The sequence below is a fragment of the Urocitellus parryii genome, chromosome 9, assembly GCF_045843805.1.
Source record: "Urocitellus parryii isolate mUroPar1 chromosome 9, mUroPar1.hap1, whole genome shotgun sequence".
In the NCBI taxonomy this organism is placed as follows: domain Eukaryota; kingdom Metazoa; phylum Chordata; class Mammalia; order Rodentia; family Sciuridae; genus Urocitellus; species Urocitellus parryii.
The window spans coordinates 57,867,165-58,011,343 of NC_135539.1; the positions used below are offsets into that span (position 1 = coordinate 57,867,165).

A 144,179-nucleotide genomic window follows, 5' to 3' on the forward strand; every position below is an offset into this window, starting at 1 on the left:
GGAAAAAAAAAACATTTGTCAGGTATTTTGGTGTATATATACATTCATAGCTTTAAATGTAAAAGGCGAGAGAAAGGCTTGCAATTTCTACTTCACCTAAAAAGTCTGGCTGGATCTTTCTCCCTCCATTATGGCAACTGCCCTTCTCCATTGCTCACTGCCAAAGGTCACAACATCCATCGTGCCCACTCAAATAGGTTGTCCATAATATCAAGGGTTGTTATAAGTGTCTCAAAACATTATTGCATGTTGTTTTAACTGTGGTAAACAACAGCAAATGAGGATCATGGAATTCCTAAATGGTTGAAAAATCATGTTTCTATCTATAATTTCATTCTAATATCCCTTTGTCCTCCAATACTAGAGGTCTGCAAAAGCAATGTCTCCAAGAAGAGGGACACAGGAAATCGTACAGTATCATACTGTAGCCCAATTATCATTAGGCTTTATGGTCTTCTGCCTTTTTGGTTCTGGTCTCACATTCTTGGATGCTTTGTCTCACTCCTTTTGCATTTATCTGTGCTAATTTATACTAAAGAAAGTTCCAGATGCACAGGGTCTCTGTCACTTAAGCGGATGGTGCTATCTGCTGGTATAGCCTAGGCACACTCTTCCATGCATCCCTCCCACCTCCTGCAGTCAGGCTTGCACCTAGGGAGGGTACCTTGATCCTTCTTTAATGAATATTGCCCATATTACACCCAGTTACCACTAACACCTGAAGAGCACCTAGATCTTCCTGTCCTAATCAGAAATTTCCACCTGAAGTTTCAAAAAGTTAAAATAAAAGATCGTCATAAAATAAAAAATATGATCTGGAGCTACAAGTGCCAGCAGGGAAGGCTGTTAACAATATACTGTTTAGTGGGAGAAGAAGATTGCAGGGTAGGGTGAGGGCGAGCATCTTTTTGTAGGAAATGTGCATTTATGTGGGTAAAGAGTTGCAGGAAAGGGTTGGGGTTATGGTTCAGTGGTAGAGTACTTGCCTGGCATGTGTGAGGCACTAGGTTTGATCCAGTACCACATATAAATAAGTAAATTAAATAAAGGTCCATCAACAATTAAATGAAATAGAAAAAAAAAAGAATTGCAGATAAACAACAAAATGCTAGCTGCAGTTGTGTCTACATGGCAGTTGTTGGTAACTGATTTTCCTTTATCTGTTTTTACTTTTTAATTTTTTTTTTTTTTTTGGTGTGTGTGTGGTACTGGGGATTAAACCCAAGGCCCTGTGCATGCAAGGCAAGCACTCTACCAACTGAGCTATATCCCCAGCCCAATGTACTAATTTTTAAAAGAATGATAAATGTCATTCTTGTTGAGCCACTAAAATATGTACCTTTTGGATATTAATGAAAAAACCCCCTGCAGAAATGGAATACAGTTTGTATGGTAACAGCACTGATTTCTTAGTGCTGACAAATGTCCCACATTTCTGTAGGACATATTATGGAAGCTGGACAAAGGGCACAGGGACTCTTTGTACTATTTTTGCAACTTCTTTGTAACTGTAAAGTGATTTCAAAATAAAAAGGCTTAAGAAAACAAAAAATAAAAGTTAGAAGGCAAGAGACAAGGAGTTAGGTAGACCTTTGTTCACATGGCATTCCAGAGTGAGTTTATGAGGGAGGGATTTATAACTTCAGGAACATTGCAAGTCAGTGGTTATACATGGCCATTATTAAAAAACAAGTCTTACAAATCTAACTAAATATATTAACAAAAATTAAAAATTTTTCCTTAAAAAAATCATCATTCCTAAGTGTTCACGATCAGCAGTTCTCATTATCTGTAGCAGTTGTGTTCTGTGCATTCTCTATAACACTGAATTAGCAAGGACAATGTCACAGCCACTGCTCCTAGGGGCCAACATAGGGGTGGGCTTCTGCAAGCCTATGGTCACATTTCTTTCAATGGATCAATTACATAACCTTGTTATTTTGGGTGTTTCTGTTTAAAAACGTCTTACTTATGGGGCTGGGGATGAGGCTCAAGCGCTCGCCTGGTATGCGTGCGGCCCGGGTTCGATCCTCAGCACCACATACAAACAAAGATGTTGTGTCCGCCGAGAACTAAAAAATAAATATTAAAAAATTCTCTCTCTCTCTCTTAAAAAAAAAAAAATCTTACTTAATAGATTGTTAATTCATTAACATTGCCATCCCTGGAACATTGCTGAATGAAACTTCTCTAACACACATGTTCTCTCCTTGATGTGCATCTCAGCCTTCGCACTACACATCGCTTCAGCACTAGGCTCTTAGGTGCAGTGACATCCCTCTAGTTGCTTGAAATTAGCCACACTGGGAGTATCTATACCACAGAAATTGGCAAATACTATAGATCAGGTCTTGATTGGTTGACTTAGAGGTTTGAGAAAATGATACAGAAAATGTTAACAATGTGGTTTGACACTTAAAATAGGACAACGTCTGAAGTTGGTACACTGCAAACAGCACCAAAAATGTCTGAGCGAACAGTCTGCTACTATTTAAAAACTGACTCAGCAAAGAAGCCACTCCATGAGTGACATTCTGAAATATATCTTTCTGTTTCAATTTCACCTTAATCATTAAATAATAGCATTCATGTCTGAACTATACTCGTTGTCAGTCACAACAATGGGTTGGCTATGATGATAATCAACAAAAGCATTGGGTGAGAATCAATTGTCAAAGGAAATTGACAAAAGGGAATGTGATGTACTTTATTATTATTTGCAAGTTGTGTCTGACGCATGCTTCATTAGGAACATTTGTAGCTCAAATGAATTTATTTCCAAAGAGCTGGTTTGGGCACATCACTGCTTTGAGCTGAGTGACTTCAATTATTTAACCACATCTCCTTTATTTGGTTGATTAGGTAGAAAACAAAGAATAAACACATTTTCTGGACAAGCTTCTGAAACTGGAATAAATTGTTGTTCTCAAGCTTTTGTTTCCAGATAGGGACCCCATGGATCTCAGTCTCCTCATCCACCTAGCCCGTAGGCAGACCAGGGGCTGACTCACCCCTGGGCATTCCCTCCCCCACCTCCCAGAGCTGGCCATAGAGAGCTGTGTTTAGATCATACCTGCTGCCAGGCAGGCAACTGAAAACTCACCATTAGGTGGCAGGAGCAAGATGCCCTTGATGCCTCTGGTCCTTCAGGTAATACACTTAATTTGGAATACCATGACATAAAGATGAAGTGTTCAAAATCTGCAGTCAGACTTTGTCTAGAGAATTCTAGGCTGTCTAGAGCATTCTAGGCTGACGATCAGTGTTGGCACCATGAGAAAAAAATCTTTTTTTTTTTAAATTTTTTAATATTTATTTTTTAGTTTTTTGGCGGACACTACATCTTTGTTTGTATGTGGTGCTGAGGATCGAACCCGGGCGGCATGCATGCCAGGCGAGCACGCTACCGCTTGAGCCACATCCCCAGCCCCTAGAAAAAAAATCATAACTTCTAAGGCCAAGTATGGATAACAGTAAGACTGAATCGACTTCACCTTTGGAAGAACCAGTTCCCCTTTGGCAAACCCACTTTCCTTGCCTTCCCAAGTTGTGGCCACTACTGGCTGCTCAATACATTCCACAATCACAGCCAACCTAGATTATGTCTCACCTAAGGAGTCAGAAAAGCAGCTCTCCCCAATATTCCTGCCAGATCTCCCATAATCGGTGCTAAGGGTTCATGTGTCACACACAGGTGACATGCATTGAACAGGGCTTCCTGGAAACTGATACTTGAAGGAGATAATTCTACTGGCAGCAACCCTAGGCTGAGAGGGAACCAGTTACAGCAAGGAGCTCTGACATCCTCCTTTCTGCCCCCATCACCAATATCTGCCCTGGGCATTCACCAGGAGGCATCTTATGCTTTGTTTTGAGGGAGTGGACCAATAACTTCTCCCTGGATTCTTAGCCCAGTCTGCACAGCTTCACCGCCACCTACTGGTGAGAATGTTCACTCCAGAATGAACTCTACCTCAGTTCTTACACCACAGGTGCCGGACCACAGTTGTCTGACTCTTGGGGAACTTTCTCAACTATCGCCCCCACCCCCTGCCAAGCCAAATATTAAATGTCAGCATTGAAGAATTAAAATAATAGCAACCAGTTTGATTTTCTGTCTGTATAGAATTCATGAATGAAGATTTTGTAAGGAAGCTGCTGACTGTAAACGGCTGGCTCAACTTATTTCTTCCAATCCAGGTTTTGACATCATCTCCATTAACACTTTTGATGAACAGCATTATATATCCAAGATGATTCAGGTCATTTTAACAAAATCTTCTTGAAGCTGTTCCAAGACGGATCGATACTAGATCTAAAACACCAGTTTCCTGTAAAGCACAGACATCTCTCTTTACCTGAAAAACAACAAAATGTTACCTTCTGTTCTTGAATGACACTAAAGACAAAGGTGGGTTTTAAGGATTTTCACCCCAGTGAAAATCCCGGGGTGGCTGTGTTTACAAGTCCAACCACCACATTTTAGGCTGTCAAGGAATGATTTAAAAAGTCTTAGTAATGATTTTGCAACAGATGATGGTTCGGAATGAATTAAAATGACCACAAAACAGTTTTATTTTCTTCTGAGTTTATTTTGAATTTTCATTTTTGGATAACTAAGCAGCTCTTTAGAGAGAATGCACAGAAGAGTCATTCTGGCACTTTTGGATAGTACATAAGTTTTTTTTTTTAATAGTCACATTCAGTCCCCTTGCTCAGTCCATACTCTCACGTTTGCCGAGCAAGATCAGCCCATAGGATTCCAGAGTTAATATGCAACCAACCGTATATACAAACAGCCAATAAAACCATAACGGTGGCTTATGGCCAAAGGGATGGGGTAGGGAAGGGCATCTCTAAAGTGTCCTCTAGTCTATCTTAGCTAAACAGAACCCACATTACACAGGGTAACTAGAGAGTACACTGAGCTGAAATGAGAATGCTGAGCACAAATGGCACTTGGCAGCATGCAGTTTAAAGAAAAGGGATATCATTTAATAACTTTATATAAAATCCAGGCAGTTCAATTAAAGGGATTAAGAAAAACCAAAAAACTGAGGGACTGTCTGTTGTCACTGTAAAAAAGGCACTTGGAGTTAATGGGACCAGAATTGAAAGACTCTTAGCTGATAAAAGTTTCAGTACGATTTCATTAAAAGGCTTGGATGTTAAAAGATGACACTCAGGAGTTCCTGAAGGGAGACACCAAAAACAAACCACTGAGAAGTAGAACAGATTAAAATGAGGGAATGCAATTTTTACAACCAAATTGTATTGAAAAGAAAAATAGAGAGAGAAGAAGCAAATCCCCAAACAAGCCCTAACCAAAGCAAAATCTAAGCAAAATAAGAAACAAAGCAGCAATGCATAGCTTTCCTTGGAGATAATGCCTACCTTGGGACACAGAGTGCCACCCTCATTTCTCAAGAATAGCTTCACAGTAGCATTATCGTGAGAAAATGGATTCAAGCAATGCAAAAAGAGTTTCATCTGTTCCCAGAATCCGAGGGAAAACTGAGGTGATCCTTGGAGTGTAGCAACATCACGGGCGGTTTTGCAGCATCCCTGGTGGGTGGACAGGTCAAGTCTGTGGAACGACGTTCAGACACTTCTCCCAGCCACCTCCCTGGAGGTGCAGCATCTACCAGAGTCATCCTTTATTCCGAGAAATAACTTTAACTCCCTTCTACCATTGACAGGGCAATGCCCACGCAGCGGACGTCCACTCCTGCGGTAGCCCTTCTTCGGCTCCTCCACAAACAGGTATGCGCTTCAGTAAGAAAGGATATTTGGCAAGGTTATATCCCACGGTTGGGTGGCTCTGTGACAGTTCACTTAATGTTAAATGCCATCAGGGGTCTCTCCTCCCGTTTCTGCCAGGGGCTCTTCTTGTCTTCTCCTTGGTCGTCGTCATCATCGTCATCGTCTTCGTCGTCATGAGCAGATCTTCTCTGGTGGGGACTGGCTAATGGCTCCGGGGGGACATCTGCAGTTCGTTTGGTCGTCTCTTCCTGCAGGCTGGGCAGCTGTCCACCACTTCTCCGACCCGAGCCTTCCAACAAACATCGCAGCGCACTGTCCTCGGGGGTGCAGACTGTGGTCCCACACTCGCTGCCGCTTGGGTCCATGTCATCCAAGTACACCAGCTGCGTGTAGGCAGCGCTGTCTGGGGCCCTGGGTTCTTTCTGCTGGTGCTCCTGGACAGGTGGGTGGCTCTGCTGGAGAGACAAAGGGTCTCCCCTTCCCTTGCGGGCAGATTTTGGTTCATTCATATCCACACCAGAGTCCAAACTGGCGTCATTACTTCCGTTCCTTCCAGCTCTTTGGAGATCAATGTATGAATGTCTAACATGAGCATTGGACCTTCCGTCCAGGGACACAAACCACGCCCGGGGGTGTGGAAGTGGCTTCCCACCTCCAAGTTCCATCAGAGCCTTTTCTGTCAGGAGCTGCACCTCGCTGTTCATTTGAGCCAGAGCCGCATCATTCAAGGATGCTGGGATGGACAGAGACTCTGACATGGATGTGTTCTGAGGGCTCCATTCCCGCGTGCCTGCCTCCTGCAGGTGCTGCTGAGAGATGGCCTGGGAAGACAAGGGCTGGCCCTGCATCTGAGAGGACGGGTGTGGGAAGATCCCTGCGTGGGGGTTGGAGAGCTCAGCCTGAAGTCTTCCAATTTCCAGCTGCTGGTCCGCTGGGACAACCAGAGGCTGACTGACATAGGAATGGTCCCCTGGGAGTTTCATATAATGGGCAGGGATGACCAAGGCAGGTAACACTTTTCTGTAAACGCTGTCATTGACCTGGTCCACAGAACTACAGCAGATCAACTGGCCCGGCCTCGGGAAAGACGTGGGTCTCTCCAGGTGATCCACGGATCGCGACATCATACATTCAGTAGGTCTGCGGTCCAGCAGTTGCTCTTTTTCAGGAGATGAAGGCGCAGGGTACATATGTTCCTGAATGGTGAGTTTGCTTCCTGCGGATGCTGGGCCTTCTCGGTCCTGCTTTTCAAATAAAGGCTGGGATAGTGTAGTATTATAACTGCCCCTGTAGTCATTGTGGCCGGGGGACTCGTAGCCTTCTCTTTCCATAGATTTTCTTGCCTTTAAGGGAAAAATTTCCACTGACTTATGGTAGTCTTTGCCCAGTGTCCCACTTGGAGTCAAGTTATCAAAGGAGGTTTGGCTTTTATCTTCTTCCTTGTGGGAGAGCAGTTCTTCCCGGGAGCTAAATTCTTGTGAGGTACTGTAAGAGAGCTTCAGCATGGGTGTGTGCAGGTCCCCCTCTCCGCTGGGGGACATCATTTCTAAGTGGACCCCACTCATCAGCTCCTTGGTCCCTGGGGCCTCTGGGCGGCTATGACTGGCAACGGACAGAGGGCCAGGGAATTCTGACGCCCGACGAGAGAACAGCAAGTTGATGTGCGACATGGAAGTGGACTGATCTCTTTTGGAACTCTCGAGGGCTGCCGGAAGCTGCAGTTTTCTGTGGTGCTGACGGGGTTTCAAGCACTTCCTCCTGTGACCAAAGACACGACCCACAACTAGAGATTAGAGATTCTCATGATGGAACAGTTTCAAGTTTCAGGCAAAATACTAACTCTCAATTTCCACAAGGAGAAACAAAACAACTCATCAGGGGCCAGAAACCTCTCACCACGAACCCTCACTCACCCAATGCTGACCCAGAGCAGCAGCATCTGGAGAGTGATCCTCAAGTTTTTGTAAGAACAGCCAACTAATTCATTCGTAAGGGGTCACCCAAGAGCCAATGATAAACATTCTTGCTCAGTGAACAGACGTGGCATCAAAATAATAATAATTCTGCTTTGATCTTGAGAATATCATCTCTCCATCAGTATTTGGGAGTACTCCCAGGGAATCAGATGACAATTGTCAAACGTTTTTTATACAACTCCCCTTGGCCTTACACATCGTGTAGTTTCATTTGTAATTTAGATCATGCATTTGAGTTTGTAGATATTGCTTCACAACAAGAAAAAGGATCTCAATTTAGAAAAAAAAAACACAAAAAAGCAACTTCATACCAATGCTTCCAAATATCAATTGCACAAGAACTTTGACATTAAAAAAGATATTGCCAAAATGGTAACACTTTACCTGCAATAATATAAAAGGAGACACAGCAAAACCAAAAGTATGAAAGCCATTCCTCCTAAAATGGCCAAAAGAAACACGGTGTGATACGTGGTAATGTCCTGTGTTACAACGGGACCTAGAAGGTCAGAAAATGGCATTTTAGATATTTTGATACCTTTAAATAAAAAGAGGGATAATTAGTTGAGAACATAATGTCTTTTTTCTTACTCTTCCTGGCAGGGGCACAGAGCAAAGGCCAGACAAAAATACCTTTGATTGATGGGTTTGTGGCACCATCACCATTTCATTCCATAATTAACATTATTATGGAAGCTTCCGGGGCCAGCTGCACTTTCAAAACTCAAATAGGAATGTGGCTGTGTCTAGAGACTCTTCTTATCTGAGAAGTGAGCCTCACCTGGCAGCATGTTCAGCATTCTAAATACATGCTCTTTTTTTAAAATATTTTTTAGTTGTCCATGGACCTTTATTTTATTTATTTATATGCAGGACCAAGAATTGAAGCGAGTGCCTCACACATGGTAGGCCAGCACTCTACCACTGAGCCATGACCCCAGACCCATGATCTTTTAATAAAAGCAAATGGATGCAAGAGAACATAATAAGGGGTTTTTCACCTTTAAGAGATGATCTGAGTATCTGGAGATTTTATATGACAGGAAAAATAAAACAAAAGATCTTATTCTCGATATGTTTGGGCAGCCAATTATTACTATATAGAGTGCCCTTTCTCTAAATGCATGACATAAATTTACACTGTCTAAATATATGACATAAATTTACTATGACTTTAAAAAGTCAATAACTTGTTACAGGCTGTTAAGTGTAATGAAAATTCTTTCCATGTAAAACAATAAAACATTCTTCTACATTTTTTTAAAAGACTAATTGCACACGGCCACAGACCTCTTTTCTTTTTTTTTAGTGGTACTGGGGACTGAACCCCAGGCCTTGCTCCTGCCAGGCAAGCATTTTACCACTGAGCTACATTCCCAGCTCTCTTAATTGTATTTTGCAACAGGGTCTCATTAAGTTGCCTGGAATGGTGTTGAACTTGTGATCAGCCTACTTCAGCCTCACAACTAGCTAGAATTACAGGTGTATTGCATCAAGCCCGGATAGCCACAGACCTCTTTAGAATTTACAGATAAGGTTACTAGAGATAAAAATATTTCATTTAAAAATATATATTGTAAAGAATCCCAAGAAAAAGGAGTTTAATTCATATCTTTTAAGTCTAAAAATAGTGCAAATTTGTCTTAATATTACGGACACAATGGATCAACAACAAAAACCTCTGCAAATTACAATATCTGGGCTTTGAGCATTTATTGGTGGCCAATATCCTGGCAGTGGGCCAATGCAGAGAAAGGAAAAAAACTGTGGTTTCACATTATTCCAGGGTAGCCTGATTATGATTACTAAATCCCACAAACACTCATTTGCTTAAAATTTTTTTTTTGATAAGAGACAGATTTCTTCAAAAATCATTTTAAGGAGCCAAATCTTTTAAGAGTTAGATCAACAGAAAGAGGTTTATCAATTTTTGAAAATATTGGCATTTCTGAGTCCAAAAGAGAACACCATTCTCTTCCAAATATAATTCACTTTGATGGTGTGGGATGTTAGGGATGAATGTTTAGCAAGCTGGAAAAAGAACTCCACACTGCTTCACTTCACTTGTTCCATATACAACTTCTTATACAAAGGCAACCTCCCCAGACGGGGAGCCTTGTGAGAAGCCACCAAGAAAACTTGGCTACCTGGGTTTGATCCCCAGAACCACAAAAATGAGACAAACAAAACATGCATTAGGTACACATAAAAATCATTTCCAGAAAACTGAAACTTGGTCTGTTCAGTACTCAGAAGGTAATTATTTCAAACTCTGCCACTGGAAATCTGCAGAAAATTCATAGCTGTGCTTTGCTTCCTTCTTAAGCAGAGAATTAAAGAATGAAACCCCCATTATTTTCTTCTTGGTTTTGGACTTGTGAAAACACAGCATTACTGTCATTTGCTTTAATAAATTGATGGCTGTGAGTTTACCCACGCCTGTATCCACACATTAAATACCATCAGGCTGGGCTATGGATGCTCTCAGAGCTCTTGAGTCTCTTACTTCATGGCTGTGTTCGTCAGTCTCCTTTCCTTTTTACAAAAGCATATATTCATCTGTGGCATAATAGAAAACTGATAGCCACAGTTGTTTTGAAATCTGTCTAAAACAAAAGTTCACTTTAATGCATGGGCTTTGTGGCTTCTGCTTTGGTACCTAAGGAATTTCTTTTCTTTCTTTCTTCCTAGTCACATTCTCTTAATATTTCAAATTAGGAAAACGGGGCATTTCTGTACCTGGTTCATGCTTACAATACTATAAGAACCACACCATCAAGAAAAACACATATCTGAAGTGTAAATTTTATTGCTATGGGAACATAAAATCAATGTAACAAACTTTTCAACACCCATCTACAAATGGTCTCCAACATGTTAGTTACTTTGGGAGTTTACGTGTTAATTCCAGTGATAATTCCCTTACTAAAATACTTTGAACTTCCATTTGGAAATGCCTTCATGGTTAATTTGCAAGAGAGACTTTTTAATCACAGCACATTTTGACCTAGCTCAATCTCCTATTTTGTTCACCAGACTTGAGCGTGCATGACTTTTAGATGTGTTTAAAAAAATAGCAATCAAAGGTGCCTATAAATATAAGATTGGCCACTACAGACCAGTTTCATGAAGGTAGGCAGTTCAAGTGTTATGGATTCTAAAGAAAAATGTAGCAATGGAAGACATCACTAGAAATGATTCTTGTGAGATGCCCATTTTGCAAAACAATTTGGAATATATATTTGGGAATGTAGGTTAAAAATCACATTTTTGAATCACACTTTAAAAAATAGGAGTGAATTCACATACTCAAAGTGGAGATTATTCTTTTGGGCACAGAGCAATTGATTTGCATGTAAGCAGTTTGGAAATGTCAAATCAAATATTTTGCCCTACGAAGCCCACTATGGTGACTTTCTGCTAGTCCTTCTGTTGAGTGTTCTTCCTATGAGCTTGCTCACACCAGGCCCCAGCTGTTTTGGGAATTAGGGAGGAGGTCTGAGCCTCCTCTGTGGGCTTCTGATTAAGAATGCCCCATGGCAGCTGTCCGAACAAAACAGAGACAGGAGGCAAGACTATTTTCCATGCATTATTCTTATCTTAAATGGGAAAGTTCCAACCAGAACTCTTCCACCCCCACAAAATGCCTTTTTTCCATCATTTGATTTCAGACTTTGAAGCAGTTTTGAGTTGGATGTAATCTCTCTGCTGAGGTTATTTTCAAATGCATACTTAGCTGAGGTTATTTTCAAATGCATACTTAGCCTGGGCCCTCAAAGAAATCAATCCCCATCATCGCCAGTGTTGGCTTCATGTTACCTGGGATGGGAGGAGACATGGCTGCCACCCAGTACCCCAGCTGGGGGGCAATGTACGTCCACGTTAGCTGGCTGCCTTCCTGGTGCACGAGGCCTAGACCGCTCTTCAGCCACGTTCCTGTGGGATTCAGAAAAGAACTTCAGCTATGAGCATGCTAAACTCCTATTTAAGGCTTATGTACTTGTAAAAGTCACCTTAAATGTCATGTTTAGAGCTCATATGGTAGTCTGGAGAGTTAAATCATCACCTGGAGATTGCATACAGCTCTCTGTAAAAATTCTTTTCAACTTCCCTTTAGGGAAAAGGTGAACAATTTTAGTCTTTCTTTGCCTTCTTCCAATCAAAGTAGTTTCAGCCACTTTATTAAATATCCCTCTTTCCAAACACAGATAATTTCAGCAGAAGCCTTTGCAGTGCAGAAATAGAATAATGGCAGCATGCCAGGGGCTGTTGGAAGTGAAAAGAGGGGGGAGAATCTTGTGTTGTTTATAATCATTATCTTTGAACAAATAAATTTCTTATACCTAATCACAGATTGGCTATGTTACAATTACTTAGAAAGTTTTTTTTAAGAGAGAGAGAGAGAGAGAGAGAGAGAGAGAGAATTTTTTTAATATTTACTTTTTAGTTCTCGGTGGACATAACATCTTTGTATGTGGTGCTGAGGATGGAACCCAGGCTGCATGCATGCCAGGCGAGCGCGCTACCGCTTGAGCCACATCCCCAGCCCAAAAGTTGTTTTTTTTTTTTTTTTAAATTTTAAATGTATAATTCCTCAATCTTTGCAAATTCTGTTACAGTAAGCCTGGCTTAGGTGAATATTTAAGAAAAAAAATTCAGTTGGTTGTGATGCTAAGAAACACTGAATAAGTCAAAGTAAGTTCAGGTTTTATCATCAGTCACTACTTTAATTGTCATTAAGGAACCACTACGTACTACCTAGTCACAGTATACATGTCTTACATATATTTTATCTAAAATTCTCAAACAATCAAACAGAGTAGGCCTCAGGGTCCCTTTTCAGATGAGGAAACTGAGGACTGGGGAGTTGTAAAACCCTTCCAAGGCCTTTTGCTGCTGGAAAGCACAGTGGAGGTACCTAGGCCCACCTGACCTCCATCCAGGGTGGGGTTATTGCTTGCCCTCTGTCATGCTGTATTCCTACCAACCTTCTCAGGGTCTGATTATTTGGTTACTTTGTAAAGTTTGTCAGAGCAGACCCACTGAGGAAGATTAACTTGCCTGAGGTTGTAGGTGGTTTCCCAGCCCAAAGTGGAAACACTGCAGAGCACACTGCTCTCTGAGGCCGGGGAGGGCTGCTGTGGGTAGAAGACAAGGGAGAGGCAGGTGAAGCTCTCCCATGGCTCATGCCCACGACTCTGACCCACCAGTTTGGAGGGTGGGCTGAACACTCGGGGCTCCTGCATAGCTGGATGTGCTGAAAGGATCAAGTGTACCGAATATTCTACCCATCTCCACATCTCTGCCTTTCTTAGGTGCGCGTATGGCTGAGGCAATAGTGGATTATTTCCCCTCTGAAGAAAGAAACAATACTTGGGCAGCTTCTAGACACTATCAGTTGCCATGGTAACATTCAAATGCAGTGGAAAGGTGCCCTGTGATGTGATGCCTCCTGTCTCACAGCCCCCCTCCTCTGCTTAAAGGACAGCGACACACAAAGACGGACGGTGGGAGAAGCCAGGCATTCAGGGGAGCTTTGCATTCTCTGGCTGTCCCATGCAACAGGCTTGCTGGTGGCTCCAGATGATTCCTGTTCAAATTAGAGCAGAATTTAAACTGAAAGGACTCTAAAATGAATCTGAGGACATAGAAGCCCAATTCAGATTCATTTCCAGAGGTGGGTCTGCCCACAGGTCATCTGGCAACTGAGAGGAATCACTATGTCCATGGAGGCTCCCAAGGAAACAGAAGACATTGGACACTGAAGAAGAAAGGTTTCTATGTTGGGTAAGAACATCTCCCCAGAGGCAGAGGATGAATTTTTACGACTGCTTCCACCCCCACGCCCCAGCCCCTGGGCCCCCTCCAGTTCCTACCTGACTTACATACCATGCCCACTCCCACACATGTGCTCCCCCAATAGCAAGATTTCTGGATCAGCCAGGAGGCGGCTGTGCATTCTTTGTTTTGCAGTTTTCCCCAAATTGGATTCTTGAGTGACTGCTCTTCAAATGGGGCAGATACTTAGGTTAGGATAAATGGGCCTCAGAGAATAAGAGCTGGAAACAGCCCTAATTCCTGCTCATTCATGAGCAAACCACCTACCTTTATCCCTAGGTTTGCCTTTGCCTTCTACAAGAAAATCAAGTGAAACAGACTTTAAAATATCTCCAAGTTACATCTGGGGCAAGCCAAGTGGGTAGAAGAACACACATGAACACAGACACACACACCATCCAGCTGACAGGTCCCAGGTCCATCTAGGGAGACCGGGGATCTGGCAGTGGTGCCAGTGGAAGCCAGAAAGACCAGTGACTGAAGAAGTCATAGCTGTTTTGGGAGTTCAGCTAGGGAAACAGTGCCCTTTGGGCAGGGGAGAAGGATGAAGTTAGCTTTGATGGTCAGGGTTTGTCAGTAGTGGGAGTCACCCCAGCCAGGAGAAAGAAGGAGAGGCTATTCCAGGTAAGGGAACAGCAAGGACCTTGTCATAGAGCAATGGGTATGAATGATGGACAGGAATGGGGCAGAGGGAAACCCAGGTTGCATTCAAGAGAGTGGTGGGAAGGAGTTTGCCTTCACCTGGGCAGGACTTCAAACGCCATTAGCAGTGGGAAGTTGCTGGGGACCTGTAAATGAAGGCACAGAATGGCCAGTCTTCCCAACACCTCTTCCTGTACTACACACTCCTCATTGGTTCTTGCCAAGTTGGTCCTTACAATTCACAATACAAAAAGTGTGGTTTTGTCTATTATCATGGGTCCAACCTCACGTAGTTTTACTCTTTTCCAAAAGTCTACCCATCTTCCAAGATACAAATCAAGCCTTCTAGTATATCAGGTATACCTTAGGTTGCTGGCTGTTTTTCTAGGTCTTATCTCCTCTAGAAGACAGTAAGCTTTAAGAGTTTGAGCCTTTGTCTTATATTCCTTTTGTCTTCTCCACTCCTAGAAATATCCACAGTGTAGGAACTCAACAGTACTTCTAATGGAGTGAAAGCTACAGATGCAATCCAAAAATAACATCAGGTAACCTGCGGTCGGCTGGAAAGATATCCCCGCAAAGTGTGATTAAAATGGGATGCTACTCTTCCCAACTAAAGGGAGCAGAGTCATGTGGAGAAGAGTTATTTATTTTGGCATACATTTTCTGTAAAATGCACACATAGCCAGTGACTATGGTGTGACACTGTTTTGGGATTCAACAATCATGCTGTTACTGGAAAAGCATTTTCCAAGGTTTCTGTGTTTTGTGGGAGGAAGTAAGCTACAGGGAATACAAGAATTAATGAATTGTGTACTAGAAACATATGCTTCTCATTACTGGAATCCTGATGCTGCTGCGGGTGCAGGCTGGTTTCCCCACCTGGGCAGCAGGCACACAGAAGAAGAGATGATTGTGCTCAAGCCTGGGGACAGAGGCCTGAGATTCCTTCTTCACAGGTGATACTGCTGGCAGAGCAAACAAACTCCCTAATGTCTCTTCTGCTGAATAAGATTATGTGATGGCCGGTACTTCGACCAGATGCTAACAGTGTTCATGTGGTGGTGGTGGTGGTGGTGGTGGTGGGGTGTCGGGCTCTGCTCAGGCAGAGCAAGGCAGGGACCAAGTTGCTCCTACTCTATGGACAAAAGAAAGCTCCTGTTGTTCTTGCCTGTTGTCCTCCAGGCAGTTCATCTGCCAGCCAGGTGGTGCCTACTTACTCTGGGCTTTTCTGTCCTTCCCTAGGCTACTCCTTCTTATCCTCTTTCTGTGGCTTCCTACTGCCCCCTCAGCATCCTCCTTCCAAGCAGGCAGTTGCTGGGACATGCAGGCCCAAGGCAGGGTCACCTGGTACAGGCAGGCAGGACCCCAAGTGTCTCATCCCTTCACACCTTATCAGGGTGCCAGGCTTCAACCTGTAGAAGGTGCATAGTCCCAGCACATCAATATGGCTGCTGAGCAGGTGTCTCAGGAGTTAGCTGGGTGACATGTGCCTTTTTGCTCTGATTGAGGCCTCTGGTCGTGTCTATTATTGGGACTGCGTGTGTGTGTGTGTGTGTGTGTGTGTGTGTGTGTGTGTGTGTGAAGGTCATGTGGTGATCTCTCTGGCAACACCAAGAAATGAAATTCTGCATGACTGAAATTTCTAAACTGTCAGTTTTCAAGTAGTTGTAAGGCATTTGAATCCTCTAATGTATTCTTAAGCAGAAACAAATATATAAGCTAGATTAAAAAGGTAAGCCTCTCTACACAGAGGTCAGGAGAAGTACCACTCAGTGGCAACCTTCAGCACACCCTCCTAACCATGGTCTGGAAGCTATCGTCTACATTTGCCAAAATTGGAAAAGGCAGTTTTATACAAATTCTAAAATGCATCTTTTCGGGCTGGGGATGTGGCTCAAGCGGTAGTGTGCTCGCCTGGCATGCGTGCGGCCCGGGTTCGATCCTCAGCACCACATACAAACAAAGATGTTGTGTTTGCTGATATCTAAAAAATAAATAATAAAAAAAATAAAATGCATCTTTTCTCCTGTCTTACAAAAGTGAACACGTTTTTGATTTGTCTTTAAAATTCAGGGTTCTGATTATGATCAACTATTACCATAGGTTCTGACATACTGATGCCCTTAGGAATCCAGAGTTGAGGGTTATGGATGTATTTGCTCTGATGATAAACAGTCCTACCTGCACTTACATTTGCTCCCCTTTGCTTTCTTTCTTATAGTTTGCCGTGTTGCTGTTCTTGCCCCCCCACCCCCTGTAGTTTGTTTTTGGGAAACATCATCTGGCCCAACCTATGTCTGAATAACATATACAGGTCATGTGAGGGGTGGGAGAACAAACCAGTTATGGAACAGTGACACTCTGAATCCAGGGTCAGAATTATTATTCTCTAAAGTTAAGCCCAGCACCATAGAAAGACATACTTTCAAGAAAAAAAGTATGCATTGAAATATTGCCCTCATATTTGGGAAAATACTTAGTTATGTATTCGGCTGGCAAGGTTCAATGTGTTTAAAGAACCCTGAGTTCTTCATGTAGAAGCTGCATTTAACTATAATGATTATCACACATAATAAGGGACAGGCAGGAGAAGACAGGCCTCATGCTCCCATGCAGGATGGGATGGGGTCTCCTAGCAATCACTAGGGGGGCCACTTTCCTGCCTGGTTACCAAGCACTAATGAGGTCAACTTCTATTTGCAACATATAAAGAAAAGTGAGTTCAAAAATCGAGCAAATGACTCTCCAAAGGCAAAAGAATGGTAAAATACAAGGAAAAACTCATCTAAAACACAACATCTAATTTTAATACAACCTAAGGAGGTCAGATTTACCTTGCTTTTCCCACCTGGCATGTTAGTTGGCTTGGAAGCCCCTCTCTAATAGGTACACGATCTCATTCCAACAAACACTTGGTAACAAGCAGAACGACCTGATCTTATGAGCACTGTGGAGTTTAGAAAGGAAACTCTAAGTAAAAAACCTATACTTTCAGAGATTGCATGTTGACATTGACACCTGGAACATTAGCCAATATACAGAAACACATGCTCCTGTTCTCACTTGAGATCTGTGTCATGTCAGACCTCAGTTCCCTGGACAGATAAATGCCCAGCACTAGAAGTACTCAACTGACTACATAGATGACTTCCAAGGCATAAGAAAATCCTCCAAGTGAACTCTGACGTGCTAGGGATGGCACAGAGACATGGAGAGTCCTGTATGATATCATGGAGCTGCTGGAGCAAGTCTGGAGCCCCTGCTTCACATTTCTTTTGTCATGTATGCAAGCAATACATAGCCTCATCATTTATACACGGGAGCTGGGCATTCTACTTCTTGCAGCTAACATGTTCTACATGACATATTTTTCCTGAACAAAATTGGAGTTGGTTCTATGAGGTTTCTGAGCTGGGACTCAGTTGGAAGAAATTCCACAGCCACTCCAAAAATCCATCTCAAAAAAGTTCTACCAATTGAAAGGTGATTGTTCACCACAGTGAAATAACAGCCACTTTTACTCCTAAACCCACATTTTCACTGTGCAATATTTGGAAACATCTGTGATGAGAGATGAGGCCACTTGTGCTGATACAGGCATGAACTCAAGACAGTGGGGACCACATTTCCCCTGTTTTTCAGCTGTTTTCTCTGGTCAATAACCACCTCTTCACTTGGGCGGTGGTAGCCCAAGAACCAGGCATGGGATAAGCATTAGCTCTCTGAGGGAACGATCTTAAGAAGTATACTTCTCAGATTCAAAGTGAGCAGCTCTTCTTCCTCTTCCTCTTATCATCACCATCACTATCATCATCACTATCACCATCACTATTATGTCCTTCCTGACCTTCGAATAAACTGGTTTTCTTTAGGAGCCAGACAGATGTTGCTTTTGGAGGCTTTCATCTCTTTTAACCTCTACTATAATTTTCTACCAATTGTACACATAGTAGTTCCAAGATCTAAGTCTACTTTGTTGCATGCTTTAGCACACTGGCGCAGGATCATTCGCTAACATCAAAATATAAAAGTCCCACCAGCCTTTAAGTCACATTCATCAGTACTGTGGGAACAGTGACAATTTCCACATTTACACTATTGTGGAGTAGACTTCTCATTTCCAAATTAAAGTCTGTGGCTTTGAATAGCCAGTTTGCCTTTTCTGGAATTATTTTTCCATGAAATCTTTGAGGAGTAAACATTCTTCATTAATTATATAGCAAAACACTTGTCTGATGGGCAATTACCTAATCATTCTTGTTGAAAGCAATCAAACTGAGGAGCGAGAAACTGACATGTGGAAGGATGGATTCTTATAGCCCCGGGCAAGTACATTTCAGGACTGGTTTGGACAAGAATAAATTTAAGGGCAACTCACTATAACCAACAACCTTCTGTTGGTTGCACAAAATCACAGATATGTTGAATATTAGAAATTAAGACACGAAATGAGCCTATATTTGGCTGTAAGATGTTCCCTTCTGAAAAAGATTTTTTTTTCCTTTTTGCAGTACTGGGGATCAAACACAAGGTTTTACACATGCCAAGAGGAAAAGAGATTCTTAAAAAATAAATTTAATTGAAGAAACTTGATATTCTTTCCTTTAAGCTTTTGCTGAGCTATCACAGGACTTACTGAAATACATTTTAGGAAAGGAGCAATAATGGGAAATCATAAAGTTATAGAAAGTTTCTGCCTTGAAGAGATGGCCAAAAGTATTAGGCCACACATTAACATCAATAAAATTTAATGGGTATATGTGTATATTTATGAATTTCCAGAAAACGGTATCAGAGTATGAGTTAATTAGCCCCATCTGGAGAAAAATTTCATTCATTACTAAGTTCAATACCATCTTGCAATTACAGGTTGGAAGAGGCTGGGCGGGGGAAGCAAAGGGCTGTGGGTGGCACAGCCAGTAGGCTCTGGCATTAGAAAAACAGACCAGGATGAAGGATGGTACAACAGAGTCAGCAAGCATCTGGAGATATGATAGGATGCTCTCCATCAGGTCTTGCTAAAGACTTATTAAAACGGGAGATGTCCTAAGCGTAGGGGCTGATTGGGTGGATCTGGAGGAAAGCCTGAGGTGCTCTGTGACAAGCTCCTGGGTGATGCTGGTGCCACTCATCTGTGGACCACCAATTCAGCAGCAAAGCTCTAAGTTATGTGCCCTTGAGTAGGGGTAGCAGTCTTCTCAAAAAAAGCCTGATGCCATTTCCCACAATGTGGGTTTTGTGCAGCAACTCGGTGGCCAGTGCTTGAAGCAACTTCAGAAGTATCTCTGATCAGCTCAGCAAGGAAATCTAGTCACTTGGCTAAGCAGGTCAGGGGTCGGCAGACTCAAATGCCTACAGATGTCGCTGTGTCATTACTTAAGGAAAAGTGCTATGCAGTGACTTGGTTGCTGTGTGTGTGGACCACTCAAGACCTTTTAATCTCCTCCTGGGGTGCTCTGTACCCAAGATAGTCCCAAGTCAGTCTCTTAAGGTGCGGATCTCAGTTCAAATGTCACTTCTCTGCAGACTCTGACCAACTAATCACTTTCTCCATCATCATTTGGCCGAACTGGTACCTATGCCATCTGAGTATACTAGTGCACCGTCTCCTTCTAGAATAAAAATTTCAGAATTATAGGGCCCTTCCCTAATTTGTTTTGTCACTGTTTTATCCCAAGAGTGTACAACAGTAGGATTCCTGGCATGAGGAAGCTATTTGTTAGATAAATGAACTGCTCATTTTTTTTTTTTTAAGAAAATTCCATGGGAAACCTCCCTCCCTACTTTTAAATGTTGGCAGTAAATTCAAACACAACAAACAAACAAATATCCCCTAACTAATTATAAGACACATCTGGGAATGGGCTGTGGCTCTGCATTCCCACATCCAGTTCATTATTCTTTTAAGCCACATTAAGTCCTGGCTTAGAAACAGGAATGCACAAAAATCTGGTATTCTGGAAAAGGAGGGGATCTGCAGTATGAAGGAAACCCTGTCCTATGTCTCCTCTTCTTCACTTCCAGGGTTGCCCGGCATGTGCCTCGAGTACTCACCATGCCCTTTGGCTTCTTCCTGATGAGGAAAGATGACAGCTCACCAACCCCAGTGCAGTTTTGAAAACAATGATGGAAAATGTTGGTTTAGAGTAATACCCTGTTTTCCTAATGGATAAGCTCAGTTAAGAAAGAGTTGATTAAAAACATTTCTTCTAAAAGGTCTGGAGTTGTGATCCTACTTTTTTCCCTTTGATTTTGGCTACTTTCAACTACATATTTGAAATGGCTGGGCTGTCACATACAACCACATTTATGAGGAGCAAGCAAGGGTGCTTCTGTGGAGACTTCGATACACCACATTCTGTATGTGCTGAGTTGGTCTGGGTGTGTGTCTGCCCACATGTGTGAGTACAAATGACTGTAAAGGAGTGATTCAAGAGAATAAGCAAAAAAGGGGGCTGGGGATGTGGCTCAAGCGGTAGCGCGCTCGCCTGGCATGCGTGAGGCCTGGGTTCGATCCTCAGCACCACATACAAACAAAGATGTTGTGTCCGCTGAAAACTAAAAAATAAATATTAAAAAATCCTCTCTCTCTTCTTATAAAAAAAAGAAGCAAAAAAGAATTATGATATGATATTAGGAACATAACATGTGGCCAGGAATGTACATCACACTTAAGCTTTACATAATATTGGATGGTAGGCTTTATATATCTTTGTTTTGAGCTAGAAACATTAGGTCCAGAGAAGTTGGTAATTTACCCCCAGGAAAATCCCATCCCTAACATTTGTAGACCTTGAGAATTTTCAGACCTGATTATGTACCAAAATCACTTTAAAAAGAAAAGAAAAACTCATATGAAGTCATGACCTTATTAAAAAAAAAATCATGTGTTAAGTGTGTCCTAATCTCAAAGAGCTTAGAGCTCATATAAAAATACAAAATCAAATTTGTAAAAGAAACAGAAACAAGGCTATATAATACTATTGCAAAATGAAATTAAAATTAATAACATCAATTGAATGTAGTACCTGATGACTTATTAGTGAGCTAAATGTCTGGATCCCAACATACCCAGGACATAGATGGCCAGGGTGGGGCTTCTTTTGAGTCTGGCAGGTCTAAGATTCAATTCTTCTATCACGTTCCTCAAGCTGAACTTACCATAAAACTTCCTTTCTTCTAACATAGTTTTTCATTTTTTCTTCATATGCTGGGGTTGTATTATTCATCTATCATGTCTACTCCTATTCTGTTCTCATTAGTCCTATTGTATAAAATTGTCCATTTATAAACGTAAAATTCAGGCAACAACAATCATCTGATAATTTTAAGTTCTGTATCGAATCCAAATGATGCAGAATATTTTCAAGTTAAATTCTAAAAGATCACTATTAACCTCCCCCCTCCCAATTTGAAATTCCTTGCAGAAATTACCAGATGCCAAAGAAGTCCCTTGGGTCTTCAGGCCCCAGGTTGGAAGTGCTAAATCTTGTTCAGGAAACCAAGTACATCTGGGATCTTCATCTACCCCAAGTACTCATCCTTGGTGCCTCACTGAAGATGAGGATGACAACACAGGTTGTTGTAATGGCCAGTGGTGTCCAATGGAGAGAAAGAAGCAGACACAGGAAGCTGGCTGGGCTTTTGAACTAGCGAGAGATCTGCTCTGCACACCAGAAGGCATATTCTTACATTGCTCAAATTAAAAGGCAGAACCCATTCTGAACTGAAGGGTTATTTAGAAATTCAATTCCAAACAGTCAATGATATTCAAAATATGGAACAGCTGATAGAGCATGGGGCACTGACCAGTCAGATGGATGGCTGGGGCATCCTAGCTAAATACCAGCCTGGTGGTGGTGGTGGTGGTAGAGGGTGAGATTGGGATGCTACATTTAGGGACATTATAGCTTGATCATACCAGTCCTCCTTTCTTATCATACTTTACCCAAAATTCACTAGGCAAGAACAACAATGATGATGATAATAATGGCCTACATCCATAAAGCCTTTCGCCAAATGACCAGTACTCTTGTAATTGTTCTTCATTCGCAACAATTCTCTGAGGTAGGGATTGTGGAGAGAAAATGGAGGTCTGAGAGGTTCAAGGACTTACTTTAGCTCACACAACTAGTGACCTAATGAGGAGCTGTCACTCAAGCCCATGCTGTCCCAATTGCTGGGCTGCGTGCTGCTTCTTCAGTAATCTGTCCACTAATGCCAGAGGCTATGTATCATCCAGTGCAATACTCACATCTACCCAAAACATTTTTACTTATGAATTATTCATTCAAATGGAGGAAATTGGCAATATAATACCCCTAAGATATTTGTTTCTGAAAAAAATTTGTGGCATCATCACCTTCCTAATTACTTTTTACCCAGTCTGATACTGGAATGAATATGTTACATCTGTACTTAAAACCCAGGCCAAATAGCAGCATCCCAAGGAGCATGGAGGCTTCTAGGTGATGGGGAAAGCCAGCAGGACGCCAACTTGCCACAGACAGTCCTCAACGTGAATCTCCATAATTGGTCATTAAAAGTTGACTCTAAAAGAAGACAGGTTTTCTTTGAGGAGGACTGATATTGATCTTGATGTAGATATTGATCTCTAAACTCTGAGGCCACAAAAGCAGACACCGGTTATTTGTTAAGTTTGTAAAAAAAAAAAAAAAAAAAAAAAAGTTTTCATTAAAACCCAAGCATGTCAACTTCTAGTTCTTCATCCAATGAAGAACCCAAATTCCTAAGAACAGGGTTTTAAAACAAAAGCACTTTGAATCCCGGCTACACTAGAGCTAGTGGGATGGTATTATTTTCTGAAAATTGTCATTTGGGGGAGGCTACCAACACAAAAGGCTTAACAATTCTCAGAAATGGATTGGTATTATGAGATTGTTTTTTGAGTTGCTAGGTAATAACTGAAAAACAACCAACCGTCCCTGTTCTGAGATCACTCCCAGGGGCAGCACAAGTGTTATTACCCTGGCTTCATCCCTTTTTATCAGCCCAGAGGGGTAGGACACTACAACCAGGATGCTAAGTGTCTATAGTGGCCCAAAGATCCCCATCTGCATCTCAAAGAGCGAATCACCAGGCTGGGGTTGTCACTCAGTGGTGGAGCACTTGCTTAGCATGTGTGAGGCACTGGGTTGGATCCTCAGCACTACATAAAAATCTGTATATGGGGTAACCGATGTGATTCTGCAATCTGTATGCGGGGTAAAAATGGGAGTTCATAACCCACTTGAATCAAATGTATGAAATATGATATGTCAAGAGCTATGTAATGTTGTGAACAACTAATAATAAAAATTAAAATAAAATAAAGGTCCATTAACAATTACAACTAAAAAACAAAAATATTAAAAAAAAAAAAGAGACAGAGAGCAAGCAAATCACCATTGACTGGATGTCGAGATCTCTGGCAAGACAAAGTTTCACTTTGTCATCATTTACTCAAAATAAGTCCTATGTCCTCAGTTTTCTTTGCTATCTGCTACATCATATTGATCCACCTTCCTGGCAGGTAAATCATTCCCTTTTCTCCTACACATCTCACAGAAGTCCAGTTTGCTTCTAAGGGTAATTTTTACATCTGGGAAAGTAGAGACTCTTTTTCCTTCTTTTTCTAAGCCTCAATCTTTGCTGTGAAATGACTTATTTCAGGTGACAGTGTTCTTAGGGATATATTAATATTACACTAAGGTAAGTTGACTTTCTTCTTTGTTCAACACCCTTCACTACTGCATCTGTTCTCATGGGAAAAAATGGTGTGTGTGTGACTAAAATTAATGTCATGCATATAAATATATATTTAATGTAGGTAAATAAACTCCTTTTTCTGTTCTAACTTTTGCCCACAAAATGTAAAACAGTTCATCCTTACAATCCAATCACAACACCTAGTATTACAATCAGAGTTCTTTCATCCAGATATGTAGCTTATGATGGAGAAAAATATAAGATAGTAATGCTATTATTAATTACTTGTTTTTTTCCAAAGCACTGTTTTAGGTTCACAGCAAAACAGAGAGAAAGGTACAGAGATTTCTCACTTCTCTCTGCAACTGCCTTCCAGCCCACCAACAAGCACAACCTCCTTCATCATCAATATCTCCTACCTGGAGCAGTAACATTTGCTACAACTGAACCTACACATTATTATCATCCAGAGTGTGTGATTTACATGTTCAGTAATGTGATTTTCATTTTCTTAAAGTTACAAGCATAATTAGTGCTTTAAGGACTTCCACTCCCTCCCATTATTCTCCACCCCCAAAACTAACGAAATGAAACAAAATATGAGATCTGTATTTTAAATAAGCTCCACATTCAAGGACAAGCTGGCCATGACTTACCTAAAGGACTAATTAAATGTGCACAGCATCAGCAGTAACGTCCACCATCTAAAGCAGACACAAAGCTTCTCCAGGCCAATTATGACTAGGTTCTCCCGAGTGCCGGCTATGTATGCGCCATACATGATAAGAAGCTGGTTCAGTAACCACCATTTCTATAGCAACCCCCACATACTCTGCGGGCTATGTTTTGAGAAAGCAGTTAAAACTGGATTTTACACTGTAGTTTTGCTCTTAGAACATGCTTTTATTTTTGTCATCTCATTAGAATGAAAGTATCCAAATCAAATGAGATGCCATTAAGTAGCAGAAACTTAACAAATCCAGAATCTTAAATCTCAATTTCTTTGCCACTTGCTGTCAGTCAGTCACTTTAAATTCTAACCACTGACCTGGTTTGCTTGTTCATAAGTGACCATTCCCCAGGGCTACAAGTCAGATTTCACTCTGACAACCTCCTACATCAGACAGCCATCTGCTGCCCCAGTTATACACTAAAGAAAGAGTAAAGGCCCAGGAAAGCAAGTTGACATGGTCACTCTCTTATTGTCCAGAAAGTTCCAGCTGAAATGCACTTCCTTTGCCAGACCTGGGAAGGGAAACTGCTTCTTTCAAAGGTCAAACTGACCACTGCTAATGACTGACAAGATGTGCATGTTTATTCACATCCCATCCCATTCCTTCAAATGCACCTTTTCATGTAGGACACAGAGAAGGCACAATCAGAGAATCATAAGTTAAAGAATTATGCTAATTCCTCAAAAGACAACACACAAATCCACTAAGTAGGGTCATCTTTATGCCATAAATCGAGTGGAAATTTAACACAAATGTTTCAGCAAAGCATACTGTCAATGCAGCAAAAGTTTTTGTGTGTTTTAGACAAATTACTTGAGAGTATATATAGCCACATAGCCAATACTGATATAAACATACTGAATATAATCCAGTGTTATTTGTACTCTAAAAAAAATGCTAATGTATTAGGCAACCCTTGGGTGAATATGTAGGGTGGTCCATGGAGATGCTAATTTTTATTATGAGAAATTCTTCACAAGTCCCCACGCCCCAAAAAATTTTTTTAAAAGATAATTGTGGCTATTAAAAAAAATGACTAGTGGGATAAATGGCAGCATTAACTACTGACCCCTGTAAAGTGTCAGAAAGAGTCCATCTAAGCCTAAGAGTAAATTTTTAAAAAAAATATTTTTTTAATTGTAGATGGACACAATACCTTTATTTATTTATTTTTATGTGATGCTGAGGATCCAACCCAGAGCCTCAGACATGTGAGACGAGCACTCTACCACTGAGCCACAACCCCAGCCAGAGAGAAAATTTTATCTGCAGTCATGGATTTAAGTATTTGAGTTAGAGATAAAATGTGGGTTTAGAGAGTTGATATTAAAAATGTGGTTTTATCATTCAAACAGAAGTCCCACTGAACTATAAAAGAAGTTTCATAAAAACTATAAAAGAAACTTTTTTTTTTCACAATGAAAATCTGCTTCTCTGAACATCAGCTGTCACACTTGGCAAAGTGCAGAAGGCTGTCTGGCTCACAGGAAATATGCAGGTTGTAACTGAACCCACACCCCAGTTTGGTCTTGCAAAGTGTAGAATATTTTTGAATGTGATATTAGAATGGGAAGAGTTTCCCCTGGGAGGCTAGATCAGGGGTCACAAACTTTTTCTATAAAAGGCCAGACTGATAGCAAATATTTTTGGTTTGGGGGACAGAGTGTTATAGTGTCAAAGCATACCAACAGGCGACCATGGCTGTGTGCTAATAAAACTTTATTAGGAATGCTTATGCATGAGTTAAATAAAATTTTATTTGTCCCTCTGTCTCTCCCTCACTTCCTTTTTTTCCCCTGTAGTTCTGGGGATCAAACCCAGAGCCCCACACATGCAAGGCAAGTGCTCTATCAGTTACATCCCCAGTGAGTTTCATATAATAAAAAAAAATGTGTCATGAGATATTCTTTATTTCCCTCTGTTTTTACTGAGTTATAATTGATGAATAAAAATTGTATATACTGGGGCTGGGGTTGTTGCTCAGTGGTAGGGTGCTTGTGTAACACGTGTGAGGCACTGGGTTCGATCCTCAGCACCACATAAAAATAAATAAATAACTAAAACAAAGGTATTATGTCCATCTACAACTAAAAAAAAATTGTGCATACTTAAGGTTCATGACTTGATGATTCAAAATGCATACGAAGATAAACAACATACCGTTACCTCACCACTACCATTTTCTTCTTCTCCTCCTTGTGGTAAGAATATTGAAGAGTTATTCCCTTAGCAAATTCTAAGTATACTATACAGTACTATTAACTATATTCATACCGTTGTATGGTAGACCTCTAGAACTTACTGGAAACTGTATCCTTTGACTATTTCTCCCTCTTTTCTCCTCTTTTCATTCTTTCTTCAATCATTTAAAAATAAAAAAAAAACATTCTTAGTTTTTGGGTCATAGTTGGCCAACACAGATTTAGGCAAAAAATTCTGAATGGATTTATAAATTGCTACTTCTGGTTGTTTAACAATTTCAAATTGGTAATTATTTTGATTTACCTACAAAGTTGATAATTTAAAGTGTTAAATGATTTAATTTTTTTGTAATTGTACACTGATAGAATGCCTTTATTTGTTAATTTTTGCGTGATGCTAAGGTGCCTCACCCATGCTAGGCAAATGCTCTGATACTGAGCTACAGCCCCAGCCCTGTATTAAATGATTTAAAGTGATTATCATATCATAATATAGCAACAAATGATAAACTGTATTATGTATTTAGTAAGATGTGTTGGTGAATTCCTAAATTTGTTTTCTTGACCTGATAATACTGTCTTTGAAATTTTTTTATTTAACTGAAGTGTTTCAATTTGAACTAAGATAATAATATTATTGATTAAATATATTAGTAAACAATTTATGAGACATGTAGGCTTCATTTGAATTTAGTAAGTCAAGGAACATAGGTTTCTTTGAAATGTCCATCCAACCCTAAAGTTTTCAGAAAACATATTTTTATTCATTTGAGTATTTTTGAATGACAATCCAAACGTTGGTTTTCTCTGTGTATGTGCAATCTGTTACAGCCAGGAATTTGGCAGCTACATTTTTTTTTTGCAGTAGATGCTAAGTTAAAAAAAACATTTAAATGAAAATAGATCAACCACACAATGAAGACTCCCAGTGAAAAGGCTCAAGACCACGGGGATTATTTCTGAAGTCTTCTTGGATAACATATTTCAGGGGCTTCATAACAATATGCACATCTTTGTTTCCAATGATTTCTATATTGTATTAGCTTCCAACTGCTGCTATAACAAATGACCATAAACTTAAGGGCTGGACATACCACAAATATATTCTTTTATATCTCTGGAGGTCAGGAGTCCAAATTCAGTTTCTCTGGGCTAAAATGAAGATATCTGTAGAGATGGCTTGAGGAAGAATCCCTTTTCTGGCCCTTTTCAGTTTCCAGTGGCTGCCTGACCCCTTTCTCCACCTGCAGAGTGCTCTAACGCTGCCCTCACCATCACACCACCATCTCCTCAGACTCTGATTCCTTCTGATAAAGACTGTTGTGCCTATAGTGGGCTATCTGGACAACCCAGGCTACTCTTCTCATCTCAAGATTCTTGATCACACCTGCCCCTTAACAATATAAGGTCACATTCACAGGGTCCAAGGATTAGGATGTGGAGACATTTGGGGGAAGAGCATTATTCAGCCTACCACATATATCAAAAAAATTCTTTTTTAACAATATTTATTTTTTAGTTGTAGTTGTACACAACATCTTTATTTTATTTATTTATTTTTATGTGGTGCTGAGGATCGAACCCAGGGCCTCACATATGCTAGGTGAGTGCTCTTCCACTGAGCCACAATCCCAGCCCTCAAACAATTCTTTAAATAAATATTCGTTGCTTGTAAAATGTACATGAACGACACTAATGAACAGCAAGACATTGCTTTTACATACCTGCGCCATATCATTAGCACGCACATGACACACATTTAACCTAGAGAAAGTTTCATTATATTAGGAACATGATCTCCTGGTCCTAGTCACCCATATTCAAATGTGTTCATTTAGAAAAGAGGAGGCAGGAAGGAGAAGAGAATAATGATGGAGAAAAAGCCAATGTAACTCTTCTCCCTCGAACAATAGCTCTGAGCATCACCCTTCTCTCTCTCTCTCTCTCTCTCTCTCTCTCTCTCTCTCTCTCTCTCTCTCTCCATCTGGACTGGCCACTCCTCCAAAGGTCCATATACCATAGTTTTGACTGCCAGTCAGTGGTGCCACTGGAGGTGTTGGAACCTTCAGGGGTGGGACCTAGTGGAAGGAAGTTAGGTCACTAGGGGTGTGTCCTTGAAGGGGATATTGGGACTCTGACCCCGAATGGAGCAGTGTTTTTTGCCATGTGCTCCCTCCCATGATGTACCGCCTTGCCACAGGCCTGAAGGCAACAAGGCCAGGTGACGGTGGATGAAACTCTGAAACCCTGCACCAGAACAAATCTTTCCTCCTTTTGAGGGGTTCATTTTGTCACAGTGACAGAAAGCTAACATGCTTACATAGGTAAAGTTGATGTCTATAATCATCTTGAGCACAATGATATATTGTCATATTAAATGTCTGACATAGAAAAACATCTAAATCATGCTCATCTGATCTGATTACTCGACAGACATTGTAAGTGGATACCTAGCATGTGCTGGGAACTGTTCTTACTCTTAAGGATTCAAAGATAAATGAGACTCGGTGAGCTCCAGGTGGTGCCTGGGGCACAGCACAGCCATTGCCTGACACAACGTCAGTACCACTGGGATGTGCACCAGGGCTGGTGGGGCTCCATCATACCTAGCGGTGGGCAAAGACAGTGGAAAGGACAGGTTCCGTGCGAGCAGAGCGACAAGCTCTGAGGGAGACCTTAGCTGGTCTGAGAAAACATAGATAGTTTGAGGTGGTGGAAACGGAGGGCGAGCACAGGACAGTGGCTGGGACGAAGGCAGGAGATGGCCAGGGCTGGATCTGTGGAGCTCTGTGTGCCATGAGATAGTCTGGCCTTCCTCGCAATGAGTGGCTTGTAGACAGTCTTATAAGGAAAGCAGCCTGTGGTTTTGAAGATAACCCAAGCAGCCATACACAAGGACCACAGAGGAAAGGAGGGGCTGAAAAACATCCAGACAACTGCCAGAATTGAGAAGAGAGTCTTAGCTGAGGTAGTGGCAGCTCAGAGAAAGAGAGGGTAAGTATGAGAAACAACGGTCTCACGTCAACATGACTCTAAGTCCAGACACTGCTGCAGGTGGAGTGGGGCACAGGTGGAGTAGGGCACAGGTGGAGTGGGGCACAGAGGAAGTTGGAGATAGCTCTGAGGTGACTTCTCTGATGGTTGGTAGATGATCCCCTTAATCAAGAGAGGAGACACAGAGATGAGCAGGTGCAGAGGTTAGAGAGAGAGAGAGAGAGAGAGAGAGAGAGAGAGAGTATGCGTGTGTGTGTGTGTGTGTGTGTGTGTGTGTGTAAGTGTTTTCAGCAGGTTGAATTTTGAGTTTCCTGTGGGCTCTACAGAGACGAAAATCTGATAGATAGCCAGAATCACAGGCAGCTGCAGGAGTGTGGGGTATGGTTAAATGACCCAGCAACAGCACATCAATTAAGTCAAGAGTAGGGCACAGAATGCAGCCCAGGGCAGGCAGAAAGAGAACCCAGGGGGCTGGGTCATAAGGCCAAGAAGAGGGCCTTTGACAGAGGAAAGGAAGCCATAAAATGCTGCAGGGACATCAGGGTAGATGCGGAGGTCACTGATTCCACAATTGGCAGCTGCCAATGGCCTTGATGACATTCATTTTGGGAGACTGGAAGGATGAGGAGGGATCACAGAGGCTTGGGAGGTAGGAAGAGCAGGTGGGGAACAATCTCTTAAGAAACCTGGACTATGGGAAACCTGAGGTGCTGGGATGGCACCGCCAGAGAGGGCCCGCTCCAGAGTGGGGACCTCTGTGTGCTTCGTGAACTCTTGGGCCCAACTTGCTGTGGACCCCATATGGTACCGAGCTCCTTAGGGTACTGACTCATCCATTGCTGTGACCCCTGTATCTCATCTGTCAACTGGGCTTAGGGCATGGCCCTCCTGGTACGTGATCAGATGCTGTGAAGGTATTTGGGAGGATGAGAATAACATTTAAAGCAGACTTTGAGTAAAGCAGATCACCCTCATCTAATCAATGAAGCCCTTCAGAGAAAGACTGAAGCTCCCCAAGGAAAAAGAAATGCTTCCTCAGTTACTTTAGACTTAAAGTACAACATCAATTCTCTGGATTTCTAGTCGGCCGACTTGTCTTGCGTTTTGGGCTTGTCATCCTCAATCCTAGGGGGCAATTCCTTCATCTCTCTCCCTTCTTTCCATCCAAATGATTCTCTTTCTCTGGAGAACCCTAATATACTCCTTATAAAATCAGCAGGTACGATCATTATTCCCATTTTATAGCTGTGGAAACTGACCCAGAAAGGTTCAGCAACTTGATCAGGGACACACAGCCAAGGGGGACAGAGTTAGAACTTCAATCCACCATGTCCACAGAATCCTGCACTTAATCATATGCTTTATTGACTGCCTCTCCAGAGACAGACCTGGGTGTGTTTGGGGTTCACTGGGAGGGCTAACAAAGGCGGGCAGAATACATCAGAGAATGAGTCTCTGTAAATGCATATTTCTCACAAATGAGAAAATAATCATGGCTATGCATAAAGATTTAGTCAAGAAGATATTTATCAACCATTAGAACAGTAACATTTTTTTCTCTTTGTAAAAACAGTTTTGGGCTGGGGATGCAGCTTAAGCGGTAACGCGCTTGCCTGGCATGCGTGGGGTGCTGGGTTTGATCCTCAGCACCACATAAAAATAAAAATAAAGAGGTTGTGTCCACCGAAAACTGAACAAAAAAAATTAAAAAATTCTCTATCTTTAAAAAAAAAAGGTTTAATGAACCAAACTATGATACAGCCATGTAAGAGAATTCTATATATTCACTAAAATTGATACTGTTGAGTATAATGCTATGGAAGGATATTCATGCTATTCTAATGGTTTTTAAAAACAAGCTAAATATGGCAAAGTATCTAGGAAATAATCTCATTTCTTTTAAAATGCTGGGTGGAGGGCAATCTTTAAGAGGACTTCTATTTGGGGGTACTTGTGCTTTTAAATTTTTATTTTCTCCCAGATCACTCACTCCAAAGGAAAGCAAGTGGCTACACTTTAAGTAGTTCTGCGGAGAGACCCCTGTGCAAGAAACTGAAGCTTCTAGCTGACAGCTGGTGAGGAGCCGAGGTCTGACTGCAACCATGTGAGTGAGTCAGGAAATTCACCTGTTGGTCTCAGCTGAATCCTGCTTAAGATGACCAGCAATGAGCCAGAGCCCTGGCTGCCAGCTTGACAGCAGCCTTTGCTAGAGACCCTAAGCCTGAAACACCCAGTTCAGTTGTGCCTGGTTTTGTGACCTCCCCAGAAGCCATGAGATGGTTGATGTTCACTGTTGCTTTATGCTGCTAAATTTTAGAGAAATTTGTTTCGTGGCACCAATTGATAATTAACACACATGTGCAAGTGAAATGACCAGGTAGGATTCAAAACGTATTAGTGATTTTCACTAGGTGGTAGGATAATAAGTCATTTTTATTTGCTTTATAAAATGTTGGCAAATATTTTTCCTTTTTTGGAAGACAAAAAAAAAAAAAAAAGAGAGAGAGACCATGTCACCAAGAGAGATCATACAATCTCCTGAAGAATAAAAAGATAAAGATGAGGAGACCCAATTTTAGCTCATCACATTTAAAGGTTCTTTTCAAGTTAATTAGCTTAAATGTGCAAAATTAAAAAAAAAAAAAAAGAAATGAAATTCCCAGCTGAGTGGCTGAAGGACATGGTGGAGCAAACTTTACCCACCAGAAACCATAAATGCACTGGGAGTGTTAACATCCACTAACGACAGGAAAGCAGACTTCCACGGGCTCCTTAGAAGGAAAACCCAATGGTAACAGAGTCTTGGAGCCAATGATGACACAGGACCCTTGCTTACCCAGCTTCTGGTCAAACCGCCATGCTGCAATGTAGGCATTGTGCCTCAGACTGCTCTGGGTGGCCAGCGGCACGGTGACATAGATGGGACCGTCCACCAGCACCGGGGTTCCATTGCTGCTGAGCAAGTGGACGCTGACAGCTGTGACAGGGGTCAGGTCATACCTGGTGCTGTTTCCTAGAAAGAAGAGGCAGTTTCTATCATGTTTTTACTAATTACCTGGGGCTGCAGAAACCCTTGGAAAAATAGTCCTTACTATAATCCTCATCATAACCTCATCAGGCAGGTAAAACAACCATTGTATGCATAAAAACACAGGCTCAGAGAGGGCAGCAATGGTAGCTACCCTGCGGTCAAGTACTAGTTAGTAGTATAGACCCAGGTTCCAAGCTGGGGTTTGCCAAGCCTATCTATTATGCTCCATTTCCCCAAAAGGGCCTCAAAAGGGAAAGATTTTTCTAAAATGCAAGGTGAAGTATATGTGGAAATCACTGAAAATGACTTCTACATAAAGTAAGCTCCAATAACATATTTAACACATATAATAACATAAGTCAACAGATGACCACAATGAAACCAAATATTTTAGACTGTTTTTTTTTAAAGAAAACAATAAATTTCTTCAAGGATTGCTTTAAAATATTAACTTCTGCTAAAAGTATACTATTAAAACTTGGACTTGAAGTATTTATGATTTATTTTAGTTGCCACTGTTATTTTGGTCTATTTAAAAGGAATTTAATATCCCATTTACCCTCCATTAGAGGCCTTATTCAAGCCAATGTTTTAATGACTGTCTCCTGATAAATTAGAGAATGCTTATGAGAGTATGTAATATTTATACACTTAAGCAATCAATTTTAGAGTTCTCTATAGTAAAATATAATATCATGCAAATATATTCTATCATAATTTTGCATCTTTCCTTGAACAGAATGAGAGTGATAAAAATTTTTTAGGCAACATTAGAATATGATCTATAAGGTTTCTTATTCAGCTACTTGTACACTTACCCATCTATCTGAGCTAATGCCTCTACTTTGGAACAAATGAAAACACTGAAAACAAATCGTGCATTTGAGAGTTTCTACAATGAGTTATGGCTAAATCCTTCACAGAGCAACTTCTGGATAGTCAACAACAGCAGAACCTTTCATGTCTGTTTTGCAATGAGGGAAAGGCAAAGGAAGAGAAGACTTTTATTTTTAGTCTGGTCATTTTGTTTTAGGATGAAGAAAACCAAATCCCAGAATATACCATGTTTCTGGTTAAAATACCTGTGGATTGGGAGATACATGTGCCAAGTGCTTAAGGTGACACAGTAGCAAAGCCAGGCCTATCATGCCTGACTCTAGGCTTTGTCAGAACCTCGGGATGAGATGTAACTTAAATAACTCATTGGACTCTATTATATAAACAATTTAGAGTTAATGTCTTCCTTTAGGGAGGGCTGTTCTCCTCCATCAAGCCCTCTGGGGGCTGTCTCTGTATAGGGAGGCAGCAGGTGAGTGGAGCAGGAAGCATGAGAAATGGTCTCTCTCTCATTCCTCCTTCCTCATCTTTTGATTCTTCCTTTTCATGATCCTATACATTCCTGTCCCAGGGAAGTGGGGTTCCAGAACCAGATCTGCTATGAACTACCCACACAGTCTGGCAAGTTGCTCTGCTCCTCTAGGACTGTTTTTCTTATCTTCACAACTAAGGAGGGTGGACTAAATGCCTTCTCAAGGGTATGGGCATAAATATTCTCAGCTGTAAGCATTCAGAAGTAAGCCAACATTGCAGGAATGAGCATATTAGCTGAACACAATATGCATTAGGTTCCTGTCACTGAGAGTCCCCTTAGAAGTTCTCTAGGTCCCTTAAAACATGGTAGGTGGTCTCATCTACATTCTGGAAGCCTCTCTGCTTCATCAGTACTCCATTAAAGGCCTCCCTGATGATGCTCTACCCTCCTGCTTTCTTTGTTCTGAAATGATTCATACTTTAAGGGCTAAGTTATTTCCCTTCCACTCTTTGAGTTCTCTATATAATTAGGCTTCCCTTTCTGCCTCATCGTTTTTTTTTTTTTTTTTGTCCTGGGGATTGAACTCAGGGGTGCTTAACCACTCAGCCACACCCCCAGCCCTTTTTATTTTCTATTTTGAGACAGGGTCTTGTTAAATTGCTTAGGGCCTCGCTAAGTTGCTGAGGCTGGCTTTGAGCTTGTGATCCTCCTGCTTCCGCCTCCTGAGGCAGCTGGGATTACAGGTGTGCACCACTGTGCCTGGATTTCTGCCCCCTCTTGATGTGACTTGGCTATTTATGTCCAAATCAAGATAGGTGTCAGGGCAAAGAACAGGAGGAGTGGGAAGCACGTCGGCAGCTAGAAGACACTGTCTCATCTCAAGCTTCCAGTTGATTAGTTACTTGTAACATGAATAGTTCAGCTTAGCCACCAGGGTTCCATTTGGCTTTGCATTCTACTCCAGTTCAGTGTTGAGTATCCCTGATCTGGAAAACCTTTTTTTTTGTGTGTGTGTGATACTTGGGATTGAACCCAGGGGGCGCTCTACCACTAAGCTACCTCTCCAGCCCTTTTTATTCTGAGACAGATCTCACTAAGTTACTGAGGGTTTAATAAGTTGTTGAGGCTGGCCTCCAACTTGTGATCCTTTTGTCTCAGCCTCCCATACTGCTGGGATTATAGGTGTGAGTCACTGTGCTCTGCTCGATTTGAGATCAAATCTGAAATCCATATTTCTAAGTCCCATGATGCTTAATTGGTAATGTCTATGTAAATATTAAAAAAAAAATAGCCTCTTCAAAATCTGAAATACTTTTGCCCAAGTATTTTGGGTGAAGGATAATCAGCCTGTCACTAACTTTTTGGGGTTGCAGCACAATTGGCAACTTGATTGTTTATTATCTTCCTGGAGTTGTCAGCGGAAGTTATTCCTTTAAGCCCCCTTGGGAACGCCATAGAGCAGGTCAGTACTTTCTTAGTAGCCAGGGGGAGACTGTGATGCTGGAAGGCCCAATATCTTTGGTTCGTGGGAGAGGAGGGCAACTCCTTGTGACGTAAGGAAGCCACAGAGCAGAGGGACTGGAAAGATTGAGTGGAAAGCGGCTGAGCTCTCCATATGGCTGCATTTCTCTATTTTCTCTAAACTGCACACAACTGCCCTCATGACACCCCAAGAAAACCTCCTTCTAATCCCTTTTGCATGCTCCTCTGTTTCTTTCCACCTTTGCTGACCTTACAGATATGACCTGTCATCCCATAGACACATCTGGTCCGGGTTCTCCCTCTAAGCTGAGATCTCTTAGATGCTTTTTATAAAGCAGGGGCAAGTAACTGTGGGGCAGAAGAGAAGCTGTGCCCAAGCTGGGACTGAAGCCTGCAAGGAGCTCAGAAGCTGCAGGCTCATGGTGCTTAGTGGCACCCAAGCTTAGGCCCTCTAGGTGAATGTGACTGTACCGCAGGCTGGATGCCTTTCTTGGTAGGTCTCAGAGAAGGCCTATCCTTTCTAGGTCAATTCATTAGTTATTTCAGTGGAAAAGAATTTTAATGTCACCTTCCAAGACCTTCTCTCTTCCCTGTGAAACAGAGTGATTTTAAAATAAAATGAACTCCTCTAAAATCAATAGCTCTGTGTCACTGTGTTCTTCTTGCCCAAGTCTTCTCAGATTTCATCATTTATTCAAAACTATTGGAAGCAGGACATGGAAAAATTAATGAGCTCTGAAAAATGAGGCTGTACCTCTGACTTGGGGTTTTATGATTGTGTTCCCTTTTGTTGGGGACACTGGATACAAGTTAGGATGGTCTCAAATGTGCAAGAGAAAAACAATGCTTCTCTCTTGCACATTTAAAGTAAAAGTCAATATTTTTCCTCCAGAATATTTACTAAAATGACACACATCTGTCTGATGGCAAAGGACTGACATATTAATCACACCACCAGTCCACAAAAAGTGAAACAATTCTCAAAATAAGTATCACAGAGGGCAGCAAAGTGAATAAGAAATGACCAGATCACCTTCATCTTTAACAAGAAACTTATTAACATGTTGTAAAATGTTTTAGGTTTAAAAGCTTTTTCAGAATTATAAATTTATGTAAAGTACTAGAAAATCAAATAAAGTTCAATGAAAGTGTTCCTAGGAAATGCAGTATCTGACCCAGCACAAATTAACTCAGAACAGCCCCTGGTTTTCAATTTTATGCTGTATCTAGTCTAAATTGGGGGAAAGAAGAGGCAGACAACACGACAATTTAGGGATTCAAAAATCTTGCTCTCATTGTGCACCATGGGAAGACTGAGGGCCATGTTGTCACCCAGTGCCCCGGAGAACTGCGCTGTTGGGTATGAATGAAGATCTTCTCTGGTAAGGAATTATCCTCTACTCTCTGGCTGGTAGCTTTTGGCTACTCTGATCTTGTGGCTGGATATGTGTCAGGCTATGACAATGACAGAGCTGATTTAGAGATCTGCCAGGAGATTCCAAATAACATCAAAGCCCGGCTATTCTGAGACATTCCAAGGAACACCACCCCCTCCTTCGGAGCCCTTTCCAATCCCCTTTAAAGGAAAGAAAGGCAGAGAAAGCAAGTGCAGAGACAGGGAATATGTGGGGAATACTGGATGGATACAGATGATAAAGAGCAAGAGCTCCCTGTTACTTAGGGTCCCACGTGCTGGTGGGGTGTGGAGTGCCACTGCTCATCTGCAAATGAGGCCCAGTGCCATCCTTTCCCCTCCCAGCTGTGATCGTGGTGGTGGTGGCTACGCAACTCCTTCAGGGCAGCTGGGCAGACTGCTGCACATATTCTACCTGGGACCAGGTGGAGGTCAGGGAGGCAGAAATCCCCTAATTCTGATCTCATATGTAAAAAGAAAAAAAATCCGATTTCAAGTATAAGATGTTCTCTGAATTGAATATAATTCACCAAGAAACGCCTAGAGAAGTTACTTCTGGCATCTGGAACCAGCAGAAAGGCTGGTTCACTAAAACACAACTTGGCAGCAGTGCAGACTGAATTTGGCAAATGCACTGGTGGAACCTAACAGCACAGATGCACTTGAACTTGTGGGGAGAGTTCTTCTGCCCTTTTTTCCCCTTTCGGTGCTTATGCTTCCAGCCATATTGAAAACCAACAAATACAAAACACAACCCAGAAGCTCCCACCGGAAAATCAGAAAAGAGATTCAAATTACCTGTTCCATTTCCATCTAGTCCTCGCAAGTAAGGAAAACTGTCCACCTCCGAGGGAGAACTGGCAGCCGTGAGGAAAGCGGTCAGGTCGCTGTAGCTGGTGTTCTCAGGCAACCTCAGGGCCCTTCTCTGGAAATGAACGCGAGGCTGTGGCCGGGCACCTGCAGGGATTAACCTCTGAGTTACCTCCCCGAGGAGGAGCCGTTTCAGTTTCAGGAAATGCCAAACCAGGAAGGGGCTTCTCCAGGGTTTCCACTTGCCTCCCCACCCGGCTCCTTCCCAGACTGCCTCCCATCCCTCATTCAGGCAGGACACAAAAATGTGGCAACATGCTATTATGGGGCGAGAAATAATAGCCCATTGTCACAATTGTTTTGACACAGGATGTTATTTAGGTTTTTAACAAAAAGCTTTTTCCAAGTTCTATTTGTGAACAGTCTCGTCACTGCAGGACGTTTGCCTGTGGATCGGTAACGTTGGGGAAAGTCTGAGTAAATGAAACAAATATTTGACAATTAATCTCTTTACACAAACAATGCCACAGAGATGCTTTGACACTGGTACAAACCCATTCCCTCATCTCTCTCTGGCAAAATCTGGTCTAACTCTAGAGACCGAAGTGAAGCAGAGCAAGGGGATGAAATGTTCAGTCTTGGAAAGAATCGCAGACAAGAGGCCCCCAGCATGACTGCTCTCTTCCCTGTGGAAGCTGCCATCTGAAAGCCCGACTATTCCTCAGGGGTGCTTACTAGTTGTGTCAGATTATGTCACAGGTTTTATAATGAAATGATCCAAAGTTATGCCTCTTCACCAAGTCCTGCTCCTTTGTGAGAAGGCGGGTGTACCCAAACAGTTACCTTGTGATGTCACCTGCGGTTTACCTTTTTCCAGATGTTAGGATTGCAAAGCTTGAATCTGTTTGTACCTAATGCGGTGGCGATAGTCACACTATGTGAAATTGGGAAGTAATTTTGCATAAACCCAGCAGAAACATCATTAAGACAAAAACTGTAATATCCTACCCCAGCATGAGGTTGAACCTGAGCCAAAGGCTCCTTCTTTCCAACCCACAGCTGGCCTAGTATACCAGCCTTGCCAGGAGTGGGTGGTGTTTAAGCCCACCCCAGGGTTCCCTTTAACTTGCCAGGGAGGAAGAACCTATCCAGAAGTATTCTAGAAGAAGCAAGAGCTTGAAGAATCAATGAGTCCAAGGTTCTTCTCTTTCTACGGGTGAGACCATGAAAGCTCAAAAGACTGATAAAATTATATCTTGATAGGGTCATCTTGGCTACCTGTGACCTCAGTGGTGGATGATCATAATGCTTCTTCCACCTCCTAAAAATCATTGATATGATCCATCCTCTGACTGGCTGTCCTCTGTGAAACACAGGCTCAGGTTCAGAGCCCTCTCAGCCAGGTGCCCAAAGTCACAATGGCCCTCTCTCACTCAGGTCACTTCCACTGGTAATGACTACACACGTCCATCAGTCCGGTTGCAGACCATCCACATCTTGTAACATCCCTAAAATAAACGCACTGCAATATACCAGCCTCTGCGAGGGCATCTGTATCTTTCAACATTTCCTCCATTCTCTTAGCCAGGTCATCTTTTCTTTTGATTCTACTGAATACTCATCTCTCACTTCTGCTGTTTCCTTGGTCTGCAATGATTGTGCTCCCAGTAGCTCTGACACACACTGTCACTGCCATGACACAGATACTGTCTGCTGAGGGGCCCAGCATGCTCCCCCAGCTGACTGCAGCCCAAACCCATGACTGGTGAAGTGATAGAGACATCTGAGGAATCTAAGGGCACAGGTTATTCTAAGCCATGGCCTAAACATATCCAAATGGGTATATGTAGGTGGGGGGAGTGGTTATGGCTGGCCTATCTTCATGTATTAAAGCTGCTAAATTTTCACATGACTGGGCGGGAATGAGGCTGAAGAGTGGCCCAGCCTGCCTGTCACCCCCGCTTGCCTCTTTCACATTCCTCACAGCATCTGTTTGAAATTTCTTCTGTTCTTCTCACACTTAGGGCTCCATCCTCATCCTCAATATGCTTCGATTTGACTTTGCTGAAAACACTGGGTCCTCCACTTCCTCTCTGCACTTCTCTCTCCTCCAAGGTCAACCCCAATCCCTACCCCAACAGTTGCTTGCTTGTTTATTGTAAGATGTGGCTGCACCAACAATTCTTGCCTTTGTCCACAACCTCTTTGTCTATAGGCTTTTCTTCCCTCACCAACAATTAGACTCATTTCCTCCCCATCTAGAAAAATCACAATCAAACATTACTCTAACTCTGTTATCCCCAGAAGCAACTGCCTTCTCTTCTTCTACCCAGCCTTCAATGATGTGGCTTTTACCCTCAACATATGCTAGAAATGTTGACTGCCTAATCCACAAACCCCATGATCACTTCTTAGTCTTTATCCTCACTGACCTCTTCACAATGGTCCACACTGTTTACTGTCCCCACCCACGAACCCCCTCCTTCCTGGCATTCATGGCCCTGCACACTGGTTCTCCCCAGAGTCTGCTTTTCCCCTTGCAAGTACTTTTCTTTTTTTCCTGCCTCCAGATAAAATGGTTCCTAAAGGGCTGCTGCTGTTCACACTGCCTCTGCCGTTTCTCTATTCTCTCTTTAGTGAGTTCCTTCCATTGTTATAACCTTGACTATCACTGTCCTCTCCAGCCCCAAACTCTTTTCTAACCTCCACATCTGCATTTTCCCTTTACTTCTAGGGTATTTCTACCCAGATGCCCATCTTGCATTCCCAAATCATCATGGACTTTCTCATTTAATGATCCCACATCCTCCCCAACATCCAGTTTTGACTCCAAGTCAATATCATCATTTTCCTTTTCTAATATCTTTCATATTCACTCAAGTGCCAAGACTGGACAATCTGCCTTTGTCAACATTTCTTACATCATCTTTCCCTCCCTTTCTGCCTCCACCCTCTGTTACCCTATGTTAGCTTTTCCTCAATTATTGTGAAATTCTCCTAACTGTCCCCCTGCCTCAGTCTTACCCCATTTCTGTTCTAAGATACACACTGATCATTTCACTTACTCACACACTGACTGTTCTAAGATACCACACTGATCATGTCCTAGAGACCAAAACTACTACTTCCTCTTCAAGTGAGAGGCACAGATTGGTGCTTTAGGATTTATAAAGTTATATATTATATACATACACATACACATTTATGTATATACATATATATACATGTGTGATATATGACTTATATAACTGTAAATTATAACATAAATTCTTAATTCTAAAGCACCAATCTATATATCTCTCTTTATATATATGCTATTTGTGTGTGTGTGTGTGTGTGTGTGTGTGGAGAGAGAGAGAGAGAGACAGAGAGAGAGAGAGAGAGAGAGAGAAGGAGGGGGGAAACGTAAAGAACACACATACACACACACATACACACACACAATATTTACAACAACTCTGTGAATAAGGAACTCTCCTCTCTCTTTATGGGTGAGGAAACTAAAGCCCAAAGAAATTAAAACAACTTGGCCAAAGTCATTCTGGTTGTAAGAGGCAGAAATTTTTTCAAACTTCTGTGTCTCTTTCTATTATCCCATGCTTACCTCAAAATAGATGCTCAATTACCAATCAGCCTCCAGTTATCTGGCCCCCAAAAAGACCACACAGTTCTACATTTATATGTATTTTCATGCTCATCTCCATGTCTGAGACTTCTGCCTACTGTTGCTGTTCTCACAGTTTACAAAATGCTTCTCAAATGCCACCCCTTTCCATAGCCTTTCTTGACCCCATCCCAAGCTCTAAGCTCCATTTGTGTCTCACAGATAGTCCAAATATGACTGTGCCTTGTGCCATGTTTATGTGGGTATTTGTGTATCTCCCTAATCAGAGGCACTATGAGAGAAGAAAATGGGTGGTAGAGCCACTTAACTCCAGGCTTAGGACCTCCCTCTACCACCTTTTCAGTGAGTAGCTTTGGCCTTCATGCTCTTTATCATTAAAATGGAAATGAATCATACTCATCTCCTAATGTGGTTGTCGTGATGTTAGTTCAGAACACACATTTAAAGTGCCCAACAGTGCCTCAGAAGCAGGATAAGGTGCAGGATAAGCATTACTTCACCAGCTCCTCTTCTTTAAAGACAGGTGTTCTGTGGAATGCACTACATCATGTCCTAACCATACCTAATGCTCAGCAATGCTTGCAGAAGTGAATGAGAAGATGGGCTATACTCAGCAACTTGCTGTATTCCAATTATGCTTTGCCCTAATTCCAACTAGATCAGGATCACCAATGCTCTGGGCCAGGTAATGCTGTGTTGGGATGCAGGCTGTTCTGTGCATTGTCGCACATTTAATAGCATTTTGGGCTTCTACCCACTAGATGCTAGTAGCAGCCCTCAAGATGAGACATCCAAAATGTCCCCAGACACTGCTAAATGCCCCATTGGAGAACCACTCTCTATATATTCTGAGAATCTTCACAATGATCCCCCAAACATGCTGAGAGTCTCCTGCGTGCGTCAAGGACACAGGAGATACAAAGAGGTAAAGGACAAAGCCTCTGTGTTCCTGGACTCAAGAGTCGAGAAGGCCAATGTGGAAATGGCTTATTAATCATAGTGTCGTAAGTTCTGGAATATGTGAGGAGGCAGATGAGAAGAGACAGAAGAGATGCCTGACAGGCCAGCACATGCCCAGAGGCGAAGGAAGTGTGCACACCAAGCACAGACTGCTTGGGACCCAGAGGCAGAGGACGAGGCTTGTGAAGGGCACAGTGTGTGCCACTCAAGACCTGGACTTGAGTGGGTCTGAGTGCCATCCTGGGAGAAATGACCCGGAATGTGATGACAGTGAATAGGAAGTTAAGGCAAGGTGCCCCAGACTTCTTCTGTATCTGCCTCTGGGCAGACAAAAAAACAGATACAATGGTATCTGTTTTTACCCAATTCTGATAGCAGGTGGGGAATGGCTATGGGTAGGGAGAGCCTAATGCTGAGGCTGCTATGAAGTGGCTCAAGTGAGAAATGATAAAGCACAAAATAAAGACAGTGACACTGGGGAGTTGACAGAGAAGAGGAGGCTCGAGTTGAAAATCATTTTTGGACTAAGTGACAGGCAGGGAAGTAAGAACCTCTGAGGGAGGTGAGAAGAAAGGAACAAAGTGATGGGCAGAGATGGTAAAGAAACAGAAACGAGAGTCAAGAAGGATGCAACAGGGAGGGTTTAAAGCCAGGCAGAAGTCAATCAGAAGGGGGTGGCTGGGTCTGGCAATTCCAGCTCAGCTAAACTCAGCAAGAGAAATTTCTCAAGAATAGCCTGGGACCAAGTAAAAGGGAGCCTGAAGGAATGCACAAGCAGGGGGAGATTCTCCAGTTTGGGAGGGAAAGCAAATTGAGGAGACTATAACCTGACCAAGGTATAAGAAGGGCTTCTCTTTAAATGGCAGACATAAGCAATCTTGAGAGCTGAGAAAGAACTAGAAGAGAACAATGGATGATTCTGCACAAAGGGAGGAAGGTTGGAAAGAAGGAGGAGATCAGAAATGGACCCAGCGGGAATGTGAAGGGACTCACAGTGGGGCAGACAAACTGCAGGAAGGAACATGAGCAGGTCCCTGTGAGAGAGGGGGCAGAAAGCAGGGGACTGAAGCCACTATGCCCCGAAGGCCTTGATTTTCACTCTGAAACAATCAGCAAGGTCACTGCTAAGGGATGGGGCATGAAGGTGGGTGCAGGAGAGGCTTCTGGCACATGTCCTAAGGAACAGAAAAGGGACTGTGCAGGGCACAATGAAGAGGCCCGGCCAAGGATGGAGACTGCTGGTCTGGGTGGTGCCAGTTGGCCAGTTGACAGATGAATAGCCAGGAGCAGTCTGGGGCATCTTGCCTTATCTTCCTTTTCACTGTCATCACATTCTGTGTCATTTCTCCCAGGTTGGCACTCAGGCCTCTGAGAGGCAGAGCTACACGTTGGTCCCCAGTTCAGTGTTCTCATCTTCCATTCTCTTCTCATCTCACTGACGAATCAATTTGCCAGCATTTTATAACAACGAGCACATTTTTATGTATGGCCTCTGCTGAGGGAATTTCCTCTAACAGACCAGTTACTCAGTTGCCCACCCCACTCTTTCTCTTCACTGTTATAAGACTGTTCCAGGCTTTCTTTATAAAAGAATACCAACACTAACAAGACAACCATTTCCTTTACTTTTAAAACGCAAGGAGTGATGACTGCTAAGGCCAATTCCATTGGAAACATGCATTTACTGTAGCTTGGATGTTTGCAGGCATGTACAGAATCCTACCTAGTTTGATGAGAGAACTGTTTTATTGATGAATCAGGACAGACTTTATGGAAATATCACAGAGTATCTATCACAGAAGGAAGAAAGCAGATCGTCATTTTATTTTCATAGAAAAACTCTCATTACTGTGAGTTTATTCTCTATCTTATTTGGTTGTCATCATTTTAAAGTCAAAACCCCAGCTGCAGCGTTGAGAGTTTGCCTGGGGAGAACAATGCGTCCATTCCCCTTCTCTTCCCGTCGCCATCTCTCCCCAAGTAGCCTTCATTCTCTTGAAGCTTTTCCTCTAGCGTCACATCAAACAATGCAGCATCATCTCACACAGCACGTGCTCTGTGTGAAGCTTCTCAAATGATCCGCCATCATACTCCTCAATCCTTTTCCCAGGCTTGTCTGACACATCAGACCCTCCAAGCAACACGCTCGAGTAAACGGGCTTACAGCACTTCACATTTCTGAGCAGGCAAGAATTTATTCTTTCCCTTTTCTAAACCCACTGAAAAAATAATAAATGCAACCACATAGGACCAGCTTGAGAATAAAAACAATATATCTTTCATAAATTCAGTGATATGTTGGTTTTGGAGATCGGAAGTGCTTTCCTTCCAACTTGCAAGCTATCCATTATTATTATAATACTGCCCAGGCCAAGGAATAGTACAAGTAAATGTTATTAAACTCATGAAATAGGGTAAGTTAAAAAAATTAACAAAACGTCTGTAATTTTAAGAAGCTGGTATGTAAATAAGATTACAAAAGGAAGAAATGGTTCTCAGTTAATTTCTGGTTAGCAACAGGAGACAGAGATACAATAGACTGAATAAATTAATTGCTAACAAAAACTACCTAAATGACTTACCTTCTTGGGTTTACTTATCTGATCATACTACTTGCTTCGGAGAGAAAGAACTATTCAAGTGGTGTGTGTGTGTGTGTGTGTGTGTGTGTGTGTGTACGCATGTGTGTGAGTGTGCATTTTGTTTTAGCATTCACAACCAAGAAAAATATTGACCATGGAATAAGCAGTCTATATAAGGAGGTTCAAAAAAGCAGTTGGCTTTTGACTGTCTTTTTGTATTTATTTACTCCAACAGTGAATTACTCACTGGGTACCAGTCACAAGGCAGGCACAGGGCCAGGCCCTGGAGGTACCAAGATGGTGAAACACAGTTGTTGCCCTTTGGGTTTTAAATTTAGTTGAGGAGTGTGCCACCAAGCCTGGCAGACAAGGAGGAGTTGTTAAAGGACCCAGAGCCCCTGGCTGGTGGGTTATTTATAAGGATCTGAGGAACAAAAAGGGATAGTGGGGCTTGTGGGCACCTGAGGACAGGACACGTTGGGTATTGAAAGTGCAGGAGCTGTCCCAGCTGGCCCTGGGCTGAGGACAGCTCTGGGATGACCAGGAAGGAGTGTAGTGTGGGATTTCCTCTCACTCCAAAGCAATTAACAAGACTCCACTAACCCCAGCTCTGCCTCCTTCTGACCTGCTTCCAAATGGCCTCCTCTTCCTACTCATCTTTTCTGTTATCTTCTAACTAGCTCACAGGCAAGGGCACAGACCCAGCCTGCACCTCAGAACCATTAAGATGCAATTCCTACCTCTCCTGGAGTCTTAATTCAGTCTGAGCAGAAGGAAGAGAGGCCAGAGCTGCTGACTTTAGCCAGTTCCCAAGCCCTGGCCACTCTATGGAATGGCTACCCCTATGCTGGGTGTCTGCTCCAGATCCAGACACCATGGCCTGGAGGGATGGAGTCACATGATCCAAAGTCCTTGGCAGATGAGGTTGCAAAGCAAGACAGTTGGCACAACTCTCCTCTCCAGTGGAGATACCTGGAGTATGGGACATTTAAGCTATCCTTAATGTCCAGGGAGGGTCTGAAGACAGGATAGAAGGTGAGGTGGGATGTTCTACCCATAAAATAGGAAAAGAAACTCAGGCTGGAACAGAACACATGAGGGAGAAGAACACTTAGAAGGGAGGTTGAGTCCAGATCCTAGAGACCTGTGGGTCCTCAGGAAGGAGACTGTTTTTATTCTTTAGTAAAGAGGGGCCAGGGAGAGAGAGACTTGAGGCATGAAGTCTAGTTGATTCTTCTTTATTTCAGGTTCACTATAACTGCATTTGACTCATGGAAACGTGAGAAGGGGAGAAAAGGTCACACACAACCCTACATGGGGAGAGGAGGACTGCTTACAGACTACACATGACAGGAACTCTGCAATCCCTCATGAAACCCCTCAGAGTCTTGAGAGGAGATGCTTGAGGCTGGCAGGTGACAGTGAAGAGGTGACAAGGAGGTCAGAGAGCCATGATGCAATACAGTGTGGCCATGACTCTGGATCCTACAGATTTAAGCACTGGTCACAAATACCTCACTAAGGACAGATGGAAAGGGAAGAAATGACATGTTTTCTCCTATAGGGAACCGGTGTCAAAGATGGCGCTAGAGGAAAAAAGAAGAGGCTAACAATGACTCTGTGGGGCCTACAAGGAACCAGGGAGAGGAGAAAGCAATACTCGGACACTTATTAGCCTTTGAGATTGACCAGGCCCCTAGGAAATGCAGCCAGGTGTGCCCTGGACTGTGACCCAGACAAAATTAACAATCTCTCCTTTGGAGAGGAGAGAAGATGGAGGACATTTCTCTTTTCCCCTTCACACACTAAAAGGATGGGTCTGACAGAAATAATATTATATTCAACTGGTGGTTTAACCAAAATTTAGATGTGTTGTGACCTCACCGGGACAAAACACGTTATGTCTCAGTTGTGGATAAATTCATTTCTGTGACCATCCAAAAATATGTGGGGTCCCTCATGAGATTTGAGTAGCCGGCCCCAAAGTTACTCTTGCTTCCCTTTTTAAATATTAAACCTACCTTGAAATCCTGATACTATTTGGACAACATCTTCATAGACCATTAGAGTAGCAGATCGTTCTGGAAGCAGGCCAAGGCTTAGCGAAGAAAATACTGCAGGAACAAAGATGGACACGAGTTTATTCTGACATTCAAATACAAAGGCCCACTCTAGTTTTCTAGGTACTCTGCATTCTTTTAATTTTCTGATGTCAAATCCATCGATAATATTGATTTTTCAAGATAATTAGTCAAAGCCCTTCAAAATACCACAAGAGTATTACAATCTCTTATATACAAACTGTTTGCCTTACAATAGTCAAAAGAGAAATTTGGTTAAAAGTTTTTAGTAAATTAACAGCCTCATTGCACTAAGAATATATTAAAAGCTTAATGCATACACTATATAAGCACAGAATACATAACGTTAGACATTAATATTAAGAAAAAAATTTTAAATATGTATTTAGATCATGTGTGCCTCATGGTAAAAGAATATTTGCCCCTATCCTGGAATCTTATAACATGATAGAACTTATGCCATTTAAAAATTACTGCTTAAGTACCTGGACATCCAACAACAAATTTCATGAAGCTTATACATGAGTAGAATGTACAGATATAAGAAAAAACATACATTATAGAATAATGATAATCATTAACATTCCCAAGCCCTTATAACAGGCAGATATTATTCTAAATCCTTTGGTTTCGGCCATTTGTCTACTAAATATTGAAACACCTCTCTCAAGTGTTATTCGCTATTACTAACATGTCCATTTTACAGGTAATGGAATAGGTTTAAAGGTGAGGAAATAACAGGTCCTTCTTTACTTAGATGATAATTGTAAGGAGCCAGGCTTTGAACTCTGGAGGTCAAACTCTGGAAACAACCAGGTAAATGTTTGTCTACTGATGAACAGAAAAACTAAAGTGTGTTATAATCACGCAAAACAGGAAGTAGTACGGACATGCCAGGAACTTTTGGACTGGTCACTGTGGGGAGTTTTTTTATGGGGAACGTGGTGGTTTAAGTCACAGAAATTGGGGTGATCTCAGGCCCTTTGTTCAAAACACACTGCCTGTTGCCTGTTTGGTACTGGCAGGGCAAGTATAGGTGAGGCTGAGCTTTGTGAAGTGTTTTTGTTTGCATGTTTGTTTTTGGTGCTAGGGATGGAACCCAGGGGCCCAGGCTCTGGTTTGAGTGCTGTGTCATTGAGCCATGTCCCTAGCCCAGAATCCTTAAATTTTTAATGAATTCCATGTTTCAGGAGCTGGAATCCAGTGGCGACCTGATCGCTTGGCCCCGTGCAGACGTTACATGAAGGCTTGGTGGCATAAAGCAGGGAGCAAGAAAAGGAAGAGGGGCTTTCTTCAAAGGAAGCCCCTTTGGTTTAGTGTTTGTGCTTTGTCCTCTGACAGTTCCATCTGGACTCTTCCCTACAACATTGGGCAGTGGCACTTGGGAACGGGGAGGCAGCCACAGCAGAGGGAGTGGTGAGCTGGAGAACTGCTTTGGGGGGCAAGGGGACACCCCTGGCGTGGACATCGGCATAGGTGGGTACGGGTACACCTTTGTCCCCCATGTCCAGCACTCCACTAGGGAGCAGTGCAAGGTCAGGGTGACTCACCAGGACTCTGCAGGTGCAAAAGGGAGTGTCACAAACATGGCCAGGCACAAAGGGCCACACACTGATTCCATTTATATGCCATATCCAGAAAGGCAAATCCAAGAGACAGAAGGCAAATGAGTGGTTGCCAGGTGCTGGAAGGGGTGGGGGAACAGCAAGTCAGGGGATGGGATTCCGGGTGGGGGTGGAAAAGGCTGGAACCAGGGGCCACGTGGTGGCTGCACAATTGGTGCATTTTATGGCACATGAATTCCATCTTGAACATAAAAATGAACAGAAAAGTTAAAGAAAAGAGAATTTACCTCAGAGGTTCAAAGTTCAGACATGGTTGGGGAGGAAGAATGAGAAGAAACTGCTATAGCAAAGGGTTTTGGGAGCTCCTGCCTCTGCCTGCCTGCCTGGCCATGGGTGGTCCCATTAGCGGGAGGAGCCCTAACATGGTAAAATCCTAGTTATGTAACCTCTAACACTAACCCTGTTGTCTAATGGCACAGGGCACCTAGTGGCCAGGAAGAAAGGACAGGACCCCTGTGGAGGGTATGTCTGTGGGAAATAGTTCACCTCCAAATGCTGCAGTGCCACACTCTGTCTCTCCACGTGCTGCTCGGTCCCAGAGCTCGCCCAGAGCCTTAAAGCATTTTCTAGGCCCGGAAACTCTGTCTGACTGGCGCGGGGGTCCCTGAGCTCTGAACTACCCGTGGGCATCCTTCAAGAGTTACGTGACCAACCATTGCAGTGTGTTTTGAAAACTTTTCTCCCCTAAACATGGTACATGGGGCAGCTGCTCTGGCAAACTGTTCTCAAAAGAGGAAAAACATGATTTCTTATAATGAGCCTGCTGAGCCTGCTGAACCTGCTGAGTGTGGCAGGGGCTTCCTGGAGCAGGAGGCCAGGGACTGGGCACCCAAACCCACTGAGCACCCAGGGTGGGAAGTGGCAGAGAGGCCCCAGGAGTTTCAAGTAGATGGTACTTCTACCCATCTCAGACTGATGCCCAGAGGTCCTCTTCACATCAAGTAGATTTTTTTTTTTTTTTCATGGTGCTGGGGATAGAACTCAGGGACTTATGTACATGCTAGGCAAGTGCTCTACCACTGAGCCATGCCCCCAACCAGACCCTCCACCCACCTTTTAAAAGTTAGATCTTGATTATTTGGTGTTGGGGATAGAACCCAGGGCCTTGTGCAGGCAAGGCAAGCACTTTACCAACTAAGCTATATCCCCAGCCCCACAGACCCTTGGTTTTTGATAAGTTGAGAGAAAGGAACATCTAACTCCACCTGGAAGAGGCAGGAAGAACAGAAAACAGTCCAGGTGGATTTTACAAGACAAAAGACAAGCTTGCCAAGTGAGGGATGGTAAACAAAGAGCAGCTTGGACAAACACAGAGAGGCCAGACTCTTTTAGGGAATGACAACTGCCCAGGGCAGCCAAACCACGAGGCAGGTCAGGGAGCAGTGGCCAGGGGGAAGGTTCTGCACGTCATCTTTACTCCCATCTGCTGCCACCCAAGGATTTTAGGCTGGCATATAATATAAGCAGACACTTGCATTTTAAGATGCAGTGCTCAATGGCATAGTGGGTGGTTTTGGGAGGGGGTGCAGATTAACCTGGCCAGAGGCTGCTGCAACAGCCCTGGATCACTGTAATAGCTCTGAGCTGAAGCAAGGGCTGTTGAGAAGGAAACAATTCAGATGCAGAGTGACAGTCTTTAGTGGATGGACTAGATTTTTATGTAGTTAATTTTGTGCTTTCCTGTTTGCCAAAGGTGAAGAAGACTGCTCTCTCTATGCTAGGCTCTCCAATCCCCAATCTATACCCGTTTCTATGAAAGGGAAAAAAAAAATTCAACACAACCTCTAGGAAACTATTGTTAAGGATGAAAAAAGAAATTCACTCCAAGATCTCATAAGGAGGCTCATGCAAACTAAAACACTGTGCGCACACACAGTATAGAAAACATTTGTTAGTTTTGATTTTTTCATATTAATTTTAGAAGAGGCTCCCGGCTCTTTTCTCTTCCTTGTCCAATTACCTGAAATACCAAAAGTATTAAGATATACCTACAAAAGAAAAAAAGTGACAAAAGCAATAATCTACTCTGCTTTTTACAAGAGGCCCATATAAATTTTGGTTGCTTCCTGTCTCATTTCAGTTAAGAGTATCTTTATTATGTTGAAAAGCCAAGCAGAATAAAATAATCAAAGACCAGGGGAGGTACTTGGAAATTATCCAGTTTAATCAATTTCATTTTAGAACTGAGAAACACAGGCTCAGAAACTCTTGATAGGCCCAAGCTATGTGGGGCTGGCTAGGGGTGGGCAGGCTTGGTACTGGGTGTCTTCATGCCTCATCCAAAATTCTTCCAATTAAACTACTCTATTGCCATTATTTGACTCATTTAAGGAAATGGACATTATGGAAATGGTTTCTTTTTCTCAAAGGATCATTATGTTAACATAGTCGAAATTAATAAAATTGGAGCACAGTCGATCTTCATTATTCATGGATTCCATCTCTGCAAATGTGCCTACTTGCTAAAATTTACTTGTCACTTCAAAATCAATGCTCTTGGTGTTTTACATGCCTATGGAAAGAGTAGCCAAAGATGTGAGTTTCCCGATGCACATATTTCCAGTGGAGACACTGGACACTCTGCATTTTGTTTCAGCTCTCATCTCTAAGTGTTCTTTTCTCCATTTATTTAGCTGCTAAGCTTTTCACATTTTTTTTCCACTTTCTATTGGTGATTTCACTACTGAAAATGGCCTCTAAGCTTAATACTGAAGTGCTGTCTGGGTTCCTTAGTGAGAGAAGGCTGGGATATGCTTTATGGAGAAAATATGCATGATAGAAAAGCTTGCTTCAGCTACAGTGCTGTGGGCCATGAGCATGAGTTAACCAGCCAACAACAAATATTAAATAAGGTATTTTTAAACAGAAACGCAAATACAACATTGTGAGCACAGAGGCTCCAGGAACAAACTTACCCTGTGCTTCCCTCAAAGCACTGGTTCAGTATTTGCTAACTCCATCTTTGAGGCAACTTTATAGACTGTAACTTCCACAAATAATGCCAGTTGTCTGTACTTCGTGTGGCTGTTCACCTAACACAGGCAGATACTGTTTAAATTTTCCCTAGATTATTTCCAGTGACTTCACAGTATAGAAAATAATGAAGTCAACTGTGTTTCTTTGTTGTGAGATGGAACCTAATAAATGCGTCCTTTCCTCTTTTACAGGCTCTCAGGGTTCTATCCCAGGCCCACAGTCCTCCATTATTTGGTGCACCTCATAGTTTTGACTCTCATTTGACACTTCTGATATTCTCCAACTAAACTTCTAGCCCAGACTCTCTCTAGGAACCCCAGTATATTTCAAACTGAAGGCTGGTTATGCTCACTTGGTATCCCAGAGGCAATTTAACCAAATATATATTACACTAAACCTTATCATCAGCCACCAGTCCAACACCTGTCCCTCTCCTCCTGTCTCCCTGATCTCCTTTAGGGTCTCCATCCACCTCTGCTTGCACCCGGAGCTTGGGGGAACCTGGTGTGGTCTTTCAAGCCTATTGCCTCCCCTTGCAGGCTCTGTCCAGTTTCACCAGCCAGAAATCTGAGGTTCAACTCTAATTTTTTCTATTTGCTCTTCTACCTTACCTCTTTCTCATCCATTCTCCAAGGACTTTCAAGAATGCTGCCTGTTCAGTATTTCTCAGGTCTGTCCCTTTTTCTCTTAAATTTTTCCTACATGATCCCCTTCAATTGTATTAACATCAAATCCACTTTCCATAACTCATAGAGTAGGGATCTCAAACCTTAGTGAACATTTTTTATACATGAAGTATCTGGTGGTGGCAGTGATAAGGCTGCTTGTAAAAATACAGATTCCCAAGACAGCCTCCCACATTGAATGGCTGAGTCCTGTCTCTCTGTTTCTACCAACATCTTTTGATGCTGGTATCTATTAACCTCAAGGCTCGGTACCCCTACGGTCTCCTCCAGGAAACCCTGTTCATTCCCCCCAGCACTGGTTAAGTCTCTTCCCCTGGCATCCCATATGAGTGTCTCTATATAAATTTATCTGAGTATTGACCCTGCATGATGGTTGACTTTGATTGTCAACTTGACTGGATTAAGGGATGCCAAGACAGGTAGAAAGCATTAATTATTTTCAATCATTGCATTATTTATTCTAAAAGCTTCTATAGACACTGAGCACATATATCCTCTTCTGCTAAAGGAAAATCCAGGTGGTTTGGCATTTGGTTACAATAATTAGACTCAGTCATCTTGGCCAGTGAGTAGATGATCTGGGAAAGATCTGCTTTAGTGTGTGTGTGTGTGTGTGTGTGTGCGCATGCGTGTGTGCGTGTGTGTGTGTGTGTGTGTGTGGTGGGATGGAGGTGGGGGGGGGTCCCAGATAGAACTAAAAGGTGGAGGAAAGACAAATTCTTGCTCACTATCCTCTGGAGGTGGGATGCCCTTCTTCACCTGCTCTTGGAGGTCAGAACTCCAGGTTCTCTGGCTTTTAGGTTTTGGGACTCATACCAGTGGCCCCTGGGCTCTTGGGCCTTTATCTCAGACTGAGACTTACACCACTGGAGTCCTTGATTCTGGGGCCTTTGGACTTGGACTGAGCCATTTTACAGGATTCCCTGATTCTCCAGCTTGAAATGGAGGGGACTTCTTAGCCTCCATCAGCAGGTGAAGCAATTTCTCTAGTAAGTTCCCTTTTCCCCATGTCTCTAGATAACTTATCAGTTCTGTTTCTCTGGAAAATCCTGATTAAAAACACCCTTGTGATGGAAATTATTTCTATGGCTGACTTCATAACCACATTTGAAGCTATCTAGGCCGAGTTCCAGATCTGGTGCCCAGGGCAGTGTCTGGTATATAGTAGGTACTCGATAAAAGTAAATTGAAATACAAAAAATTTTACAAATTTGAGTAGACACTGGGGCTTTATAAAGCAGAGAAAGCTCTTCTAGGTGTGGCCACACATCCTCAAGGCAGCTGGGTCCCTGCAAGGAGTTTGTCTGGCTATGCTGCAGGATGGAGCTGAACACTGACATGGGTAATTTTCCCAGGACTGCCCTTAATGCTATGCACTTACTGACCACCTATTGTGCTGGGTGCTATAGGGTAGTTTACCTGTGGTGACTAATTTTTAGTCAGAACTACTCCACAAGGTCTTAGCTTCAATTTACAGAACTGGCAAAAGGAAGCTAGAGGGCTCCTCTGCAGAAAGGGGACCAGAGCCCAATCAGTTGGTTTCTAAAGCCTGTGCTGTTGTGACTCTCAGCCCCAGCTTTGACACTCACTGGTCTTGGTGTCAACATACAGTATGGTCTGGGTACCAGGTGGAGTCTGAGGTCAGGGGACAGAGGGGCCCAGTAGCTGCCACTCCCCACCTACCCTATCTTGAGCTGAAGCTGTGTTAGGCATCATCCTTACTCCTGGAAGTGGACACACCATTCTGTGTGACCAACAGGAAAGGGGTAAGACTTTTGGACATCCTTGCACTGGGCCCCTGATGTGACAGCCGAGGAAGGAGGCCCCAGAAGCTGAAGAGGACATTGTGCGCTAAAGTCCAGTTACACACCTAGTCCTACTAGTTGTCATGGTGCAAAGTGAAGTGGTGGGGAGATGATTCCACTGTGTGTATGTGACATGGCAGCCAGCTTCACACGTTGACCCCATTTTCCCCCCACCTAACGGGGCCCCAAAAGGTCGGCAGAAAATCAACACACAGGTTTTACTGACTATCTGACTTAACACCTTCAAAACGGTTTCTGTTCTGACTCCGGCATCATTCGCCAATACCATGAAGTCGGTTTTAGACAAAGATTAAGAACACCTTACCAGGTAATCGGATTGGCTTCCACGGGGCAGAGTTTGGCACATAGGCATGCTTTGTGGCGGTGACGATTAACTGACTGCCCAGCTTGTACTGGAACTTGACAAAAGCGACACCATCTGTCCCTGATGTGCCAGAGGCAATGGAGACCTGGTTGGCAAAGATCTCAATAAGCGCATCTGCGATGGGCTGGTGGGTACTGGCGTCGCTGATGTGCACCTTCAGTGTGACTTCTAGAAACAGAAGAAGCAAAGAGAACAGCTGTTGTGAATCAAGAAACAGCAATAGCAATTCTTCCATACCTGAGATAAGAGCTGGAAGGTGGGCCACGCTAAGACAATCTAGGTCAATTGTGGTCATTGTGACTGGGGATGTCTTCTTCTTAGAGGTCCCCCTTTTAGTTTAAATGATTTCCTACTTTCTTCAAAGCCACTGCCTGTCATCCACAGCTTTCTTTACTCCTTCCTTTTTACTCCAACAGATAATTGGGAGTCAGGTTCTATCCACTCAACACGCTGGACAACAAACACAATAGTCTTCCATTCTTTCCAGCATTGCTGGCAAATAGCCCCAAAGGGCTCTGGCTACTACAGAAGGGAAATACATGGTTGGTGCAGGATAAAATCAACAATGTGAAAATCGGGTACATTATACACTTATTTGGTTCTCCAATTTTATCCATGTATCTTCATGCAGACTTGCAGGAGGTATACCACACATAGTTTCTCACTGAACTTGGTCTTCCATATCTCCAAATAGTATGCTAAATTACAACATAAACTCATTTTCATAATATTCATATGGCAAAAATCCTCTCAAAGAGGGCAAGTGGGAAGAGCTCTGTAGGGCTTCATTGATGATTTATGTAATTTTATGTAAATGTAACATTTACTAACAATTGGGATTAGGTTTCAGATCTCCTTTTAATGTTTGCTGAGCAGGCAAAACCCACAAAGATTTGCAAAAAAAGGATTCATGAATAAACAGAGAAAGAGGGAGCTCACTCTAATCAGTCTAAGATTTTACCACTTGAATTTCTTCTAATATAGAGAGCCTAGCTTATATTCTGTAATTATATACTTTGGAAGCAATTACTTAGCACATTCTTTTGGTGAGATAGAACAGGGGAAAATGTCAAAATGGTTGGGTAATTCTTACAGATCACTGGGGTATAATTTTAATAAGAGTAACATTGAGACTATCCATTCAATAGCAAACAAAATTACTACTACTACTGAGAGACAACCAGAGGAGAAACCTGACCAGGAGAGGCACTACTGGCTAACAGTAGTCTCCTTTTGCAGATAAAAAGAAGAGCCTATAAATGGACCCAAACCTAAGCATGCATTAAGATGTACCATGCTTCTTTGTGGTCAGCGAGAGTTGTAGGACGCTGTTACTACACTGAAATGGGGACATCATTCTTTCACTCCTTATCAGTCACCAAGTCCTGCAGATTTTGATTCCAAAATACACATCCTGAAACAGCCCTTCTATATCCACGCTAACATTACTCTATTTCAGGCCCTCACCATCTTTCATCCAGACTGCTGCTCAATCTTTCTAACAAAAATTGCCCCTATCTTCAGACCTGATCCTTAAAGTTCCACTGAAGTCAGAGGGAGCTAGCTAAAATACTGAGCTGACCTTGAACTCTTTTTAGTTGTCCCCCTCCCATCACCTGTAGCAGGAGTGAGCAACTGCAGCCAAACCCTCAAGCCAAATGTGGCCCATGTCTTATTTTTGAATGGTCCATAAGCTAAAAATGATTTTTACACTGTTAAATGACTAAAAAAAAAAATCAAAAGAATAATATTTTGTATCACAAGAAAAGGATCTTGAATTTGAATTTCAATGTCCATGAAGTTTTTTTATTTGTTCTTTTTAGTTATACATGACAGTAGAGTCTATTCTACTATATTTACACAAGCATGGAATATATCTTATTCTAATTAGGATCCCAGTCTTGTGGATGTACATTTTCCCATAAAATTTTATTGGAACATAACCTAAGTGTCCCTGTTTCATTTATTTCATATATATATATATATATATATATATATATAGTAATTGTAGTTGGACACAACACCTTTATTTTTATTTGTTTATTTATTTTTTATGTGGTGCTTGAGGATCGAACCCAGCATCTTGCACATGCTAGGCGCGCGCGCTCTCCCGCTGAGCCATAACCCCAGCCCTCATTCATTTCTTATTAACTATTTTTTAAGTAGTTACTACCAAGATACTTTTGAAAAGCATTAATCGATTCAGATAACTAATGAACTGTACTTCTTAGAAAATATTTACTGATCAACTATTGTAAGCTTAGCATGATACTAGGTGCTGTGGGCGATTTAAAAAAGAAACAAAGAAAATGATATATGGCTCCATTTTTTTGAGTTTACAGTTTTTGGTGGGAGAAAGGAAGACCATATGGGTACCAGAAAAGGAAAAGAATGAAACAAAGTTAGTCAATGTGAAAAAGAGGAGGCTAATGAGATCTGGGATTAGTGTGCAAAATCAAGAGGAAAGAACAAAGATTTAGAAGTATCCACTGAGATGGGGTGACAGTCCAGAGATTTACAGAAGGATGTGGCAGGACCATGCTCCACGGTATGGATGTGGCTTTCTGAGAAGGAGCTGTACACATACTAACCCTGATTACGGGTTACAGGGTTCGGTGGGGAATGCTTCCTGGAAGACATGACAAGTGAGGCCGTGACCAGAAGGATGGGGGACACAGCAGACAAGTCTTGTGGACAACTGGGCATCTTTTCAAATAGACTTCTCCCATTTGAGGATGTTCCTATGAGTTCCAGAAACCCGTGTTCCCAGCCTTCTTAGTAGCTAAGATGGAGAAGGAATGGATTTTAGCTGTGCTAGTCTGACGTCTTTGTGCTAGATTCTGATTTGGAAGACAAGAAGCAAGCGGTTTTTCTGACCAAAGTGATCTTGGACTAGGTATCTGGTTTGCCGACAGAAAAAGTGCCACGTGAACAGTCCCTCCATATGGCTCTGGAACTGTTCTGGCTTCTAGCCCTGTCCTCCCCCAGATTCTTTGAGCCACCTAAAAGTGTTAATGAACGCCTTTCTCCTTACACCAGCTAATGTGGGTAGTGCTGTTTGCTCTTCGCGGTTCTAGCGCCATCCTGGCATGATTTCACAAGGCTGAGGACCATGTTCTTCAAACTGCACCTGCCAGCTCTCCTTGGACCCCAGCCTTCATTCTTGGTCAACACTCCTTATGGACTCTTCCCTGCATGCCTGCTCACTATAGGTGTACCTGCCGAGGGTGGTGCTCAGGCCTTTTCCTGCTACACAGATACTCAGTGAATTATTTCATGATCAGGAATTCACTCATGGCCTCTAGAGTGGTCTCGAAATTTCATCAGTCAGTGGCAGAGCCAAGAAGGAAGCAGCAAGCACTCAGGAATTCTTCCTCTAGCATGATTCAGAGCTCCTTGGCTCTTGGCAATCGCAAGGAGTTTGGCTCTGTGGGTACAAACTAGTCCATTTTAAGTAGTACAAAGAGCATCTGCTTTGTGGGTAGAAAACTAAACATTATCTTTTAGTCCAGTATTATCTTTTAGTCATTTCCTTTTTAACTGCCACAGATTTAGAACTAAATGCAACAAGACTGTTTCAAATTGTTGGCTTAGGAGAAGGGACCTCTAAGTAGCAAGTAAAGAACAAACATAATTGCAGGGACAAGAGGACAGAATTATGATACATAGAAGACTCCCTCCGTCAGGGTTTGACAAAACTGCCTGACGACATGGAAAGGCCATGAATAAAGGAGGCCTGGTTTTTCCTCCCCCTCTTCATCTTCAAATAATGCTGAATACCTTTCGTGACTTTTAATGTCAGAATGCATTCATTTTATAACTTCTCATCCAAACTCCAGAACAAATACCCTCTGTCTTTCTTAAAATCACGTGCTAACATGGAATATTCCAGAACATAAAACCCTTTGCGATTTTTACTGGGAACAGAGCTGAAAGTACAACATTCACCTGCTTTTTGAGTACCCTATACTTCTCAATTCTCACATCTATTCTAACAAACTCTGACTTTTATCTCAGAAGGGAAGGCAAGATGTCTGTGGACTTGAGTTGTTGGTTTTGGGGTTTTTTTTTTTTTTTGTTTGTTTGTTTATTTGTTCCGTGAAGTTTTTAGCTCCCTCTGAGTGTTTTGTGTTCCCTTTTATATTTTCCTCAAATTGGCCTTTATTGTGGGATTTTAATTTTTCCTTTCCTTTGGTTTCCACAGCAACCCACCTTCATGAGGAACCCAGGATTTTCTGGGTTGGTCATAATGTCCTGACAGAGAGTTTATTTCCCTCAGGCAGAGCAAGGAGGTCTCTGATATTAAGTTGCCCGGAGCTTTGGGGGATGCCTGATATCAGGGCAGTGGCTGGAAAGAAAGTCAGTATACTTAGCCTCCAGCACAATCATTAGCTATATTTAACCCCAATTTAAGGGAGCTACAATGGCTTTTCATCTCTTAAATGAAACAATAAAAGATCATTTGATCACTTAAAAACATTTTCAAAACAAGAGGCTGTTTTATAAAATGTTACAGACCTTTGCTCTAAGAGATTCTCTCCATGTTTGTAGACATTTACAACAGCAGAATGTTCATGGAATTCCCATGTCTTTATACAGCGACTAAAGCCCAATTCTAAGATGGTAACCTGTGAAGAGGCAGCTTTCTATCCACTTTTTTTATTTTTTATTTCTCTTACAAACATACAAGGTTGGTTCTACTTTGTCATCACATAAAATTGGGATGCACATTGTTTCACTAGAGCACTTCCGGAATTAATTTTCTCCAGTCTCATGTAGTACATATGCTTTATGCTATTCAATTTTATTTTTAAAGTTGAAATTTAAAATTTTTCAAACTTTTGTGAATCGTATTCTCCAAGCAAATTTCATGTTTTTTAATCCTATAAATTATTTGCCATATAACATTATAAGGCAGGTCATGTTATATGCTTATTATATCAATGTATTATTTACTAGTATATAATGTGTAACATAGCTAAAAAAAATCTGCTACAACATGTACACCCTAGGACTCCTTTATAGTCAATTCCTAGCACCACAAAAGCATCCTTACAGGTGTTTAATATTCTTCTTTTTTTGTGTGTGTATGTGTGTGTGGAACTGGGTGCTCTACCATTAAGCTACATCACCAATCCTTTTAATCCTTTTATTTTGAGACAGGGTCTTGCTAAGTTGCCCTGGCTAGGCTTGAACTTGCAATCTTCCTGCATTAGCCTCCCAAGTCGCTGAGATTATAGGTCTGTGTCACTATACCCAGAGTGTGTTTAATTCTAAAAGTAAGATGATCTTCTGCAAAGATGAAGACTCCTGTTCTGTCATCCAGAAGAGAAAGGACAAGTCAGAATCACCTCAGATGGACATATTTGCTGGGCACAGGAACTCTCCTAGCTCCCTGGTTACCCCTGTACAGCTGTCTTCCATGTAGACACCTTTGCTTTTGATTCCATGAGCTGCCCTAAACTTCTCTATTGATCTGGTGTCACAACGTTCCTTACCAAATCCCCATCACTGCTAAGGTTTCCTTTTCAATGTGTTTCCTAATTTTCAGAGAAGGACTGCAATCTCTGAAACACCCATTTGATTTTCTACTCATTTGAAAATCCTGTGGGAGCTGACTTTGCTGCAGCAGCCTCCAGGAACAAGAGAGCTGTTTTGTGCCTTTGGGTATTCTCCCATCTCTGGCAGCTGACTTGCACTCCCAGCCTGGTGAAAAGCCATGTGGCAGACTCAACAGTTACAGCTTCAGCCGGGAAGAGAGAACTATGCAGGCAGCCAATAGCCTGCTACTGACATGTGCTTAGAATCTTTTTTCACCATCATAGTCTTCACAGGCTGTGCAACAACATACTGTCACCTCAACCTCCTACTCTGTCCCTCTGGTGCATAAAATTCTGTCCTGGCAGGGACACAAGGATACCTTGGAGTAATCATTTAGTGATCGAGCAGATCCCTCCCCTCCCATGAGAAATTTGTAAGAGAATAAAACTGATGATCATCCCATGAACACTTTCTAACTAACAATCACCAAGTTACCAAGAATGTCGAAACACACAATAAACATTCATAGAAGCAATTAATCATCATCATCATCACACACATACACAGTTTTTTTTTTTTTCAAGAGATGGGGCACCTGCTTTCCTCATTTTAAACACTGTATAATGGAAAGAGAAAATATGAACTTTCTGGCAAAGGATCACTGAAACCAGTTCAACAGCAGAAGTTCAAACTCTATTGTTGTACTTGCCACAAAATGAGGTTTTCTGGGGCTGGTTCCATATGCATGTTATGCTATAAAAGCAAATATAAAGTAGCTACATTCTTGCAACCAGTCAAAGGGTTATTTAGGTAAACATCCTGGGATAATGTGAAAACTGTGGCTGGACTTACTAAGATTTAACTGTACAAGTTAAGTATATACAAGTTACATGTACAACCAAGTGTTCACAAGCAAAATTAATGACAGAATGTTCCTATGATCTCATCTAATAAATATATACTGGACAACAGGCTAAACTGACATAATCCTAATCTTCTATATGTGGTACCTGAAATCACTTAGATATAGCTGTAAAGCACTATACTAAAATATAATTACTTACCTTGGTGGGAACTTTTAAAATAAAAGAATGTGACTGTTCAAAATGAATAAGAATTGAAGCAGTTACCGAAAGCCAAAATGATGCTAAATATAGCTAGAAGCATTTTAAAAACCACAGTTTCAACTTTTATAAATTTCTCCAATTAAAGTGAATACATATCCATAAACCAAAGAATTCCTCATTCTTGTCAGATTTGGTAAAATACATAATGACAATAACATGGACATGTAAATATAGTAAATGTGTTTGCTAAGCTTTACATGGTACCCTGTGCTACTGAACAAGAGAATTTTGACAGTGCAACATGGTGGCAACTAGAGTATTTATAAGGAAATCACTACAAGAAATCACTTTAAAAGGCTCCCGTCTTGCTGATATTTAAAATGTTCACGATGGCACAAAGTCCCCTTATGAGGATTTGGAAGAATCTAGGAACTGCTATGTTAATGGACAATATTAAGCATGTCTATACAATTAGCATGCACACCTTAGCCAAGCTTCAAATGTCTGCCAGAAGATGCTAGTGGAATGGTTGCCAAGGCAACCTGCTGGGGGAAAATTACATTTGTCTGTGTGTGTTTCCAGATCTACCTATATCTGCCGATATGCGTTTATAACCTTTTTTTTTTTTTGGTTTAGGACTAGGACAAGAGCAAAATTACATAGTATTTATTTTGAATAAGGAAGCCTTGAGATTTGTTGATGAAAATGATGATGATTATTATCGAACCTAGTGCCTCACATGTGTGAGGCAAGTGCTCTACCACTGAGCCTCAGCCCCAGCCCCAGCCCCCTGACTCATTATTTTTAAAATTAAAAAAAAAAAAAGAAGAAGAGGGGCAAAGAAGGCAAGCTGGAGAGGCTGCTGGAAGGCCATGAATGGCCCAAGTGTGTGAAGCTCCACAGCACTTGAAATATTATGAAAGCAAGATAAAGACCCTCAGAGCAACTGAAGTTTAGTCAATGCAGTGATTAGATTACACATATGTGCTCAGCCTTTCAAAGAAATTGAATTATTTAACAAGCTACAGTGAACCTATTATTAAAATGTTCTTTTCTGTTTCAGATGAAGCTGAGCTATTTTAGGGCACTTCAGGGTCCATCTATGAACATTACTGACAACTGGGAGAGCTTTATGGCCACATAGGATGTCCCTGGATCCCAGGCTCCTGATTTAGTCAGTTGTATGTCTTCAATAAAGTTCACCACCTCCTTGAGCTACCATTTCTTCATCAATAAAACAGGAACACCATTTCCCTTGAAAAGATTGTAGGATTAATATGATGCTGTTTTATAAGGTATCCATTTGTGTGTTCTTGATCTTATCTACTTGCAAGCATTCCACTGATTTTACTTGTTGAAACAAAATCTCAAAACCACTCTTAACATCATCACCACCCCCCAAAAGCTTCTCAATGAAAGAAAATGGAAAAGGGAGAAACAGTTTACCTTGGCACTGGCTTGGGACCCTGACATTCTGTGTCTGAATGTCTGCTACCGATAGCCGAATGCTGTGAAGCAGCTTTCTTATCATAAGAAATGGGGGTTCTGCCCCTGCCCATAAGAACCTCCTAGAGGTACAGTGAGGTCATACAACATACTCTTCAGTGGTGCAGAACACAGAGAGGGCTTAGTAACTGTTAGCCTATTTATTTATGCTGGGGATTGAACCCGGGGCCTCAGGCATGCCAGGTAAGCACTCTACCACTGAGCTCCATCTCCAACCCCTGTTAGCTATTTAAAAATAGTTAGCTCATTATTTCCAAACATGCGACTCTTAAATGAGGATGACCAAGTTTATCTATAGAAAGATTACAGAAGACCTTCTGAACAAGTTCATGGATGGAATTAACCATACTTGGCTGCCGTTTGTGAAATTCTTATTTCTCTCTCTTATTGATCAAAGACAGCACTGGAGAAACAGCAGAGGCCATTGTTCGGAGAATTCTCCATGAGTCCCCAGTACTTCTGCATACCTTGGGACCAAAGTAACTTATGACTGCCCTAATGTTCTGCACTATCTTTTCAAGGATGTTTATTTAGTGAATAGCCACAGAAGAGAGAACTAGTATCTCCCTGTACAGCAAAGGACAGGCATGCTTCCTGCACATTAGAAGAGATTTGGGATCCCACGGCTCAGGGTTTCTCTCCTACACCACAGTGTGCGGTTATCACATGGCTCTCTTTGTGTTGTCCTTATAGGAATTAGGGCTCAGGGAACTGATACAAGAAGGTTGGATACTTTGGCTGCTACTACTGCTGTTGTGAGTAATAAATGGCCTTTATTTCTGACCCAGGAGTACCATGTCTTCTACTAGCATCTATAAAACTGTGCCAGGCTGATGTATTAGCTTCCAAGAATGGGAGAATCTCAGGCTCCAACCAGTTCTTATCAGTCACTTTAGGAACCCAAGGAATTCCAGGAATTAGGAAGGCAGAGCAGGAAAGAGGTGGGCTAGGGGTCTAGGAGGAGGGGTTGGGGAGCCAGGGGAAAAACTGACAAGATAGTTCCAAGTTTGTGAATGTCTTTTGGTTTTATTTATTTATGTGTTTTTTGGGGGGACGGGTACCGGGGATTGTACTTAGGGGCACTAAACCACTGAGCTACATCCCCAGCCCTATTTTGTATTTTTATTTAGAGACAGGGTCTCACCGAGTTGCTTAGTGCCTCATGTTGCTGAGGCTGGCTTTGAACTCTGGATCCTCAGGTCTCAGCCTCCTGAGCTGCTGGGATTACAGGCATGTACCACAAAGGCTGGCATATCTTTTGGTTTACGAAGGTTCTTTTCACCTGTGGATTTTCACATTCTTAAATAAATTTCTGTCAAGGATGGTCAAAGTTGTCCTTTTCTCTTGGCAAATTCTAACCACTTACATTCCTCAAGCCATACTTACTCCTACCTACCAGTCACTCTGCTTCACTAGCTGAACATGTTGTTCTAGAATGTTCCATATGGGTCCAGCCTTATCCAAAGGACAAGAGGGAAAAGGAGAACCTGAGGATTTTTATTCCCAGCATTTGTGTGTGTTTTGTTTGTTTTTAAGCACTGATCATTTTAGTTCCCTTTAAAGTTCTGAGTTGCAAAGCCACATTTGGGTCATCACAAGCAGTAATTAGGAGCAGAATTAAAATGACATGCTAATTAGGGTGCCAGTGGCTATTCATTTCAGATATTGTACATTTGTTTGGTTAAGTACCATTTCTGCTTTATATATTTGTTTGAATAAATTCTGTATTAATGGAACAGCACTGTCAGCTATACTCACACCAATAAATTATAAAACCTTAAAATGTCCTTATTAACACCAATATTTATGAAATCCAATTTATTGGAGTTTTCTAAGAAATGCAAAACTTTTCACAATACTCCTGAAATTTCCTGCTTCATCTGGTGGGTGTGGTATTTGACTATTATGAACAGCAAAGTACTGTTTCTAATTATTCTTTTTTCCATAATGTATATCAACACACAATAATTTTCACATAGTTTAAGTTTATAGAATGGTTCTTACTTTGTGCCAAATGGATTAACCTTTCACTTTTACCCTTTACAGCCCACGTCCTGGCAGCAGTATCAACAAGGAGTTTTAATTTTCTTCTCTTGCTTTGGAAAACAAAGAGTTCTACACACCCTTTCACGGCCACCTCAATTACTAATTCGACCACATAAAACAGAGATTTATTTTTCCAAGTGGCAGCACAGAAGGTCTGCCATATTTTGTCTAATACTGGGAAATCAATGCTATTTTTAGTTCTCCTTTACAAAGGCATCATTAAATGTTACCTGTCAAATGGGCCAAAGATGTATATTCTACACTTAATAAACATTTGGCTCAGACCAAGAACTCCAAAGTTATGAAAGTTGCAGGGCCAATAAGTAAGTCCCCAAAAGAATCCATTAGCCAAAGGATTTAGGAATACAAGCGTAGGCAGGATAGTCCACATATGCAAGAGGTTAAAGTGAAGCCCAGGGTGGCTGGCTACAGACCAGCTCTCCATAAGCAGGAGCTACAGAGAGAGTCACCCACTTCAAGACACTGAGGTCAGTTCCTGGGCTGACCATGCACTTTCCCACTGGCACATAAACCAAAGAACTTGGAATGGGGAAGAAGTTGTGGGAAGAGTCAAAAGCTTCCTCCCCATAGGAAAGAAACAGTGGGCCCTTGGCTGTGCTATAACTCAACCCATCATTTTACAGATAAGGCACTCAAGTCTCATGCAAGGTTGCACAGCAGTTTATAAAGGAAGTGGGGCTGTAAGGGTGAGTAGGTGTCTAATGAGGTCTCTTTATTCTATATTTTTGATGCTTTGACATCTTGGAGCTTTGCAAACCGTGGAAGAACTGCCCCTCCCAATAATTTTCAAGGTAGCATGGTTTTTATATGCAACCAACAAATCCAGAACCCACACCCCTAACCACCTCCTTTGGGAGTCCTTACATTCCAGGTCACTATTCCTCTGCCCTTATTATCCCAGGGCCAGAAAACAGACAACTGGGAGCTATGACCCAGAGGTGATGAAATTATTCAAACTAGCCAATCCTAAATCTTCCTAGGCTGCTTACATGCTTTGTGTATTCCTTCCTGAAATGCATACACATGCATGTATGCGATCTCTCTCTCTCTCTCTCTCTCAAGACTCTTGCTCTCATTGTCCCTACTTGCTCTGCCTTCTGATGGACCCTGGTGCTTCCCTGAAGGGTAAAGACTTCCCCTTCCTCCTGGTAACTGTAACAAATCTCATATTCACCATCATATCAGTGGCAGTTTATCTTCTGATCTGTCAGCCTGCCCTTACCTGATTAATAATAAAATCTCTATTTTTTTTTTTTTTAAATAGGAGACTCAAGATTTTCTGGACTGTGGCCACACCATTACAGAGTGCTGACACAGAACTGATGATATTTACACTTGCTGCAAGGAAGAACTTTCTAGAAGTTTAGGCTACAATGAAAAAACAAATTTGAGATCACAGAAAATATTTAGGCAGTGAAAGGAGAAAATGTCCTGTCATGAAAGCCTAATTGGCACAAGACCTAAGGAATCTGACTTCTGTACCAGGGAAGCCACTGAGAAAATTCAGACTGAATAGCAGAGGACCACTAAAGTTTGAGCAGGGAGAGAAGTGATTAATCATACAGCAATATATAGATTACTATAGAGGGGGCTGGGGATGTGGCTCAAGCGGTAGCGCACTCGCCTGGCATGCGTGCGGCCCGGGTTCGATCCTCAGCACCACATACCAACAAAGATGTTGTGTCAGCCGAGAACTAAAAAATAAATATTAAAAATTCTTTCTCTCTCTCTCTCTCCTCTCTCACTCTCTCAAAAAAAAAAAAAAGAAAAGAAAAAAGATTACTATAGAGGGAGACTCCACGATAAAGGGATAGTTCGGAGATGGCTGTTGAAGGTACACGTCCATGAAGTGGGGGATGGAAGGAGAAAGAGGAAGCATAAAATGGACTTTCTGCCCCCTCTCAATACATGGGAGAAGCCTGGGCAGTGGCTCTTAGTGAAAGTGCATCTAAATTACCACCAGGGAAGCATCTAACAGCTGATCATTAAGATGTAAACTGAGACAAACCGAGCAAAATCCACATATATTTCTTGCCAGGGCTGGACCCTGGCTTGAAAGCATATTTATCAGAACAACTTGATTCACAAAATTTTAAGTTATGATTGTCAAATACAGGTGTTTTACTGAGGCTATGATAAGAATGGTATTTTTGGTTCTTCTTTCAAAATGTCACATTAAAATATTAAAACTGTACAGAGGAAAACTGTCACAGTCATCTGATCATCATTATCAGCTAATCTGGAGTCATTTATTTAGCTTTTTTTAGGATTAGATGCTCTCTTCAAGTTGACTGGCAAGATCATCAGATTCAGGGTGAAGATTCTCAAAGATGACCCCAAAGATAAACCAGGCCAGAGCAGCACACTGCTCTCAAACCCAGAGGACCAGTGATTACTTCTGAATTCCAGTTCTTCTGCTCCATTAGATCACATCCACCTTCTCATCCAAACTGAACTCAGCAAACATCCATCAAGGCTAATACTCCTGCTGGATGAAGCTTTCTAGAGCAAGAATGCCATCATGCCACAGGCCCTTTCAAAACACTCAGTAATTCTGGAGTAAGCCTCAGGACCCTCTTCAGGGCTTTGGGCCATTACATTTTGTGGATGCGGAAATTAACAGAGTACTGTCTAAATGACCTCATTTCCTGATTCCACGTGCTTGCCCAGGAGTAACATCCCTCTTCAATCTACCCTGAAGAGTACACACACTTTGAATTGTTTTTCAGGAAATTCTGAATCAGCACAAACCCTACAACTTTCCTCTTGCTTGTATGGTGGTGTTGGATGCCATGTATGTGGGCCATATGGGGGCTGAACTTATGACCCTGGTCTAACACATACAGGTTCTCGCCAGCAGAACTGGTGGGCTGTACACAGGATTAAAGAGGGAAGATTTTGAGCTTTTTTTCTTTCTTTTTTTTTTTTTTTTTTTTGGTCCTGGGGATTGAGCTGCATCCCCAGCCTTTTTTATTTTGAGACAGGGTCTGACAAAGTTGCCTAGGTGGGCCTTGAACCCATGATCCTTCTGCCTCCAGAGTCACTGGGATTACACAGGTGCAACACTGTGCCCAGCTAATGATTTCATCTTAAAGCAAGAAGGGTCTTGAAGAATAATCTCATATTCACCACCATAAAAATGTGAAATATTCTTTCCACACTGTGATGTTTCCTTTTTAAACAACCAATAAATATTTAGTGCTTACTTAGGAACAAAGAGACAATGTGGGGAAATGGAGACTTTTTACTCTTTATTATTAGAAAATACTAATAATATTAAATGAAAATACTAATAATATTAAATAATAAAATGAGAGTGACACATTTTTGTCACTCTCAAGCTGTTCATATCCACATATTAGTCTTTCAAAATCAGTGACTGTCATTCCCACAATCCACATGCAATACTTCATGTTCTACTTACAAGCACACAATGAGTATGCAGGGTTTACCTAGGAGGGACATGAACTGGAATGCCAGGAAGCAGAAACTGCTACCTATTATTAACATCAACAGATGCTAGGGAAGAGTCTCCAGAGAAAGTCTTGTAAACAGACAAACATCTGCTAACATTTAATTTTCAAAAGTAGAACGTTTTTGGAGATATGGAATACTCTGACGTGTTATCTTGACAAAGTTTATTCTGATCAATGTTTCTATATATAACTGCTATCTTTCAACTTTAAGAAAACAAATATAATCTTAACAAGAGTAGCTATTGCTTGCTGTAAACCTGGTTCTACTTTATACTCAGAGCATTTCTTATTATTATGTAATTTCTTATTACTATGTAATGTATGAGCAATAAATTAGTGGTCATACATAATTAAACATGAATAAAATACAAATTAGGAGCAAGCAGAAACCAAGTTTGTCTTATTTTTTAATACACATATTAACTGAAATACTAGTAAGCTTAACATTCATTCACAATTTAAAGACTACCTCAAAAAAACCACAGTACTCTTAGTCCTGAGAATCCTTAGATTCAACAGTCACTTTGTGAATTTGTGAATTTGCAAAGAAAACAAAATATTCAGAAGTGAAGAGCCCATCCTGTTAAGTTCTAAAGCCTTGCTTTAGGGCTTGAAGGGAGCATACATTTTCTATGCCTCTCCTTTCTGCAATGTGAAACACAAATGATTCATGAAAAAACACAGGTAAAGCACTGCTAATATTTTAATGTAGGTAACTTTCAGTGATCATTAAATTATTTTTTTCTTAATGCTTAGGTAAATCATCAATTAGAAGTAAAGAAGAAGAGACAGGTTTAATGTTTTGCTTACAGTCTAATTTTCTCAAGTCCCTGTGTCACAAGACCAGTCAGGCCTGACAGCAGAAGAGAACCAGGCTTACCTAGCCAATGACAATTGATGGTTAAATTTTTTTTTCTGGACTTGAAAAACCAAATATGTAAACGAATGGCCAGTTTCCAGTTTCTGTTGCTATGTCTAAGGGTGTGGACTGAGGGAAAGCAATTGGTGAGGGAGGAATTTGTTGAGTAAGAAGACATTAAAATTGATTTAAAAAAATAACATATACCTTATAGAAACTAGTATTAAACTGAAAAGTAGTAATTTATTATTTGTTTCAAGTTCTCCATTAGCATATTAGGAAAAGGATGAGTATTGCTGATATTTATATTATAGAACCCTAGCTTAAGGGCTGAATAAAAATCCACTAAATAAATAAATAAGCAAATTTTCAGAAATGAAATATGATGTGAATTTTTTTTAGCTATAAAGGAACCGAAAAGCTTTATTTATTCATATAGGTTAAAGAACATATCTAAAAATATAACAAGATATTTTTATCTTTTTTTTTAGTTTTATTGATTTTATTTTTTTTAAATCCACAACAGCGGAATGCATTACAATTCTTATTACACATATAGAGTACAATTTTTCATATCTTTGTATATAGAGTATGAAACAGACCATAAAATCCTTAAGAAAACACTTTAAAAAATGATAGACTTGTCATGACATTAGTGGAAAAACTTATAATAACAAAACCAGGAGAAAAAGTTTAAGAATCTAAAATATATTGGTTTAATGAAACAGTTTAAAGCATTCTGATAAACCAAAGCTGAATACGACAATACTTTTTAAATTGCAAAACCACAGTCAAGAAAAATATTATAATATAAAATGGTTAGTGTAATATTGTAATGACCATGTAAAAATGTATGCAAATATAAGATAATGGATAAAAACTGACTAGCTTTACTAAAGGAATATTTTAAAAATAAAAAACAGCAACAATAACATATATGTCTAGGACATTAGAACTTCCAAACAACAATCACACAGGTTCTCTCATCTGATCTTAAGGTGATCTCATGACATAGGCAGAGCAGGTAATGTAACGGGAAGGATGCCCTGAAAAGGGTTAAAGTGGCTGGGCATAATGGCGCATGCCTGTAATCCCAGTGGTTTGAGAGGCTGAGGCAGGAGAGGATGGAGATTTCAAAGCCAGCCTTAGCAAAAGTGAGGTGCTAAGCAACCCAGTGAGACCCTGTCTCTAAATAAAATACAAAATAGGGCTGGGGATGTGGCTCAGTGGTCGAGTGCTCCTGAGTTCAATTCCTGGTCCCCTGCCCCTCCCAAAAAAGGTTAAAAACACCCCAACAATGACTGAGCTGGGCTGCACACTGGTCTGGTCTTGAGACCCACTCTAAGTCCTCAGCGTGGGTACAGAGAACCATGACAGACCTGGTGTATCAGTGCAGAGCAGCAGAAGCCCTCCTGACCCCCATTCCCACAGCCTAACAGGCTGGTTCCACAATTCTGCACTGCAAGCTCTTCCTAACTGGTGGGTCTTTAAACAGATACACCTTCTTATAGAAAGATCCCTGGGATTTGAGCATGGAGCCTCTACAGATCTCCTTCCCTGTCTACTACCTCCAGGTACCTGGAAGGCAGCTCTCCCTCTCTGTGAGAGGGAGAGTGAGTCCTGAAGGTGCGGCAGAGTCAATGCCAGCAGGGCCTAAGGGACCCAAAGGCTGCAGGAAGGGAAAGCCACCAGGTGTACTTCTGTTCTGAGCTGTATCCCTGCTTTTAACACAGTCAAGCCTGGTAGGCCCACCCACAGGCTGTTCACATAGCCCCCCCAAACAATACCCATTAGGTTACTGCCTTCCTTTTAAAACATGAGCCACTGATTTCCACACTGAGCACAAGCATTTCTGTCCAAAAAGGCTGAGCAGACTTTTGCAAGTTTATAAGCATGAGGTGGAACATATACATGCATTCTGCCAGCACGAGTATATTCCCCATGTATTACTGAAAAATTTCCATTTGCACTTAACATTTATATGAATTACAGTGGAGAGAGAAAATAGGTGAAAAAAAATTGAAGCCATGGTTCCTTTCAATAATTTTTGACCCACTTGCTGCCAAAGTAGAGAATGGCCTTGGAAGGCTCCAGTCTGCGTGAAAGTGATCTTTGCCTTCCTTAAGCAAATGTGTTTGTTTCCTCCTTTAAAGAGACCTGATCTCCCTCCTGACATTCAATATGAGCAGTACATATGGCTTCATCTCCAGACACTGTGGGGCTCCTTTCAAATAAGTGTCTGTGGGGTTGCTTAGGGCGAAATCTAGGCACAGGTCTCTTCTTTCCCCAACTGCATCCCAGTAAACAGCACCACCCCACTGCAGGGGGTGGAAAGGGAGGAGGTTCCCTGTCTTTCCAACTGAAGGACAGGGGCACCAAGGGCATAGCTATTTTCTGTCCTATCCTTTTGCATGCACACAACAGGGCATTTCTTACAACCATTTTTCATACGCAGTAGGGTTTCATAACAGCTCAACCTAAGAAAAATGATACTAAATTAGTGTTAGACCAAGGGGGAAACTGAGGGCATCATCCCCATGTAAGCATTGCTGTACAGCTTACAGAAGCATATTCACATACATGAGTTCATCATTTTCTTTTACCATGAGGTATGTGAGATTTGCCCCACTTTTATAGACAAGGAAACTAACTTAGAGAAGCTAAGCAACTACCACAGGACAAGAGTTGAGAGTCAAGCTTGCATTGTCTGATTTTTTAAAAAACACTTTCTTAATTTTTTTCCACATTTTTTATTGGTGCATTATAGTTGTAAATAATGATGGGATTTTTGGATACAAATTAGTACATGCACATAATATGTATACCAAGATGCGTCTGGTTTAAGTCCCAGGCACTGCCTTTTAAATCTGATCAGATCAGAGTTTACCAGAAAAGAAGAGAAAAAGCTTCCTGCTTATAAAAGTTGGAGAGTGGGGCAGGAAGGAAGTAAGAGAGGAGAGAAAAATGTGCTTCCAGTTCCAAACAAAGCAAAGATAAAAATGGAGGTGGTGTCCATTCTGACATGTCACCCTCATGCCAAAGTCCTCAATGCCACCTTGTTGCTGAACTCTTGAAATAAGTCTGTTGCTATGTGGAGAGGTTTCCAACATTTTTTGGCCTTTATGCCCTTTCTTTAAAATAAAGTACTGTGCTAAAGCTAAGTACTTGGTGAGAGCCAGTGGATGGGGTTGCGGGGAGAGGACTTGGCCTGGGACTCCATGTTTTCAGGGACCTTCCCCCTCTCCCTCCATACTTCAGGCCTATGCTGCTCAAATTATGGCTCACAGAAATGCCTGCGTGCAAACTGGACTCTTTTTTTAATTTTTGTTTTTAATTTGGCATGAGAATGTAAATCAACTACTGGACTGAGTTAGGCACGTTTTCATTTTTTCCTTTTGAGCAAGAAGTTCTTGATGAAGCAAACAGACCACTGATTTCCATTCTGGCCTGAGCTCTGCATCTCCCCAAGTGCCAACAACAAAGCACTGGTCCAGGGACCAGATCCAGGAGTCCTAGGGTCCAACAACACTTGATTAGAACATTTTTCTTGTCCTGGAAACTCATTTAGAATTCCTGCTCTGGCTAGCAAGAGCACTCCCTCCTCCATGCTCTCTCTTCTTTCTGTCCCAGGACTCAGAAGTTGGAGCTGTCAGGGAGCTCCTGACAGCCCCAGGAAAGAGAATCCCAACCCTAGTGGCTGAAATGTCCCAAGCATCTGCCACATGTGGCCCTGCCCGGGCAGCCAGCCTATTCCGTGACTGGACAGCTCTGAGCATTGGAAAATCTTTCCTTTTCCTGACTTAAAATTTTCCCCTCTGTAATTTCTCTCTCTCACTATCTTAACTCTGGCCTCAGGAGCCCGATATTAACATTCACCCTCCCTCCTGAGAAGCCAGTTGAACAAGGCAACCTCTAAATCAGTAAAATATACTTTTACAGATCGTCTTTCCTCTGATACAGGAACTGATCACTTTTAAGGTACAGGAGAACTGGGTATTTGTGCATTTTAATTTTTGTTAGTTTTTCAGATTTCCAAACCTTTTATAAAAAAGTACGTTGGAGACCCAAAAGGCAATTATGGGGCATACATAAACATTCCAAAGGTAAAGAAAAAACAGAGGTTCAAGGTGCATAACTCCATTCACTATTTGCACTGTCATCCTTAATTTGGAAGAAACAAAGTGTGATTATGGAAATCACTTCAGGATTTGCAGTAGTGTGTGATCTGAGAAAAGTGAGCCTGTATGATCTTTAAGAAGGGTGATTCATTTCCTGCCAAAGCAGAACGTCACCTCCACTCTGTGCAAATAGGAATTACTCCTGTCCTACTTCCTGAGACCACATAGCTGAACACACCATATGGAATCTGGCCTCCCCTCCTGTTATCTTTCCTGAAGTCTTCTCCTTCTCACTGGCTCATATTTCCTGTTGACACTGCTTCTTTGATCAATCACAGAGAAGTCGTATTCCACTGCCCAAACCTGATGACGTGAAGGGCTGGAAGGGTAGTATGCCAAGAGTCTAGGTCATGTGGTGTACAACAGGATGAACCCCTACCATACAGCCTGGAAAGGGGTTCAGAAACAGGCCTGAATGCACATTAGTCTCATTGTCACCAATCCTGACATTACTGACAAAAGGAAAAAAAAAAAGAAGAAGAAGAAATCTGCTTGACATGCTTTCAAATTCTTTTACTCAGCCAACAGAACTTTCTGCAGAGACGAAACTGTTATCTGCACTGTTCAAGATGGCACCCACCAGCCTATAGGTGGCTGTTGAGCCCTTGACATGTGCCCAGGGTGAATGAGGAGCTGGGCTGTTAATTTCATTTTAATTCATATAAATTTAAATCTTGCAGTAGGGCATGGTGGCACATGCCTGTGATCCCACAGACTTGGGAGGCTGAGGTGGGAGGACAGCCAAGTTCAAGGCCAGCCAAAAATAAAGCTGGGGATGCAAGATGTGGCTCAGTGGTTAAGTGCTCTGGGTTCAATTCTAGTATCAAAAACCCAACAAAACCACCAAAAAAACTGTATGCCCAAATATAGCTAGTGGCTCCCATATCGGATGGTACTGTATTTAGGGATGGTCAGCTACATTTAAAAAATGAAGACCCCTATTCTTAAGGGGCTCACAGGCTATACCAGACACCACAAAGCAGTGGTACATGCAGCGTCTGGATCACTTATCTCTGGGCACAAGGGCCTCTGCACTGGGCTCCTTCCAAGCTGCTTTTTATCCAGCTCAAGCAACCAAGTTGTACTCATTTCACAGCATTTGTTGTTCAACCTCCACCTCTTTGCCTTGCCGGTTCTTAGGTCTCTTTGGGGCCTGAGCTTAAATGACATCTCCTTAGAAAGGCCTCTCTTGACCACCTAGTTGCAGATTTTAACTTTTGTGGGTTTGCTTGTTGCCACATCTTTTTAAAGCTGGCCCTGTTGGGGGGAACTGTAATTTGTCTGGGGCATGAATCATGCTCACTGTACAAGGAAGAGGATCCATCTGGCTGACCATCCAACAGCACAACTTAACTTGGAGGCAAGCTGCCTATGAATATCAAGTTATTTCTGAGTAAATAGTTCAAGGGCCCTGGCACCCCTCCTCATCCCTGGGAGGGATCAAGGCATTTCATCCCAACTCCAAACACAGGGAACATGCCCCAAAAGTGGTCCATATTCCTGGGGCAGGGGGTGTTTGGGGGGGATGACATGTCAGGGAGCATCCAGTACACAATGTTCCTCTCTCTTGTCTAAGGAACCCAAGAATACAGGCCAGGAGCAGCACCCAAGCCAGTAACCCTTGCCTCTCTGGCCTGGCCTGCAACTGCAGGGAGAGGGTTCTCCTGCACTGTGTAGCTCCATTTCCCGCCGCTTCTTCTGGGACTGGTGGGTGAGCTTTGACTGGCCTTGCCTTTCGTCTTATCAAAAGGGTCGGTTCTCAATTCCAGCGTGGAATTAGGGAACAGGTCATCATCAGGCCTTTTAATCATTTCTTAACCAATTTTATGGAGTTATAATTTAGAGAAAGTCCACCCACCTTAAGTATACAGGTCAATGAATTTGGACAAACGTATGCACCCCTGTAACTACCACAACAAACACAGATTTAGAACATTCCCATTACCGCCTACACTCCCCAGGTCTTCTGGTATATGCCTGGGGCAAGTTATGTAATCTCTTTGCCTTAGTTTCTCCATGTGCAGAGTGGGTCCAGTATTAGAATTTAAAGCATTGTACTTTGCACATCAATTATATGGTTTAGTATGTGCAGAACATTGAGATTTGTGCTGAGTACAAAGCTAGTCTTCTGTAAGTGTCAGCTGCTATGTTATGAACATCATTATCATTTTAAGAAATGACTGTGCTTCCTTCTCTAGTGACTGATTTTTCTCTTTAGTGGAGGATGCCTAGGACAGCATCCTAGAGAAATTATCTTTTAATGCCAAATTATCCCCTTATTCTAGAGGACCTATGTTACAGTTTGAATCTTAAACATCTCCCAAAGGCTCATGAGTTAAAAGCTGGTTCCTAGCTTGGCACTACTGGGAGTTGGTAGAAACTTTAGGAGCTAGGACCTATTTGGAGGATTTTAGGTCTCTGGTTATATGCCATTGATGGGGATTCTAGGAGCCTTGTCTCTCTTTTTTCCTCTTTTTTACTTCCCAGACATGAGGTGACCATATGGGGCCAACTGACCACAGACTGAAACCTCTAAAGCTATAAGCCAAAATAAACCTTTTCTCTTTACAAGTTGATTATCTCAGACACTTGTTATAGTAATGGAGAGTAGTCCAACACAACGTAATACATATACAAGTATAGACTTTTCAAACCTTTGACCCCACATGCTTTCTGTGTTCTAATTAATCAAGATTGCTCAGATCTTAATCACATGCCAGCTATTTCCTTCCCTCTCTGAGATTCACTGGGTGTACTTCCATCCCAAGCTCAGGCCTTAGCAAACAGCAATGTCCTTTACCTTGAAACAAGGAGGGGCTGGAGGAAGGTAAGACTTTTTCCTTTTTCTCCCCTGGTCATCAATGTAAGGCAGTACATTAACACAGAAAAACATAAAGTAGTAGAAAGAAAAAAAATCCCACAAATATAAACCTACTCCCCAGGGGCAAGTAAATCTAACAGCATAGTTTACTTCTTCTGGGTTTTTTGGTTTCTCTTTGGCTTTATTTGTGATTTTTATTTACATAGGAGGAATGTTATATTAAAGGTGTGTTTTTTAACCATAAGTTTATCATACAAATATTTTCTCTTGTGCCAGGTGTGATGGTGCATGCCTGTATTCCCAGCTACTCAGGAGGCTGAGGCAGGAGGATTCCAAGTTCTAGCTAGCCAGCCTCAGCAACTTACCCTGAGTAACTTAGATCTTATCTAAAAAATAAATAAATAAAAATGTACTAGGGATATAGCTTAGTTGTAAACAGCCCCCTAGGTTCAATCCCTAGTACTAAAAGAATGAATGAATGAATAAATAAATAAATAAGTGTAACTTAATTAAAAATAAAATAGCTAGGGATATAGTTCAGTGGCAGAGCACCCTGAGGTCAAATCCCTAGTACCAGTACCACCCTCCTCCTCCAAAAAAAAAAAAAAAAAAAAAGTCCCTTGACAATAAGTCTCATGTTAAAGGTAACCTAATACCCACCTTATAGAAACATCAAGGAATAATTCCCTAGATTGGACTTGTAGTAGATTGTTTTCAGCTTTTTAATTACTATAGATATGTTAAGAGTGAACACTCTATGCATAAAGATTTGCCTGATTTGGCTGACAGGCATTTCTTGGCATTCTCCGTTTAGCCCATCAGGCTGCCTAGGTGTCAACCCAGGAAGGCAGCACATGGTTTGTCCCTCACCAGGCCACTCCTTCTCACATGATCTGTGGTCAGATGTTCTTCCACGGAGCAAAGTCAGTATCTACTAAACAAAAGGCTTTGTGTGGCCCTGTTTTTATAAGGAGAGCAGCCCTCTGGGTGAGCCAGGGCATCTGGCTTCTTTCAGGATTGGCCTTCAGTGACTGTGGCCACCTCCACACAATTACTTTCTTTCCAACTTTCAGTAAGAGGGAAGGTCTAGGAAGGATCACAGCACCCTTGTTTCAGATTTTAAAGTTTATCTGTATAAGCTGATTATGCCAGTTTCTTACCTGACTGGCAAAAATCTAAATATTGGATGATACACTGTTGGCCTAAGTGGGACAATGGGTATTCAACCTTCGCTCCTGGTTGGAATATAAATGAGAATAAACCCTCTGGAGGGAAATTTGGCAAAATCTACCATCAAACTCACGAATGCATATATGCTTTGATAGGCAATTTTACTTTTAGATATTTATTCCACAGCTAAACTAGACATTCTTTGGTACAATGTAAGAGAAAAGATGCTCTGCCCACCCTGGGTCCTAAAGCCAACCAGGGAACAAAGGATCTAAATATCCCACCAGCACTTAAGCTCCTCACTGCTCCTGCCTACTAGATACTGTGTCTAGTAGGAGAGTTGTCTACACGGATTTTTCCTGAGGGAAATCGAAGAACAATTACAAGATGGTGACAGTTGAATAGGACAGAAGCACAGGCCTTTCCCACTCAAGGAAACAGGGGGCCCAGGGTGAAACCAAGCAAAGGGTAGAGAGTGTAGAAAAGTGTATGGGAGATTGGAGGCCAAGGAGAGGTGGGGCTAGGTAGTCTTGTTCAGAGAGAGGTGGGGGTTGCCTCAGTTCGGGGGACCTGAATACCACAGAAAAGAGCCAGCTGTCACTAAAGTGAAGCATAAAACTACTTATATACCTTGATAGCTAAAAAAAAAAAAAAAAAAAAAAAAAAAAAAAAGTTTGCTTGTACTAAAGTTCATACAGGCACACCTGATATAATTTATAAATAAATAAAGTCAACTCCCCTTATTCATGGGTCCTGTACCTGCAGATTCACCCAGTGCAGATCAAAAACATTTTTTTAAAAAACTGCATCTATACTGACCATGCCCACATGTTCACTAGTCCCTGAACACATTCCCAAGAGGAAGACTCAGAGGCCTACCTGAAGTTCTAAGAGGCCTTTAAAGACTTCAGATGGGACCAAAGGGGAAGGAGAACATCAAGAAGAATGAGAAAATAACTGGTGTGACATGTGTCCCACTTCACTTCAGTCTGAAAGAGGACATGGAGAAGACCAAAAAACAACCAAGAATGCTAATACGCAGGAAGCACCTCTGCAAAGGATGGAAGAGACCTGCATAATCACAACGCATATGTCTGTTTCCACCATAAGCCTATGTGCGTGAGGCCACAGCCCCCACCCTTTGTTCACTTCAGCAGAAAGCATCTGTTCTACACAAAAGAACAAGGCCACCTCCCTTCCCACCTCCATCACACCATGACTCATGGACAGGGATTCTGACACATGGGAAGATATTCTCCAAGTGGGGCGTGGGGAACCCACAAAAACAGAAGCAATCCTTTAATGCAAGAGACACAAGAGGCATATTTTGTAAAAGTCTCCATCTGTAGCCCTTTTAACTAAAGAAATGAGAACAGCAGGTAAAAATACTCATCTGTAATATAAAATATAAAAACAGACCAACCGGGCCGGGGTTATGGCTCAGTGACAGATCACTCACCTAGCACGTGGAAGGCACTGGGTTTGATCCTCTTCACAACATAAAAATAAACAAATAAAATAAAGGTATTGTGTCCAATGACAACTAAGAAAAAAATAATTTAAAAAACCAACTTAATTATGAAAAGTATGAAAGATTTTAGATAACTCAGGTAACTTTTATTTTGTCTGGATCAAATGGTGCCTAAATACTGCATTTGAAGAGAGTTTAAAGGGGATGTAAGATGGGCTGATTTTGTCTTGACCCTGGCATTTACTGTCAGATTCTCATGATTTATTTTACATTTGATTATTTTGTTGTCTGACTCAAGAAGTTTCCCATGTAAAAGAATTTCCTTATATTTGCTACTTGGGAAAAGTAATGATGCAATATACAATCTTTGGAATATTCAAAACACATATATTAAATGTTTTAGATAAGTGTTAAAGTAACTCATATGATTTCCTTGAATGAGAATTTCTGGTTAGGAAACTGAGAGCAATTGGACTTGAAACTCCAGCGGAAGACAGGCAGTGATTTACTGAAGTAAACTCATATCTATGCCCACTGGGTCTTAAGAAACACATTTTATCCTCAAATGGGCTATCTGTTCTCTTACCCCTAAGAGGACATCTCTCAAAACTGCTTCTCATAAATATATAATAAGGAGAAATCCACAGTTTACCTTTAGGCCTCAGAAGCCACCAAAGAGATTTTTAAAAAACTTTACAACTATGGGGCTGAGTATGGCTCAGTGGTAGAGCACTTGCCTGGCATTTGTGAGGCCCTGGGTTCGATCATCAACACCACATATAAATGAATAGATAAAATAAAAGACAACTAAAACACACTAAAAAAAAAAAAAAACTTTTACAACTATGACCTGATTTCACAAATAGTAGATTTACAATTTTTTATACTACTACCAAAATAAAATCTTTCTTGGCAAACTAGCCAAAGAGAAAAGCCAAAACACAAACATACTGAATTTTTCTAAGACTAAAATTTGCATATATGCAGATATTAGCATGCCCAGTCAGAAACCAAAACCCTTTAATGAAAATGAAAAAAAAAAAAAGCAGGTTTCAAAATCAAAATGGTTTGTGCGTCAGGTCAGAAAAGAAACATGGCGCCAACTGCATTTCATATCATTATAAGTTCATAAAACTACACAGACTAGGCCTCTCTATAAGATGCAATGTTTAGAACAGATCTTCACCTGATACTTGTTTCCAATTCTTTAGTTAGGCAAGGAGTACAAACAGCATTATATTTTTATCTTGCATTATTTATCATGTAGTTGAGAAACAAATCGCAGAAGTATCTACTATTGCTGACTCTGAGCCAAGATCTCTACATAGGATTATGTGTCACAGTGCAAAATTCTGCAGGAACTAAATTTTCAGGGTTATAATTCCTTTCACGTGAGCAGTGAGTCTCATTATGCTCTGGTGGTAACCTCAGGCCTGACACAAGCATGGGTTATTATATCTTTTAAAACCTTTGCAGAGATTAGAAGGCTGCAGAAAGATACCACTGGGGGTTAAAAACAGCTTTCTGAAATTGTTCTAAATGGACAAATAATGCTTTGCTTTCTTTGACAGCTGTTCAATAACTGAATACAGCTGGAGGGAGAGTCAGCTGCCAAGGGACTTCTTTTTGGTTCACCACCAGGTTTTCTTTTCCAGAGCGCTTTCCAACACTCAAACCAGTCATATTTATTTTAATAGTATTTTAAAAGATGGTTTTATTGTAATTCTTTTTCTATCCTACTCCAGCCACGTTAGATAAAATAGCCTGTGGATTTGAAAGAGAGAGCCTCAAGGTTTTCTATTCCACCCATCTGCTAGATACAGTGGAGATGTGGCTCAGTGTCTCTAAGTTATCTGAACAGGATATTGCACTCTCTCAAATGTTATTTACCCCTATGTGGCAGCATCAGTCATGATCACCCAAACCATTTAATAGTAACAATGTTTCAAACAGCATGAAAAATGGCAGGACTCTTCCAGGTATATCAAGGAAGGTGGCCTCCAAGTGGCCCCCAAGAGTGGGACCATTCGGGTGAATTCACTTCAGTGTTTGGGTCTGGTCTTCACTGATGGAGACGTTGCCTCAGGATGGACTTAACCTTTATCAAGTTGTCAGAGACTGATGGAGAAAACCCACACAACCAAGTTTCCATGTGTAATAAAATATATATTTTATTCCTCTCAGATGACTAGCATGTTCTCTTCCTTGGGAGAAGACCTATCTAGGAAGCCAACTTACAACAAAACAAAACGAAATCTTATGAGCCTAATGACAGGATTCCAAAGCATTTAATACTGCAATCTAAAAAGTCAAATGCATATACTTCCACAATCGGAATCGTGTTGTAAGAGGGAGCATGGTATCTTTTAACCTCTGTGGTGTGATTTTACTTAAATTAAGTGGGAAGTAGCATGGCTGAAGAAAAGAACAAGGTTTTAGGATCTCAGTACTAGGCAGCGCATAGTCTACTTTCAACAATAAAAAAAAAAATCTTGAAACATAGTGCAGTTTAAAAGACTGATCTACTTGCCAGGAAAAGCTTCCACTTTTAGTGCTACTAAGAATATAACAGTGAAAAAGTCCAGAACATAAACCATTTCAAAATGGAGCGTCAGAAATGGAAAGAGTGGTTAGCCAATTTTATAAGACAGTAATCACGTAACTTTTGTAATTCCTGAAATCCATAAATCGATGGCCAACTGAGGGGATGATTGCAAGATGGAGCCGAGTCTTAACCTCCACCCCAAAATATGGAAGAACTGAGATGTATCTGAACAGTGTCAAATGCACTGATTCTGAACACAAAGAAAGTGGGAAGTGAATACCAAGGCAGCCGCTTGTCTCATTCAACTGAAACTTGGCTTCCTTCTCTTCTCCAACTTTTTCTCAGGAAGGTGGGATCATTTAAACTGAGAAGTCACTTCAAGCAGGGTGTGACTGACAGGGCAGTCTGCATCCTCAAATGATAATTCTCCCATCCTCAAATGACACTCATGAGTGGCTCATCCTATTTCTTCTTTGGAGGGAACATCATTCTTTCTGTTTTATATCCAAATATATTTTTTCTCCTATCACAAAATAATGTGAATATTCCAATATGCCATATTCTCCCGGCAGTCAGCAATCTCTGGCCAGCAGTATTCTGTTGGCATTAACTCTATCCCATGCACTATTTGCCTGTCATGCACACCCAGCTAAGATTTATTGTTTGTTTTCAGTGATGGCTTTACTCACGTTACACACATCCACCCAAGGAATGTTCAAGAGATTTCCTATTGCCAATCTTAAAATCTACTTAACCACCAGTGATTATTAAAAAGGCTTAGATTCGATGGTATGTGTACGTGGGGTGGGGGGGGGACAGCCCACAAAATAAGAACAAAAAAACCAAATCATCCCATCAATATCCTTGTTGTCATGATAGGAACCACAACTTAAGTCATGGATTTAATAACAAATCACAGGCCAGGGGACCCATCCTAAATGAAGGTCTTTACACTTCGAATCACTTTCTGAGTAGAAACATCTGTACTGACTCCTACATCTAGCACTTGTATTCTGGATCTGAGGATATCAGAACAAAATGGGGAAAAAAAGCAATGACAGTGACAAGAGTTGAGAAAAGCTGGAGGCACATCACAGACACATCTGTCGAACGATAAATAACTAACAGCAACAAACTGGTTAAGACTGTGTGGTCTGATGTCTCCCCTCATTCTCTCCTGCCCTGACAGCCAATGCAGTTCTGTGTTTTCTTTCTTGCAAAATCTACACTGTACACAGAAAGCCCTGGCTACAGTTTACTGTTGCTCTTTTCCAAGCTGACAGAGAAGTTTGACTCTTGCAAAACAGTCTGATGTGGATCCTTGGAGCTTTTCATGACTGCTCTCCTTCCCATCTTTTTTTTTTTTTTATTGTGGGATACCCCAACCCTTTTCAGTGGCTGACCTTTATTGAATCTTCCCAAAACTTAAACCAACACTTCACAAAAAGATAATCTGCCTTCTGCATTTATATGGTTTACACAACACTTAATTAAAGCAGCTAAGTAAGTGCCAACAGTTCAACTGGTATAACAACTGAAGAACAAACCTGATTCTCTGAATGAGGCTGTCAGCTCCCAGGGCAGTACTGGCCACATCCTCCAGGAGCTCCTGGCTGTACAGTCCCCTACAGGCACCAATTCCAACTCCAAGAAGTCACTGGTGGATTTGGCAAGTGTGGCCTGGTTACCACACCTGAAATTGCCACAGGGTAAACTACAGATGATTGTCTGCTTTGTAATGTAAACTGCCTCATATCTATTGAGAGAGTTTTCCAGAACACCTCTCTGCTCTAGAAGGGCACAGTCAACTGGTCTGCTGCACCCAGACAACTGCTGCCTCTGGCTAGACACTGTCCTTTGGCTGCTTCTGGAAGAATGCCCGCCCTTGCTAGCTATCCCCACAGCTTCCCACTGTCCCCCATGGCTGTGCTTTGGACCCAGGTCTCACAATCTTTCCTTCTTGCTCTGTCAGTCCAAACCTTATTGCCCTTCAAGGTTTGCTTCCTTCCCAGGCCATTTTGTTCACCCCAAAACTGTGCATACAAAGACTTCCAACTTACGTCAGAGTGCTTCATGTTTTGTGGAAAGTTAGGACTTCTTAAAAGCCCACTTGCTCTGTGGGAGCCATCAAGTCAAATTCAGCTTTGATGTTGGATAAATCCTGGAATGAGTTTCCATTTTTTTTAAAATCTCCATACTACATGCTCATATTCACCCATGACGGTGCTTGGCTTTCATATCCAATCAGGCGGTGGAGTGATGCTCAATGTGAAAGCCAGAGAGTTGCTTTACTGTGACCTGGGTGAAGACGGGTCATCAAAAGGGAAGAGACAGATCTGCCACACCATCACTCCATCCTCCACATGCACTGTAAACCAAGATCGATGCAGACTCCTACTCTTGAGCCACATTTCTGACTTCGACCTAGTACAGCTTAAACACGCCTATATCAAATCACATCTTAAATACCCTACAGATGCTCAGGATCAAGAAATCAAGGATGAGCTGTTCGACAAAAAGAATCATTTTCCACTGCAGCTAATTACCCTCTAATGTATCTGCTGGGAAAGTTTAGACTCTTCTGTTTTATGTTCTATTAATAACCCAGAAGAGTCATATGAGGATGGGTTTATGTTCTCCCTGCCTTCTGGGTTCCCTACCATTTCACTCAGAGTTCATCTGCTGAAACAGGCTCAGTAAGTATAATTAAAAATAAGTCTCAAATGACTGCCTCTTGCAAGAATGAGGGCTTCCTACTATACTTTTCTTTTTCTGGTCAGGAGAACCCAGCCACACATGGTGGTTTTTCACCACTAAAATGTGCTGATAAAAAATTATAAGATAAGCTTTACACTTTAGATCAAGCATTCCTTTTTTTTTTTTCTTTTTTAAATTAACCAACATCAAACACTAGGAGGTAGTGTGGTATGGTAGTCAACAGGTCTGGAGCCAGACAAGCTGGGTTCAAATCCCAGCTTGGTCTCTTCTCAGCTGTGCAACCTTGGACAAGTGCCTAATCCTCTGTAGGTCGCCTCATCACCCAGGCTGTTAGGAGAATAAGGTCAGCGTTTATAGGAGCCAGAGTTGGGCATGCACCAAGTGCACATCAGAGATGACTACTATTTCTATGAGACTATCGAAGATAACTTATCTAGGTAAGGAAATTTGTTCAGAACAGTCTAGACAGAGACAACTGTATACGTGTTGCTTGAATCCACCAGGTACCTTTGCAGCCTCAAAGAAAACAAATCTTTCTAGAAATAAATATTACACTTGATTTTTATCAGCAACTAAGTGATTCAGAACTAGAGTAGGCAGGGCCTTGGAGGTTAATCCCCGAAGTGCAGCAATGATGATGCCATAAGAATTGCTGGAGCTGTGTGTTTGAGGTCACTTGCTCTTCTCCTGAAGCTGAATCAGCCTAATCTCAGGTGCTCTGGAGCTGCAGCAGCACAGGAGTCTGGCTGCTTCCACTTGATTGATGTTATTACTCTTCCTTTACTGGCTTTCTTGATTTCCCCACTATTTCATCTCCAATCTCTATCTAGCCCCTGGGATTTGGCAACCATGTTTTCAAATGACTCAGGTCTTGGCAAGCATCACCATTCCAAATCTTAGTATACAGCAAATATAGACATCCCTAGGGCACCAAGAAACTTGGCCACCCTTTATTACTGCCTCTGACTATCAGAGTAGAGATCAGAAACCACATATCCATCAATGGGCTTCTTCTGACAGATACATCATCCCAGGAAACATTCAAAACCACCCGATAAAGAGGGGAAGTTCCATTAAGAAACCTGCAGCACATTGGTTCAGCAATTCACCCTCAGTCATCAATGAACAAGCAGCACTGACTGGCAAAACCACTACAACTGAGAGTCTAAGATTCACAGATGGCCACAGGTGGAAGGAAGCCCTCAGGTACAGTGATGTGGAAAGAAAAACAACCTAGCACAGCTTAAACAAAAGAAAAACAAGCATTGCATTTTTTTATACTCATTTGTAAGTTTAAAATAGGCATACTAACTTGAAATAAAAAACTAATAGTTTACAAACTGGAGTCCTAACAAACCAGGTATGCTGATTGACTGCAGGGAGACCTTTTAGTGAGCCCTCAATTTCATTTAGGATTCTATTTGACTCCAGAGGTGACATCTGATAAGAATGCTGAGCTGATGCAGTAAGCACAATGGCAGACTCTTTCAAGGAGAGCCAGGAACAAGGATGCATATGGCCTTGTGACTTATTGAAAGCCATATTAAGGGTACAAGGGGAGACAACCTTAGAATAAAGTTCACACCATTTGAGAGCAAAGCAAACAGACAGAAAGAAACCAGGATTCTCAGTAGCAATGCCTAGCTCCATCACACTTCATCTGAGGCCACCACTACACTTTTTTAGTCTCATAAATGGATACTACCTTTATTGTTTAAGCTAGCTTTGAGTGATCTTTCTTATTAATTCCAAAACGATCTGTCATATGATGCATTTAAGATAAGCACTTTCTTTATTGCATTGGATGGCCCTGCGATGGGTTGAAAAATCATTGCCTATAAGCTGAATTTGCTCAGTCAACATTTCCCCTCTCATCATGGTTAATATAAATAATAAACTTCAGTCCATTCCAGATTGAATTACTTTACTATATTGTCAAATCATGATCTTCTCAAAAAAAATTTTTTTTTCCTCCTTTACTTCCATGGCTTTCTTTGGGAGTCTTCAATAGGAAAATTGAAGTAAAAGAGAAAAAGCAGAAAATCTTCTACATAATAGTCAAAGGAAGAAATGTGACAGGTATTTAAATTCCAAGAGTAGCCCCCAAACCCAAAAGGGTGGCCAAGTCTCTTGGTGCCCTGGGGATGCCTATATTTGCTGAATACTGAAACTTGGAGTGGAGATGCTTGCCAAGACCAGAGTCATTTGAAAACAAGGTTGCCAAATCCCAGGGGCTAGATAGAGATTGGGTCAGTGTTAGATGGGGCCACACTCTTTTTCACAGAACAGATCCTGATGTGGGGCTGCTTGAGCAATGCTTTCTTTTGTAAAATGGATATTTGAGTTTTCAATCTCATGAAAGAGGTGACAGAAACATAAAGTCTTTATAGGACAGACAGAACTCACCAGGCTGAAATAACTTATGCCATCGCCTAATTCATATGCAGCATTCCTAATACAAATCAAGTGATAAGGACTGCTCTGTACTTATCCTTAGTGATCTGATACTTTATCTCTCCTCCTGAATCTTCTTCTCCAACTGACCTAAAGAATGGGTAGGCTGGGAGAACAAGGACACATGGGGGAAGAAGGTGGGGTCTGGGATCATATCGCAATCTATAGCATTTATGACAATGAAAAAGAACAGAATCTACTAAGGTATATTCCCAAGCAGACTGATGTCACCCTAGTGACATTGCAATACAGAGCTTGCAGCCCTTTTCGTATCACCATCACAGTCACCCCGAAAGACAAACAGTACAGCTCACCCTCTCAATGTCCTTTTGGCAGTCCTCGGCTGCTCTTGATCTTCTTATAGTTCCTAACCCTTGTGAGAAATCTGCCTGCTCAGTAAAAACTCAACACCATTTTCCATCCCCAGCTCCTGGGCTCTGGGCCTGGGACTGTTAGGTAAATAATTCATTCAATAAATGGTCAAGTGAACCAAACAGAGACCTTTCAAAAGAAGTACAAATGGCCAACAATTATATGAAGAAAATGTTTGACATCTCTAGCCATCAGGGAAATGCAAGTCAAAACCACACTGAGATTTCTTCTCACTCCAGGTACAATGGCAGCCATCAAGAATATGAATAATAATAAATGTTGGCAAGGATGGTAGGGAGGGAGAGACTCTCGTATGCTGTTGTTACGAACGTAATTTACTATAGCCACTATGGAAAGCAGTATGGAGGCTCCTCAAAAGACTAGGAATGTATCCACCATATGACTTTGCTATACCACTCCTTAGAATTTACTTAAGTGAACTAAAGTCAGCATTCTAGAGCAATACATGCATACCAATGTTCTCAACCATACAATTCATGATAGGCAAGTTAAGGAACCAGGCTAGGTGCCTGTTAATAGATGAATGGACAAAGAAAATGTGATATATATACACAATGGAGTTTTATTCAGCCATAAAAAAAGAATGAAATAATGTCATCTATAGGAAAATGGATTGAATTGGAGAACATCATGCTGAATGAAATAAGCCAGAATCAGAAACTCAACGGTCATATGCTTTTTCTCATATGTGGAAGCTAGAGAGTGAAAAAAAAAAAAAAAGGAACAAAAGGATCTCATGAAAATAGAAGGGAGATCCATAGGGCAGAGGGAAGAAGATTGGGAGCAGAAGGAGAAGAGGGCAAAGGCAGGTACTGGGGAATGAAATTGAGCAAAGTATGTTATATGCATGTATGAAGATGCCTCACTGAAACCCACTATTCTGTATAATTATTATGTACCCTTTAAAAAAAATACCAAAAACTGTGGTTGGCACCTCATACAGCTTCTCTGTCCATCCGGTCTCTGTTCCCTGCTCTCTGGAGTACCCAACTCAGAGCTCAAGTTTTCAGCACAGCCTTCCTACCAGAACCACAGGCCCAGGCTTTCAATTCTGCCTCCTGAGTATCCAAAGCCTTTCCTCCTAGGAAGTGCCTCTTCCAAGACCTACAGCTCCTCACTCTTCAGCATGTCCACAACCCTAAACATGAGCATGTCAATGAACTCACCCGGATATCACAGCTCCCTTATTCTGTCCTCAGCAAGCCTAGGATTTCCCTTTACATACTCCTTTGGGAGTGGTTTAACTACAATAAGGAGTTCCTATAGTGCTCCCCTCCCCCAATCTTTTAATGAAAAATAGAAAAGTGAAACACATCCTCAAAGTTTGGATTCTCAAATATGGTTCTGTGATGAAAGACAAGACACCATTGTCTCCTTGCTTATCATTTGAGGTCTGGTGAACACTGCAGTATTGATACTCCAGGAATCAGGAGATCTGAGGGTAACTGATTTACAAAATCTCCACCTAGAATGATGTTTCTGAGCAATTGTGGTTAACCCTTAACATTATTAACCTGACTTTGGTTTATGATCTTCAGAAGTAGGTACATGCAATCGTGCATTTATAGAACGTTCAAGAAACTTAAAGAAGCCAAGCAAATGTAAATCTTCAACATGATGTTTCCCAAACTGTATTCATAGGATGCCAAAAGTTTGGGGGGGTACACAAATACATCTGGGGAATGCTGAGCTAAAGTCATTTTCTTGAAGGTTGCACTCCTAAGAGCCAACGCTAGGCTAAAATGAACTATAAAATCTCAGGTCTCCTACTACAGTTTCAAAACTGTTTCTGTCATATCATCTAGAGTCTCCAAAACAGTTCTTTTTATTTTAAGAGTTGGGGGTCTCACTGTGTTGCCTAGGTTGGCCCTGAATTCCTGGCTTCAAGGAATCCTCTTGCCTCAGCCTCCTGAGTAGAAGAAGGTAGCTTTTTGTTTTTGGTGCTGATAGGTGAACCCAGGACCTCACACATGCTAAGCAGGTACTGTACCACTAAGCTACACCCCCAGCCACTAAAACAGGTCCAAATGTGCCACCTGCCTACAGGAAAATGGTTGAATACACTTTATGCCACAGGACTGTTCCTAGAAGACGGTGCCATTCAGAATTCCCCACTCAGCAACACAGCTTCCCAAATGCCTTCCAACTTACATCAAGGGTTCTGCAAAACACTGTTTATGTATAAAAATATATTTAACCTCTTAACATTGTGATAAGAAACAAGTATTCAGGCTCAAACACATTACCTCATTTGAAATGTCCTGTTGATCTTTTACAAAGAAAAAAAAGTACAAATTTACAATAAAAAATGCTGATTTCTAAATCTACTCCTTTAGCTTTAGCCCCAAAAGAAAGGTTTTCAGCTAAGAAAATGAATAAAAACTCCACAGTCCTAGAGTTGCGCACCATAATTTCCAAATAAAAGAAAACAAAAGCATGGGCCAAGGGAGATTATCAACTTTTAAGCAGCAATTAAACATTTCACAAGAGATGTGTTTCTATTGTGCAATAGTGTTGAGAGCTGAAAAATGCAATACTAAACTTGTTTGATTTGTAACCTGAAATTGACAAGAGATTTCAGCCTTTTAAAATTTGTGCTAGACTCCAGAACACATTCTTTGTGCATTAGATCAACTTTTCAACAAAAGCAAGCTGTGTACAACTGTGTTTTATCTTTGTTTACAAATGTACTTTATCTTTGATTCCATTAAAATTGAGGGGCTGGGGTTGTAGCTCAGTGACAGAGCACTTGCCTCGCACATATGAGGTACTGGGTTCAATCCTCAGCACCACACAAAAAAATAAATAAGTAAACAAAATAAAGATTAAAAAAAATTGAGGAAGTATGTATGTTTAGATATACTGCTTTCTTCTCTAACACAGGTTAAAAATGAAGGAGACTCGGGCATGGTGGCACACACCTGTAATCTCAGTGACTGGGTAGGCTGAGGCAGGAGGATCACAAGTTCAAAGCCAGCCTCAGCAACTTAGTGAGGTCCTAAGCAACTTAGTAAGACCCTGTCTCAAAATAAAACACAAAAAAGGGTTGGAGATGTGGTTTAGTGATTAAACATCCTTGGGTTCAATCTCTGCTCTGGTACAAAAAAAAAAGAGGAGAGGGCTGGGGTATGGCTCAGTTGCAGACTACTTACTTACCTAGCATGTGCATGTGAGGCCCTGGGCCCTGGGTTCCATCCCCAGCACCACAGAAACAAACCAACAGGAAAAGAAGGAAGTAGAAATATATTCTTTAGATAATAAAAATTAGGCTCATTTTTATCTTTCACCTAGAATCATGTTTCTGACTTGCTGAAGCTTTTATTATTTACCTTGACAGGTGATGGAGAGGAATGCTTTTAATCTCTGGAACCACCCCCAGATTTTTACCCAGCAATCAGGAACTTAATATGGCATGTGGTATCAGAAGTCCTTATGAGTGACAACTGTGAAATCTTTGATTTATATGCAAGTCAACAATGCTGTATTCTGAGAGAAAAAAAGGAGTAACGATGAGAAGGATGTTGTTCCTCAGAGCTTGGTCTCCTTGAAAATGAAGTAAAGATGTGAGGCCACCATCTGGTGACACTGGCCCCCGTTAGTGTGGCTGAGGTTATGGTGTTTGTGTATGTCTCTCCTGAGGCAAGGTGGGATGAAAAAAACCCAGGTTTATTTTTTTTTTTTTAAAGGCAGTTTTATCAGCAAAATGTTGTTTGTCCCCTATGTGCAAAACAATGAAGACCAACTGATACTCTAACATCGGTAGCTGCCAGGACTTCACTGGTTTGGGGGGTTTGCAACAGCACAAAATAACATGCAGAAACACTTTCTGTGGACTACAAAAATATGTGTCACATGCATTTCTTAGAATTTAAGATGTAACTTTTCAACTTCAGTTTGTGAAATGGGAATATGTTTTATATTCCATGCAGACATAGGAGGTGGTAGTTTGGACTAAAAATGCTCCCTTAGAATCAAGGAGATATTGTCCATGACCTCCTATTATTTTCAGGTCTACACAAATATGGTTTTAGTTAAAATGCCATTAAAAATGCGGAAGCAGGGGCTGGGGCTGGAGCTCAGCAATAGAACACTGGTCTCGCATGTGTGAGGCCCTGGGTTCGATCCTCAGCACCACATAAATAAAATATAAAGGTATCATGTCCACCTACAACTAATAAAAAATTCTTAAAAAGTGTGAATGCACTCACAGGATTGATATACTTTCTTACATACTTTCCAATGATACTGTGTGTGCAAAGGCCATGTTGATAAGACATAGTTTCTTGAGCTCAAGGATTTGGGGATCATTGGTCTAGGGCTGATTTTTCTGAATGCAGCAGAAATGGACAGAACTATATCTTACTTTTCCCACTCTTATAATACATTTGAGCTCTAGTAGGGATTCTCTCTAAGCAAATCATGCTGTCTTATTTAGGGTCATGCTGGGACAAGCCTTCCAAAAGCCCAACATCAGTAGCCATGGGCCAACGGAAGAAATTAATGCTGCAAATAAAACCTTCCCCCGGTTTTTCTGGAAGCATTCTTCTTTAAATCCTTCAATTTTCCCCAATTACAATATATGTAGGGAACTGCAACAGCTGTGAGAGTTAAAATCCTGAAGATTCCAAGTGAGCTCTGAGCAACGCTTGGAGAGATGCCCAAAAGGTAGCTGAGGTGCTCTGAATAGGTCCCAATCTGGGTGCCAGGACCACAGCTGGGCTCCAAAACATTAAACACAGGGACAACCTCCCAGCACTGGGGTTAATAGGAATTCCTTGCATCTTTTGTTTCTCCTGAGTTGTCCCATGCTATATACTACAGGAAAAATTCTGTCCCCTAAAATTCACATATCAAAGTCCTAACCACCAGTGTGACTGTATATGGAGAATGGGCTTTTAGGAAGAAATCCACATTTACTAAGGTCATAAGGATGGGGTACTAATCTGATAGATTTGTTGATCTTATTAAAAAAGGAAGAGAGAAGCAGATCCCCCTCCCCGCTGTGTGACAACACATTGAGAAGATGGCTGTCTACAAGCCAGGAAGAGAGTCCTCACCAGGAATCCAATTGGTTGGCACCTTGATCTTAGACTTCCAAAATCCAGAACTGTGAAAAATAAGCTTTTGCTGTTTAAGCCACCCAGTATGGGGTCTTTTGTTACAGCAGCTCCAGCAGTTGAACTTAGTGTGTCATCAGAATATCAATTATTTGTGTAAACTGAAGCTGTAGCCTGGGACAGGAGAGTTCAAGCTCCCAGAGAAATTCCCCGAGGCTGACATGACCAGTCTGGAAACAGTTACGTTTATTATCAGGTGTGCTCAAGTATACTCATCATAAAGAAAGGCTGAAAGTCCCATCTTTGAGGATAGGCATTCATGAGCAGGCAAGTGCCCAGAGCTCCAGGTGGGAGTCGGGAGACCCTTGGGATGTGGCTCCACCTCTGAAAGTCTTCCTGCTCTCACACTTAGAACTTTAAGGAGTAGAAAACCCACTAAGCAAGAGATTTAAATGGATAGGGGTTTCTTTTTCTTAAAGAAGTAGGAGTCTGGGGGCAGCAGTGGCTGGCCAGGTTCAGCTACTCAATGGCACCATCTGCGACTCAGGCTCTTTCTGGTGGTTCACTGACTCATCCTCAGCATGTTGTCTTTTTGCTACTCCTCAGTCAAAAGTAACAATTGGAGTGTGGGGATCACCAGCAGTGTCCCGGGGGAAAGAAGGGGGTAGACTCAGTAGCCTCTGCTCACCATGCCTGCACGTTCTCAGGAAGCCCATCTCTCCAGAAGCCCCAGCAGTCAGAACACACCTCTCCTCACCAGGGAGACCCAAGTCCTGAGGCCGCACCCACCCAGGAGACACCTGAGTACAACTGGGGTGCTGTTGGCAAGGAATGAGGGAAGGTATATTTTTTTTTATTAGCACTTAAATTAAAAACCCGCATGTTACACACCCAACACCTTTTTACTGACTGTTCACTTTTTTTTTTTTTTTTTTTTTTTTACTGGAACCTAAAGTTATCTGTTATACTATGTTTCCTTCAATCAGATTAGCTGTAGTCTTTATATTAAATAATTCAGAGTTATGTTTCAAGAGTCAGAGGTAGGAATAATTGGTGGATGGATTCCTAAGGAAAAAATATAAGTGAATGATGTTTGCCACATAGCTTAATATTAGAACCTTAAATTGTCCTGGTATTCCTAAACTATAGTTTGTGTCCCCAGATCCCTTTTTGATGGCTTAAACTCAACAGAGCATGCAAAGAGCATCTTTAGTTTAAATATATCAAAGGTCTTTGGAAAACATAAAAATAAATAAGTGACCCCACCTCTTTAAATTAACAGTAGGGGGGAAAAACCACCTCTCTTTCAGGATTGTTATGGCTCAACTATTACAGTTTAAAATAAATAAACTTCTATTTATAAAACAAAACGAAACACTCTTCTTCACAAGTGTACCACATAAACATCCCAATTAAATGCCTTTATTGGAATATTCACTTTGGAATTAATCCTGAGGTCTGATTCAGAGGAGTATGATCTCAGTCAGCACCAAAGTTCCAGAGATCCAGAAAGAAGGTACTCATCTGGATTTCACATATTTGAAAAACGAATTTAATAGAGGGGAAACATTAATAGTTTTATATGCTTAAAATTCTTGAAAACATAAGCAGAATGTCATCTTGTTCTAATCCAGACCTGGAGTAGTTGAGGAAAACTCATACTACCACAGGTATTAACATAAATAATACATGTTAGGTGCATGTCAAACTAAAAAATTATGCCAATTAATAAAGGAAACAGCAATCAGCAAAATCATTATTACTGCATTTGCTTCTGCTGTCATAACTAATGATCTGTTTTGATACCTTCTGTCTTTAATATACTTGTTGATACCTGTATATAAATAATTTCACAAGACACCTAGTATGTATGTATATGTATGTATGAATAATATATATATGTACATATATATAAAATATACATTTTTTAACCTGAAATCAAAATAAAGAAAACCAATGACTTTTTTGAGGAATACATTCTAATGTTATGAGGAGTTATTATTAATAATAATAAGAAGAATAACTTTGTAAAATGTTTAAGGAAATGGAAGTGCTAAAAAGAAAAAAATCCCCAAATTCAAATGTGGCATATATTTTCTCCTGAAAAGCTTTTATTTTTAGCTTAACGCACTTCATCATCTAAAATCTCTTCATTTCCACCTCCCGAACTGATAGTTAGCTTCCTTTTCAGGATTATTTTATTTTTTAAATGACCTTTTAATTTTAGAATGGTTTTTGATTTGCAGACATAAAACCAAGAGTTCCTGTATACTTTTCACCTGGCTGATTTTATATATATATATATATATATTTATATATATACATATATATGTATATATATATATAATATATATATTTATTTATTTTATTTATTTTTATGTGGTGCTGAGGATCGAACCCAGGGCCTCATACATGCTAGGCAAGCGCTCTTCCACTGGACCACAATCCCAACCCCTGGTTGTTATGGAAATTGATTTCTTATGATTAATTGGAGCTATGCTTTACTCAGATTTGTTTAGTTTTCCCCTAATGTTCTTTTTCTGTTCCAGCATTCCATCTGAGATAGCATACTACATCTTGCCATCAAGACTCTGTAAGCTCCTCTTGGGTGTAGTTTTTTTCCTTGATTTTTTTTTTTTTTTAAAGAGAGAGTGAGAGAGGAGAGAGAGAGAGAGAGAGAGAGAGAGAGAGAGAGAGAGAGAGAGAGAGAGAATTTTTTTTAATATTTATTTTTTAGTTCTCGGTGGACACAACATCTTTGTTGGTATGTGGTGCTGAGGATCGAACCCGGGCCGCACGCATGCCAGGTGAGCACGCTACCTCTTGAGCCACATCCCCAGCCCCTTTTCCTTGATTTTTAATGACCTTGGTACAAACTACATCTTGCCATCAAGACTCCTTAAGTTCCTCTTGGGTGTGATTTTTTGTGTGTGTGATTTTTTTCCTTGGTTTTTAATGACCTTGGTTTGAAGGAGTAGGGGTCAGGTATTTTGCAGAATGCCCTCAATTTGGATTCTCCTTACATTTTTTTTCTAGTGATCTGACTAGGGTCATGGGATCTGTGATATAGACAACAGAGTTAACCTCCATCCACAGCTCATTGCACCAAGGTTACATCCTATCAACTTGACTTACCACCAAGGATGCTGCCTTGGGTCCCCTGTCTGAGGCGATATTTGTCAGGTTTCTCCACTGCAAAATTCACTCGTTTTCCATACTGTCCTTTTTGGAAGAAAGTCACTATGCATAGCCATACCTAGGGGTGGAGTTTTGCTACCCCCTCCTTGAGAGCATATTGTAAACATCAGTTATTTGGAATTCTTCCTCATAGGAGGCTTGTCTCTTCTTCCATGTTCATTTACTCAATCACTTACTTGGATCAGTATGTACTCACAGGTATTCAGAGTTAATTTCTAGAAAGGAGGACTAGTGGATTCTTGCGGTGACTTGTGCACAGGCATACTGACTCTACAAAGGCTAAGGAGGCCCCATGATGTGGACACAAGAGTGGCAAGCCACTCTCAAAGTGATGACACTTCTTTCCCATTTCCTGTCCCACCAAACTGAAATGTCTGCCTCAATAAAATGATAAAGTCCTATGTGTTACAGAACTTTGGGTTCAGTCTAAATAATCAAACTATAAATGCTGAACCCACGATGCCACAATCCCTACAGTCCCCACTGTCTATGTTAAGTGCCCATCCTCACCATTGCCTTCAGACCTCAAGTCCTAGCAATCATCAAACCATATGCATGAGATGTTTAAGCACTCTGGGCTGTACCTCCAACAGGAGAATGGCCAGGACTTGGAACATACTCTACCTTGTCCCTTACAAACTTGTGTACACTTGGATGCATGCGATAAATGGGTTTTCAGTTTGGACAATGGGTTTAGAGCAAACAATACTGCAATTCTTGGTGGATACATTTGGAGATACTAAGAGCTGAACAGCAAGGGTACCTACCAGGTGATATAGGGAGGTTGTACTGAGTGCTAAGAGAATGTCACTCTGATGACAACTGAGATACCTAGTCTATAATAACAAGGGAGTGTGATATACAGAAGGGAAGGATGAATTCTAATTCATGCTGTATCAACATTTCAGTGTCATTAAGATCCTTCAAAAATAAAGCATAATGTTTTTACATTTGGAAATTTTCTTTATGCCAGTAATATTTAACTTTTCAGGTGACGTAATACCTGGAAGAGATAGAAAATGTGTACTGATACCTACGTATATCAAAACTGAACTGCTGGTCTGATACTAATTTGCACAGTAACTCCTATTTTCAATTGACCGCAGGATACACTATAGAGGCCATTCTGTGTATATCATTACAAGGTCCAAATAAGGAAAAGTATAAAATAAAGAGCCTCCATAATATGAATTTTCAAAGTGTTATGTAAGAGTTTCTTATACTTTTTTTTTCAATTGGTGGCAACAGTCACTGTTGTAGATTTAACTATTATGCAATGAAGAGTTTTGATAAGGTATACAGAATTACAGATGCTCTTCAACTTGGGATTATGTCCTGATAAGTCCATAAGTGGAAAACATCATAAGGAAAATGCTTTTAGTACCCACCTATTTTACAGAATATCATTCCTCAGCCAACCCCACCTTAACCATGTTCAGTCTACAGTCAGGTACTGCAAGAGTATCCTATTGCATATCTCTAGTCTGGGGACAGATCAAGTTACATAATTTGAAGTACAATTCCTACTGATGGTAGAGAGCTTCTGCACCATCATAAAAGCTGGAAAATCATAAGTTGAACAACTAGAAGTTGGGACCCTCTGTACTTATCAGTTTAGTATAGAAGACTGCTCAAGGAAAAAAAAAATCTTCCTTCAAAACAACAGGAAGAATATATCAAAGAGGGAAAAGTGAGATCATTCCACTAACCATTCATTCCAACACCCCACTCAGACCGGATATGCAAAGTTATCATCAGCTAGTGCACAGGGCTGGAGATAACCCTGCAGAGGAACCTGGGACTTCTGAGGAAGCCCATGATATTTCCCAGGTCTATTGCAGAGGAAAGGAACCCTGAACAAAGTTAAAGAGGCTGGATCCCCATTGCTCCACACAGAGGGAAGCCCGCATACTCATCTGCTAGGGCCAGCCTCTATCCCTGTCTCACTGGGAGAAAATACAGTACCAGCAGTCTGCTGGTGCCAAATTGCTGCTTAGACCCAGCTTTTGATCCCACACATGGAATCCCAGGGTCATAACTGATTCCAGATATCCTGATCTGCTAGCTAGGAGGTAATATCTAGGAATCTGTGTCTTTAACCAGGACTGAGATGCAAGAAGTCTTTAGGGACACCTGGAGACCAATTAACTTGGGGGTTACAAACCCTTTGCCATCTGTAGGCCACACCTCCTGGCAGCTGCCTCAGGACTTTTAGCAACAGGATAGATTTGTTAACCTAATTAGTGGCACCCCCCACAGAAGAAGGTCTAATTAGCAGCCTGGTGCTAGCACTTGTTTAGTTAACAGTGTCACTGCAATGTGTCACTGCAATAGGCGTGCATCCGAGGACACTTATTACATTCAGTTTCACATTCATCGTTTTCACTGTCCTCGGTTAACATGGCTAAAATTACACCAGCAAACTGCACAGCACAAAGGACGACTGACTGTCGTTACCACACCATTTTAGCATGAATTTCAGGTGCTCTAGCAAGCTGCATCTGAGGCTCTCTGGCCACACTCAACAATGATTTTAAACATGTGACATCACACACACATGGGTTTCTGACCATTTGGGTCACTACTGAAAGAGCCTGGAATCTGGGATTTAATCTGTCCATGTTTTAACTTATGAGCAAAAAGTCCAGCCATTTACTATTCATATTCCACACCGGCACTCAGAGGGTGAGACAATGAACGGTGCTGAAAATCGGTGGGTTTTCACCCTGGAGAAAGAATCACTGGGAAAACTTTGAAAAAATGACCTCTTCTGTGAACCCCACCCCACCCAGGCCAAGGGACTCAGGATCTCAGGCAGGTCCCCAGGGTGTTGCTTCAGGATACTCTCCAGCTAACTGTAAGGTCCTCAGGCTTGAGTCCTACTGGGAAGACTTCTTATTCCAAAGACTGGGGGTGTCTTGAAGGTGGGCACTGTTTCCCTCACCCTGACTAACAAAGGGAAAACTCAACAAATGATGGCTGAATTAAACTGGATATATTTACACATCGGAAAGCTTCCATTTCTATAACAAGCAAGAAACTCCAGGGATGCAACCCTGGGTTGCCACTGTGATTTCATCTTTCACACTGAGCAACTCTGTCACAATTGAGAGTCCAACTTTCACTAAGGAGGGGCAATGAAAGAGGGAAGCTGCTCACGGTTCCTCCAGTTTGGGGACAAGTTGGCCAAGTTGGGTGACTGTCTCCTGTCAGTAATAAAAGTTGCCAGATTTAGAGAATAAAATGCAGAATACCCTGTGACCTTGGAATTTCAGAAAAATGATAATTCAATTTTCAGTGTAATAAAAATAATCTTGAGCAATATTAAGGATATACTTACACTGAAAACTGATTTGGTCTGGGAATGTACATCGGTGGCAGCAAATATATACTTAGCATGTGGGAGGTCCCAGGTTCAATCCCCAGCACCAAAAAATAAAATAAAATACAATAATTAATTCACTGCTTATCAGCAATGCAGATTTAACTGGGTAGTTTATATTTTACTTGGCAACCTACCCCATAATAAGCCCCAAAATAAATTGACTAGTTTTGTGGCCTTGTGTTTTCGGAGACTTTGGTACTCTGTTTCAGAAGAAAGGGATGATAATATTATAAAATTAAAAACATCTGCAAATCCTGTGCTTGTTACCCAATGAAATTCTCTGATAGTCACAGGCATAGGGACTATCTAAGAATAAACAGAAAACTCTCTCTCAACAGTGACTTTCTCCAAGAACTATGTTCTCCAGCCCTGAACAGAGCAGAAAGGAAACTTTTGTTGCTGGCCCCAGCTTGAGCATCTATGGAACAAAGGAAGCATTCAACCCACACCTTGCATCATGCTTGCACACCAAACACTTAAACAAACGCTATGTACAAAACAGAACTGATGATGAAATTTGATTAGTTCAATCTTGAAATTATCAAGTTCTATTTCCTGATTTTTGTTCCTATGGGAGGTAGAGAGAAGATACACACAGAAAAGGGAGAGAGGAAGAAAATGGGCCAGATCAGATCTGCTTTCAAGCAAACAGTGCTGAGGACCACATGAGTGAGAGGCAGCTGTGGCCCTGGGGAGCCGGAGGCATTAAGATGTGCACAGACAACTGCAGTGTAGGGTGGGTAGCGTCCCATCAGGTTTTGTGCTATACCCTCAGCACCTAGAACAGGACTGGAACACTGAGCATCAATAAATATTTGTTGACTAAATAGCAAACACAGAGACCTGGGGTAAGAGGACCAGGGATGGTTTCCCCAAAAGGGTGGCTCTTGATGCTTAAGAGTGAATCTGACTTAGTCAAGCAAAACGCTCCAGGCAGGAAGAGCAGCAGGGCCTAGAGAGAGTACTAGAGCCACACAGGGAGACATCCAAGGAACAGTGACAGCTTAGGCTTGTGGCCAGGAGGGAGATCTGGACTAGGGACAGATGTGGAAGTTCATCCAGATGGCAGCTAGGAACTGAAACCCTAGTGGAGAGAGGATGCTCTGGAAGGCCAGGGACAGACCCTTGGGCCACCTCCCCCTCTAAAGGAGAAGCTAAGAAAGACAAGGGCCCAAAGAAACTAAGAAAGGGCAGCTTTGGCAGGAGGAGAAAAGGCAGGACAGAATGCTTAAGGGAAGGACAACAGACCGAGGCTGCTGGCTTTGGCAGAATGTGAGTGCAGGGAAGCGATGGCAGAGGGGCAAGGCATAAATCTGGGGGTGAGCACTGGGGAGACTGCCTGAAGACAGTTGTTTTTCTGGTAATGGAATCAAAGGAATAAAGTTGAGGTGCTATTGGTCAAGGGGGTTGTTTCATAAATATGCTATTGTGGTGAGAGAGGCCTCAATGTCTGTATGGAAAGAAGAGATGGAGTCATAGGAAGGGTGACATTGATTGAAGAGTTGCTGAATCAAAGTTGGAAAGCCAGGAGCAAGCACTCAGGGTGCCTGCTGCCAGTTCATGGGACCCAGATGCCCTGGAGCAAGGGCAGGCCAGGGGGTCTGCAGCCTACTGGGAATGCCTGCCTGCTCTCTGAGTGTTTTCTGCCACACAGCACTAGGGGACTCAAGTTCACTTAATTCATTCAAAAACACAAACCAAAAATAAAAGCCCTGTGAACTAGAAAGACAAGTGCTCACACGGATGATTGTTTTAAAGGCTTCTCTACAGCCCTATGGGATTCTGCAGGCAGCTAAGAGTCTCCAGGAGATAAATTACTAAAAGGTCACTGGGGAATTCTGCTGCCTCAGCAGTGCCTGAGCCACCTTCTATAGAGGGACAAAGAAGATATCAAGCAGGGACAAAGAGGACTTGAGCAGGCCAGAGGCAATGGCCAGAGCCTGCTTCACTGTTACCTGGGCGTGGTCCAAAAACCCAAGTGTTTTTACTATATCTGCTCAAAGATCTAGCTCTTCATTATTACTTTAAGAAAGGGCTGGGGCAGAGGGGGGTGGGAGGGAGAAAATCAAGGACTCTGCATCTCTGAGTAACAACAGCCAACTTGTTACTTCTTTAAAGGGGCCCCCAAGACCACACATTAAATGACTTACTCAAGATGCCATTTGCCTAATACTGAAATTACCCTAACACAAACACATAAAAATGTGGAAGCTTTGCAGTTGATAACAGTCACACTCCATTTAAAAAGAAAAAGGGTGGTTCAATACAAAGCACAGACCAGAACCAGGACAACAACATCGATATTTCTCTTACTCCTTAAAATAGCTTTCACTGGACAGGAAATATAGGCCAAAGGACTGGAGGTCGCCTAAAAGCAGAATAAAAGTCATCAAACCAAAGTTTACAACTCAGATCACTATTATAGAGTGTTTTCATTATGTACATAATAATATTTTTATTGTATGAATGAAGTCACTGAGGGAATGCTTACCTAGAAAAAAAGATGTAGAATCCCTTTTAATAAGTCTTGGTGTTCCACCAAACCCCTTTAATGGTCTCAATCATCTCCCTCCCTTGCAGCAAGGCTTTAATGAAGGGAGAAAGAAATTTCCTAGGTGGCTTTCTAAAAACAGAGAAGTTAAAAGCCTAAGGCCAAAGGAGTGGCAATGGCAAAACAGGGTACATGAAGGGAGTCACATTCTACAGACGGGTTCTGGGTCCCATGGGTCTGAGGATCTCTACACTTCAGGATCTGCCGTGTAAAGCAGAGCCTCAGTATTCAAAGTTTGGTCCATGGAGGAGCAGCCTCATGATTCATTTGGGAGCTTGTTAAGAGGTGCAGCATCTCAGGGGCCACAACACACCAGCTGAATCCAAACCTGCATTTAACGGGATCCCCGGATGATCCACATGCACAAGGAAGTTTGAGGAGCAGTGGTTACAAGAGTAGTTATCAAGGGTCTTCATTGTTATCCCTTACTCAGAGGCAACCTGGGGACAACTGGCCAGGAGCTGCAGGAAGTTATCTGCTACTACTTTCATCATATTACATTTCATCTTATAACATTTGTTTTATTTTATTTGCTTTTTCCTAAAGTAACAGAGCTATTTCCCTTTTCTTTATCCTTTGAAAGTAGTTTGGCTTCATGCTACCATCTCAAATTAGGTCAGCTTTGAATAATTTACATAACAGGGTGGGGGGAAAAGGAAAATATTTTTCACATTCAGTTAGATATGAGTATGTGACATTTTTACTTTTCTCATGACAGTCATTAAGTGATTTGTTAGCAAAACTGAGTTTTCACAGCAAAGAAGGAAGTCACTTATACCATTATCAAGAAAAGTGACAAGTAATTAGAACCACACAGGAAGGTGCAGTATAAAGCTCAGGACAAAATTGCATGCCCATGGTCATACACCTCTAGCACCTCTTATCACCAGTCTAAGCACACTTTTTTTTTTTTCCATCTGGAACAGCAATCCTGCTAACGGAATGGTTGATGCATGCAATAAATTGTAAACTTAAAAAGCAGGGATCATTATTCTATTTTATAATGCCTGATAAATAAGCAGAGGACTTCAATAAATATATGTGAATAAGTAAATAAATGAGTAGCATTGAAATATAGGTTCCCTCTGCTACTTTCCTTTCAATTCCTGCCAAGGAAAGAGAATTAAAGAAACTTCTAATTAATCCTGATTGTGAGAGCCCACTCCCCACACTGAGGTATCTCCTCTTGGGTGGGTTCCATGAGAACACTGGAGGTGCCTTTTCAACTGAGAACTAAATCGCTCCCACTAAGGTACTAAACATCAACTTCCTCATCTTGGAAAGATAAACACTGCACATTTGATAACCCTAATATAAACTAAGACCCAGGCACGAGTGGCTTCATTCAACAATTTTCACGGTCTCTTTCTTCCTTTGCTGAAATTTACTTTAAATGGGTTGAACTTTCTGTACCCTTTTGCTTACTGTGATGTGGATGCTTTTCAGCCGACTTAACTGAAAAAGCAAGAACAAGAATGAGGAAAGAAAGTAAAAGAGATCAGTCACAAAGACAACTAATTACATTCTAAATAAATTGCATGAGATTAGTGAAGGAGGCCGGGGGCTGGGGAGGGCTGTGCTGAGAAGGCCAGACCCTTTGATGTTGGAATATCTGGTTGAAGATTAATCGACCAAGGAGAATAAATGGGAAAAAGGACTTACAGTACTTTGAGAGAGAAAGATAGATCACAGCAATCAGTTCACGGCCTTAGGATGACACTCGCTACTCATTATGCCCTTTAATGGTATGAGACACGAGTTGACATCAAGTTCAGCAATTGATAGTTTTTTGTTTTAATATTTATTTTTTTTAGTTGTAGTTGGCCACAATACTTTATTTATTTATTTATTTATTTATTTATTAATTATTTGGTGCTGAGGATTGAACCCAGGGCCTTGTATGTGCTAGGCGAGAGCTCTACTGCTAAGCCACAGCTCAGCAATTGATAGTTGTGCAAATCAAACAAACTTATAAAAATCTTTTTTCAAATACTTTATGAATTTAGGCATCTTTGTTGTGAATAGCATGACTACTGTCCCCCCTAAGAGCTACAATTCACACAAATGAATGCAGAGTGGCCCTTGGATGGAGAGAGTGCTTTTATCCCCTTCTCTATATGATTCATTCTTTGCCTTCACGCCCAGCTTGAAAGCAGGTTCCCTATGTAGCACTCTTTGCCTGCCCTGATCCTTCTTCCATGCTCTGCTACCATCTGTCTTGCTTCTACCTATAGTACTTGGCTCCTTCTCCCTCCTTGCCCCCCGCCCATGTTAATCTTTGCTACCCCCATGGGAGCTTCAGTTCCTGAAAAGCAGGGACTAGGTCTTAGTTCATCACATGCCCAGTGCTGGTACCATACCAAGTAACCACCAGTGCTTCACTGTGAACATGTAAGCTATGCTTGGTAAGCTGCAGGGACTGCTATCAGAAAACTGGGTAGCTCTAAGCAGAGAGTCTTTGCACAGAAATCATGATGGAAATAGTGTGGGTGCTTAGGCCACCAACAGAGATGAGCCAAGGGGAGAAAGAAAGAGGAGTGTGAGCCTACCACCTCCACATACAGCCACAGGCCTGTCAGTCACACTGGTTTTCATCTATAAAAAGGAATAATAGGCACATCAGGCTTGGAGAAGAGAAGCTGACTGGCACAGTGGGCACTGGGTGGTAGAGAGAGCAGGCCTCCCTCACGGGCTTGCAGGTGAAGAACCTGATGCTGTGGGAACCAGAATATGGATACCTGGAAGATGAGGAGTCAAGGGTAGCAGACGTGCAGCTTGGAGAGCACTCTTGAGATTCTGAGATCCAATGGAAGCAGTGTACAGGCCAGAGTGCTCCTTCCTCTAGGGAGAACATCAAGGATCAGTTGTGACACCCATGACAAGGAGGAAGAATTGGAACTGGGTTTCCCTGTTTGAATTCACTCTTGGACAATAGTGTCTGGGCAGCGTCTCCACAGCCCATGCCCACGAGCCCGAGGCAGGGCCACAGCAGCATTGTCCTCCCTGCCTGAGTCCCAGTGAAGCTGACCACAGCTCCTTCAACCTTTCTGCTTCAGCCCTCACACCTTTAGCTTGCCTTCAGGAAGGGCCTCAGAGCCTGCACCTTGGAACCCAGATGCATATCTCTGCTCAGCTACCTCAGTAAGAGCTGGCAGAGTGTTATCAAGACTTAAGTAGACTCCTGGACCACCACACCCTTAGTCCCACCTCCTCCACCTCCATCTTGCCTGCTAGTCTGATCCCTGGATCCTTCAGACCCCCCCAGATTTCTACCAGTACCTGTATTTGATATAGATGTTCCACAGATGCAGGCACCCTAGTAAATCTCTGCTTGACTGAAAATATGGAAAGCCAAAACGCACCCATCCTGCTGAACATCAGAGCTTAGCCTTGCACACCTTACACATGCTCAGAACACCAGCAGCACAGCTGGCTTTACATGTGGCAACAACATAACAACCCTGCCAATGGGAGCTAGCCTCCCTGCCGCCACCACCCAGTACCCCAGGAGAGGATCACAATCCATAACTGCAAGCCTGGGGAAAGACCAAAATTCTGAGTATAATTTCTACTGGATGCCTCTTGCTTTTTCAGCTCTGAAGTAGAGAATCACAAGTGCAGTCAGGGCAGAATTTATTGAGCACAGAGACACCCAGTACTCCAAGTCGAACTCTTAAACTAGCACTTCCTGGGAACTTGCTAAAATGCAGTCTCAGCATGCAGGGCAACAAGGTTGTGCAAAGGGAGCACTTTGTGTGGTCCTTTTTCCTGCTGTCAGTCTCTGCCTTCCCTAGGGCTTTCTACAGCACCATGATGGGACAGAGCATTGGGGAGTTCACTGAAGCCTCCAGTTCACGAGGCCACTGCAGGAATTTAAGGAAACAAATGTTGATTCCTAATTATGATGACTATGTTCTTTTTTGTTGTTGTTGTTTTGTTTTTTGGTATGTGTGATGGGCATCAAGGATTGAATCCAGGGGCACTTTATACTGAGCCACATCCCCTGCTCTTTCTATTTTTTTTTTTTTTTAATTTTGAAACAGGGTCTCACTAAATTGCTGAGGATGGCCTTGAATTTACAATCCTCCTGTCTCAGCCTCCCAAGTCACTGGGATTACAGGTATGTGTCACTACAACTGTATACTTTCAATCTGGATTTTCTGTTCCTTTTTTTTTTTTTGTACTGGGGATTGAACCCCAGGGTACTTTATCACTGAGCTACATCCCCAGTGCTCTTCAATTTTTAAAGATAGGATCTCACTAAATTTCCCAGGCTGGCCTATAACTTGTGATTTGCCAGCCTCACCCTCCCAAAGGGCACAGATTATGGCTAAAGAACCAGCTATGTTTTAATTTTGTAGTGCTGGGGATCAAACCTAAGGTCTCACACATGCTAGGCAAGCCCTCTACCACTGAGCCACATCCCCAGCCCTCCAGCTATGTTTTAAGAGGTCAATCTCTTTGTAAAATAGGTCAAACTACTCCACTCCTATAGCATGTCAGATATGTTTTTAAATAAACTAATGACATAAAATAAAATGCAGAATCTCAGCTCATTCCAGAAAAAAATAAATAAATAAAAAGGAATAATATCTTTCCTGAATACCTCTCAGGATTATGAAAAGCCAAACAGATAATGGATCTGAAAGCATTTGAAAATCTCTCAAGGACTATGCACGTTTATAATAATGATGTCAACATTTCAGTGGTGAAAAATAAGAAAAGTGGAGATTTTTTTGTTCAGCAGACCAATGGATGGGTGAACAGAGGGCTCATCAGCCGTGCAACAGTCAGCAAAAGGATAAAGTTGAGAAGTCATTCAAGACTTCGAGTCCCTTCTCCTATGGAGTCTCAGTTTGGAAATGGGAAGATATGAGTAGAGAGAAGTCCCACCCAATTAAAAACATTTTCTCTAACACATGCTCATAAATAATAGCCCTTGTCCAAAATCTAGGAACTCCTTTCTCCTGTTTACTTTGCATTTATAAAATACTTTAACACATACTGATTTCGAATGCCTGTGTTTAATATTTATATGTGAAGTCTAGATTTTAATGAGGACAATGAAAAAATTGTAATGGTATAGGCAATGATTTTTTTTTAATTTAAAAGGCAAATGAGGTTCAAGAGAGTGAAGAAAACAGTTTAAAAAAATAGTGGAGAAAGTACACAATGAGAATTTTTTTTAAAATCACTTTTAAATCCAACTAAAAATCTAAGTTCTGGCAGAAGAATCAATTCTAAAGAAATATAAAGTGGGCATTAAAAGCCCCTCAAACAGTTTGCTCTATCAAGAGGTGAATGAACAAAGATTGTTCTGAGCTTAATTTCACTATGCAGTCTTTACGTTTTTGGTAAAAGTAAAATGTATACATAAAACTATGGTGGCCAGCAAAACCATCTGGGTAGGAGAGACTTAATTTTCTGCAGCCGTATTTGCAACATTTGGACAAAATACAGACAGAGGGGCTCTCCACACAGGGCCTGGAGAGCAAAGTCGCTTTTTAAAAGGGCTCTCTGTGCTCTGGCAGATGGGCTGCAAACTTGGCCAGACTGCAGACACCGTGTCCTCCATGCTCACCAGTTGCATGCATTGACTTTTCTATCCCTCAACCATATGCCTTATCACACATGCAAAAACATGTAGAGCAGATGGTAGGTAACAAAGAGAGAAGCTTGACCTGCCCAGCGAAGAGTGAAAGACCTTGTTGTAAAGGAGGCATCGCAAATCCCATCACCTTCAACCTCTGATTAGATGGTAATATTTTAAAAATCAAATGCTATTAAACACAAGAAATTTCTTTCATGCCATCCTTAAAGAACAGATATGACCCTTTTGTATTTAATATTAGGAATACAGACTTGGATATATTTAAAGCTGTTGTTTTCACAATTGTGAATAACCACACCTTTAATGTGATAAATACTAACAATAGATCAATCAGCAATATCTAGAGTATTTCTGACACATTAAACTCCTAATATAGAGCTCCTCAAGGAGGAATGAGACTGAGTAACATAGCTCATGAGCATCAAAGCAAGGAAATGCCCTAAAATTGAAAAAAAATCCTTTTTTTTTAAAAAAAAATCTCTATTTTAATATAAACAACAGAAGGGCTATTCACACCCCAAATTCCATATGTCTATGCAGAGTCCAAAGACAACAAAGGGCTTGGGGAAAATCTAGTAAAAGGGCTTCAGTGTATACCACAGGGGAACTGCCCCTGCACAGGACCATTCTCTAAATGGAAACAATTTAAATGAAGTAGATGACTCTGAAATAAAAAATTTAGGAAAGGTCACAGGAGGAAGAAATAGAACTAAAATAGAGGAACCTGACTCCAACACCCACTTCTCCCTCAATCTCAAACTTCCAATGGCTAAAGCAGCTCAGCTCCACCAAATCTGCACATGACATGAGCTTCCCTCTGAAAGGCCAAGGTCTCACCAAGCTTTAACCTGGTCACATGGTGACTCAATTAATGGTATCAACACTGGGCACTGTCTTCATAAAGCCCCTTCTGGGACACAGACGTCCCCAGCGTGTGCCTGCCGAGCAAGTGACTAAAACATGTGGCCAAGTCAGAGGGAACCCCACACTGGGCAGCTGGGGGTCCCCTCACCTGTCAGGCTGCATCTGATCATGAATCCACAGCAGCTACCAGTAAGTATGTGATGAAGTGGTTCTGCATGATCGGGCAGGATAGTCACTGAGATAATTTGAAACTGTGACGGGGCCAATAAAACAGCAAAGAAAAAAGTTTGCATAAAGATATTGTTGAGAATAAACATAAACAGAGCAGAGAAACTTCAATTTTGTTTCCTAACAATGCTTCAATACTTTTGAGAAACTCCAGCCACTTATATGTGGAAAGTAAAATACATGTACTATACATTTTTGTCAAATATATATATATATATATATATATATTTACACACACACATATACACACACACAAACATATATATATATATATATATATATATATAAATAGCTGTCCTCAAAAATGGCCAAAATTTGGGCTGGGGATGTGGCTCAAGCGTTCGCCTGGCATGCGTGGGGCTCTGGGTTCGATCCTCAGCATCACATAAAAATAAAATAAAGATGTTGTGTCCACCAAAAACTAAAAAATAAATATTAAAAAATTCTCTCTCTCTTAAAAAAATGGCTAAAATTAAAAAGACAATGACAAATACTGATAAGAAGGTGGGGGAAGTGAAAATCATGTACATTTTTTTATGGGAATACAGAAAGACACAAACAATTTGCAAAATGTTCTATCAGTTTCTTATAAAACTGAACATTCACCCACCCTATTAGCCAGAAATTCTACTCCAAAGTATCTTCTCAAGAGAAATGAAAAATAAAAAAATAAAACCAACCTTATTGTTCATCAATAGAGAACTGATAAGCAACCTGGAGTATCCATATGACAGAAAACTATTAAGCAATAAAAAGAAATATACTACTCTACTGACATAAGCCACAACATGGGTGGATCTCAACAAATGTTATGGTGAATAAAACACACCAGAGTACATACTGTCTTGATTGCATTAGTAATGATGTTCTAGAAACAAACAAACAAACAAACTATGGTAGAAAAAAATCAGCTCTGAAGTTGACCCTAAAGAAAAGGAGCAAAGATTTGCTGGGATAGAGAATAAGTGGTGGTAATATTCTATATCTTGACAAGGGTTTGGATTGCACAGGTGAATGTATATGTTAACACTTATAATTATTGTATTTCCTTGTCTAGAAGTTTTTCTAAGAGAAAAATAAATATTGAACACTTAATAATGATATACATTCTGAAGTATTTGGCTGAGATATACTTTAAAATATATCAAAAAGTAAGATGATTAATAGATGGGTACAAGGAATGAATACACGAATAGAGAAGTAATAAAGCAAGTATAGTAAAATGTTGATTGCAGAATCTAAGTGGTGTGTAGGGTATTCCCTGTAAAACATTGTTTTAATATTTATTTTTTAGCTATAGGTGGACACAATATCTTTATTTTATTTTATTTTTTTATATGGTGCTGAAGATCAAACCCAGTGCCTCACGCATGCTAGGCGAGCACTCTACCTCTGAGCCACAACCCCAGCCCCTCCCTGCAATTTTTTTTCTTTTCTTTTATGACATTTTCATAAATTGGGGAAAATGTTTATAGTCACATAAAACAATCATTTTTTAAATTAATTTTTGGATTATTGTATAAGCAAAAATAAACCAGGGAGTTTTTCTTAAATAGAGCAAAATATCAAATTTTTACAAGTAAGTTCAAATACTAAATAAATACTGGTATTTTAACTCCTCCTCTTGTGTCAAAAGAGAAAAAGGCATCTCATAAATCCCAAACAGTCATCCCTGAGTGACTGCTCTGCCCAGGACCATATCCTTTTCAACCTCCAACTTGCCAAACACGGATCAGGATTCTCTAACACTACTGGACTTTGCACCCAAGCCAAATGATGCCCGGAACCCAGCTGGGTATAGCCCTAATCCCACACTGCTCTATTGAACATCCCTTCAGAGCTCTTGAGAGTTCTTTGTATGAACTCTTCTACAAATCTGGATGCCACACAGCACCAAGTTCTAAACTTGGCTCTTAGGAGATACTCAGCAAATAATTGTTCAAGGTCACTCTCTGTGGATCAAAGGTAAATAAGGACCACATAAAGGGGTATTTTTTTGCCTTTCTTCTTAAAAATTACCAGGACAAAGGGGAGGGAGAGAAAGGGAAGGGGCATAAGGGTAGGAAAGGTAATGGAATGGGATAACCATGGTTACCCTAAGTACGTGTAAGAAGACATGAAGGATGTGACTCTACTTTGTATACAACCAGAGATATGAAAAATTGTGCTCTATATGTGTAATACAAATTGTAATGCATTCTGTTGTCATATATAACAAATAAAAATTTTAAAAAATTATCAGGACAATTAAGAGCCCCATTTTATATTGGTAGAATACCATGATGATTAAAATTATGTGAAATTGGGGCTGGGGATATAGCTCAGTGGTACAGCATTTGCATACCATGTGTGAAGCCCTGGGTACCATCCCTAGGACCACAATAAATAAATCAATAAATAGTAAAACACTGTTAAATTATAATTTTATCCTCAAACTCATAAAATGACATAGTCTGAGGGTAAAGGCTAGGTAGCCTCCTATAACACAGTGGATTATGCCCATTACTGTGTGACTTTGGGAAAGTGATGTACCTTCTCTGAACCCCACCTTCTTCTTCTATAAAATAAGAATGACATTTATAGTTCAAAGGATTGATGTGAAGATTAAATAAGATAATCTGTCAAGTTACTCTGTGTAGTGATAAGCACCAATCACATTAGCTAATTGCTACTGTTATTTTTTCCATGTCCAGGAGAGTCCTTGTCTCTATTACGCTGATGTAATGTTAAGTGCAACTGAGGTATTATAAATATTTATTAAATATTATTTAAATAACAAGTAATACATATTTAATAAATCCTACTTAAATATTTATTATCCAAATAAACTTTACTCCTCAGTTCTCAGAATCAAAATACAAAACTCAGCTTTAAATACAGTATTTTACAATAGCTTTTGTTATTGCATAAGCTGTCTCATGTTTTTCTTCTGTGTGCCCACGCCGGGTTTCTAAAGTCTAGGGGCAAAAGGCACAAGAAGTCGCTTGCCCAGAACTCTTCTCCAGAATTACAGAGAGAACATGCTGAGCAATCTTCCACCTCCTCCACACCTCCAGTGGCAGGTGCCTCCGTCCACTGGAGATTCATGACACATCCTCCACACTAGGGCTGTGGCAGCAGAACGTGCACACCTTGTGTACCTGGACTCGGGAAATGGATTCTGGCAAATGGGACTACAGAGGTAATTAAAGTGAAGTGCTTCAGGAAATAGGGAGATAACTCTGGATCATCCCTCAGGTCCAATCTAATCACATGAGCCCTTAAAGGTGAAGGACTTTCTCTGGCTGTGGTCAGAGGCAGAGCAGATGAACAAACCAGAGCCATCTGACACAGAGAGGACGAAATGTGCTGTTGCTGGCTTGCGACAGAAGCGGCAAGGTGACAGACTGTAGGTAGCTTTGTGGAACTAAAAAAAGGCTCCTGGCTGACAGACAGCAGAGCAACAGGGACCCCAGCCCGGCATCTGCAAGTAACTGGATTTGGACAACTTGGATGAGTTTGGAAGCAGATTCTTCCCCAGAGCCTCTGAAAAGAACAAAGCCCAGCAGAAGCTTTGATTTTGGCCCTGTGAAGCTCCAGGCAGAGACTCTGAGCTATGCTGTGCCCAGCTTCTGTCCCATGAAAACTATCCCATGATAATGGGTGTTCTGAACCACTAAATGTGAGGTAATTTGCTAAGGCCTCAATACAAAACTAATGTATTGGCCCTGAAAATATTTCAAGCTCCCTACATGTCTCCTTGTATCTTTTTTCCTTCTAAGCAAAATATTCTCTGGGACTGGTTCATGTTTCATGAAGAAGACTTTGACACTACGCATTTAGCTTCTATCCTTAGAAAAAAAAAAAATATCCTGGACTTCTCCACCCACTGAACTCAGTTCAGCTATTCTGGAGCTGAGCCTGTGATGACCAAGGACAGTGAAGTTGCTGTTGAAGGGTTCTGTGCACAGAGGCCAGCCAGTCCAGCCCCGCCTCACCAAAAGTCACAAGTGGATTACAATGTGGTAAGGACAAACATGTTCTCATCGGATGTGTCAAGCAGTGTCAACGGAAATCTCAAATCTCCTCCCTAGGACCAATGACAATCCTCTAAGGATGGCCAGGACAGCTCATAACACAGTAGGATCATGTCCTAATGAACTTTCTCGAGCCATGTCTTTATCAGGACAACCCAAGATCGCCCTGGAAGCTGGGGTAACCAAGTCACAATAGCCCTTCCTTGAAACTTTTGGTCACCTAAAGGATCTAAATCTTTTTCCCATTGATTAAAAAAGAAATGTTAATCTGTCCCATTCTGAAATTTTGTTTCTGCCAGAGTTACTGCCCTCAGAAGCTTTTTTATTTGGATCTAAATTTTGCAAACTTCCTCTTAACTTTATTTCATAGGAAAGTATGATCCATGGCTTGACCAAGTCCTCATCCAAATTCTTAACAAAATATCATTAAAAGTGAATGATAATTATTAATCAACAACTAAATATTAAATGTTATTTAATAATAAAATATTAAGACCCAATATACATGTGTTTTAATTCTCTGTTAAGATAAATTTTCATTAGAAAACATTCTTTTTTGACCTTCCTCTCTGAGAGGAGAGATTTAAGTGGTACAAAGGAACCACTCTAATACTGTCAGCAAAAAGTGGCAAAGAGTGACCCTCATCCATTGAGACTGGGCAAATACTGCTGTTTTTGAAATCATAAGTCTATCAGTATGAGTCACCTTAAAGACTCAGGATAGTTTTAATAAAAATGGTCAGTGTCTTTCACTCAGCCATGTCAAAATTAGAAATCCTTCCCTCACTTCAAATTCAATCACTACTTAAATCTTGAGTGTGTGTGTGTGTGTTGTATGTGTGTAAACAAATAAAAATGTTCATTTGACTTGGAAATAGTTATGTGTTTCCTCATTAAACTTCTCTATTCCTTTGCAGTACAGCTTAAAATAAGACAAGCAAAATAATAAAATGAAACAATCTTCCATATACTTACTACTCATTTGCAAAGTATCTGGTCCTAAGCCATCTTTTCCTGTGCTATTTGCTACTTCTCACTATTCCAAAATATCTTGGAGTTCTCACATTTGAGTATATCTTTTTATATTTTCTGTAAAAGTAAGGGTTCGAAACACTTGATGAATATATTAAATTTACATTTGATAATCCTATCTGCCCCAACAGATTATACAATATGAGAGAGCTTTACCTAATTGTCTCCATAATTATTATTCTGGGCACCAACTGAAATTGGAAATCATTGTAGCACAAGACTGCCCTATTTATGCTGCAGTGATTTGAACATCCAGTCACCAAGAGGACCTCTTTTAGGAAAACAGGCGGACATGCTCTCCTTAATAAAACATCCTGGTATTTACTGTGGGTGAGTCCTTGAAATGCCTAGAATCAAACATTACTGACAGGCAATAGCAGCTTTCAGCCACCCAAGCATTGGTAGGTTTCATCTTATTTAAGATACTCTTGCGTAATTACATAAAAAGAACTTTAGTGTGTTCTTCTGACTTTATTCTTTAATTTTTCCACTTGCTGTAAAATGTAAGAGGGTAAAAACTCTGAAATGAGCTTACACAAAAATATACTACCCCCTCCCCTCATCATGTGCCACTTGTTTTTGGCTTAATAAGTAGTTTGGCACTCTGTCTTCATAGGGTAGATGCTATTGGGAACTTGATCTTAAGAGCAGAAAAAGGCTGTAGGTGAAGGGAAGTGAGGATGTACAAGAATGGTAAGAGTGTCCTACCAGAGAAAATAATTTAAACTGGTGAAGAACAGGAGGTAAAGGGGGGAGAAGTCACATGCTTGAGGAAGACCAAGGGAGGCTGGAAAAGGCTAGACTTACAAATTCATGCTTTATACTTTGGGTAAATGAGAACTACTCAAACATTTCTCTGTAAGAAAGAAAACTAGATAAAAGGGTGTTTGGAGAGAGAGAATGTGAAAAAGAGTCTGGGTCAAAGGAACAAACTCAGACAGACACAAGCATGCTGGTGAGAGCTCAGGTCTACGTAAGTGAGGGTTGGGGTAGGTGGGGTAAGTATGCTACTCCAACATGCGAGGACCCCAGCCATCAGGTGATTCCCTTCTCCACTTACTTACCTTTTTGCCAAAGCCCCAAAGTAAAGAAGGTTCTATCTTCTCTCCATTCTTGACTTTATTTCTTTGTGGGAAACTCATGCCAAGCCAGGTCCCTATCCTTCTCCTTCCCAGGGACACAGGCTGGAATTCCACGCTCTCCACTGATTTCCCAGGGACTTCTACAGCTGCTGTTTTGGGACCTGCCCCAGGGTCAACCTGTCTCCCTCACTTGTCTACACTCAACTTAATTCTTTTGTTCTCAATGAAAAACCCAAGTGATTGTTCTTTTCCTGTGTTCCCTAAGGGGCTCAGGGTTGAGACTTATCCTTGGTTCACACACTGCACCTGCTCTTGCCAGAGTGGGGGCTCCTTCAATTGTTTAAATGGTGCCTGCCCTGGAGCTTGAGGGGCCCAGTAGCCTAAGAGAAGTGGATAAATACTGGGTGTGTTCTGAGCCTCTGAGACAACTGGGAGACTACTCACATTGGGGGGGGGGGTTCCCCTAATACTTCAAGGCACTGAGAGCTTATGGTGACATCTGATCACAACTTTCTTCTAACTCATTTTGCTACCAAGAGTTATGTTTCAACAAAAATTCGAGCAAAGCTTCCAAGCGAGCAAGCTTTCTAAAAATATCTTTTGACAGGGGGTTCAAAAGTCAATCAACTTCTCTCTGCAGAAGTGAATCCAAACTCTAGAAGAACATGGCCGAGTTGATGTACCTTGCTTATGAAAAGAAACATTGCAGCCCTCTGATCTCGTTTGAATGAAAAATACTTACTTTGGTAATCCCTTGAGGTGCTCCCCATAGATTCATATCATAGTGCCAGTTTGGCAGAATTTTGCTAAACAGATGCAACAACCCCATGCATTTTTTTTTTTTCAAATGTTATCTTTAGCAGCTTGATTCCAAAAAGTGGTCCAGGCAGTACAGTTGTCAGTTGTTATCTCTTTTTATAGTACTTAGGCGTTTGGGTCTGTATAGTTTCCAATTGCTACAATAATATATTACCAAAATTTTAGTGGCTTAAAACAATCTGACTTTATTATCTTACAATTCTGGAGATCAGAAGTTCCGAATCAGTGTCACTGGGCTAATCTCAAAATGTTCACAAAACTATGCTTTCTGGAGGCTTTAGGGGAGAACCTGTTTCCTGGCCTGTTCCAGCTTCTAAAGGTGGCTCATGGACCTTTCCTCCATCTTCAAAGCTGGCGGTGTAACATCCTTTATCTCTAACTGTGACCCTCTGCTTCCATCATCACATCTCCTCTGAGTCTAACCCCTCTACCTTCCTTTTATAAAGATCCCTGATTCTACTGGATCCACCCACACAAGTAGTTCAGAATGGGCAGTTTTCTTGGTACCCTTGCACCAGAAATTCCCAAGGTGGGTGTCTACTGCCCAGGACTTTGCAGTTCAAAGAAATGATTCATTCACCACTCCTGACAAGAAATCATCCCATCTCATCATCTTTAACAGAATCATATCTGCAAAGTCTCTTATACCATGTAAAGTAACATATTCAAAGGTTATAGGGCTGGGTCCATGGCCCACACCTGCAATCCCAGAGGCTCAGGAGGCTAAGACAGGATGATTTTGAGTTCAAAGCCAGCCTCAGCAAAGGTGAGGCATTAAGCAATACAGTGAGACTCTGCCTCTGAATTTAAAAAAAAATACAAACTAGGTCTGGGGATGTGGCTCAGGAGTCAAGTGCCCTTCAACCTCTAGTACCCACCCCCTTCCCATAAAAAAAGATTGTGAGGATTAGGACATTGACATCTTTGGTGCCATTATTCTACCTATCACAGGTTCTGTGTGCCTGGGCAGTACATTATCTTAGGTCAATTTACTTCTCTTGGCCTGGCTTCTTCTTGGTCCGCAAGATCCTGTTGGCACTAAAATAAGCTATGTAAATGCATTTGTAAGATTATAGATTGTATGGACCGCAAGGCAGAGAAAGGATTTAAGGAGATAGCCAGATTTTGAGTCCAATTAAGAAAATATGCTGGGCTGGAGAAGGGTGCAGGATGAGAAGTTTAAGGTAAACCTGGCACTTTGAATTAAAAGTGTCTATTAGATATAAAGAAATAAAACTGAAATATCAGCTAAAGGCAAGAGATGGGAAGGTGGAGCTCCCCACATGGAAAGTTCTAATTACTGTAATCTGTAAGGGTTCATATATTTTGTGAGGGATAAATGAAAGAAAAAAAGCAATTGTTGGCAGGCTGACTTGAATTAAGGAGGAAGAGGAGCTGGCAAATACTTGATCACAGAAAGATGGAGTCATTCAAAACATGTTGGCCAAACTGCTTTTTAAAAAGAACTTATAGGAATCCCTTTCTAACGCGGTAGTTGCTTTAAATTTTGCCTATTTGCAAATTTGAGTTTCAAAATATTAGGTGTTTCTTAATAGAGGGCATGAATTGGGTCAGAGTGTAGAATTTCTTTTAAAAACAGTTATTTCATACACTTAACTGATCTACTTAAAGCTTGATTTTAAAAAAAATACATTCAGTTCCACATTTGCTGGAACAAAATAATTTAGTAAAAATTGTGGTGTTCAAGTCATGAAGTAGTTGGTAAAAATCAAGTGAAAATGATTTGTTTACAATATTTCTCTATAACTTGATCAAACTGTGCGTGTGTATAGAAATTTCCACTAAACATGTTTCACAAAAAGTACACGAGCTGGTTGTCATCACAAATCCTTTCATCTAAATCTCTGAAATGTTTATCTAAGTTTTCCTTCCAATATACATGTGTGGTGTCCAACTGAATTCCATGTGCTTTTTATTAAAACTAGTAAATTAGTACTTACTAAAATTACTTAGTATTTGTCAACAATGATGAAGTTGTTAGAGTTTGATTTATAGAGATTTACAGATATATCAGTATCAAAAAGAAGAACTGATTAAAACTCAGAAAGCCATTTGACAGCTATGAGTTTAGAAATTCACTCTGTAGCTGGGTGCAGTAGTATACACCTATAATCCCAGCAGGTGAGGAGGCTGAGGCAGGAGGATCAAAAGTTCAAAGCCAGCCTCAGCAATTTAGCGAGGCCCTCCTAAGCATCTTAGTGAAACCCTGTCTCAAAATAAAACATAAAAAGAGCTGTGGATATGGCTCAGTGATTATACGCCCCTGGTTTGGATCCCTGGCACTGAAAAAAGAAAAGAAAAAGAAATAAATTTACTCAGGATTTTAGGATTTTAAGCTAGTAGCCTATAAATTACAAAGTATTACAGAACAAGTAGGATTACAAATATAATTTATAACTGGGCACAGTAGCTCACATCTATAGTTTCAGCTACTCAGAAGGTTGAGGCAGGAGGATTACTTGAGCCCAGGAGTATGAAGTCAGCCTAGGCAACATTGTAAGACCATGTCTCAAAAAAAAAAAAAATCATAAAGTCATTTCCAAGACTTTTCCAGAAATCCCCTAGTTGTTGTTGCAGTTGTTTCTGCATAGAGTTGTCACATCTGGCTTTCAATGATACCCCAGTGGCCTCTGTCAGTCTAAGTTCTCCAGGTTCCCAAGATGCAAGTTTTTTGTTTAGGTGGTATGCTCTTGGGCTGGGCATGAAGCTCAGTGGTAGAATGCTTTTCCAGCATGCAAGAGACCCTGAGTTCCATCTGTAGCCCCACAAGGAAAAAAGAAAAAGTCATGCTCTTTGCTCTTAATATAATGTCAGCCTAAGTCACGCTTGTTGGCTGGACCTTCTAAGAGCCCTCCATTCATGGCTTCAGTCTTTCAACTGATCACAGTGGTCTAATAATTGAAGTTTGAGTTTGGCAAAAAATAGAGCTCTTGGAGAGAAGAGTGGTAACCAACCATTCACTCAAATGTTATGACAGATTGTAGCTTTTCTGTAGGAACAAAAAGTTTACACATTATTGAAAACTAGATAATAACAAAAAAAATAAAGATGGAACAATAGAAGTCTGAGCATGAAGTCTTTCACCTAGCACTGACCTTTCTTTTGGCAAGTAAATAGTGTTGGGCTTCAAAAACACATCCCTATAGAGTACATCTGCACAGCTTACTGCTCTTCAAGGAGAGGCCCCCCTCTATCAAGCTCTCAGTTTTGTAAGACATACTGCAAGTCAAAGTTAGTCAATATTTTTGAATAACACTTTCTGTAAAATTTCCACAAAAGACACTGTAAACACTTCAGAACAACTCGTCTAGCCCCTGAATAAAAATACCCAATCATATTCTTCATATTAATGATATTAATCACATGGCAACTAACCACTGCATTGGAATAGCTTTGCTGATTCAAAGCAGCTACAGTAAGAGAATCTAAAACCAAAACTTGAATTTTATCTTGAATATATAAACAGCAAAGTAATGCCAAGAAATTCGGCAGATGTTGGTTTCTCCGAATGTTATAATTTTCACTTAATAAAGTAGGTATCATTTAGTCCCAAGAACCTAGTTGGAATACTAGAGTGCACGGTTTCTCCAAGTAGATCTCCAAGTAGTTTCACTTATGTGATTTCCAAACCCTGTTGGTGTACAAAGTGTGTGTACACGCCTGTTCTAAATCTGATTCAAGTTTGTTTCTACAATACAAAAACAAATCTTACAATTAGGTTTTGGAGAAAATAGGCATTGAACTTTCCTTCTTAAAATGCATGCTAACAGTGATAATCTCAGGTTGCACTCTGGTATACACATTAGCATCTCCAACCTTTCATCCATTCAGTACTACCTGAGCCCCAACTATGAGCAAAACAATCAGCAACCTTCTGTAAAAATGCAAAGTGAAATCAAATGTAACATTTGTCTTCACTGTGTCCAAGATCCAGGGGAACAGAGAAGACATGCATTTTAAAACTATTAGAAGAGAGTGATGGGCTAGGGATATGACTCAGTCAGTAGTAGAGTGCTTGCCTAGCACTGGCAAGGCCCTGGATTCAATTCCCAGCACTAGGGGGGAAACATAGTGATAAATATCAAGATGCTTTGAAGAACTCAGTGGGTTGAAAGCAACCATATGTGTCAAAAGAGAAATTGCCCATTCCCTGAATAATGACTAACCCCAAATTCAGATGTCAGATGGTGAGATCCTGACTTCTGATACAGCTCTTGGGCTCAACACCTTAAAAAATTTACCGTTACTCTAAATAACAAGTCAATGAATGAAGTAATCTAAGGGGAAGAACATTCCAAAACACTTGACTCCCACTGAAGCCGTACCATATACTAAGATATTGAGCCTAGGCAAATCCTCACAGGTTGACTGTTTTCCTCCCCAGTTCACAGAATCTTCCATTTCTGAGGGTTTAGCAGCAAGAATTCAGTAAAGCATGATCTTAGACCTAAAGCCTCGTAGTAGGTTTTTTGGTGACTTTTTAAAGAAATTGGAGCCACATGTTCCTCAATTTTACAAGTGCACAACCAATATTTCCATATATTATATATTTCCGATGACAAAAAAATCCAAACTGCTCTTTGAAAATAATGGCTTCATTGAGGCAAAAATATCATATTCACTAAAATAGCTGATTCAAAGAGCAGTAGGGTATAAATGAAAGAGGCTACGATTCAGCGTTGATGATCTAATGTCATAAACATTCATTTCCTACATGAAAAGACATATGGGTCCTTTTTGTACCCTGTCAATGTCCCCCTTTCCATAATGCATTGCTAAATTTATACACATATCATAATGGTCATTTTCTACCATAACTCTAGAAGAAGCAATGCATTTGAGAGATGCCAACAAGTGAACAGTCATGTGATGGATACAAAAACCTTTAATTCAACATGTAGGTAAGAAACTAAACCCAGATTGTGGGCAGAGCCTCCCCTCCCTGCCACAGTGTTAGGTCCAGGCTTCTCTGGTCCCTGGCACCAGGAAAGGGTTAGCATGAAGAAAAAGAATAAGGCAGGGTCCCAGCAAGAGAACGCTGGGATGGAGCCCTCCTCCTCCTTCAGTGTGCAGGGCCAACTTTGCAGGCCACACACCTCAGCGATCTTGGGGTTCTCATAGCCACAGGGAAGAACCTTTCTGAGACCTGAGAGGCCCCAAGGAGCCGGGATGCAGATGCTCATCCGAGGGCCTCAATCTCCTTTTCTAAAAGGCCAGCAATAGAGAAGCACTCGATTTTGGCCCCACTAAAACATGCCAAGGAAGCTCTGGGGTTCCCCCCAGATAAATTCATATGTAAAAAACAAAAGACAGTCTTGTAGCCATTCTCAGAGGCGACCACGTTACTCCCATGGCTGGAAAGCAGATTTGCAGAGGCCAAAGATTAGACAAAAGGCAAGAGCTGGAGACATACAGAAAGGGATATGATTTTTTTTAAGTGATTGGGGCCTCCCAGTTCCAATATTTTTCACCTCTTCAATGATTTCTAGGCCGCTGAGCAAATCCCTAAAGGTCTGGGAAAGACATCAGATAGGGAAAAAACCCTGAAACTTTCCCAAACTGCGGCAGGCTGGTGGAAGGCAGCAGCTGCAGACCTCCGGGTCCTGGGGCGCAGGGGGTACCCCGGAGCGGCGGCCACCCCCTCCCCGCCACAACAAAAGGGCCGAGCGCAGCCTCGGAGCTGGGATTCTAGGACCCAAGCCCCTAGTCAGGAATGGGGAGCGGCGGTGACGAGCCCTGGGCCGCCTTCTTCCACGGAGAAGGAGATGGAGCCGCGTGTCCCTATCATTGCATAAAGGAAAGGACGTTCGGTTGCATCCAGACGAGCCACCAGCAGCAGCAGCAACAACAACAGCTGGTGCCACCCGCACCCCCGCCCGCCCCAACCCCCCGGGAGCATCTGCCCAGCGGGCCCCGCGTCCCCGGGCGGCGCCGCCCCCTCGGGAGCGCTGCGCGGGGACTGCAGGCCCGGCGGTGCGGCGCGACTCCCGCGCGGCTCCGGTGCGGCTCCGGCTGCGGTGGCCGCTGCCACTACAATGCAGCCCCGGACCCTCCCGCCGCCGCCTCTGCGCCAGGCCCTGCGCGACACAAAGCCCCCGGACCCGCCGCCGCCCACCGACCTTGGGCTCCGGCGCCGGGCTCCCGCAGCGTCTTGGTGACCGCCTTCCAGACGTGGCAGCCCAGCAAGCAGAGCAGCAGCGCCACGGACCTGCTCATCTCCGCGCCGCGGGGCCGCGGGCGGCTCGGGCTCGCTGACCAGCGGGCCGGGCAGCGGCGCGTCACGGGCGGCCGGGCGCCGCGCCTCCCTCCATGTTGCCTGCTCCGCGCGCGCCGGGCCCGCCGCCCGATTGGCCCGGCCCCGCAGCCCGCGGCCGCTCCCTCCTCCGCGCCCCGCGCCGGGTTTCCCCGAAGAGCCGCGGCGGCGGCTCAGCCAGCTCCTTAACCCCTTCCTGCCCCGCCCCGCCCCGCCGCGCCGCCCGCGGGAGGCGCCCAGGCCCCGGGCCCTTGGTGCCACCTGGCGGCCGCCGCGCCGCGGGAGCCGGGCCCGACGCCCCTCGTTTTCCACCCGCTGGCCCTGCCGCTCTGAGCCTCCCCTGTGTACGTCCTGGCTTCCCGCGACATTCTCTTGCTCAGAGCCCCAAACGCCACCTTTGGCACAGAGTCAACCCTAGCACCCTCCATCGCTGCAGCACGGGAGAGAAAAAAAAGTCCTTCCTGCTAGGGCAGAGGTCTTCATGTCACACCTGGTTACCTGTCTGCAGTCAGAAGGAAGCATTTGGGCCTTAGGTGTGACCTTCCTGGTTTGCTAAGTATAACTCCATCCTGCAGCTATTCATATCACTATTCTACCCTGTGTCCTGGGGTAAATTTGACACCCAAGATTCAAGGTCAACTGGAACAGAATCCCTAAACCTGAATCCACAGTAGTAGGCCAACAGTATCCAACTCTGGATAGATGAACAGTTTCAGGTTAAACTGTGTTTGGATATTACTAGAAGGCTGGGGTAGGGAGGAAATTTTCATTTATTGAGGCCCTGGGCACTCTCCCCTTCACCTTTGTTTTACTGTGTCTTGTTAAAGAAAAAAATATATTCAATAACATTTGTTAAGGGCTTCCTCGTGGAGACCTCAGGACTAATGTGATAAATATAGGGACTAATGCAATGGAATTTTGGAGCAGGGGAGGTTGGTCTCAACTCTGAAAACAGCATCCACAAGTGGGAATTTATAGCCAAGGAGCAGGGTGAGAGTCACTGGATGGAAAGTTACTAAGAGGAAATATCAGTGGTATGAAAGAATGGGTTCTGGCTAAAGTTACCTAACAGAATTCTTGCTGAAGACAGGTCAGGGTGCCCAGAAGTCACCTGAAGGATGGTGGAGGATCAAACCTGATCAAACATGGAGGGTGATCATGATATTCAGGAAGGGGTGAGGAGTTCTTGTTAAAACTAGATTATATAAAAAGGGCACAGATAGACCCAGGAGATGATTCAGCGCTTGACTAATGTTTAATCAAGCAAAACATCTTTGTCAGCCTTCACAGTGTAGAGGTAGGAATTCCCATTCACAGGTGAGGAAAAAAAAAGGCTAAGGAAGCTTAAGGAATTTGTCCCAATGCACACAGCTGGTCAACGGAAGAGCCAATATTCGCATAAAATATCAGTCTGACACCAAATTTAAAGATTTTCACAAGAACCTCCAGACTATTCTTAAGCCTACCTTGCTCCCATCCCTACCCCAACATCCCTTTTTCTCAATCCGGTCTGTATGCCTCCCTCCCTATAATCCTCATGTTCCCTGATCTCTCTCCACAGTGTTGCAGTTGTACTCTGACCTCTGCTGAGGACCGGGGCTCTGAGGAGATCCACTACAGACATATTGTCTGCCCAGCATTGCTTCCAAAAGACCAGGCCAGAAGGAGGGTCATTACTGCAATTTTATTAATTGAACTTTAAGGCAATGGCAGGCACTGTACCAAAAAGAAAATGAAGGATGGCACTTACCCAGTTGGCTTACAATAGACAAATTATTCTGATACACAATAAAAACTAGATGGAGAAGCCCAGATGGGTTTTATAATCACCCTCAGGACTAATACCACAAATCATGTACCTGCACAAGGTGGCAGTTAGTTAGGAGGGCAGAAACCCCACAATTAAGAACTGATTCCCTCCTTCTGACTCAAGTGTCAAAGTCTTACCATTATTCCAGGGTCCACCTCTCAGGCATGGAAGGAAATGAGTGGGAGGACCATCCAGCTCAGTTGTCAACTCCAGCTTGGGTGCTAGGCCATGGAGACACAGATCAGCTAGATGGCTTCGTGGAGGATGGCTTCACAGAAGAGACTGGTCCTGAGGTTTTCAAATCACTTTCCTGGGGTAGAAGGCTGCTTCTGAGAGGAGTGGCATTAAGCCCATCCCAGAGTTGAGATTTCTCCCTTAAAATCTTTTGAGGAAGTCCTTTGACAGGGATGTTGGCTATAAGAGACAGGACCAGCCTAAAGAAAATAATAAGAATTATAATCAAGAACCAGGTTGATTATTAGGAGGGCAAGTGTCTCCTCCAAAACTCTGGGAACTAAAGTGTCAGGTCTTGTGAAGAAATGAAGGAAACTAGTATTTGGGGGTTCCTCATATATGGTTTCACTGGACTAGAAATATTTCCTAGTAACAACTTGGTGATATTATTTTTATCTTATAGATGAACAAACTGAGGCTTATTAACATTAAATAATTTACCCAAAGTATATAGTTCTAATGACAGCAAGGTTCAATTCCCTACACTATGCCACTTTTAAAAATAAATATGTACATGACTCAAGTTTATCTCTAGTTGTGTCCAAGTTGTTTTAATAACTTGTTTTAGACCTAGGAAAGTCTAAATCTAGTCAATAATATGGTGCTGATATCAGTTTCCTGAATTTAATAATGTACTATTATATAAGACATTTCAATTGGGGGAAGCTAGCGGAACAATATACAGGACCTCTCTGTACCATCTTTGTAACTTCTTATGAATCTATCATTATTTCAAATAAAAATTTTTAAAAAGGAAAAAAAGCATAATTTTTTTGCATTGTTTGAATCTCCTGTATTGATTTTTTGACATCTTACACACATTTAGTATTCATTTTTGTTTCTGTAATTAATTTATTTGATAAGCGGAGGATGCTAAGCTATTTCTTAATTTTTTCTTATTTACAGAACAGATAGGAATATCTATATTGAAAAACTCACAAATTATTCCTAAAAATTTTGGATTATCTGTATGTCTAAAGTATACCTATTTTTCCTTTCCTGGTGACAGTTACTACTGGAAAACATTTCAAACATCAAAACCAACATTTTGTCTTTCTCAACTGTAAGATCCTGCCTCTCATCTAGACAAGTAAATGTTGTCCAGTTTTGAAGAGACCAGGCCACTAAAGCTCTCTTTCCTGGAATATATATGAAACTTTCTTATCCAAGTATAATACAACAGTACTAGAATAGAATTTACCTTTTTAATAGAAAACTTAGGTTTCCTATTCTGTCCAGTTAATTATTTATGCTATGTGATTAACAGGTTAATGTTTCTTCCTTTGATACTATATTATGTACATTTCTGATTGCTTATCTACAAGATATAACATTAACACATCAAATTCTAAATGAAAGCAAGTTTTTTTCTCTATATAAATATGACCCTAAGCCTTATTTTTCCCTCAAAATACAGGTGCTTGTGATCCTAGTGTGGAGTTCTTGAACTTTTAAAGATGGAAGAAGACTTAACAAACTCTGAATCATTGGATCAGAGTACAGATGCTTGGGTGTGATGGATGTTGTTATTATTATTGAAGGAGTATCAAAACTTTGATGGACAGACAGCATAGCCCTTTAGGAGGATTTTATGTACCTTCACAGCCAACACTCAGGCTTATATAGTTTCTGAACCACTGCCCCCATCCCATTTTGCAGATGCACTTGTGAAACAGAAGTTAAATAATTTGCACAGTACATTCTGCAAGCCAGTCTCCAAGCCAAGAAGAGACTGGGCCCCAAGGGGCATTCCCTCATCACATGGATATTTTCCAGTTACTTGGGTGGGAAGCTAGGCGAGCACAAATTCTGCTACATCACACAAGCAAATACATTTGCATATCAAAAATCCAGAATTATGTAAGAAATTATCACACTTATCCATTACTGGAATAAAAGAGTATGGTTTAATTTTTTTTCATGTTCAGATCATCAGACACCCACTCAGCCACTGCAAGGGAAAAATCACTTGAGAGGGAGTGTTTGCAGAACAATGGAAATTAGGAGTGTTCTTTCCTTCTAGAACTTTTCCTGTTGCTCTTATTAAAAATCTCACATTGTTTGACTAGAGATGAATTATGACTTTGCTTATTTGAAATTGCTTAGAAGCTGCTTGACTGTGCAGCATTTGATTTCAATTTTTGAGACTTGTGCCAAAAGAAATCATGCCGAGAGAACTTTTCCTATCTGAATTTTCAAGACCTTGACTTCAGAGGCTGGGTCAAGATTTCTCAGCCCAAGATTATTTGTTCTATGGAAGTTTTTCCTGATTTTGGTGCCCCTGGGGTGGAATTTTAATTGTTTGAGTTTACTTCAAGAGGCATTGTCCTCCCCTTTCCCTTCCTGGCCCCTGCCCCTCATCGTCCCTGAGTCAGAAGCCGCCAGCAAACAAACTTATTATGAGGATTGTACAGGTCAGGAAGTGTGTCATGGACATTCCTACTTCTGTTTGCTGATGTTTTTATTAAACTTAGATTAAATGTAGCCATAGATAGAAATCATAAGGGTGCAACATTTTTCCCCCCAAACCCATTTGCCATCCATTTAAAAAAGAAAAGAATAAAAGATAAAGAAATTATTGTCAAGGGACTGATGTGTTTAAGTGAACCCTAACCCCTCCCATTTTCTTCTCTATATATCAGTACATCAATCCCTGTGGCCTTCCAACAAGCTTGTTCTTTCAAAAGTGCCCTTCATTCTTTCCCACAACCTCCCTTCTCTCAGAAGCGCCATTTTGTTCAGGAAATAAATTCAGTGGAAGAATGCCCAATGGCAGCTTCAAGTGAGAAGTTGCAAAAAAATACATGAGCCTGTAGGAACAAATCTCTGGTGGTGTAATTGTAGATTCCTGAATTCCTGTTCTACTTTGTGCACCCCATAGTGACTAAAGGAGTATGGGGACACTTCACAGGCATTTGATCAATAGCCTTGACTGTTGGAAAGAGTATTCAGAAGCTAGGGGCCAATGGAGAATCAAGTTGCTCAGCAATTCCTTTCTGGACCATATTCTCTTTTGGTGAGCCTATTCCATTAGAGCAAGGAGAAGCTTCCAACTCTATTCTTTGCTGACCCATTGAATGGCTCTCACACAGACGAGGAAAATGCAAGGAAAGTAGGACAGTAATCTTCCATGATCTGGTTGGAAGATATCTGAGACTCTGGGTCTGCCTTCAGAGGCATGGAAGGGGTCTCAAGCAAGCAGGGAATAGGAAATTTTGGTTTTATAAAAACAACAAAAAAGGTTTAAAGAAAGGACTCAAGAAGATAATGGGGAAAATAAAGAGGATTATTAACATTAATTAGACCTGTTCTGTGACTGTTTCTGTACACAAAATGGGGAAAACTTGGCTGTATCAAAGACTCTTTCTCTAATCTCTGATTTTCAGATTCAATCTTTGAGTGACACTTATTCTTTTCTTTTCCTTCCTCTTCATTTCCTGTATCCTGAATTTTTGACTAGACACTACCTGCCATCAGAACCTTTCTCTCAATGCCCTGGTCCTATTTAACTATGAAACAAAGAGTCCTCCTCTTCATTAGAAGATCCATAACTGTGGAAAGGAGGGTAAAGAGGTGATTTTTTTAGAGCAAATAATATTATAGGTTTAGATGCACTTAATTTGAATACAAATGACCTTCAGAGATCTTTTTTTTTTTTTTTATAAAGTGAAAAGGCTGGATGAACTGAACTGTATTGCCTTGGACCCCTCTGAAATAATTCTCTGGTGAGTCTAAACAGGCGGCATGCTTTAGCTGCTAATTTTCTTATCAAGTATCTTTTTTAAGACTAAGACTTTAATGGACAAAGGAAGTTCATTGGTATATATTTTAATGTTTTATGAAAAACTTATTTTAAAATTTCATGAAAATTTTAAGTCAGTTTTCTATAGTTGTACTTAAAAAAAAATCCTTGGAGACTAAGCCAAAATGGAGACTACAAAAGAAGAAAAAGGGGGTGAGGAGGGAGAGGTGGAGGAGGGAAAAAAAAAAAGAGAAGTCCAAACTCTCTACTTTCCTGTTTGGGAAATACTAGGTGAATTACAATGGTTGTCTTCCAAAAAGACAGAGGAGGTGAAAAAAATCAATTCTTCATAGTCTTTGTAAGGTCTAGTTTTATGTACAAATATGAGTCCTTGGTTTTACAAATGGATTTTATGTCTCAGATGTTTATTTGTAAGTCAGTGGCATTTCTCATTTTAAACTATAAATCCTGTTTGCCAACCCCTCTGCCCAGTCATATGTCTGAATGCAGAGCAAATAGTTTCAATCTAAATATCCCTGAACCCTATGGATGGTTTTGCTAAAGATTAACATATTCCTAAGAGTTTTGATGGACAGAGGGAGAGAGGTCCTTCACGTAGGAAGCTGTGGTTCTCAGGAAGTAAGGGCCTTACACTGATTTGGAAATAGAAATAAGTGATACATTTAAAACTTTAACAACCACTGTCTGAAAGAGTTGGGTTTTTGTTTGTTTGTTTGTTTGTTGTACTAGGGATTGAACCTAGGGGCACTTAACCACTGAGCCACATCCCCCAGCCCTTTTTAAAAAGTATTTTATTTAGTGGTCTCACTGAGTTACTTAGGGCCTCATTAAGTTGCTTCCTCTCAATCCTCCTGTCTCAGCCTCCTGAGCCCCTAGGATTACAGGCGTGTGCCACTGAGCCTGGCTAGCTTTTTCTCTTCAGAACACAGGTTGGTGCCTCACATGAAGGAAAGAGACATCTGTCTAGCTTCTACAGTGGACACTCTACAGGAACTAAGGGGCTTAAAAAATCTGTGCAAAGGCTGGAAGGGGCTCAAGAAAAGCCTTTCAGAACAGTTCTGCCTCCTAAGCAGCTGCTCCCTCTGCTTCAGTCAGGAAAGAGAGGAAGCTGAACTGAGCTACCAAGACTGCATTTAGGAACCTGCACTCTTGTAGCCCAGGGATCCGGAAGCTGCACTTCTTAGCACTCTCCTGCCAGGGCCTAGCCACAGGGAAGCTGTACCTGCAAAAAGACTCAGTTTGTCCAGACCAGTGGTGGCTGGCCAGCAGCAGGGGGACAGCCCTGTCTCTCTTTAGCTTTCCAAATCTACACCAAGTGCATCTACTTGGCAGAACCTAAGAACCTTTTCAGAAACTTAATTGTGAGGAAGTCTGGAAATATCATTAGGAAAAGAAAAAATAAATAAGTCCAACTTTTGGAGCATGTGACAACATTTGGAAGGTGGAAGTACAGACGCTGCGCACCAGCTATCCCCTCACCAGAGCCCTGAGCCTAGTGGTCATGTGTCCTATCACCCCAGTTCTAGGCTTGAGTATAGCCCAAGTATCCAGTAGCCCCTTCACAATAATTCTGATACTGTCTCTGCAGTTCTGAGCATGAAATAGGAAGGAGCATGAAGTAGGAATCTTGGAATGCTTGAACTCAAAGGAACTTGAAAGAACAGGTCCATTTCTATTGTTTCCCAGATAAGAAAGCCGAAAATTATAGTAGAGAGATGGGCTAGGCTATCACCTGACTCTTCTGGGTGATTCAGGCTACCTTTGCAGAGGGTAGAAAGTGCTCTCTCAGCATCTGCCCAGGAGAAGCTACCTCCAAAGATGTGGTCTTGCACCGATGGGTCCCCTCAGATGCTTGTGGATAGGCACAACTCTGATCCTGATGTTCCGTCAGAGCTTTAACTTCATCATATCTCCTTTTCTAAGATCCTCTGACCACCCTATCTAAAGTAGCACCCCCCCTCAACCTATTTTTGACCATTCCATGAATTTTCTGATACTTATCACTATTTAAGATGGTCTTCATTACTCATGTATTTATTCAGCTCTTGTAGTCTGTTATCCACACCTGCATTAAAGTATCAGCTCCCAGAGAGCAGAACTTTTGTCTCACTGCCATATTCTCAGCACAGGCCAAAAAAAAAAAAAAAAAAAAAAAAGAGGGTTGACACAAAGAAGATGCTCAATTTTGGGGTAAAATTGGGAGTTCATAACCCACTTCAATCTAATGTATGAAATATGATATGTCAAGAGCTTTGTAATGTTGTGAACAACCAATAAAAACAAAAAGAAAAAAATAAAAAATAAAGATACCTTCAAAAAAAAAAAGAAGATGCTCAATAACTATAACCCAAAGTGAAAAATCATGTCTTGCATTGAAGAAATATTTCCTTCTAGTTAGTCTACATATAGTTCTGTTACCTTGGATTATTTACTAAGTTCTCATCATAGGCTCAAAGTTTAAAAAGGTAATTCAAGTCCCCTTCTGGTTTGTTCCTTTCCTACCTTTCTGAACTTTCATCACTGTTTTACTTTTCACTTCAAATAGGCACTTCCTGAGCCCTAAGCAGAGCTGGAGCCTTTTCACTTTGGAAACTTTTCTGGGACAAACCCTCCTACTGGCATGCCTTCCCTAATCCTTCTCATCCTTCAAATCTTACCTGGGTTATGTCCGCCATAGATCTCCTAGCTCTCCGGCAGGTAAAGTCCATTCCACTTATTACTTTATCTAGTTAAGTTGTTGTAACATGCCATGGTGAGGATGACTGCTCATGTGTATAGGTTAGACCATGGAGAGAAAAGATGCTTAGCCAGGTTCGAAACTGACTTGAGTTCACACTGGCTGTGATGCAGGCAGACTGTCTCCAGTGCTCAAAGCCGTAACATCTGGCGCTGCTATCTGGGAATGTTTCTGTAAACTTTTGACCTCTGAATGTACACTATTCTTAGGTGGTGACATCAGTATTTAGGGCAAAGGTTTATGTACACAATTACTCTCCAGGATCTTTTCCTTAAAAAAGGGCATCCTCCAGTCATTTAAAATAAGCTCCAAATAGGATATCTGAAAATCTGAGCATGACATATTTTCCCAATGTCTTTTCTTTCCCACAGCCAAGCTCTTGAAGGGACCTTCTCCTGTACATCTCTGTACCTCCTTCAAAATCTCAAACATGTTCTACCCAGAGATGACTTTCAATAATGCCATTGACTTACCCATTGGTTCATATAAGTGGATTGGGTTGATAAGAAACAATTAGATTACGTGTAAATTGTTAGGTAGAGAACTTGATTTTGATGCACATATGATCTTACTCAAGATCTATTCTTTCAACCATATTTAAAGGAATGAGTCATATAACAGCAACATTTTTGTCTAAATATATTTTTATTTCCACATAAATATTTTTTGAGTCACCATTCTGAAAGATGTAAGCATCGCCTCCCCGACTCCATCTGCCCAACCTCTCCTTCCAAGAATCTGACCTTCCCTAAGGTGAGAGTGTTGGCAACCAGATCTATGGGCAGCAATCCTGGGTATATTTCCCAGGGGCGAATGGTCTGTCTTGGTAGGAGGGTGATAGGAGAAAAGGACCTAGAGAAATTTGGTTATGAGGTGGGTGTTGCTAAAATGGAATACAAGTCACCTGGGGTATAAATCACCTTATAGAGCCTGAGCTCTCACTTTGTATATAGTGTCAGATGGTCCCCAGGAACCTCACTGGGGAAACATCAGATAGTAGCACAAAAGTGTAAGATTTCTAAGTCATTATTCCTAAAACTCTTGGTTGCCAGGAATGAAGAAAACTGATGCCTCTTTCACCACAGAGGGCACATAGCTGTAGTCTCTGTGCTCCTTTCCTGAGCCTGGGTTATGATTTCAATGAGTCCTCCCCAAATCCATGCACTGGAAACTTTATCCCCAGTGCAACAGAACTGGGGCTTGAAGAGGTGAGGAGCTAGAGAGGGCTCTTTCCTTGTGCGTGGATTGGGTTAGTTTATTGCAGGAGTGATTTCCTGAGGAAAGAATGAGTTTGATCCTTTCCCTCTCTTGCTTTTTCTCCCTTTTACTTTTGCTTTACTTTCTCTTGCCTTCCTTCCTTCCTCCATAGATTAAGGTAGCAAGAAGCCCCTCACCTTGAGATTGGATTTCCCCAAGCCCCAGATCCAAGAGAAATAAGTTTCTATTGTTTATAAATTACCCAGTCTGTGGGCATCACAAAACAGACTAAGCCTGCGAAGTGGTCATATCTTGTCAGAGGTAGGAAAAGCCCCAGTTAGGAATATCAGGGCTGAATAGAATAGCAAGGTGTGGGATGAGGGCTATTGGGAAAAGTCAGGAGGGATGGAGGCATCGGGACCACAATCTGGAATCTTTAGTCCAATCCATTTGTTAAAAAAAATAAAAATTATTTATTTATAATATTTCTTTTTTCAAAATTGCCAAGTTGTGGAGCTGGGGATGTAGCTCAGGGGTTGAGCAGTTGCCTAGCATTCAGGAGGCCCTGTGTTCAATCCCGGGGGCGGGGGGGGGGAGAGAGAGAGAGAGAGAGAGAGAGAGAGAGAGAGAGAGAGAGAGAGAATATGAATGGGAATGTCTTTCCTTTGGAATTGGTCCTACTGTAAATATCATTACCAAAAATATTTTACAGATTAAAATTGGAATATAAGAGGAAAAGACAATTTTAATTTTCTTGCTATCCTTGAACTTTTGTGTGAAGTCTTGGCTCAGACCTGAAAAGCCCGGGGCAGGTATTTCCAGATGACAAAATCCTAAATGTGATTCCTACAATGTATCTAACCTTGAACTTTTAAATCATTACTATCAATCTCTGCCCCTCCCCAAACACACCCACACACCAAAGAAATTTATGGTCCAGCTTTTCTTTTTTTTCATGCTTGCATAAGTATAAAAGATTTTAAAACTGAGGAGAGGTGGCAGTCCCACTCAACGTGACAGGAATAGCATTTAGAGAGGAGAAGTTGTGCATGAACAAGTAGGCAGAAATGGGCTTTCCCACCAGGAGAGGGTGGGGAGAACTTAACTGGGTGAGTTGAATTTCAAAACTGTCTCAGAAGTTCTGGAATAAGTCTGCCTACATCAGAGCAAACTGTTCCACTTCTACCCCATTGAGAAGCTGTGGGTGTGAGTTGGGCACAGGGCACATTGTTTTGCTAGTGTGGTATCAAACCCCCTACATTTATAACAAAACCCATGTTTTCTGGTTTTTTTTTTTTTTTTTTTTTTTTTTTTTTTGTAGTGGGGAGTGAATCCAGGGTTACTTAACCATTTAGACACATTCCCAGCCCCTTTTTACATTTTATTTAGAGACAAGGTCTCACTAAGTTGCTTGAGTTGCTTAGCACCTTGCTGTTGCTGAGGCTGGCTTTGAACTCGTGATCCTCCTGCCTTAGCTTCCTGAGCCTCTGGATTAGAGGCGTGTGCCACCATACCCAACAAAGAACCCATATTCTCTTAAAGGATCTTCCTTTGTCTTCCTCTTGGCCCAGGTGGCTTAGGGATGGCTCCAAGAGTGAGTATGTGATCCAGGTCTGGCCAGTCAGTATCTACACTCTTTTCCCCAGCCAAGTTCAGGGGTTTGAGCATGATCCAGTACATCAAAGTTAGATGTCAGACTCGATTCCAGCTTCTTCTTCTTCTTCTTCTTCTTCTTCTTCTTCTTCTTCTTCTTCTTCTTCTTCTTCTTCTTCTTCTTCCTCTTCTTTTCTAAATGCTTGAGAGAGGCAGGTTCTTCTGATTGGAATTAATGAGAGGAGAGGATAGAGGCTGGTGACTGCTGGCAGCCATCTTACCACCATGAGGTAAAAACAGAAGGATGGACCCCAAACAGAAGAAAGCAGAACTAAGAGATGGAGAGAAGGAGATGAGTCCCTGAATCCAGCTAATTTCTGAAGCTAACTCTCCCTGTATCTTCACACATTGATCCAATAAATTCATTTTTCTTTTTCCTTAAGCCATTTTCAATTGGGCCTTCAACAATTAAAACCAAAATAATCTGGCCAATATGATGGAAGAAGAGAAATAGTGGCCATCCAAGGTTGGTGGCTCTAGATGCTGCTTTCAGGATGAGGTGGCACTGATCTGACTTCCTGCTGCCCTTGACCTTGGTTGTTTTCCCAGTGAAGAAACACCTTCTAGAAGACTCCTGCAGTAAGGCACTTCTAGAATATTCCTCCTGTGGATGAGCATCTGACAAGACACAGCAGTAAAGCCAGCATATCTGGATGCACTGGCTGTTCACCTCTTTCAGTCCTGATACATATTGGATGAACAGAGTCTCCAGTGCATGAGGATTCATGGTGTGTTAAGAGGGACATCTTTATTATGGTGTGAAATCTAACTTGCCCACCCTAGTTTTCTCTTTTTGCTTATCACACGTACAGATGCATCAGAGACTCAGGCAGAGACCTACCTGTATCTCTGCCCTTTCACCTCCACAGTTAGAACTTCACCATCTTTTGTGGCTGGGTATCACAAACCACTGTCACTCCAGAGCTACCTTCTGGATAAGAAATAAATCTCTTTTTAAAACTTAAAAAAAAATTTAATGGGATAAATTACAAGAACCAGAAGTAACATGGTAAATATTTTAGAATTCAACCATACTTGAAAACCAAGTTTTCAAATTTGAATGTTATCCCGGCCAATCAGTAGAGATTGTCACAGAGGAGTTAATTAAACATAATAAACAAGCAGAACAGGAAGCCACTATTTTTCCTGTCTCCAAAGCTCCTATTACGGAGGAAGGAAGGGCTAATCAACAAGGAACCAGGAACACAAAGAGAATGGGAGGCTCATAGCAAGGATGGGAGTGTTTGGCAGGCAAGAAAAGCAAAGTCACAAATTTAATCCTCAGTGGGGGTTTCAGCCCACACCTGGGGGGAGGAACAGGGAATAGAAAATAGAGTTTGCACAGATCAGTTATCTACAGAGTTTATCACATAAAATGGTTTACCGTTACACATTACAGTGGAATGTGTGGGTAGGTGTTCCCCAATAGCTTTTAGTGAGACCAGATAATACATTGAAAAGTGCTCTGAAGACTGAAAATAAATAAATAAATAAATAAATAAAGTGAGGGTATTATATAGAAAAGAAGGAATGAGCTGGAGGAACAAAAGGAGAAAGGGGCTGAAAGATTAGGAAGAGGACTCTTCCTATTGTTGAAGTACACAGAAGCAAGATGACTCATTAAGAAGCAAAATAGCCGGGTACTTGAGGCTGAGGCAGGAAGATGGGGAGTTCAAAGCCATCCTCAGCAACAGTGAGGAACTAAGCAACTCAGTGAGACCCTGTCTCTAAATAAAATACAAAATAGGGCTGAGGATGTGGCTCAGGGGTCGAGAGTCCCTGGGTTCAATCCCTGGTACAAAAAATAAATAAATAAATAAATAAATAAATAAATAAATAAATAAATAAATAAAAGGAAAGAAAGAAAAAGCAACAGCAAAATAAAATGCATTCTACTTCAAAAGCTTCAATAGTACTTAGATTTGAAACAACTGAATATAGTTTGGTGTGAAAGCGCTCAGAAGATTTCTACGTGAATTTGCAAAGATCCAATGCCTCTTTCTCACATATAGCATCTTACAAAGTCAATGCAGGAGACAGCCATGAAACAAGAAGGAAGTCTTCTTGTCCCACATCTCAATAGAATTCCACAACCCCATGAGGTTTGAAATATGGCTGTAGTAAGAACGAGATTGCCCCCTGCTACATGCAAGGCTGCGGGGACGTAGAAACTGGTCATATTATGCTCTCTGGGAGGACAGGCCTCGTGCCTCTCCCCCACAACCTGAAGATAGCTGCTCACATCTGTTCGACTACTCCCCCACTGAGCACACCATCTGTCCCTGCGAAGGAGAAGAGAAACCATGTGGCTGAGGAACTGGCATACACCGAACACCACAGGGACTCCAGGGTCCAGCTTATGAGAGACTCCAGAGACACTCTTCATGCTAAGTTGGTCGACACTGAATCCATAGGGTTAAGTGTGCGTCAGAAGAGGGGCAAGAGATAAAACCTTTCCTGCAATTTGAAAACTGTCTCTGAAATAGCCGTTTGTGCTGAGGTTCTGAGACCTGAAAGGGGGGAGCAGGTCACTAAAAAGAGAAGGTAGTCCAAGAAAAATCTGGAAGAAAAAAGGACAGAGTGAGAGTTTAGCACTGTGTTTCTTTGTACGTATATTTATTGTTGTGCTAGAAAAGCAAAAAGATGTAGGTGAGCTGGTAAGAATCTAAGAGGAGTAGGTACCATTTAGGAGAAAAGAATATTCCTTTTTCTGTGATTGACCAACAAGTAGCTATACTTACCCATAGGAATAGAGGTGGAGATATAATATTCAATTATGATAAGATAATGAAATAATAACAGAAAGAAAAAACAGGAGTAGTCAAGCAAGTTTTAGGATTGCATTAATTCAAGTAACTAAAAACCAAACTGAGAAATTCAGATTGGATCTTTTCCAGCTTAAAAAAAAAAAGTAGCCAAAGCTGTGCTGGTTAGAATGTTGAGAATTATTTTCTCAGGAAAAAATTGACAATAGTCATTTGGAGGGCTGAGGCTGTGGCTCAGTGGCAGAGCGCTTGCCTCGAATGTGTGAGGCACTGGGTTCCATCCTCAGCACCACATAAAAATAAATAAACAAAATAAAGACATTGTGTCCATGTATAACTTTTTTTTTTAAAGTCAATTGGAATTTTCTATAATTTTTCTCTCTCTCTTTTTTTTTTTTTCAAAAGCGCCTTTATTCTCCTCTTAAATGAACGAAATCTTGGGAAATCTTACTAGTGGGTTAGCTGTATTATTTATTTATTTATTTATTTGTTTTAATTAGTTACACATGACAGTACAATGACCCTGACGTAACATACATTTGAAACAGATGGGATATAATATCTCATTTTTTCTGAGTATACAGGTTGCAGAATCACATTGGTCATGCATTTACATATATACACACAGTAATAATAATGTCTGTTTCATTCTACTATCCTTCCTATTTCCCCAACCACTCCCCTCCCCTCCAATCACTTCTCTCTACCTAATCTAGGGAAACACTATTTTTGACCCAGCTATTCCTCTTCTCGGACTATACCCTAAAGACGTAAAAACAGCATACTACAGGTACACAGCCACATCAATGTTTATAGCAGCACAATTTACAATAGCTAGACTGTGGAGCCAGCCTAGATGCCCTTCAATGGATGAATGGATAAAAAAAAAATGTGGCATTTATACACAAGGGAATATTACTCCACACTAAAAAGTAACAAGATCATGGCATTTGCAGGGAAATGGATGGCATTAGAGCAGATTATGCTAAGTGAAGTTAGCTGATCCCTAAAAAACAAATGCCGAATGACTTCTTTGATATAAGGGGGGGTGACTCAAAATGGGGAAGAGAGGAAGAGCATGGGAAGAAGATTACCTCTACATAGGGAAGAGAGGTGGGAGGGTAAGGGAGGGAGAAAGGGAATTGCATGGATGGTGGAAGGAGACCCTCATTGTTATACAAAATACATGTATGAAGATGTGAGAAAAAAAAAAAAAGAATAGCGTTACCCTAGATTAGGAAGAGGGAATTCCCTATAATTTCAAGAAGCTCTTCTTTTCCTGTTCCTTTGGGAGGACTAGAGATGACACCCCACCTATTTGCATGACTGTTATCAAATTCCTTTCTCTTTCAGACTCAGTTTCCTTATTTATAAAAATTGGGATGATAATAACAACCTTGCAGCACAGTGGAAGGACATTTTGCTGTATATGAAAAAGCACCTTGCAACTTGAAAGCACTAAAGAAATGACAGTAAACTTCTCCATATTTCGAATTTCCCGTGTCTTCCTGGTATCACATCCACTGGGTGACCAGGATCTAAGATTTTATTTTAAAAGCAGATTAACTTACTAGAATGGATTGAGTCTTCCAGTTCCCCTGAACCATGGCAGATACACATTCGGCCATAGTTGACCATCCTTGACTTCTACAAAAAACACAGCCTCCAGAGTTAACAAGACCCCAAGCTGGAGTGGATTTTCTTAATTCCTTGCCTTGCTAGTGGCAACTGTCATTTTGCATGCAAATTGCTTTCTCTTGGGGGTTCTATGAGTCTCTTACAGGCATGTTTACAGCGTTTGCAAACTACATTTTAAAATTCAAGTTACATCATGAATGTGTATCTACTCTTTTCACTTTTAAGTAAATTTAGGGGTTAGATACTCACTTTAGATGATCGTAAACATTGTCTGTTGGGGATTAAAAGAACCAAGCTTCTGGAGTAGGTGTTGGGAAAATTCTAAAACTTGGTTTTAGAATTTTCTAGTTGGCAGTCACAGGTGACTCATGATGCCTGTCCCCTCCTAACGACAGGTTAAAATAAGCATTGAAGACAGTGTGGTCAATCCAAAAGAGAGGCCATTAAAAGACAAGTGGCAAATGATAAGTACAAGAGCTCCCTTTAGTTGCTCAGGCTGAAAACTCCACTAGGCACAGGGAGGGGAGGGCAAGTTATGATTTAAGCGGAACAGAGTTTTTGCTTTGCAAAGTCAAAAGAGTTTTATGGATGAAGGTGGTGGTGCATAATACAAATGGACTTAATTTAAAAATGGGTAGGATGGTTGACTTTGATGCTATGTGATTTTTGTCACTTTTTTTTTTTTTTTTTTTTAGAGAGAGAGAGAGAGAGAGAATTTTTAATATTTATTTTTTAGTTTTCGGCGGACACAACATCTTTGTATGTGGTGCTGAGGATCGAACTCGGGCCACAAGCATGCCAGGCGAGCGCGCTACTGGTTGAGCCACATCCCCAGCCCCTACAATTTAAAAAAATATGATAAAAAAGGCCTGAGTCATCTTTGGGCCCTCCACTCATTCATTAGTAGGATGAGATAACTGGAAGAGATTTTAAGAAGATGGGAGATGAAGTTCTTCAGTTCATGGGAATGTGATTCTTTTAACTCCTAGGCTGGTGACATTTGAGTAGCAGATTTTTCTTAGCTGATGCCTTTGACAACAGCGTCTGCCATCAGATCCTCTACCGCCCCACCCCTTCAACTCTCTGACCCAAGCAAGGCTAGTCAGCTCATACTTACTCTTCCTTCAGCTTGGCTTGGGGTGAGAGCAAAGGAAATATAGAGGAAAGACATTTAGTCTTTTTTTTTTTTTTAAGGCAACAACACAACATTTGGTTTCTGCAACAGAATAATACGACTTAAAACAATTTGCCTTGTCTTTTTGGATAACAGGAAGACATTAAGATTTTATAAAGACACGGTCAGCTCGTATGTTGGATATCCTGCCTCTGATGGCCTCCCTGTTAAACAGAAGCAAAGATAAGCAGTGAGTACTCTGGGACAACTTTAGCCAGCAAAAATTTTCCCAAGCCTGTGTTAGTAGAAAATGATAATGCAACATTCTCATCCTGGCAAGATCAAAGCTAAAAGCAAAACAAAATAAACAAAAGTAATAGCAGAACAGGAAAGCAGTACAAAAACTTCCGAGACTTAGTTTTTGAAAGTTGTTTTCTAGAAAGAAGCTACCAGCTTCCACCTTGAGGCCTCTTGCTTACTCTGGAGCACTGGAGAGACCTCATCAGGCAGAGGCTGTGCAAGAGTCTCTTGCCTTTCCGGGGGTTCCGTATGAAAACAAACCATGAAGAGCCTGGGGTACCACAGGCAGCCCTAGAAGTTGACACTCCAGAGACAACATACCATGAGGCCAGAAATGATCTGTTTTGCAAATAGTTAATACCCTGCAAGAAAGTGTAAGTAAGAACAGCATTTCATGGACATTTAAAAAGTTGTAAAACGGGTTGGGAGAGTAGCTTAGTGGTAGAGCAGTTGCTTAGTATGTGTGAGACCCAAGATTCCATCCCCAGTATTACCAAAAAAGAAAGTTATGGGTGTGGGATTTTTTTTTTTAAAGTTCAGTTATTTAAATGTCTTTCCTTTGTATTTTTTTTTTTTTTTAGAATTTTAATGTTTATTTTTTTTTTTTAGTTCTCGGCGGACACAACATCTTTGTTTGTATGTGGTGCTGAGGATCAAACCCGGGCCGCACGCACGCCAGGCGAGCTCGCTACCACTTGGGCCACATCCCCAGCCCTCCTTTGTATTTTCTTTGCTGTCTCCCAGAGCCAAGCTGAGGGAAGAGGGATGAGATAACTACTCTGGTGTAGGTCAGAGGGTTGAATGAGTTGGGAGAAGGAGTGGACCTAGTAGCAGAAACTGTTGGAGGCATCCCTTGTGGGAGAAACAGATGGAATTCCATTCAGGAATTCTTCCTATGGAAATAATCAGTCAAGTCCAGAATGATTTTTTACAGCACTGCTTATCACAGAAAAGAAAAGTTGTCAACGCTTTAATCAATTGCATTGATTAAATAAATGATATTCCTACACAATGGAAAACTATGAAGGTAGCAGAAGGTAGAAATCTGTATTTATTAACCTGAAAAGACAAATATAGCTTGGCGACATGTATCATTACTTCAAAGAAAGTTCATACGCTTTAACTCTTCCTTTCTGGGGAATTGGTCTTCAGACAAAAGTCAGACAAGTCCAGGATGTTAAATAGAAGCAAAAATAAGCAGTGAGTACCCTGGTTCAACTTTAGCCAGAAAAAAAAATTTCCCCAGCACAGCAAATGTTGTAGTAACATGAAGGTCTAATGATTGAGATTGGGTAAATGTATTATGCCATAATTATCATCCAGGTATCAAAAATGATGCTTAAAATAATTTATCTTTGTTACATAGAAAGTCAACCATAATATTACTGGATGGAAAAGCAGTCTTTCCAAATAGTAATTTTTGTATGATTCTATCTTTGCAAACAATTTATGGAGGATAAAAGTGCACACACATACACTATATGCAGAGTCTTTTTGTTCAAATCAGGCCTTCACCCAGTTGGATGAGCTCACTCATATTATATAAATAATAAACCAAATATAAGAGGTCAGTCTGCTTTACTCAAAGTCCACCAATTTAAATTGTTAATCTTGTTGACTAGGGCCACAGTTCAGTGGTAGAGTGCCTGCCTAGCATGCCTGAGGCTCTGGGTGTGACCCTCAGTATAGAAAAAAAAAGTTAAATATTAATCTCATCTAAAAATCCTCCCATAAACACAGGATAATGTTTGGCCACATATCTGGACACCCTGTGGCCCCACCAAGTTGACATATGAAATTAATCAATAACAAGGTGTGTGTGTATTTGCATGTATACAAACACAAAAACACATAAATATATCATATAGATGCAAGAAAAAGTATACAGAGAGAAAATTAAGGCAATCTTAGATGCTGAATTCAGAATGATAGTCACCTGAGCTGGGAGGAGGCAGGAATGTGATTTGGGAGAAGATTATGAACTTGTGGTCAGAGTCTGAGCTCTAGTTTCAGGTGGTGTGTTCATGAGAGATTATCACATTATTATAAATAATAAGCCAAATATAAGTATGTCATTGTGGGGATAATGGTGAGCATGCGTGTCAGGAATCAGGAATCATAAGTAAGTCTCGTTCTGTGTAGATGAGGTCACACATTTTTTCCTTTTTATTTTTTTTCCTCTATTTTCCAAATTTTCTTTTATTAAAATATTTTTTATTGGTGCTTAGTTATACATAATAGTGGGATTCATTGTTACAATTTGTACATGTGCACAAATGTGCATGTTCTACATTTTCTTCCATGAACATGTATCTCTTGAAGTTGGTAGACAACCTAATATGCTGTTTTGGAAAAACATTCTGTGGCATATGGTGCTGTTTATGGGTAATAGATCTAAAAATTGGCATATGAAATTCTACTCTTTGTTTTAGAGTTTCCGATGGCACTGTCAACACCTGGAACCTGGGAGTTTCTGCCCAGTTAACGTCTGTATGGAGCACAGGAATGGACTAGTCCTTCATGTCCTCTTGTTCCATTTCATTAAGCTAAATCCCTCAGAGCATTGACAACTGGGCTGTAGCAAATAGTCCATCGTGGTCACTGACTCACATGGGGCCCGATATGTGCTCATCACATGCTTCCTGGCAAGGGCCTTTTGCAGAGACAGATGCCATTGAATTCTTCATGGTTAATTTTTAAGTGTCAACTTGACTGGATGAAAGAATACTTAGAATGAGGGTTTTTCCAGAAGAGATCAGCATGTGAGTCTGAGGGACAGAGTGGGGGAGATACAGAATCAGTGTGGGTAGGCACCATCCTATTCACTGGGGCCCAGATTGAATAAATATAGAAAGAAAATTGGTCTCTCCCTCGGGGAGTTGGAATAAATCCTTGTTTTGCTGCCTTGGGTATCAGAATGCCAGACTCCAGAACTTACATCAGTGCCCCTGGTTCTGAGACATTTGGTATCACTAGTTCTAAGGTCTTTGGACTTGAACTGAGCGATACTATCACCATCCCAGGGTTTCCAACTGGCAGGTGGCCTGTTATGAGACTTAGCTGCCATAATCAACGTTTCAATTCCCCTACTAAATCCCCTTTCATATATCTATATACATATCTGTTTGGTCTGTTTCTCTGGAGAATTGACTAAGACATATTCCAATTTACTATCATATATCTTTTTCTGACAGTTTATAGAGGATGCATCTAATTCTCAAAGAGTAAAAGGAAAACAAATAAAGAAACACAAATTCACTAGTTCAAGATAATGAGATTAGAACCACATATCAAAAATAACATTTATTTCCCAGTTCAGATTTCTAGGAAAAACAGAAACAGGAAGGAGCTGTACCACCTGTTTTCCTTGGCTCCTTCTATTTTATCACATGTTAATTACTCTCTCTCTCTCTCTCTCTCTCTCTCTCTCTCTCTCTCTCTCAAATACACAAGCGTACACACTTAAAATAAAATACACATTCATAATGTAACTTCATTTTTTAAAATGCAGATTGTAAACATGTCTGTAAGAGATGTGTAGAGCCCAGAGAGACAGCAATTTTCATGCAAGATGACAGTTACCACTGGCAAGGCAAGAAACCAAGGAATTAGGAAAATCCACTCCAGCTTGGGGTCTTGTTCCCTCTGGTGACTGTGTTTTCCATAGAAGTCAAGGAGGGTCAACTATGGCCAAATGTGGTAACTATCATAGGTTCAGGTAACCTTGGAAGGTCTAATCCATTCCAGTGAGTTAATCTGCTTTTAAAATAAAATCTTAGATAGTGGTCTTCTGATGTTGAGATGGGTTAAGGGTTCAGTGCTCCTAAGAGGAATTGCATCCTCTGCTCCTGATGCCTTTTGAGAGAAAAATTCCTGGCTTGTGGTTTTCTAGTGCACTTACAAGCTGGGGTTTTCTGTGGATGCAACAATGGGAAGCCACCCCTCTCCTTTACACTCATAGTCAAGTTTTCTTACCATGACTCCTGCCATGTTAATGACTTTTCTCTGATACTTTCTCTGAAACTATAAGGCACCATGACCTGTGAGCAGGGGCACGGAAGTGTTGTGATCTGACATCCTACCTGTATAAGTTCTTGGCTTTGTGGTTCAACTTCTCTGTTCTGGTCACCTAGAACTAGTAGGTACACCAAGGTAACAAGTGGCTTCATTACCTACCTACTTGAAATGAACTCATGTTTTTGAACTCAGAAAATTGACCTCACAATCTTTCAAGTTCACACATTCGTGATTTAACCATTTTAATGCATTATGCATGCAAAAGGATGATTTTCGTATTTTTATCTAGCATTTTTAGCATGAGAGTATCAAATTATCTTGTCTACCCTATATTTTTTGGAAACAAAAGTCTTATTCTTTGGATCTTTAAAAAACATTTGGGATGTTGCATGACTGAATTTGTTAGCATGCTGACCTAGAAATTGTGGAAATAAGCAAAGAGGTAAAGGTGGATTAGAACCAGTGGAGCCAAGTGTTACTAGGGTTGGGATGCTGGGTGGAAACCATGGAATGTGTGAGGGTGTATTTGCACATGCACATGTGTCTATGTGCATACAGTGTAGGTGAGAGTGCTGGTTTCCATGGGAGAGCAGACAATAGAGGTCAAGTTCAGAAGCAAGACCAGCAGTTGTCTATTCCATGAAGGCAGCAACTAGGCTGTGAAATCATCCGGGTAATGTGGCATCAGTGATCAGAAGAGAGGAGGGTGGGGTCCACCAGAACCTCAAGATGCTGACCAGAGCCATGATGCAGCCACCCTAGGAAAAGATGTGGGAGTGTGTTTGGGCAGTAACCAGGCAGCAGAATAGCAATGAGAGGCCAAGCAGGCTTTGGAAAATGTCCTGATATAGACGTCAGAATCCAAGCCTTCCATCTGCCACCAGGGAGCCCTTTGGGAAATTGCTTGATCTCTTGGGATCAGGGTTTTCTCATATATAAAATGAAGGTTAACCAAAGTATCTGCATGGTCCTTTCCAGTTTTAATTTTCTGAATCTATAATTAGATATGGGAAGGACAAAGAAAAAGTGGCTGCTGTTGCTTTCTCAAAGTATGAGATGATACCATTTTTCATCTTACAATATTTATACCCAGATTTTCGGAGTATATATAGGAAATAACATCAAATATAACAAAATAGCTTCTTTTTTAGACTCAAAAAAATGGTTTTATAGTATTTTGCTGCCAAAGTGCATTAACTCAGGCCTGACTTGACTAATTCATCATTATTATTCATTTAGTAAATATGTACAGAGGTTTGATTACATGTCTGGCTTTGTTCTAGTTGCTGGTGATAAGCTGTGAGCACACCCTAATTCTTAGTGGGAGGGCACAGCATTTGCTGGTTCTGTCAAATTGTTTAGCAGTTACTCATCTGATATCCTCTCTTTCTGGCCTCCTTAGCTAGACTGATAATCTTCTTAAGATTAGGGGTCACTGTTTATATTTCCAACTCTCACATTGCCTTCACCCTCATGGTAATAAGGAGTTAGTAAAAAAACAGGCTGGTGGAAATATATATATTATTTCATTTTTATCTTTCAGCTATTTGGTGAAGAAGGACAATTGTCAATATCCTCTTTCCTTACATATAGTAATGAAGGGCGATAGGTTAGTACCCCATGATGGACCAATCTCTTGGCTCTTAGGGGGTCTGTTATTCTATGATATTGGCTACATTGGACTTGAGCTGTCAACAAGCAACCTTGGTAACCAGGCAATCTGGTGATTTAGAGTATGGGCTTTGGAGCCAGATGGATGTGGGTTCAAGTGACTTATCCCTGAACTAAATTCCTCGTTGACAAAATGGGGTTTAGGGTACCATAAGAGGGGTCTTATGGTACTGTCAGAATTCATACAACACCTGACAGCTGTGAACTCAAAAGAATTTCATGTTATTTTTCTTAACTTGATGGAAATCCAAAATCAGAGGCACT

General features: G+C 41.4%; 1 protein-coding gene across 2 annotated transcripts; it reads right to left on the reverse strand.

Annotated features, from left to right (window-relative positions):
* Positions 1 to 4,588: 4,588 nt before the first annotated feature.
* On the reverse strand, positions 4,589 to 121,035 carry Fam171a1 (family with sequence similarity 171 member A1). 2 transcript variants are annotated; one of them, XM_026408141.2, is made up of 8 exons: positions 120,883 to 121,035; positions 54,574 to 54,801; positions 47,097 to 47,189; positions 37,897 to 38,055; positions 32,696 to 32,872; positions 11,559 to 11,675; positions 8,124 to 8,238; positions 4,589 to 7,521 (listed from the first exon to the last, which is right to left on the reverse strand). In XM_026408141.2, the coding sequence occupies exons 1-8, from the start codon at positions 120,977 to 120,979 to the stop codon at positions 5,832 to 5,834; spliced, it is 2,676 nt and encodes an 891-aa protein (XP_026263926.1). In that variant the 5' UTR covers positions 120,980 to 121,035; the 3' UTR covers positions 4,589 to 5,831. The 2 variants fall into 2 exon arrangements, with proteins under 2 accessions (XP_026263926.1, XP_026263927.1); XM_026408142.1 differs by lacking the exon at positions 8,124 to 8,238 and having other exon boundaries at positions 7,417 to 7,521.
* Between the last annotated feature and the right edge of the window lie 23,144 nt (positions 121,036 to 144,179).

What these genes read in the sequence shown, in the direction of transcription:
- Fam171a1 (XM_026408141.2), bottom strand. Translation starts at nt 120,979, where the DNA reads ATGAGCAGGTCCGTGGCGCTGCTGCTCTGCTTGCTGGGCTGCCACGTC. An exon ending in GAAGCCAATCCGATTACCTG is followed by an intron (nt 47,190 to 54,573) that starts GTAAGGTGTTCT and finishes TTGTTCCTGCAG; the next exon opens with TATTTTCTTCGCTAAGCCTT. An exon ending in CATGTCTCCTCCCATCCCAG is followed by an intron (nt 8,239 to 11,558) that starts GTAACATGAAGC and finishes CTGACCTTCTAG; the next exon opens with GTCCCGTTGTAACACAGGAC.